Below are 144,179 nucleotides of genomic sequence, written 5' to 3' on the forward strand. Positions count from 1 at the left end.
AGAGAGAAAACTGTGGATTGATCAGGGAATGGGGTTATAGGATGTGTGTGTGTGTGTGTGTGTGTGTGTGTGTGTTTGTGTGTGTGTGTGTTGGGGGGCACTGAGGGAGTATGTTGCAGGCAAGGATTGACTTTTGGGGGACCTCTGCTGACAAGGACACTGTACTTACAGATAAGTGATGGGGCTGAAACTGGTTGGTGGGGGAAGGCTGGAGGACCTTTATGGATCAGACCAATGCACCTGCCCACATAGGAGATGTGAGTTGGTATGGTTAGCATTTACCACCACTGACCACTACCCACTGGTGCACATGAAAGCTAGGACTGGGAAACTATCTAGCAGAGCTAGTTAACAGTAAATACCAATGAGTGTCAGAACAGGGGATGGGTAACATTAGGCTGGACCAGGAAGCTAACCAGTATGTGAGTGAACCAGGTCTAGAGGCAGATTCTGTGAGGAGTATATGGGTTAAGCTCCTGTGGAACTGCAACACCCACTGGTTTGTTCAAGAGCTGGGGTGGGTGGCAGGCTGAGATAGGCATGACCATGGAACTCCTGACACACATGGGTACTAGGGTTGGGAACAGATAGGGCTGGTCTAGGCTATAGCACTTATGGGCACACCCAGGATTAGGGTGTAGCACAGGTAAGGCTATAACATCCATTAGCACATATAAAGGCTGACACGGGGGCGGGGGGGGGCGGTGGACAGATTATGTCAAGTAAGAACCTAGCACTCCTCTGTCCAATGGTTCACTCCCCAAGTGAGCGCATCGACAGGAGCTGAGCCAATCCGAAGCCAGGAGCCAGAAGCTCTTCCAGGTCTCCCACATGGGTGCAGGTCCCAAGGCTTTGGGCCATCCTCGACTGCTTTCCCAGGCCACAAGCAAGGAGCTGTATGGGAAGCAGGGCTGCCAGGATTAGAACCGGCAACCACATGGGATCCCCGGGGCGTTCAAGGCGAGGACTTTAACCACTACGCTATTTGCCGGGCCCATAGAAGATGTGAGTCTTTTTATGTCTTCTTGTCTGGAGCATGGGTGTAACCCCTGGAGATGGGATACTTGTTTTGTGACAAAGAAAAAGAAAGTCTTGAGGGGCTGCTGTTGTGGCATAGTATGTTAAGCCTCTATCTGCAACATTGCTATTCCAAATGGGATGTTTTATTCATAGTAGTGGATGGAATGGGAAAACTATAGCAATTTAAAATTTCCCAACATATTACATGCTTTTTAATTTCTCATTTTTCGAAACCCTTGGAGTACTCATATTTTGTTGTAGTTTTTCCCCTAAGATTTGAATTCTAACAAAGAATATTTGTATTAAAAACTGCTTGATTCTGCATTTTCTCTACTCCTAAATTTTACCTCTTTGTTATCACGTGGAAGAGTTTAAAATCAATAGATCTGTGCCTGGACTGCTCTAAAATTGTATTGTTCAAATTCACTCTGTATCTTCTTTAGTAAGATTTAAATTAAAAAAAAAATCAAGTGTTTTATCCCTGGAGTCTGAAGAATCTTTGTAAATATTCAACTCTATTTTTCAGAGAAGGGAAGAAGAATCAGCCAGGTCTCCCAATGCATGAAAAGCAATTTCCTTCCCTGGCAGAATGTGTCTGGGAGATAACAGTTTTCCACCCCAAAGCTGCGTATTTCATGTCAGAGTCTCCACATGCGGGGCCTCGGTTACAAGCTGGATGATAAAGATAGCTTTCCCGAGTTACATTCGGAGGACTGAGAATACTAGCCTTAATGAGATCAGGGATGGACTCCAGACACATCTTTTTTTCTTTTTTAACTTGGTAATATCCTAAACTTCATTCATTCCTGTTCTGGAAAGGTCCTCCATTGCTCCTCTGCCAGATGCTTTAATTCCTTTGCTGTCCTGGAAGATTTGGAGTTGATGTCACTCCTCTCTAACCTTATCTGGTGAGTCTAGAGATGCTCGAGGAGACAATGATCCATTCAGGGCTGGTGTCCACTTGACCCACTGGGGGCCAACCCTTCCTGTCCTCCCAGCTGGTCCTCCAGGTGGGCCAGCTGGGCCACTGCCAGCATTTCTGATTGCTGCTGGAAATGGCCCAATCTCCATACATCAGGGATTCTAACAAGCAGTTGTTCTCTATTGTTCAAATTTTTCTATTCAGATTCATATTCCCATAAGGATTGCATGTTTTTAGCCTGTCTACAAGGTATTATTCCTTGAAAGGCTCAGTAATATTGTTTGGGCCAATGTGTTGGTCTAGATAGGCCTTTTACCATGAATTGAAATAGTAGTGATATATTTTCCTTGCTGAAGCTGGCATACATTATTATTTTTCTAATTTTTTTGCTATGTATTTAGGAGAATTAAAAGTTTTTAAGTGCCCAAGACCCAGGTGCCAGCTGTCCCCAAAGACAGCCTCTGTTCTCACTCCAGGCAAACCTAGACACAAAGTCCACTGCAATGCAGTCTCCAGAAAACCCACAGAAGGAATTATGGTTGGAAATGGTGGATATAAACCTTTGCTCTGGCTGTGTGACTCTCGGTATCTTCATCAAGACCTTCAAGCTTCAGTTTTTGGAGCTCTGAAATAGAGATGACAGACACAGCATCTAGGGCACAAGGTTGGCAGGACTGAAAAAAGATTTCATGTTAGTCATTCGGTAACTCATGGGTGTTTATTCATGGGAAATGTAGATTTTAGAACATTTATTATAAAACTTTCAAACATATGTAAAGGTAGAGGAAAATAAGTATGATTAAACCCTTCCAAACTCAGTGATTCTCATGTCATAAGCAGTCTTATTTTTTCCCTTTATTCCTTTTCTTGATGTTCATTGAAAGCAGTAAGTCTTAAATTTCACGTAATCTTAGTCGTGAGTATGGTTTGCTGTTTCCATTGCTTGGAGACTTCAGGTCTCAACCTTGACCTCCCTTCCCTGCAACTCTGCCAACTTCTGCCCACCCCTGCAACGTCTTTCCAGGTATCAGGACCCCATAATTGGAAGTCACTGGGACAAAATATACATCTCAATGCCTTTAGCACTCAGATGTATCCTTACAAGACTCAATTATAATGCTTCCATGAGTAACCTGCAGAAAGAAACATCTTCAAATTCTGTGTGTCTAAAACGTTGAAGTCATGGCCTTGACCTTAAGATGAAAATAACCAAACACAAGGTTCCATTGGTTGGGAAGTAGGAACATTGTTCATAAATGCCATAGAAAGAAATCTAGCTCAGAGTGATCACGCACATGGGTGGTTTTCCATTCTCTGGTCCATCTTGAAACTCCTCCTCCAGCTAAGCTCATCTGCGTATTGTCCTAACCAGGAATTATTTGCTCATCTCAGTTTCAGAGAAAAATGCACTTTTCACGTGTGGAATGTTTTGTTTTCATTTGCTACTTTCATCAGCAGCTGGCTTAAAACTCTCATTTTTTTTTTCCAAGAAGCTGATCTGATTGCACTTTGTTAGAATATTTTCTGTACCTTGCATACCTCAAGTTTCAGGTTGCCAGAACCAGAAGACACCCAGTTACACTCCAGTTTCAGATAAGCAATGTATGTGTACGTATTCTTCAAAAAAGATTTATTTATTTATTTGCTTTATTGGGATGCAGATATACAGAGAAGAAGATACAGAGGGAAAGATCCTCTGTCTACCAGTTCACTTCCCAAGTGGCTGCAATGGCCAGAGCTGAGCTAACCCGAAGCCAGGAATGGAGTTTCTCCCAGATCTACCATGTGCGTGCAGGGTCCCGAGGCTTTGGGACATCCTCTACTGCTTTCCAAAGCCACAAGCAGGGAGCTGGAGGGGAAGTGGAACAGCAGTGCCCACATGGGATCCCAGCAGATGCAAGGTGAGGGTTTAGCAACTAGGTCATTGAGCTGGCCCCATGTGTATGTATTTTTAAGCATGAGTGTTACTTTTGTTAAGATTATTTGTTGTTTCTGAAATTTAAATTTAATGTTTATTAATTAACATTTATTAATTAACATTTATTAATTTAATGTTTAAACTTTAAAAATGTATTATCTATTTGAGAGGTAGAGGGAGACAGCCCCCACCTGATGGCTCACTCTCCAAGTGCCTGGAATGAGTAGGGCCCATAACTGGGAGCAAAGGACTCAGTCCAGGTCTCCCACATGAGCTGTAGGAACTCAAGTACTGAGCATCAGGTGCTGCCTTCCGGAGCTGGCAGTAGCAGGAAGCTGACACTCCGTGATATGGTATACAGGTATCACAGTAGCAAGGCCAAATACAAACCCCTTCAATTCAATCTGGATACTCAAGTTTAAAGATCTTGAAAAGAAAAAAAAAGTTACTACATGTGTTTATTATGTTGCTTTCAGAATTGTGTATGAGTGATATTTTATGTGTTTTTTGCTAAATAGATTATAAATTCCTTGAAAAAATGTGAACACTGTTCCTTCCATAGCCTACCTTTACATATCCTGCTCTTACACCGTGCTCATAATTACTAAGCTAGTGTTGAGACCAAACCTCTATAATAGGAAAGCAGAACCCAGCCTCTCATTTTACCTCCCTTTGCGCCAAATGTCCTTACTTTGTAACCCCAAGATTCAAAAACAGGTACAACCTTGACTGTCAGTATTGCTGGAAGGGTTTGTTGAGGGAATTCTGGGACCAGGTAGAGAAATTCCAAGTCTGAGGCAGGTGGTAAGTATCACTGTGTCCTCCCATCGCAACAGATACTGCCCCCAGACCCAGTGGAACCCACTTGTCCATCAGACATTATCTGAAGAACATGGCATCATCAGCCAATCCAAGGAGAGTCACCAGCACACTGACCAACCAACAACTTGGACACTGCTGATCACACACCTCTTAACCCCAGTTTCAATCTATGAGAATCTTCATCTCTGACTCCACAGGGAGCCTGGGAATCAGAGCCTGATCCTTCCTCTGCGCCTTGCAGAAACACCTGCTTTCTTCTACCACTCTGTCAGTGATTGGCTTTCTGTGTGATGGGCAGGCAGATACCAGGTTTGGAGGTTCTGTAGCAACACCTCCAACTAGTTTGAGAGGTTGTTTGGCTATAGAGTTGAATGAAGATAGTCTCAAAATTAGCTTTGTTTTGCATAAAGAAACCTCTGTCTCAAGAGAATTCTGTTATTTTAGCATAAAAGAATATAAAGCTATTTAGAAACTTATTTTTAAACCAATCTAAATTTCTAAGACTGAGTAGGGTAAAATCAGAAGTTATTTTCACTCACAGTATTTTATTCTTGCAAAATTGTACCGTAATCTTGCATGTAATTATACACTTAGACTCCCACTAATTAAATTTAGTAGCTTATTTCTGGCTTCAGTTGAAAACTAAAACTATAGTTGCAGTTGCTTCTAAAGGCTTTCATCAGTAAGACTAGCAAAACTCTTGCTATGCCCAAGTCAGTATCTGCATTGATGAATCCTTGCTGTAGGTAAATCTCACGACCCTGGCAGTCAGCAGAGGGGACCAGCTTCAGGTTTGATTCCTCTTTTCCTCCCACAAGACTCAGACGTAGTAGCTAACATTTGAAGATCATTTATTTGTTTTTCAAGTTGAGAGTTAGATTGTAGGTAAAACATAGGGATAACTAAATAATAGACACCATCAAGCTTCTGTTAGGGAATCCAATGGCTGTTCCATGAAAACTAGTCCTGGGGAGGGTGGTAATGAAAGTGCAGTTACTCCTCTAAGCAACAGGTTCTGTGAATGCTGGGATTCAGAAATGCTGACCTTGGTGATGGAAGGAACTGGCAAGGCTGTGAGAGGAAAGCAGCGGAGGAGTACTCTTTGCTTCCTGGCTGGGCCATTGCTCATAGAGTGACAAAGGAAGGGGCTCTGGAAACCATGATGAAGGGAAGAACCGGCCTTTTTGCTGTTGTCTTTTTTTTTTTTTTTTTAATCTAGAGGGAACCAAGAGGGATTTAGTGGTAAAGAGGCCAAGAAAAATTGAAGGACCCTAATCAGGGGTATTAATTTTTTTCTCAAACAGGGAATGGCATGTGGTTTCTGCAGTGGGAAGAAAAGAAGTAGAATAGGAGTAACTTGTTTTAGCTGGGTGGGGCAAGAGGAGAGGCTGGTGAGGTGGGCCCACAGCATGCCTGGGGAAGGGGAGGCGGAGAGAAATGTGTACAGGAAGCCTGTGTGAGATTGGGAATGGAATCAAGACTTTAATTTTTTTTTTTTAATTTTATGAGACAATTCTATAGGCTCTGGAATTTCCCTTACACCTCCTCCACCACTATATTATTATAATAGTACAGTTTTTCATAAGTCCATCATTCTTCTATTTAAGTATATCCTGACATTGCAGGTACGGATAATGGCAGAGAGTTCAGCAGCCTATTGTCAAGATGTATTTTTAACAATTTCATTGTTAAAAAGTCTTTGATTTGGAAGACTTTTTTCTTACTTTTTTAAAAAGACTTTTTTTTTTTTAATTGGAAAGTTAGATATACAAAGAGGAAGAAAGAGAAGAAAGATCTTCAATCTGTTGGTTTATTTTCCAAGTGGCCGCAAGGCCAAAGTTGAGCTGATTCAAAGCCAGGAGTTAGGAACTTCTTCCAGGTCTCCCACATGGGTACAATATTTCAAGGCTTTGGGCCGTCCTCTACTGCTCTCCCAGGCCACCAGCAGGGAGCTGGATGGGAAGTAGAACAGCTGGGACACAAACCAGCGCCAATATGGGATCCCAGCACAGTCAAAGTGAGGACTTAAGCCACTAGGCACAGGGCCTGACTTTTTTCTTTTGATTTTATTTTTGATGATGTTTACATAGTTGTTTGGATTGGAAAGTGTCAAGGATTAGGGGAAAGTGGGCGAGACCATTGTTTCAAAATTTTCTTTTTTTTTTTTAAAGATTTATTCATTTTTATTGGAGAGCTGGATATACAGAGAGGAGGAGAGACAGAGAGGAAGATCTTCCATCCGATGATTCACTCCCCAAGTGAGCCGCAATGGCTGGTGCAGCGCTGATCTGAAGCTGGGAACCAGGAACCTCTTCCAGGTCTCCCACGCAGGTGCAGGTTCCCAAAGCTTTGGTCCGTCCTCTAGTGCTTTCCCAGGCCACAAGCAGGGAGCTGGATAGGAAGTGGAGCTGCCGGGATTAGAACCTGCACCCCATATGGGATCCCGGCATGTTCAAGGCGAGGACTTAAGCCGCTAGGCCACGCTGCCGGGCCCTTCAAAATTTTCTTTTTCCTCCTCCTGTATCTGGAGTAGGGGGACAATAAAGTGAGAAGGCACATTCAGTCTTCCAACCATCCCAGCACTCAGGAATGGGGAACAGCAACCCAATATCATTCTAGGATCCCCAGTGTGGAGCATGCTCTCAGGGTTCTGCTTAAGTGGCTTCGATATTTCTGTAATGCTGTCCATCTCACTGATCCAAGGATGAGGAAAACTTTCCAAGGTCCGTTGTCTGACACAGTCCACCCAGAGTCTCCATTTGCCCAGATATTTGCTGCCAATGCTTGACTGGGGTAGTTGGACCAATTTGTTTTGTACTCCTTCCTCTGCTATAGTACCAGATGCTCTCTGAAGGCCCCAGTGGACTACCTTATCCTCCATGTGCATCTGGGTATGCTGTCCGCTGCTCTTTCTTAGCTACTCATGAGGCCCAAATCTGACACATGCACTCCACGGTCAGACTACAGATCCTGAGATTCTCCTTGTGATTGAAGTTCTGAGTCCAGCGGTTCAGTTAGAGGGGAAGGTGTCCAAAGAAATCTCATCTGAGGTGATCCCGTGCCTGACTCCCTTGTTCTTGCCAATACAGGGTTTCGCTCTTATTGGTTACCCACATCAGCCTATGCACACAGTGGTAGTGGCAATTGCTGGGTCAGTTCTGTCTCCAGCCCTGTCTCTTACACAAACCAGTGGTTACCACAGCCCAGCCCAAACCTATCTACTACATGCTCGACCCTCACCAGCAGTAACAGCAGTCTAGTTGGAGTGACCTCCAATAACCCCCATTAGGCCCACCCCCTGCCCTGGCTCCTGTGCTTGCCACTGTGTGCAATAGACTGCTTCAGTCTGTCCCACATCCCCTTCAGCTCTCATGCACATCAATGGGCATTGAAACCTAGCTCAGCCCAACCAACCACATACCCACCCACATTTATGCCAGCAGGTGCCACCACCTTTTCAGCCAGGGCCACCCCCAGCCCTGGTTCTCATGCTCACTAGTGGGAACTGTAATTCATCACAGAAGCACCAGTTTCACTACTAGGCCCACTCAAAGCCCCAGATCTTGCATTTTCCAGGTGGTTCTGCAGCCTAGCTTGATGTGACCTGCTCCCAATTCTAGCATTTGCCAGCTGATGCTGTTGCAAAGCCCAGCCAGCCCGCATCCACTCTGGCTAACACATATACCAGTGGATACTGTTGCTTAGCCCAGCTTGGCTCTCTCCCTAACCTAGTTCACATGCAGGCTAACAGGTACTGTAGCCCTGCCTGGCCTGGTCAGCTCCCGATCCCAGCTCTCATGCTCACCAGTGGGAACAGTGGCTCAGCAGGTAAGCCCTCTGTAGTCTCTCCCCCCACCCCAACCAGGCTTGCACATTGTCCCCCTGGGTCTCTTATGTGCTGGTAGGTGCTGTGGCCCAGTCTGGCATGGCCTGCCTCACCTCGGCATTTGTTGATGGGTACTGTAGCCTGGACCAGCCCGGCTTGCCTCCAGTTCCAGCTTATGCTGGTGGGTGCTACAGCCTAGCCCAGCCCAGCCTGCCCCTAGTCTTGGCCCTAGTGTGAACTGGCTGGTGTTGTGGTCCAAGCCGACCTATCCTGCTCCCTGTCCTGGTTCTCAGATACGCCAATGGGTGCTATGGACTGGGCCAGCCTGGCCCGGCCCCAGACCTGACTTACACATATGCCAAGGTATTGTAACTTGAGCTGGTCTAGGCTGCTCCCAGCCTTGGTTCCTGCACTCACCTGCAGGGACTGAGTCCTTACAGAGGAGTTCCTCAAGCTCTTGCATCCAGTCTCGTCCCAATGGCAGGTCTTGCCCACAATGGTGAGTCCTTGAGCCAGACTGGCTTAGTCTACTTCCTCTCTTGGGAGAAACAGTGGCCTTGCCCAATTGGCCTACACCCATTCCAGTTCTTAATGTTGGGTGCTACAGCACAGCCATGCCTGGTTCATGCTCACACACAGCTCTTGTGTGGTTCAACGGGGCAAAGACCTAACCCAGCCCATCCTAAACACACCCAGCTCTTATGAGCAACAGTGGGTGCTAGAGTCATCCAGTGGCTCATCCATACCTAGTGTATACCCATGCTGAGGGACACTGCAGTCATGTTCAACCCAGATTGCTTTCCTCATTCCAGCTCTTGCACTCACCAGTGGCAACCACAGGCCAGCCAAGGCATTCCCTTAGCTCCCCAACCAGACCTATCCCAGCCACAGATCTTGTGCATGCCAGTGGTTGCTCAGGCCCAGCTTGGCGTAGCCCATCCCCCATCTTGGCCTTTGACATCCAATACTGCAGCCTAATCTGTCCTGACCTACACCCAGTCCTAACTCATGCTGACAGTTGTGGTAACCTGGCCCTGCTCAGTCTGCTCCTATCCCTGGTTCATGCAAACTGGAAGGTGTGATTGCCAAGCCCATCCTGACCCACACTCTGACCTGGCTCCTGCACTACCAGTGTGGTAAGGTCGACTTGGCCATGCCCCGTCAGCCCCCCTCCAGAACCAACCCACATACTTGTTGATGGGTGGAGCTACCTTGCCTGGTCTGACCAACACCCAGAACTGATGCAGCACACCAGAGGAGTTTCCCAAGTTCCCCCAACAGAATCATTCCCAGACCCAGATCTCACATGTGCTAGCAGGTACTAGGCTCTTACCTGACATTAGCCTGCCCCCACCATTCTGGCCTTTGTATGAACTGATGGATATTGTAGCTCAGCCTGCCATCACTTATTCTTGGGTGCACCTGTGGGTGTTGCAGCCTGAACCTGCTCAGCCTGTTCCCAACCCTAGTACCCATGGTCATGTCTAGCTCAGCCCATCACCCACCCCAGCTCTTGAACGAACTAGTAGAAATTATAGTTCTACAGGGGTAGGCCTACATATCCCCCACAAAATCTGCCCCTAGATCTGGTTTTCTTGTGTGCTGGCTAGTGTCATGGTTCACACTAGCATCACTTGTCCCCAGTTCCAACTATCACTGGTAGGTACTGTGATCTAGCCCTGCCATGTAGACCCCCAGCCTTAGCTTTAGTGTGCACTGCTGGGTGGTGGTTAGCTGTGAACCATGCTAAGTGGCCCAGCTGAAATCTTCCATGTGGGCTTGTGCATCTGTCTGACCCAACAAAGTCCCCCAGTTTTCCTCTTCCAAACTGCTTGGTCTCAGCACCCTTGCTTAGCTCAAGCACAGTGGCTTTGTCGATGACTGTCTCTCAAAAGTCAATCCTTACTTGCAACATATTCCCTCAGTGGTCTTCCCTCCCACAGAGCTCCTTCCTCCCTCCTTGGTCAACCCACAGATCACACATGTGGGGAGAACCCCAGGCTCACTTTGCCTACCTGGTTGTGAAGCCACAGGTAACCACAGGCCCATGGCAGTACCATTCCCCTGTACCCCCACAAGTCTACCCCCAGGCTCCCAGGAACACAGGGATGGGCTCCTTGTGCCCTGTGGGCAGCCTGCAGGTTGCTCACTGCGGAGCAAGGGCCTGGAGGAGTCTTAAGAATTTTTAAACAAATGTATTTTTTTGTTCTTTTTTATTATTTTTTTAATGTGTTTGTTTTTATTTGTTTGAAAAGGGAGGGGAGAGAGAGAAAGAATGTGGGGTGTGTGTGTGTGTGAGAGAGAGAGAGAGAGAAAGAACAAATTTCCCATTCGCTGGTTTAGACCTCAACACGCCCAACACCCAAGGTGGGGCCAGGCTGGGAGCTGGGAATTCAGTCTGGTCTTCCACACGGTTGATAGCAGCCTGTGTATTTGAACCACTACCTGCTGCCTCTCAGGGTGTGCATTAGCAAGAAGCTGGAAGTGCAAATGAAGTCAGGACTCAAAGCAAGGTACTCTGGAATGGAATGCTTGTGTCCCAAGTGGTATCTGAGTGACTGTGCCAAATGCCACTCCAAAAATAAAAAAGATTCACTATAGAATTTAATTTAAGTTTAAACTTGCTTTTTTGTTGCTAAATAAATAACACTGGGACCCTGCACAATAGCCTAGTGACTTAAATCCTTGCCTTGCATGCGCTGGGATCCCATATAGGCGCCAGTTCGTGTGGGAGACTCAGAGGAGGCTCCTAGCTCTTCACTTCAGATCAGCTCAACTTTGGCTGTTGTAGCCACTAGGGGAATGAATCAGTAGATGGAAGATCTTCCTCTCTGTGAATCTGACTTTCCAGTAAAAATAAATAAGTCTTAAAAAATTATTTATAAAAAATAAATATTGTTCTTAATGACAATGTATTTTTCTTAAGAAATTGGATATAGAAATTATAATTTTAAGTCTGCATTTGATCATATAGAGCTTCCACAAAAGTTTCTCCAAACTTTGTTTTAAAATATTTATTTTTATTGGAAAGTCGGATCTACAGAGAGAAAGAGAAGAGCTTCCATCTGAGAATTAACTCCCCAAGCGGCTGCAATGGCTGGAGCTGAGCCAATTCAAAGACAGGAGCCCGGAACCTCTTCCGGGTCTCCCACGCGGGTGCAGGCTCCCAAGTCCTTGGGCTGTCCTCAAATGCTTTCCCAGGCCACAAGCAGAGAGCTGGATGAGAAGCGGGGCCTCTGGGATTAGAACTGATGTCCATATGGGATGCTGGTGCGTTCAAGGCAATGACTTTTGCTACTAGACTCCTGAGCCATGCCCGCTCCAAACTCATAAAATCTTTAGTTAAAACATCATTTGCAGACTTAACACCAAGCAATATGAATATTTTTTACATTTTGATGTGCATTATTTTAAGAAATGCATGCATTTACATGCCTGTATACAGAATTTCTTAAAAATTTATCTATTTTTATTGGAAAGGCAGATTAGATTTATGGAGAGAAGCAGAGATAAAGATCCTCCGTCTGCTGGTTCACTCTCCAAGTGGCTGCAATGGCTGGAACAGCTGATCTGAAGGCAAAAGCCAGGAGTTTCTTCTGCATTTCCCACCTGTGGGTGAAGGGTCCCAGGGCTTTGCCTGCTTTCCCAGGCTACAAGCAGGGAGGTGGATACGAAGTGAAGCAGCCAGAACACGATCTGGCATCTACATGGGATCCTGGTGCTTGCATGGTGAGAATTTAGCCACTGAACCATTGCATTGGGCTCACTCTAGAAAATATTTTAGAAATTAGAAGTTACATTGTATTCTACTTAATAATGGTGATGTGCACATATTAAGAGCTTAGTGTATGTCAGACACGGCTGTAACACAGCATCTCATTGAATCTCCTCAATAACCGTGTGAGGTAGTCAGAGCATTCCCAGTTTTCTCAGCTAGAGCCCACTGAGGTTAACACACTTCCTCAAGGTTACACAGCAAGTAGCTGGGATTTGGACTTAGTCACCTAACCCTACAGTTGGGCTCACATGGTTGCCACCTAGTGGCATTGTCTCTAAACTGTTGTAGGAACTCTGAGATCCTGTCTAAAACAAAATCTTTTAGCAAAATGTTCCTTTTTTTTTTTTTTTTTTAACTATTATGAAAATATACTGTCGGGGACAGTGTTGTGGTTCAGTCAGCTAAGCTGCGACCTGCAGCCCTGGTATCCCATTGTGGAGTGCTGCTTCCAGTTTCTGCTGCTTCAATTCCAATCCAGATCTCTGCTAATGTGCCTGGGAGGGCAGCGGTTGATGACCCACGCACTTGGGACTTTGACACCCACATGGGAGACACAGAAGGAGTCCCTGGCTTCTGGCTTCTACTGTTCCAACCTTGGTGGTTGTCACCATTTCAGGAGTGAAATGACAGGAAGTCTGTCTCTTCCTCTCTCTTTTTGTCAATCTGCCTTTCAAATTAAAAAACAAAAACAAAACTTCTTAAACCAAAATAAAATAAACAATACTGTAAAGGCAAAATATCTTCATGCTTCAGATGTGAAAAATTCCTAGAAATGTTGTGGAATTCTGGAATTTTTTTGTCTTATTATAAGTGTAACACATAATAAAATGACCTGTGATTTCATTACTCAGAAAAACCATGTTTAATGTATTGTATAGGTGCATTTTATTTGATTTCTTAAAAGCTTTGTTAGGAAAGGTGGAGTTGGAGCCCAGAACACCACACAGGTCTCTGACAGTGGGTGACTGTAGTCCATGGTCTCGTGCCGCCTTGCGCTGCTCTGCCAGCTGCACCAGCAGGAACCGAGGGCTTGTGTCACCCCATAGATAGAGGCAGCTGGGTGAGGGCAAGGGTGGCAGGGCCTGCTGCAGGGATGTGTGACCCTGCAGCCACACCAGGTGCCCCACTTAGTTGTTTAACCCCCTGTTTTCCTCATCTTAGATTTGTTCATCATTTTTGTTCACATTTCTGTTAAGCTTTTGGCTCGTGGCAGGTCTTGGCTGGGGAATCACAAAAGAGGAGAGAACTGTACTGTAGATAGGAAGAACAACAGGATAGCAAAAGGTGTGAGTGACGCTTCATGCCAGCAGCTCCCCTCCAAATGCGTCATTCACTATCTGAGGCCTGGCAGCCTTCTCAGCCTTCTTCATGTACTCCATCCCAAATGAGCTGTATATTTTGGTGGCTACTATTCCTCTTCACAGAACATTTTGTCAGGGAGCTGTTTGTCACAAGAGTTGACTTTTTTCTTTTCTTCTTTTTTTTTTTTGGCTGCGAATTCAGCAGAACTTCTACTTTGATTCATGAACTGTTTCAAGGCTTAGGCTGACCTCTAGGATGCCTGATACTGGGCAAAGATGTGCAGAGTGGGGAGGGTGCAGAAGCACATCTTCTGTGTGCACATTTGGTGGGTGGAGAGTGGTGGGCATTTCTCACCCTTACCCCACACCTTTCACATCCTCCCGGATGTAAAATGGCACGAGAGAATCAAAAAGCACTTAAAAAAAATCTATTTATTTCTGATTAAAAACCACCTGAAAGGCAGAGTGACCACACACACACACACACAGAAATACTAATCTTCAACCATTTGGTCCACTCCCCAGATGAGCTGCAATGGCCAGAATTGGTGAAGGCCGAAGCCAGAAGCCAAGAACTCCATCTGGGTCTCTCACATGTGTGACATGGATGCAAGTACTTGGGCTGTCTTCCACTGTTATCACAGGAGCATTAGCAGAGAGCTGGATCTGAACTAGTGTTCCCATATGAACACTGATGTCCCAAGTGGTAGCTTAACCCATGGCACCACAATGCTAGTCTCAACTCCTCCTTTCTGAACAGAAGTGGACCAAGATGATCTATTATGAAACGTAGTAATTACACCTTTAGTTTTGCTAACTTGAGTTAGTAATTCTTCAGTTATGGATATATATACCAAACCAAAATTGTATGATGTGTACCCATGACTTTGAAAAAATTATTTTGCTTAAAACTCAGTTACACACATTGAAGGAGAGACAGACACAAATCTTCCATCCTTTGGTTCACTCTCCAAATGGCTGCAGTGGCCAAAGCTGGGAGTCACGGGCTTCTTTCTTCTAGGTCTGTTACATGGGTGCTGGAGGCCAAGGCCTTGGGTCATCCTCCGCTGCTTTCTCAGACCATAAGCAGGGAGCTGGATGGGAAATGGAGCAGCCAGGTCTTGAACTGTCACCCATCTGGGATGCCAGTGTGGCAGGCAGAGGATTAGTCTGATACACCACATGCACCAGCTTACATCTGTGACTTTTAAAAAGTGTTTTGATCATTATATTTCAGCATAATAGAATTTGTTGTGAACTGATTGTGTTTGTTCCCTCTGAATTAGTATGCTGAATCCCCGAGTCCCAGTGTGTTTGCAGATGAGTCCTCTGGGAGAGGTGATTGGGTTTCACTGAGGTTCTGTGGCTGAGAGCTCTCATGATGGAGTTGGTGTCCCTGTAGCAGGAAGAGATGTCCAGGGCTTGCTTCCTGCCATGTGAGGACATGGAGGAAGCTGTGATCTGGAAGTCAGGAGGACAGCCGTCCCCAGGACCCACACACACTGCCATGCTGATCTCGGATGTCTAGGCTGCAGAACTGGGAAAAATGAACATCTGCTGTTTGGGCAGCTTAGTCCGAGAGTTGTATTACAGCAGCCCCAACCACAAATACAAGTGTCTTTGTAATTCTGTTTGTTTCGTTCATGCCTTTCAGAGCTTTAGTCTAAGCAGGGGGATTCAGTAGAGTCAGCAGCCTTCTAAAGGGGTCCAGAACACAAATGTGCTTTGAAGCCCTGATCTATGGGCCTTGCCACTTTGAGCCTACTCTAATTGTATGACTCTAGAGTAATCAAATGGTCTATCCAAAGGTAGGGTTCTCAGTGCCTCATGGCAGGGCTGCCCACGGGCATCCCCACTGGACAAGGAATTTGTAAGCACTGTGGGACACCCAGCAGATGGGTGGCATTTTGCTTTTCCTGGAAATACTTCAGTCCAGGACTTCTTCTTGGAGGTCTGGGGTCTGGGGTCTGGGGCCTGGGAGCACTGTGCCCTGACCGGAGCTTCCTCTCTGGGATCTTGTAAATGACAATGTCAGACAAGGGACACTGCTGTAAGGGGACCCCAGAATCAGGTGGAACCATAGACCAGTGGGCAACCTACCCTGCCCCCCAACTCCCGGGCTACACTTCACATGGCCTCCTTCATCTGATGAGTCCATATCACTCAGCATGTGATATCAGGAACAATTCATTTATTCATATGATTATTTGTTATTTAATATTTCCCAACTGATTACATATGAACCATGGATACTTCCGTTACAATTTTTTTTCTCCCATCACGGAGCTTATGTTCTAGTTGGAGAGTAGGGAAAGAAGACGTAACAACAAAATAACACAGGATCTGACAGAATATATGCTGATGATACATTTTGGGGAAAAATTGAAAGGGAGGCAGGAGTACTTTGGAAAGCAGCCAGGGAGAGTCCCAATGAGGAAGTGACATTTGATTAAACACTTGAAGGAAACTGGGAGCATGAGCAGTACAGATATCTGAAGCCAGATGTGTCAGGCAAAGCCCATGAGGCAGGAGCACATGTGGCATGTTTGTAAACCCCCCAGGAGACAGGCCTAGTGTGGTAGCCTAGTGGCTAAAATCCTCACTTTGCATGCACCAGGATCCCATATGGGCGCCGGTTCTAATCCCGACAGCTCCACTTCCCATCCAGCTCCCTGCTTGTGGCCTGGGAAAGCAGTCGAGGATGGCTCAAAGCCTTGGGACCCTGCACGCACGTGGGAGATCTGGAAGAAGTTCCTGGCTCCTGGCTCCAGATTGGCTCAGCTGTGGCCATTGTGATCACTTGGGGAGTAAACCAGCAGATGGAAGATCTTCCTCTCTCTCTCTCCTCCTCTCAGTAGATCTGACTTTCAAATTAAGATAAATAAATCGTAAAAAAAAGACAAGAGACCTTAAATATTGCAAGACACACCTTGTTGTTGCTCTTTGGGGCTTTGCAGTAAATATGGGAAACAATCAATTCTCCCAATTATTTACTTTCTTCTGTAAATGATTCCTCAAGAGAGAACTGAATCCAGAAATGTTAGTGACCAGTTTTTAGTGAATAAAACAAGTTTAGCCCTCCTTAGGAATCATTGCATGGGATCTAATCAACAACCATCATTACCTTTCTTTAATAAACCTACATTGATTTTGCTTTGTATTGATTTTGCTCTCCATAACCCTTTTACAACACTGGTTCATAAAAGCAGTTCAGGCATATCATTTAAAGGTCTATTCTACTGTCACCAGAAAACAGCTGTAGTGGTAAGGAAGAAAGCTATCCACCCACATCTGCTGTGTATCTGACAAGCTTTCCTCCCAAGCCTACTGAAATGCCTGCATCTGATGGAAGTGTCATGAGAACGCACTCAGCAAATGCAATTGCAAAGATGTCTGTCCCTATGAGAACTTTGCTTTCTTCATGTGAGCACTGAAATTTGCATGTTTGCACTTTAGCAACTTCTAAGGGTAAATTTTATTCAGTACCTAAAGGATAACTCTATGTACTAATTATAATCCTCTGGTTGGAATTTGATTGATTCAATAGCTAAGTTTCTTGCATCTTGTCAGTTGATGGTGTCAACGTGTTAAAGTAGGAAGAGTTTCTGAGCTGTTCGCTGGTTCATATTGGGTTGTGATTCAAGTAAAATGGGGGGGATGTGAGAGGACATTGGAAAAAAATCACAAGTCTGTTCTACTTAAAATTTAAAATAAAACCATAAGCAGTGCATAGTTTTTATCAGTTGAAAACTAACTCATGTTGTGACATATTTCTTTTTTTAACTTTTAATTTTATTTTAAAAAAATGATTACATGGTTGATCAGAGTGGGAAGGATCGAGATTTAGGGAAAATTGGGTGAATTCATTGCTTCCTAATTTGCTATTTCCTGTTGTTCCTGGGGGAAGGGGAGAGACAATGGGGGAAACCGCTCAAGACATTCCACATGTCCCAATACCCGGGATGAGGAACCACCACCTCATATCAAGCCAGAGTCTTGATGTGTACATATTCCGAGGGTTCTGTCCAAGTGGTCTAGATCTGAAATGCTGCCATTTTCACTGATCCAAGGATGATCTCACCCTCCCAATGTCCATTGGCTCCATTCACCTAGGTGTTTTGCTGTCATTGTTTGTTTGGGGTAGTTGTCCAGTTAGTTCTGTTCTTCTGGTACAGCTCCAAATATGCTGCCATATTTTCCTTTTACAACAGGGCCTATGTCCACTATTCCATCTTTTTTTTTATTAAGTAGGACATGTTCTTACAGGCAAAGTCCAAGGACCCGGGCCAGGTATCCCAAGCATCACTGGATTCCCCCTCCCTGGAGCTCCCAAACTTGGCACTCACTTAGCAGGCAGGCCCCCGGACCTAGGACAGGAGACCTAAGCCCTGCTGAGCTCATAAACCCGGTACCCACCTTACAGGTAGATCCCATGGGCCAGACCAGGCGACTTGAGCCCCACTGGATCCCCCACCCCTGGGGCTCACAAACCTGACACTCACCTAGTAGGTGAGCCCCAGGACTCAGGACAGAAGACCCAAGCCCCACTTTATCCCCCACTCCTGGGGTTCATGAAACCAACACCCACATAGAAGGCAGGCCCCAGGATCTGGGCCAAATGACCCAAACCCCACCACTCCCCCTATCCTTGAGGCTCAGGAACTTTGCCCCCACCACACAGGTGGGATCCAGGACCCGAGCCCTGTCAGATTCCCCATCCCTGGGACTCACTCACCCGGCCCCCACTGGGCCCAGGCTGGCATGACTCACCTCACCTCAACCTCTGCAATCTTATTGCACAGCCTAGCCTAATCTAGTCTGGCCCCTGTTCCAGCTCCTGTTGGTGGGTGCTGCAGCCTATCCCAGCCCAGCCTGATTGCTGTCCCGGTCCTAATGTGAACTGGCTAGTGTTGCAGCCCGATCTGGCTCCTGCTGCCCCCTTCTCTGGTTCTCAGATCTGCCAGTGGCTGTTATGGTTGTGACACATGTCACTGATTATGCTTAGAGATCTTTGGTGATATTACTTCTGAAGTTTCAGATTTCTGGATTTAATGGTTTAGCTAGGTTACTTATTGGTCTCTTTAGCAAAGAGTTTGATTTAAAAAATGTTGATTGAACATAGCCTATGGTAGACCTTTTTAAAGTCACTGTCCAATACCATCTTTGAAATAAAGAATTGTATGTACCCAAACCCATTCATGCCAGAGAACTACTGAGGATGTAAGAGGAGGAAATTTTTTAAAAACAAAAACAAAGACAAGTCCAGAACTGTACAGATTCTCATTTAAAAAAATTCTATCAGCCACAAGATCAGCCAACAAACCTCACAACACCTGGTGTGGTGTTTTCAGCAGATGGTCAGCTCTTAATTATTTCCTAGATGAATGAATACATTTGAGGGCTAACTTAGCCAGAGGCAGATGTAAATATGCTTTCCAAAACAAAACAAAAAGGAAGAATAATAATCCTGGTGCTTTTTCCTCCTCGTAGGTTCTTTGCTTTGTATTACATCTTTTGATTCTGACACCTATTTAGTGAATGGCTCAATGTGTATCATCCATCGCCTTACATGGAAGAGACAACTGAAACCCAGCCACACGGCCAAGGTCACACCTCAGAGATGTAGTGCATGTCTTGACTCCTAATGTAACATACTTCTCCCCCATCTAGAGCTAGCTGCTCAGTGATAACAGGATCAAAACCCCTGGATTCTGAAATGTGAACCCATCGTGAATCAAGGCTCCTAATGTGTTTGCTCTCTATTTTCCTGGCATCATGTGGTTCAAATCCTTCTCCTTTCCTGATGGGAACCTCTTAGTCCTGTTCATTCCAATCCCAGCGTCTTTTCCTTCCACTCTTCTGAGTCTGATGCTCGCTATGGACAAGAACTTCAGCTTGAGTTACCTTGCTGCTGACTATTTTCTGACCCTGGGGGCTTTGGTGTTTGAAAGCTGGTTTTCGTCCTATATAATCTGGTCCCATGTGGCTTCTTGGCACCCAGAATTTTAGCAACGGAGTTCATTTCTTACTGGTTATTGACCTGTCTGGATTTTGGCTTCTCAGTACCTCATCCTCAGGATCCCTTTCCTGGAACCCTTCACATCTACACAATGTGGGTCTCCTGGCACAAACCATGGCTCTTCCACCAGTCGGTATCTCGCAGCACAGCCCTACTTAGAGCTCACGGTTCACACAGGCCCAGGCAGTCTTCCCCTGACCCACACATCAGGCCAGTCCTGCTTGGCCCCTTGATCTCCCCTGGAATTCAGTGACTTTGGCTAAAACTGGAATATTTAAAGTCATGTACCTGGGCCCTGGGGAGATGTTTTGCAGTTTTCTTTCTTTTTTTTTTCTTTCCTTTTCTTTTTCTTTCTTCCTCCCTCCCTCCCTCCCTTTATTTTAGCATTTAAAAATATTTATTTATTTGAAAGGCAGAATGTTAGAGAGAAAGCAGCCAGGCCTCAAACCTGTACTGCATCAGAGAGAGAGAGAGAGAGAGAGAGAGAGAGAGACACACAGACAGAGATAGATGTGAACCCCCTATATGTATTTTCATAGTATATTTCCACATTCTGAAAAGTTTCTCGAGTTGATTGCATTGCTCTGTGTGTTTGCATGGCACCATCAACCATCACAGGCCCTGACAAACTGGGCTTGGGAACAACAGACCGATCAGCAGTGACTGTTCTTATTGCATAAAACCTCAAGGATTTAGCGTAAATCACCCATATTCATTTAACATTTTAATATCGGATTCCTCAAGGATTTTAAGACTTTCACTTTGATCTTTAAAATTTTACATCAAAGATAATTCATTTTGGTGGATGAGTTTTTAGGCCCCCTCTTCTTCCAACCAGGCCTGTTTTCCTTGATCTTCCATCCCCCCAAATCCGAAATGTCTCCTTCCTCCGTATTCTCTCCCTTTCTTCTGTGTACCTTTCCCATCTTACATTCTTTCTGGGCCCTGGATTCTCCCCACTTTTGCACCCCTTCCCTCTGCATAGCCTGCAATGGCTATTCCAATTTTGCAAGCTCATCTGCATCTTATGAATTCCATCTCCACGCCCAAGGAGCCCCAGCAGGCAGGGGAGAAGGAGGAAGCATCAGCTCCTTTCCTTCCCTGTTCCCCTCAGCCTTTTCTCGGCTTAAGTCCTCTGCTGGAAGAATGTCTTTGTTTCCCTTTGAGGCTCCAGCATTGGCATAGATCACCCTCACTATCTCTCAGGGCCACCCATGGGTAAGCTGGAGCTTAACCCTCTCCTCACTGAAGGCCCTGAGACCAGCTCTACTATTCCCACCGAAGAAGTCTAACCCATCTAGGATACTTTGGTATCTTCTAGATTTCCCATCCTAGACTGTGACCTTGGAGGTCCTGAACTTATCACAGCTTTCTTTTCTAGCTTTCTCTAGCCACTTGCTTCCTGGGTCTCATCTTCAATTGTATTGTCACAGGAAACAAGTACCAAAGACTTCACTTTCATTTTCAGGTCTTTGATTGCAATTGTCTGCCTTCACTTTTTCCCACGGGTTTTCTACCCATCTCTTTTCTTCTCAACCTTCTCCACTCTGTCTTTGGTCCTTGATCACTCTGTTTTCTTCCAGTCTTTTCAGGTTTCAAGAACTTTCTTTCTTCCCTGTCTGGACATTTTGTGGTTACTCACATAGTGTTCCACCTTCAATTATACTATCACATATAACAGGAAATCCCAAATCAGTCTCTCTTTTCTCTGCCTCTAAATGTAAGGTTAGGCTTTGTGTAAGTGATGTACATTTTAGTTATATCATTGGCTTGGGCCTGGGATCCCTCTCCATGGTGGAACCTCCAAGGTTGGAGGGCAATGGAGTGAGATGACACCTGGCAGATTCCCGGGTCACATTCTGATCAGGCAGTATCCACTGGAGACTTTGCGGAGGGCCACAGAACTGGCTCCACACTGGCTGGAAGGAGTCTATTCTGACAGGATTTATAGCCTTTAAGCTGCATATTGCTGATCTTTCATAGACTCTTCCCATACTTTATCACATTGACAGCCCACATCTCACAAAAAGAGGAGTGAGGGAGGACGTGGAGGGTTCGTGAGGCCTTGTCCTCAGTGGTCTTGCTGGTGACCTGTCCCTCTTTTGCAATCAGTATATTCTAGAATCTGAGAGGCAAATATATCCATATCACTTTGAATCTTATATGTGTTGTTTCATTTTAATAAAGCAAAAATTTTGGTCTCAGAATTTATAACTGGAAATACCTAACTCCCTATGCCAATTGAAAAAAAAAAAGAGGACTATAATACATTTTAGGCCAAAAGGGAATATTAAGCACCACTGAATAGGTAAATATCATTACCAAACTGTCGTCCAGGGGAAAACCAGGCACAATTGGAAAGTAGGACTGAGACCTCTGTGTGTTAGGCCGAGGATTTACACTAAGTCACCCTATGTCCTGTGCAGCCACCTTCACATGGTCGGGTGAGTTGAGCGCCGGAAGGTTGCCCGGGGTCCACCATGGCAAAGGCAAGGGAAGTCTGCATTCTAGGTCCGGAGTCCCTTGGAAAGAGGTGATGGAGAGTCCAGGGGGTCCATAGATGGTCTGTAAGTCAAAGTGAGACTGAAGCATCCAGGGACGCCCACCTCCACCACCCGACCCAAACTGAGCTGAGAAGCCAGCCTAGCAGCAACTCCATGGGTACAACTGGAAGCTGGTGATGTGCTGGTTAGTTAGCTTTTCTTGAAAAGCAAAAGAGTCCTGTTCATGGTCTTCACCATGTTTTCCAATTCCTAGGGCATACGTACTCCTGTCACGACTGTTTTTAAGCTGTCACAGAGTTGAGAACGCATGCTAATATCTGGTGTGAGCCAGCTCCAGCACACCATTATCAGTGGGGACAGCAGAGACCCTGGCCTCCCCAGTGAGGCCAAGGGGATCCTGAGCAACAAAGGGATCCAGATGTGGTTCTGACACTCTCTTTCCCTGCTGCTGTAATGTTACATAAGTCAGTTAGTGCTGAGTTGAACTGAGAGCTAATTTAGGGGCCCTCCTACTTATGGGTAAAGCCTGAGCTCATTTGCATACAGGCTGAGTGATCTGTTTCTGCCTGATTTTCCAAGTTCATTTTTTATTATTGTTTGACATGTTCATTTTCTTTTCTTGGAGTAATATTCATTCCACTGTCCCTTCTCCCACAGCTTGTCTATATACTGTCAAGAGTCAACTCAAGCACCAAAATGACATCTGAATTCTTAAGAATTGAAGTTTCGTTTGGATCTGGTGCAATGGCTCTGTGGCTAAATCCTCACCTTGCACTCACTGGGATCCCATGTGTGTGCAGGTTTATGTCCTGGCTGCTCCATTTCCCATCCAGCTCCCTGCTTGTGGCCTGGGAAAGCTGTAGAGGACGGCCCAAAATCTTGGGACTCTGTACCTGCATGGGAGACCTGGAAGAAGCTCCTGGCTCCTGGCTTCAGATTGACTCAGCTCTTGCCGTTGCAGTCACATGGGGAGTGAACTGGCAGATGGAAGATCTTTCTCTCTCTCCTTCTCTCTGTAAATCTGTCTTTACAATTATATATATATATATGTTTTAAAGAATTGAAGTTCTATTTGATATGACTTTTCAGAATAACAACATTTTCTTTTTTTCCAATTGTTTGTTTTTCATTATACAGTTCCTTAGGTTCAGGGATTTTCCCTTCCACCCTTCCCCACGCCCTCCCCCAATAACATATTCTGTGTCTGTGTGGTCCTGTGTGGTAGCCGTTAGCACACATGGCTTTTGAGCACTTGAACCGTGGTTAACATGCTTTAAGGACCCAGGTTTTAGATTCTAGCTCATTTAAATCCAATAACCACGAGTAGTTAATGGGCATTATATGGGCAGTGCAGCTCTAAAATGAGATCTTGTTGCTTCAACTGCATTTCCATTTTCTAATACGGCTGCTGTTTTCTTTACCCATTTCTTCCACCAGATGGCACCCTCACTGAGGGAACGGAATTGGTTTGAGCTGATCTCTAACCTGAGTGGAATGAGTAAATGCTCCCAGGCCTTTCTGATATCAGCACCTGCCCCGGCACTGCTGGAGGCTCTGCTGCTGGAGTGGCACTTCACTCCTGGACCACCAACAAGAAATGGCCTCTGCTGGAGTTCTTTCATTCCTACAAAAGTTGGGATGAAACACAAAAGTCATCTGTTTAAAGGAATCAAAAAGCTACTTGAACAACCAGGGATAGAGAAGACACACACTTCTGAAAAAGACTGACATACTTCTGTTTGCTCCATCTCCACCTAAATTAACATGTAAGGGTCTGCTGACATCATGACGTAAGTTAGCCATCTACCCAATTTTAGCCTGGTAGTTTTAAAAAAAATTAATATGTATTTATTTGAAAGTGGATGCAGGGTCCTAAAGCTTTGGGCTATCCTTCACTGTTTTTCCAGGCCATTAACAGAGAGCTAGATTGGAAATAGAGCAGGTGGAACGCAAACTGGCACCCATGTGGGATGTCGACACTTGCAGGTGGAGGCTTAGCCATTGAGCCACCACAGTGACACCTCCACAACTGCATCTTTTGTAAATGATTATATATTTAATCTCCTTTATTCTGATCATGCAGTAAATTACATTGATCAATTTCAAGTATAAATCTGTCTTGTGTACTTTGAATGAGCCTCATTAGGAAGTGATACATAGCCTGTAGCTAGATTTGATTGATTAATGTCTTGTTTTTGATTCTGACACCTAGTTTGTTGGTAAGACAGAATGTCCTCTGATTTTCTTTGTTATGGTATTATTACGTAGTTTTCTTGAAGATCTGATAAAAAGCATTTGGAGTATAAGTCCCCGAGCTCTCTCACCCTTTTGGTGGGATAATTCTGAGGCATGAGGTTCCTGAACTTCCTCTGTGGACTCTAGTTCCAGTGACTCCAGGTAAAAACATGGTCACAGTCAGCATTGTTTTTGAAGGTCTTTTCTTCCTGATTTCATGTCCCCACTTCCCTCACAGTATTTCCTGGAATCACCTTCTTATATCCCAAGCCTTCTCTTGGGATCTACATCTGGGGGACTCTCAAAGACAGGACATTAGGCTCCCCATTCCTGGCTATTTTAGTAACCCAATGCCTTCAAATAGAGAAGTTTTGCATTTGTCCCAACTTTTCTAGTTGCTCTTGGTACAAGAGTTGGTGGACATTTTCTAGTTCATCACAGCTAAAAGCAGAAATCTATTTCTTGTGGATATATCATAACAAATGAAACATGTTGTTATAATCTGGTATGTGTGTGGGAGGGTCTTCCCTAATAGCTGCATTCAGTTTTTAATATTTGTAAGGTCTGTCTTAAAATAACCGTAACTGAAATGTTTGCATTCCACCCTGTTTTCTTTTTCTTCCTTAAAAAAAAAGATTTATTGATTTATATTGGAAAGGCAGATTCATAGAAGGAGAAACACAAAGACCTTCTGTTTGCTGGCCCATTCCCCAAATGGCTGCAATGGCTGGAGCTGAGCCAAACTGAATCCAGGAACCAGGAGCTTCCTCTGGGTCTTCCATTCCAAATGCCACAAACAGAGATGGGTGGGACATGAGCTGGTGCCCACATGGGATCCTGGCGCTTACAAGCGGAGAATTAAGCCAATGAGCCATGCAAGCCCTGTCTTGGAGTCAAGATGGTGCTGAGAAAACATACTTGTGGAACCTCAGGATATGCTAGGTCTCTTCTTCCATCTGCCCAGTTGCCTCATTCTCATGGGACTTTACCCAGGCTACTGACAGAGTCCAGGTTTATCCTTCTGGAATCCTCATTTCCTCCAATTCTCCTCATTCTCTTCGGAACAGGAGAGAGAGTGACTGAGGCACCACATGACCACGGTGACAGCACAAACTCTGTTCTGGGCTAGAAACAGTTTGTGCTGTGCCAAGAGAAAGGAAGAAAGGATGGGGGAAAGGAAGGAAAGGAGAGGAGGAAAAAAGGAAGGAGAGAGAGAAAAAGATGGATAAATAGATTTTTGGTTCTTAGCCACTATTGCACCTTGAACTGCTCGCTTGTGACTTTTATGTCCTGAATTTGAATCTGATAGCATTTTGTTTGTGTTGTTCCTAATAGTACAAAATTTTTGTAACAACTTTACTGAAAGGGCCATATCCCTCTTTATGGAAGAGTTTTCAGTCAGTTCTGAAACTAAAGTTATCATTTTAAGAAGCAGAACATTGCTATTTTTTCTCCTCATCCGTCTTTGTTCCTTCTGGAACAACTACTCACAAGTCAAGGAGGTGGTGTGGAGCAGGTCAGCAGCCCCAAGTGGGACATCGGGATCAGAACCAGTTTTGGTGGATGTGCATGCAGGCAGGGTGTTGGAGGTTGAGCAGAGGACAGAGACAGGGTGACAGGGGTCTGGCCCTGCTGTCTGATCCCAAGCAGAGTGGGACTTACATTCCTGAGGCAGCCCTGTGCATGGTGTCAGAGGTCAGGAGGTGTAAAGAGGCCATGAATATGTGAGGGCAACCTTGCAGGGAAGGGCAGTCAGGGCCCGAGAAGATGGGAAGGGTACCTGTGTACTTGGCCTGCGGGTATAACCTGGAGGGGTGTTCAAAAAGGATCCCAAGGATAGTAAGAGCAACGTTTTCACTGTCAGAGAAGAGAGTTACAAACACGGAAAGGCCAAAAACAGATGAACTCTGGTTGGTTTGGTATTAGAGAGATTATTGTAATTCCTATTGATGAGTAGATACGGGAATAATATCAAGTGGGTGAAGGTGCATGCATTTATGTGTGAACACCTGTATACTCTTACCTCTGTCACCTGGGAGGGCTTGAGGGTATCCACCCCAGGAGCAACGAGTGTGTCTAGCACTGGCATCTTGATTTCTTTTTTTTTTTTTTAATAAAGATTTTATTATCATTGGAAAGCCAGATATACAAAGAGAAGGAGAGACAGAGAGGAAGATCTTCCATCCAATGTTTCATTCCCCAAGTGAGCCGCAACGGGCCGGTGCTGCGCTGATCCGAAGCCAGGAACCAGGAACCTCTTCCGGGTCTCCCACGCGGGTGCAGGGTCCCAAATCTTTGGGTCGTCCTCAACTGCTTTCCCAGGCCACAAGCAGGGAGCTGGATGGGAAGTGGAGCTGCCGGGATTAGAACCAGCGCCCATATGGGATCCCGGGGCGTTGAAGGCGAGGACTTTAGCCGCTAGGCCACGCCGCCGGGCCCGGCAGCATCTTGATTTCTAACCATTTATCACTAAATGCAGTCAGGGTTCTTTAGAGACATGGCCGATTCCAGGGCTGGGGCAGACAAAGCGCATGATGTATTTCAAATATCTCTTGGTGCCAAAGGATGCAGAAACCAACTTGACAGTCATGGATTAAAGTTCAATGAATAATTGGAACCTTGTATCAATAATTACATAAATAAATAAATAAGTTGAAAATTGATGAGGAGCAAGATACCTGTTTGGTTTCAAAGTGTCTCTCTATGAAATGTCTACTAATTATGGCGAGAAGTGAGAAACCTGGCAGACATTAGCTTAATCAAGTGATATAAGTTAATATCACCAATAATAACCAACCACCAAATTGTAATGGAATGAAGAGAGATCCTAATGGAATGAAGTAGGAAGAACCCACTATCACTGTGTGATATTCTTGATGGAAATGATGCATAGCATCCAACACAGAGACATAATCACTCCCTTCTTCCCTCTCCAGTTCCTTTTATACACATATTGGGAAATTTGTCTTCATCCTTGATTTACTTTGATGTTCTAAAACTTTCCAAATCCAGCATCTAATCTTAAGAATGTTTGAAAAGAGAAGTCTCCAAATATGCATGATAACTATCTATGAGGATTGCTTACAGAATGTAATTTAAAGAATTGGCTGAGCTGAAAACTCACTCATGAAAGAAATGTTCAGTTGCTTATTCTCTTAGAAGTAAGACATATGACAATAGTATCGTCTTCGTGCAAAAGAAATTGCCAAGAGTCAGGATCGGAGGAAGTCAGTAGTCACCCAATATAAATGTAAATTTTCATGAAACATTAACATAATTTTCAATGTAAATGGCCATAAATATGCCATTGTATTTTATCCTCTACATTGTCTGAATCAACTTGTTAAGCTGCCTAGGATCTTTTTGGGGGAATTATGCACCTTTTCCTTAAAAAAAAAAAGATTTATTTATTTTTATTGGAAAGGCAGATTTACAGAGAAAAGGAAAGAAAAAGAGAAAGATCTTCCATCTGCTGTTTACTCCCCAAGTGGCTGCAATGGCCAAAGTTGAGCTGATCCAAAGCCATGAGTCAGGTGCTTCTTCTAGGTCTCCCATGTAGGTACAGAGTCCCAAGGCCTTGGGCCATCCTCCGCTGTTTTCCCAGGCCACAAGCAGGGATCTGGGTGGGAAGCAGGGCAGCAGGGACATGAACTGGTTCCCATACGGGATCCTGACACGTGCAAGGCAAGGACTTTAGCCACTAAACTATTGCACTGAGCCCCTACCTTTTCCTTTTTCGAGCTTGTGAGACTAAATCTTTTTTCTCCTAATCAGATGTGATGATGTGGTGATTGTATTGGTGACTGAATGTAAGTTCTTTAACGTAAAGAATTCCTTGTAGCCCTTTCCTTATGGAAACACTTTTGTTGTTGTTGTTATGGGTTTCTGAAACATCCCATCTTCTGATTTCTTTCCTTGACCGCTTTTCTTTCCATTTCTTTTACTGACCACTAAAGGAAAGGGTGATCTAGGGCACAATCCTTCTCTGCTCTGTGTATACCACCCTGGGAGAGGAGTCCTGCACCCCAAGCCTTCCTATGCCCTCTGTGTGTTCAAGGCATTCAAATTGGGATTGGCTGGCCTCTCCCTGGCCTCTAAACATGTATACTCACATTTTAAAATAATTTCTTAGCTTGGATGTTGTGCCAGTCCACTTTCTGTTGTATCTTTCATCTGAGGCTGAGTAATTTGTAAAGTATGGAGATTTATTTAGCACACAGTTCCGGTGGTCCAAGCACACAGCCCTGCCTTGGCATCACCCAGAAGAAAGGCCTCATGATGGCTGGCATCACAATGTGAGGAGTGCACTCAAGACACCACAAGGATGAGAGAAACAGGTGTGTGTGTGTGTGTGTGTGTGTGTGTGTAGAGATGGTTTTGCCTTTTGTACTAATATCCTCTTGTGAACTGAATACTGTCCCTTGAGAACTTTGTGAATTCTTTCTGAGGTCAGCACTCTCAATGACCTCACCATCAAGTCCCATCAAGTTCTACCTCTTAAAGGTCCCACCACCTCAACACTGCAACATGAAGATCTTGGGACCCATTCAATCTTGAAAGCCCCAGGGGAGCAGTTCCCCTTCTCTGTCTCTGTCTCCCTTTGTCTCAACGCATCTCTGTTGCTATGCCTTTCAAATAAATGCATCTTTGTAACAAAAAAGAATGCTAAGTGTTATCTCCAACCAAAAACCAAAAAAGCTACCTCATAGTAATTGGACAATCTCCACAACTAGCATTAACATTAACTTACCGGCCCAGCATTATGGTTCAATTGGTTAATCTTTCTCCTTGCCAGTTTGTGTCCCAGTTGCTCCACTTCTTCACCCAGTTCCCTGCTTATGCCCTGGGAAAGCAGCAGAGGATGGCCCAAAGCATTGGGCCCTTGCACCCATGTGGGAGACCCGGAGGAGACTCCTCTCTCCTTGTCTTCGGATTGGTTCAGTTCCAGGCTGTTGAGGCCATTTAAAGAGTAAACCAGTGGATGGAGGATCTTTCTCTCTGTCTCTCCTTCCCTATGTGAATCTTCCTTTCCAACAAAATAAAATAAATCTTAAAAGAAAAACACTGTAACTTACTTGCTATGTCCAAGATAAATCAGAGTTAAGATTTTTACCATCAGAGCACTTACTAAGTAGCCTAGAATATAAAATAATGCATGTGATATTTCAAGATCTTCAGATATTTGACAGTTATTTAATGAGCAGTTCTCATGAGACTGTTGGGTACAATACAAAGTGCTGGACATGAGCTTATATAGATGAATAATATATACCCAAAAATAGAGGAATATTGGGAGACAGCCATGAAGTAGCATTAAGGAATATTGGGTGCTCAACTCTTTTCTAAAGCTTGTTAGTAACATGTCAATACAACAACCTGGTGAGTTAGCTACAATATCATTTTCTTTATTTTGTATTTTTTAGCTTCTTGTGAGCAAGACACCAACCATTTGTTCTGGGCTATCATTTCAAGATATGCATGGAGCAAATGGCCTTCAGAGTGGTTATCTGTTTTTGGAGCAAAGGGCAGTTTTCCTAAGCTGTATCAACTAGCCCTTTTTGTATCACCCTTTGGAAACTGGGCTCAGGGAAACAGTTCAAAATGTGCTGATAAACCGGCTAGTGTGGTTGTTGTTGGTCACAGACCATTCTTTGTCTCTGATCCAACACTTTCATATCATCTATCAGCATTCATGAGACGGTGGCCGACTAACTTGCTGGGTTGCAAATTGGGTAATATCTCAGGCTCTTTGAAGTTCTGGAGGCTCACAAATAAGGAAATGAAAATGAAAAAGATTCCAGACTTTTTCAAAGTCACTCTGCCGGTAAGCAGTAGAAGCTGGATCCAAACCCTAATAATCTGGGGATGAGTTCAGTTTCAGGCATATATTTAGTGCCTTTGGGCATCTATTCAGGCATGGATTTATGTTTGGGAACTACAAAGGTAGAAGTTTGTGTAGAGATGATAAAGTGAGGGTAGAATGTGTGGATTTCTTTTTTTCTAGGAGCTTGGCTACTTTGAGATAGAGATAGGTTGTGTGATGGAGAAGGACTTAGGGCAAGATCATTTTAAAATGAATTTTAAATTTAAGATTGACCTTAACAAAAATGCTGTTGGGGGAAGACTGACAGTCAGGAAAAGGGAGTTTTCCATGAGACAGGAGATTAGGAGCGAATGATGGGTAAAGTACTGATACATGTGTAGACCCTTCTGTACAAGTCCTTGCTAAGAGGAATGATGGACGTGTTGTGGGTGGGCACTCCAGGAGAACAATATGGATTAGAAAGAGGTGACGCAAAAATAGGAGGTGTTGTTTGCATGCCATTGACTCCTCCGTCTGGCACAATGCTGTGCCCATAATAGAGGATTAGTACAGGGAAGTGAATTAGTGAGTAGGGAGAAGGATTCTTGGGTCGCACTCAGGTGTTAATGAAGATGGGAGACTACCTCTCTGCAGAGGCCAAATTCCAACAAGTGGAACAGGAGGATGCGGTGGGGCAGGGAGCCACTATTTGGTTAGGGCTCACTCTAATAGGTGACAGATGATAGGTCATTCTGTCCTAGGAAGTGGGCACAAGCAAAGCTTGGGCTGCTGGTGTGAGGAAGGAAGGGCTCAGCTTGGCAGCTCTACTTTGACCACTAGGGATGGTGAGAGGTGAGAACCAGACCACACTTTGATTCTAATCACACTGCAGAGCAAACAAGAATTGTTTAAGTCATCATAATATAATCTGAGAATCAATTCACCCAAATGACCTCATTGCAAATGGGGTCAACTTTTATTTTTAATCTATTCATGGAATTGAGGTACAGGTTTCCAAGGGAGTGAGACAAACGGATAGAGGTCAAGAAAGAGGGTGAAAAAATAGCTCATAACAAGCCACGGGGCATTCCACTTTGAAAGAAATGAATTCATGGCTAGCCAGAAAACCATCATAATAGTTGCAGGAAGGGAATAGTCACGAGAGAAAGATTTAAGTAACTTTCCATTATTTGGTGATGTTTTTAATTTGGCTATAGCCGACACCACCAGGGGAGGAAGAAAGCCAACCTATAATTCTAAAACCAAATTAAAATAGCTCTTGAGGCATCTGAAGATTTTGATCTTGGAGAGTAATTGGTTTCTGTTTCAGCTCTCCCGAGTCAGCAGAGTAAAAAAAAAAAAAAAAATCAGCGGCTGCAACAAAGCATAGCCTGCCAAGCTGTCGGTCTTGGTTTCCAACCTCTGTATCTAAAGTGAATAGTTAAATGTGCCTCCCTCACTCCCACTCCCCACCATGCACTTGGCAGATGCCCAAAGGTATCAGTAGCTCATGGACCTGATGTTCAGGAGAGGACCCGGTGTGATAGGCCATCTGCAGAGAGCTGTTTATAGGACACTAGTGTGTGTCGCTTAACTCTCACCTAATTGATCTTGATGTTTTTGGACTCCACTATTTATTTCAACATTAAATCCTAAACTTTTCAAACCAGACCACTGGGCCTGGTGAGCCAGCAGTTTCCTATTACTCACCTGCCATTGCTTAGGAAAGTCATCTGAGGAGCTGTAATGAGATCACTGGGGCAACCCCTTTTCAGTGCTAATTACTCTGGTACGCTTTGTATTGCCTTGTTATTTTTAACTAACATTATTTTTTTTCTTCCTATGGAGACTTAGGTCCACTCAATTTCCCTGACTGTCAAAAACACAAATTGCAATTTAATTTTTTCTCCCCTTATTTCCTAGGAAGCTGTAACCCTTTTGTCCAGCTCCATTTTCTCTTTTTGTTTCCTTACAGAGCAGGGATTAAGTATGATCGCAGTGACATGACATTGCAAGAGCAGACTGGACACATTTTCCAGTGATTCAATCTTTGCAGGTGAAGGTTGCTGGGAGGAGTGGCTTCTACTCCAGTAGGACTCCAATGGCATCTTAAATTACCCTGCTGCTCTGACCTGGCCCTTCTTGAATCTGTTGTCAATCCAGCGATCACGGTGATCCTGGGGAGGCATCAGTGGATCCTGTCCATCACTTTGGCTTGAAGATGATCCTCCACAAAGTTGATGAGTCCCCGGATTCATACATTCATTCATGATATTTGGAGGTGGAGGAGGTCATGGGGCTGGGGACCCTCTGATGGTTACTAGTGCTTTCCTGCAAAGAAACAAAGCTAAGCTAACATGAAAGCTGTGCTTTACTGTGTGATGCCCTGTGCTATTCTATGATGCAACAGGAAAGCTCTCACCATGTGCCAAGTTGCTGCTGCCACCATGCCATCCTCCAGAGGTGTAAGAGATGGATTTGCTTTCTCTACTTGTGTCCAGCCTGCTCTTGATGTTTTGTGGCTTCCACTTCAATTCAATAACCCAAGGTTATTGGTGGTCTGTCTTCTCCATCCCCCTGACTTCATTCTCGATTGCTCTTTCCTCTCCCATACACTTGTACTGTGACTCTACTGCTGTTCCTTGACTACGAGGCATGTTCCTGTCCCAAGGTGTTCCCCTTGCTGCTCCTCCTGAGGGTTCTTCCCTCAAGGGTCTGTATGATTTGCTCTCTCCTATCTTTAAAGCCTGTACACAGTGGAGTCTTTCCTGTTCATTCTGTTTTCAATTTTAAGCAACCTGCTCTCAACCCTGGCCTGTAACTCCACCCTTCCTTCCATCTGCTGCTTTCCTCCATACTACTTGCAACCATGAGTCTTACTATGTGGATGACTTTTTGTTTTTAGATTTATTTTTTAAAATATTTATTTTTATTGAAAGGGGAGAGTTACACACAGAGGTGGACAAAAGAGATCTTCCATCCTTTGGTTAACTCTCCAAATAGCTTTGATGACTGATGCTGGGCTAGTCTGAAGCCAGGAACCAGGAACTTTTTCCAGGTCTCCCACGTGGGTACAGGGGCCCAAGGACTTGAGCTATCCTCCAGTGCTTTTCCAGGCCATAAGCAGGGAGCTGGATGGGAAGCAGAGTAGCTAGGACATGAACTGGCGCCCAGATGGATGCCAGCACAACAGGTGGAGGCCTAGTATACTGTGCCACGGTGCTGGCTCCTATCTTTTTGTTTTTAAACGTCTGTTCCCTACCTTCCTTCAAATCTAACCTCCAAGAAGATAAGAGTTCCCCTTAAAAACTAATTTATTTGAATGACAAAACTAGAGAGAGAGAGAAAGAAATCTTCCGGTTGGGGCCCTGCTGAACCCAGGAGTTGGAACTTCATCTAGGTCTCCCATGTGGGTGATAGGGGCCCATGTACTTGGGTCATCTTCTGCTGCTTTCCGGGAACATTGTTAAGGAACTAGATCAGAAACAGAGCAGCCAGGAGTCCAGCCAGCGCCCATAAGGGGTGCTGGCCTTGCAAGCAGTGGCTTAACCCCTTCCACCACAGCACTGACCCCAAGAACTATTTGTTGTTTTTTGCTGTGTCTCTGCTATGGAGGAGAGTGCCTTGAATGAATCAACACATTTGCTTCCCAATCAAGGCTGTTTTAGGAAGTCAGTTGTCATGGTTTAGACAGGATTTGGGTCCCTAACTAAGGTCTCATGCTAACACTAAATGGAATGATGACTGGTTGACGGAGGGAGGAGGCTTCATTCAGTTATGGTGCTTGAAGGTGAGGCCCTTGAGAGGTGACTGGATTGGGTTTATTAGAGTCCTATATCTGAATCATGATGGTGTTATAAGATGATACCATATAGACATAGATGTCACTGAAGAAATGAAAAAGCAAATAAAAAACCACCTGAGTCAATGAAGAAATTAATAAGAAAAACACCTTTGTTAAGGAATGAAAATAAAAACAAAAAAATACCAAAACCTGTGAGATACAGCAAAAACAATATTAAAAGGGCTATTGAGCTTACATTTTGCATTAAGATTGCCTTATATCAGAAGGAACAAATGATATTTGTCCTTTTGGGACTGAAGAGTTTCACTGAGCATAACAGTCTCTAGTTGGAACAATTTGGTTGCAAATGGTAGAACTTCATTCTTTTTAATGGCTGAGTAGTCTATCACAGAGTAGATATACCATAGTTTCCTTATCCACTCCTCTTTTGATGGGCATCTGGGCTGTTTTTGTCTTTGCTATTGTTGATTGTGCTGCGATAAATATAGGGTTGCAGGTCACTTTCTCATATGCATATTTCATTCCCTTACGATATATTCCCAGAAGTGGGATAGCTGGCTCATACAATAGATCCATTTTCAGTTCTCTTAACACTCTCCATACTGACTTCCATAGTGGTTGTACTAGCCTGCACTCCCACCAGCAGTGAAGGAGGTACCTTTCGCCCCCATCCACACCAGCAGGTGTTGTTAGTGGAGTTCTTAATGTAGGCCAGTCTCACTGGAGTTAGGTGAAACATCAGTGTGGTTTTCAAGCCTCTTTTTAAAAAGATTTATTTATTTTGATTGGAGATTTGTATTAACAGAGAGAAGGAGAGACAGAGAGAAAGATATTCCGTCTGCTAATTCACTCTCCAAGTGGCTGTGACAGCTGGAACTGTGGCTGCAGCGCTGGGCCTGCCTCTTTTTAAAGTTACCCAGCCTCAGATATTTCATTATAGCAAAGAAAATAGACTGACTCTTCATTCTGCCCTAGCTCCTGGGCATCACCAGAGTAGCCTTCTGTTCTGTCTCTAGGGATTTATTTATTCTGGACATTGCCTGTAAATGGACTTAGATGATTTGTGATCTTTAAACAAATCTGGAGTCTTTCAACTGGCGTGATGTTTTGAGGTTCATCAGCAGGTATCAGCGCTTCCTTCCTTAGAGACCAGTTTGCATCCACTCCTCTGTTGGCAGACAGGTATTTGGGTTCTATCCACCAGGTGGCTCTTGTGAGCAGTGCTGCCGCTGTAAACACAGGTGTGCCAGTATCAATTTGAGTCTCCTTTTAAAATTATTTTGGGTGTGTATGCCTGGGAGCCAGATTACTGGGTCATATATTATTTGTTTCACTTTTTGACTTGGTCTTCTTTCTTTTTTTCTTATCCCTCCTCCTGATGATTCTATATCACATAACCCTGCTTGGCAGGTGTGGAAGCTGGAGAGCCTGCAGCAGACAAGGAGTAGGGTCAGGAAGGAGGCAAGGCTGGGACAAGCCCATAGTAATCATTTCTGTCCCTGCCACACTCAGGTGGGACTAGTCTCAAGTTTTAGGAAAAGAGACTGTTTTGCCTGTTGATATGCATCACAGAAATTTCTAACTGTAAGCGATCTTGCAAATTTTTCGATTTGATGAATTCTCACTTTTCTCAGGCCCCCTTGGGGGAAGCCATCTATACCATTGCGCTGACTCAACCACATCAGCTCTGATTTCAATCTGTTTTATGCCTTGGGTTTCTGCTTAAGATTTTACATAAAGAGAAGAGGTTGATGCTTTAAAGATCTATCCTCTGTTTCTCCTCCCCTCTTCTCCTCTCTCCTCCCCTCTCCTCCTCTCTCCCCCTCTCTTCTCTTCTCTTCTCTCCCTTCTTCTCCCCTCCCCTCTCCTCTGTCTCTGGTATTGTTTTCCCTGGACCTTCCTTAAATGTGGGGCCTTTTATCCACTTAGTGAGTGCAACATACTTTGTTCCCTGTTCTAAGGAAAGATAACTTATAGAAAATGAAGGGCGAAGAAGGAGGCCATTCTTGGGTTCTTTGTGTCAGGAGTCTAGGGTTTTGAAAGGGCAGTTCCTGGGTGAATTAGAGACTTGGGAGAAGAGGAAGGATAAAGAAATCTCAGGGCTGAGTACATCCTTACTGGGTTGAGGTTTCCATGGGAGAGTACAGGGGCCAGAGTGGGGGCTGCGTTCTGGTCTGGACATGGCTGCAGTCTCCTTTGGCATAAGTTTGAACTGGAGCTGGGCGCACCAAGCCAGGCTGGATGCCAGCACCATCTGGTGCTCTGGAAAACCTGGGTAGATGTAGGATGGACTAGACTGGGTCTCTGTCCCTACTGAGCCATGAGTGAGCAGTGTCTGGGTACGGATAAGCCTTGGCTGGGCTGAAACATCCAACATCAAGAACTGGAATGGAGTGAAGCCCAGCAATGAGGGCTGATTCATGGAACCACCAGTATGCACAAGATCTAGCATAGGGAGAGGTTCTGATGGAGGAGTTTGGGAAACTCCGCTGTCAGGACACAGTCTACAGGTGAGTGCAAAAAGCACTATAGGGAGCAACCCAGACCAGGCCAGAGGAAGATACCCACCAGCATACATTTGGCATAGGTCAGAGGCAGACCAGGCTGAACCTGTTCACATCACCCACTGGTGAAACCAAGCACTAGAATAGAGTGTGGTCAGGCTGGGTTCAGCCGTGACACAAACCATTGCACATTACGGAATGCCAAGGTGGGGTGAGTCATACCAGATGTGGTTGCAGCGCCTGAACAGCACATGTGAGAACCCGTGGGGTGGAGGGGCAGATCCGACAGGGGGAAAGTGGACTCCCGTGCTGGACAACCACTCCCACTGGAAAGCATGAGTTGGGATGGGGCAGACCAGACCAGACAGGGCTACAACACCTGTGGACCTCAGGTGAGCTAGATCAGCGAAGGGCCAGGTTGAAATGACTGTTCCAACTGGTGCAAGCAAAAATTAGAGTGGGTGAGGGTTGGTTGGGCTTTGCCACAGAATCAGCTGGCAGAGGCTGGCACTGGGAGCTTAATCTGTCAAACTCCAGAACCACCTGGAGAGTGCATGGTCCAGAAGTTGGAGTGGCCTAGTAGGGAGATAATGGGTACCTTCTTCTTGGGTTACCACTCCCACTGGAGAGCAGGAAAACCAGGACAGGAACAGGGGTAGCTAGACAGAGCAGCACCTACAAGTATGTGTGTGGACTGGATAGTAGGTTGGTTGGGTTGAACTAGGCTTCAATGCCCATTGATGTATATGAGAGCTAAATGGGGTGTGGGACAGACTGGACAAGTCTGCGATACATACTGGCAAAGAATGGGAACCAGGGTAGGAGGCAGGTCTGGTGGGGGTTATGGGGAGTCGCACCAACTAGGCTGCAGCTCCCACTGGTTTGCGTGAGGGCCGAGTATGAAGTGGACAGGATCGGGCTGGACTGCAACACCCATCGGTTTGTGTGGAAGACAGGGCTGGAAACAGCACTGACCCAGCAATTGAAATGACCAGCATGTGCATAAGCTGATTGGGGCGACAGACTGTGCCAGACCCTGGACTGGTAAGCACACACAAGAATCAGGTTTGGGATCACCTCAGACGAAGTTTCTTTGGAGATCCCAACTGAATTGCTGATCTCAGAACCCCAACCATGAAGAGACTATGTCAGCCGGTGGACTCTGAATAGGTTTCATTGCGATTTGAACTGCGAGACTGACAGCAATCCAGAACTGATGAACTATCAAAACTGCTTAAGCAGGACCCTCGGAGCGTGTCTCACATCGGGGACCTGGGAGAGGGAGGCTGGGTGGGGCTTTTCCCTTTATTTCTCCCTTGACCCTAGACAGAGGGAAATAATGATAATATTAGTGTGAAAACATTGGTCTTACCCACTTTCCTGTAACTAAGTAAGATTATAAAAAAATAAAGTAAAATGAAAAAAAGAAACATTTTTCAAGTGGCAAAAAAATAACTCTCAGGGCTGAAGGAGAGGGAATAGAGAGAGGAAAGGAAGAGGGAGGGAGGTGGGTCAGAGCTCTGGCAGGGGTGCAGAGTTGGGATGCAGGGGACCGTCAGGCTCCTTCTGTCCCCAACACCTCATGCTTTCTTCACCCCTAGAGTGATTTAAGTGTTGAGTGCCTTCATATTTTATTTTGTTTTCTGCTAAGGCGATTAGCTGAATATCTGGTATGCCAAATGAGCAAAATATGAGGGCCTTTGAATGAAAGTAAACAAGGCTTAAGCAAATCAAATAATCTACAAGAAATCCAGATGGTAATTAAAAGGATGAATCCTGGTGTTTCTAAATGACAAACAGGCCTCTGTATCTTAATTATTAATTGCTAAATTAAATGTAACAGGCTCATATGTTCTCACGTTGTTCTGACTTATTCATCATCAGTGTACTTGAGGGAAACGGAAGACATAAATTCACTACGTATACATTTCTGTACTCAGGAGCAGGTGTGAGAACAGGATGCATGCCACTAGAACAAGGGTACCAGGTTGCTCCTGATAGAATCCTACAGGCTAGGGGAGTGTTGATCCATCTAAGAAATGGTGTCCTTGCCTGGAAGCCCAGAGCGGAAGACACAGTGCCCTTTTATGGAGCACAGTTTATGGGCGACTGGTTGGAAAGACACTTAGGTGGGGCAATGAGACTGGCTCCTGGTGGGTCCGGCACAAGAGTGAGGTTGTGAAGGCTGCACCTTCTGGTGGCCAATCATTTCCCTCCCCAAGAGGAGTGATACCAAAATCCTCTGAATGGATTGGTAAGTTTGGAATTGTAATGGTTGCCATTTTGTGGTGATTCTTTTTACCTCTTCTGGGAAATTATTCTACTGTTCCAGATCTTTCAAGCTCAATAAATTTGACTGGGTTCCCTCCCAAGTTCCTTTTGATGTTGTTTCCATTCTTAATGTAATGACTGTTCTCCAGCTGAAGAGGGTGAAACGCACACGGGTGACCGAAAGTCACTTTCAAATGCTGCTGTAAAGATGTATGCTTAAAGGACAAATTGAGAAAAAGGACACAGCTTCTCCTAATTCCATTCAGAATAAACTTGGTACAATTCTGTGTTCAAGGCATATTTTTGATTAATTTTTTAAAAGAAATGTCTGTGAAAGCCCTCAGGAAACTGTGAAATCCTACACATGTCTAAGGATTATCTGTCATCGAGCTCAGTTACAGGGACAGGGAATCCTCAGAACAAAGGTATGTCATATTTCACTTCCTCATCAAACACCTGTAGTTAGCACATATGAAGACATGCTTAAGAAGCACACAGTGTGGTAGGAGAGAGATGTAAACAAATACCGCATAGGATGAACACTACAATGACTTTTACTAACAAAAGCAAAAATAATCTGAACCCATATGGGAGAGCATTTAAGTAGCTAACAGGAAGTACCTGTGCATTTTCTGGAGCATGATATAATATTTCAACAGATATATATGGAATAGCCCAGTCATAACAGGTGATTGGCTTTTCCATTTCCTTTATCTCAAGCTATAGATGCCCCACTATTTTGTGAACACCAGAATCCATTCCCCTCACCTGCTGCTTTCTGGTAGCCAGTATCTAACCCACCACACTTCCCAGCCCCTAGTAGCATTTTTTTATATTCAAGCTGAGTATACATACACACATACACATGGAAAGTCACATGTGAAAGAGAAAATATGTGACATTTGTATTTCTGTGTTTAGATTATTTAATGATATCTAGTTCTATCCATTTTATTGTAAATGTCAGTATTTCAGTCTTTTTTGATTGATTTAATAATTCAGTGTGTATAGAAACTACCATGCTTCTTTTTTAAAATAAAGACACAGTCAATGTTTATTATATTAAAGAGGATCATTCTGTCTTATAAGTAATAAGAAATTGCATTGCTGTCCTTTGGAAAAATATTCTACAACAGCTATTCCTTTGGTTTCTTCACATATAATTTTCCAATTATTTTTTTTTTTAAGATTTATTCATTTTATTACAGCCAGATATACACAGAGGAGGAGAGACAGAGAGGAAGATCTTCCATCCGATGATTCACTCCCCAAGTGAGCCGCAATGGCCGATGCACGCCGATCTGATGCCGGGAACCTGGAGCCTCTTCTGGGTCTCCCACGTGGGTGCAGGGTCCCAATGCATTGGGCCATCCTTGACTGCTTTCCCAGGCCACAAGCAGGGAGCTGGATGGGAAGTGGAGCTGCCGGGATTAGAACCGGTGCCCATATGGGATTCCGGGGCTTTCAAGGCGAGGACTTTAGCTGCTAGGCCACGCCGCTGGGCCCTTTCCAATTATTTTTAAAGGAAAAATATAAATTTGCAACACCACGAATTTAATTCATGCTGAAAAAAATGAAAAAAAGTCAAACTTCTTGAAGAAAATGATGCTACTGTATGATCTATGAGTCAGTGAAAAATTTAATCAGAAGAAAGTGTTATAAAGAGTTGAAACTGACAAAAAAATCCATGAGATATAATTTCCGCTGATCTTTGTTGGTGAAATGTGTTTCTTGTAGGCAACAATAGATGGGTTTTATTTTTTAATCCAGTCTTCTAATGATTGATGAGTTTAAGCCATTTACATTCAGGGTTAATAAGAATGCTGGTAATGTGGTCCTGTCATTTAGCAATGGTTGTTCATTGATTTAGTCTTCTGTTGTTATTTTACTGGGATGTTCTTCACATTTGTCTTTGGTTTTGGTGGGTGCTATTCCTCTTCTCTGTCAAGAGAACATCTTTTTTTTGTTTGTTTGTTTTTGTTTTTTTGTTTTTTTTTCTTTTAATTATTTATTATTTTACTTCATTAATTACATTGTATTATGTGACACAGTTACATAGGTACTTAGGTTCTCCCCACCCCTCCCCAAACCCTCCCACCATGGTGGATTCCTCCACCTTGTTGCATAACCACAGCTCAAGTTCAGTTGAGATTCCCCCATTGCAAGCGTATACCAAACATAGAGTCCAGCATCTTATTTTTTTTTATTTATTTATTTATTTATTTTTTTAAATATTCATTTATTCATTAATTACATTGCATTACATGACACAATTTCATAGGTACTGGGATTCCCCCCCCTTCACCCCAAACCCTTCCCCCATCAAGTCCAGCATCTTATTGTCCAGTCAAGTTCAACGGCTTCTTAGGTATACCCTCTCTGGTCTGAAGACAGAGCCAGCAGAGTATCATCCCAGTCAATTGAAAGCTCCAACATACCATCAGCAAAAATTTACATCATTATGGAATTAATTGACATAAGTATCATTTGTAGGGCAGGTTTGGAAGAGGCATATTTCTTTTAACTTTTCTTTACTGTGGAAGGATTTTACTTCATTTTCAAAGACAAAAGAAAGCTTTGTTGGGTACGTTATCCTGGGCCGACAATTTTTTTTTCTTTTAGAATCTGGAATATGTCGCTCCATACTTTTCTGGCCTGTAGAGTTTCTCCTGTGAGTTTCATTGGCCTTCCTTTATATGTCAATTGATTTTTTTCATGTTCACATTTAAGGATAGTTAATCCTTATGTCGGATCCCTCAATCCTTATGTCGGATTGAAGAGAGCTTGATGATCATGTGTTGTGGTGAAGATTGCTTTTGGTCAAGCCTGTTGGGAGTTCTGTGCCCCTCCTGGATCTTGTTTCCCAATTATTTCTCTAGATTAGGGAAATGTTCTTTAATATTTCATTCAATACATTTTTAAGCCCAGCTTCTCTTTCTGCACCTTCTGGGACTCGCATAACTCTTATATTTGGCCTTTTAATAGTGTCTTTCAATTCTCAAATACTTTTTTTTAGCCTGATCCAGCTCTACTTCCAGCTTTTTGTTTGTTTCCCTCAGATGACAATAAATATCTTCTAATTTTGAGATTCTTCTGCCTCCTTCATTCTATTTTGGAGTCTCTCCACTGTACTTTTAGTTTGCTCCACTGTATTCTTCATTTCTGATATATCTATTGGCTTTCATTTGATTCATTTCCAGTGTGACATATTGTTTAAATTCCTTGAATGCCTGCTTTACGTGTTTCTTGTTGTTGATAAGAAGTTTTATAACAAGTGTTTTGAATTCTGTGTTCCAATTTTCTTTTTTCTTTTTTTTTTTTAAAGATTTATTTTATTTTTATTACAAAGTCAGATATACTGAGAGGAGGAGAGATAGAGAGGAAGTGGAGCCGCTGGGATTAGAACCAGCGGCCATATGGGATCAAGGCGAGGACTTTAGCCACTAGGCCATGCTGCCGAGCCCTGTATTCCCATTTTCTTGATGTCTTCCTCAGTTAACTCTGAAGTTGGCAAAGGGTTTGCTCCTGTGCAGGAGTCTCTGCTGATATTCTTTGTGCCTTTGTCTCTTCTTTTGCTCTTGGTCATTGTACTTCTGGTTATCAGTCTTCTCCTTGGGGCAGGTTTCTAAGCTCTGTCACCTACAGGTCTTCAGTGCAATATTACTTATTGCAGTTGGTACACGGCTCTTCGTTTGTAGTCACTTGTGCCAGTCCCTCCAGGGAGTTCCAGGTCTGGGTTCTTATGTTAGATTTCTGACATGGTCTCCACAGCTCCAGCTCCTGGCTCACCACTCTCCACCTCCTGTGATACCGTGCTGAGGCTGCTCCTTCGTGTGTACAACCTTTCTCCCACTTCCGGTTGGAGCAGGTCCCACAATTAGGGAGACACCAGGTGTCATATATAGCTAGGTTGTTGTTGGTGGTGATCTTGCCAGAACCTGTTGGCCACTAGGTCTGGGGGCCACACAGACCTATTTTGACCAGTATGATGCCATAGTTGGTATTATTTTCCTGTGAGACCAGTGCAATGCACTGAGCTCATGAGTTGGCTCCTAGCTCAGTGCATGCACAGCTCACTGTTATCCCCCCACAGTCTTAAATTCTTTGCCACACTGTAAGAAATGGCACCTGATGTGCCACTACTAGAGTTCTTGATCTGCTGGGCATCAGGTCTCAGGGCTACCCAGACCTATCTTGGGTGGAATCTGTGGGATGCCACGTTGTTGCAGTTCACTGAACCAGAAATGAGTTCACTCCCAGCTCAGTGCATTTTCAGTACTGTCCACAGCCCTTGCCTCCTTAAGCAAAATGGTGCCCTATATGGCTCAGGCGGGGGGGTGGGGTGGGCAGACTGTTATGTGCAGTCCACCCTGTTCCCACACTGCCAGGCTGGGATCTGCTGTTCTGTCTCTGTTCCTGGTCAAATCAAACAGACCAGCAGGACTGGCAGTTCTTTGTCTGGGTTTACCTCCCAAGTTCCCAGTGAAAGTCCCTTCCCACCTGGTTGCTGGTGGAGTTCCAGCTGCTGGTGGAGTTCAGATGGCCATTACCTGAATGCCGCTGGAGTATCAGTCACTGCAACATCACACCATTGTGTCCACTGCTTTCCTGTGTCTGTCAGTCTCCAGGTACCCCTCTGCTGTTGTTCTCTCGAATTTCCTGGAATGTACCCTCTTTGCTTCACACTGACTAATATTTTTCTGTCTGTTTAAACGTGTCCTTACCCTATTCCACCATCTTGATTCTCTACCATGTTTCTTCATCTGTTCATGCACTGAAGGACACCTAGGATGAGTCCATATCTTGAGTATACTGAACATTGTGCAATGAATATGGGAGCACAGGTACCTCTTTCATATGCTGATGATACTTCCTTTGGATATATTTTTAGAAGCAAGGTAGCTGGGTCACATGGTAGATACATTTTTAGTTTTCTTCATTAATCTCCAACTGTTCTTCGTAACAGTTGTACTAATCTTCACTTCCTTAACTTCTCTTTTATTTCCATTTTGCCACTAACTTTTTGAAACAACCTTTTACAATTTGGGAAGACAAGCCATCCAAAGAAATGAATCCCATTAGTAACAATTGCAAATGTATATAAGATGAAAAAAAATGTACTCGTGGGCCTGGTGTGAGGGTTCAGTGGCTAAATCCTTGCCTTGCATGTAGCAGGCTTCCATATGCATGCTGGTTTGTATCCCGGCTGCTCCACTTTCCTTCAAGCTCTTAACTTGTGGCCTGGGACAGCAGCAGAGAATGGCCCAATGCCTTGGGACTCTGCACTTGCATGGAAGATCCAGCAGAGGCCTAGCCTGTCTCACAGGTTCACTATATATTTCCAAATGAATTAATAGAAGCAAAAAAAAAAAAAAAAAAAAAAGCGGGGGGGGGGGTGTTAAACAGGTCAAGAGTCCTTTGAAGGATGAAAGATTGAACTTGGTGGAAAGGAGATGTCAAGGTCTAGTTTAAGTTGAAATCCTTATAAATGAGAACTGCCTGAATAGTTGGGAAACCTGAACTTACCCAAAGTATCTCTCTTTCTCTCTCTCTGTTAAAAAAAAAAAATATTTTGAGGAGGTACAGGGATAGAGAGAGGTGAGGAAGTGCGGTTAGGGACTTAGATCCAGGTGCTGTGATACGGGATGAAGATTTATTTTTTCCTAAAGATTAACTTATTTTTATTGGAAAGTCATATTTACAAAGAGAAGGAGAGACAGAAAGATCTTAAATTCACTTGCTCACTGCTCAAGTGGCCATAACGGCCAGCCAGAGCTGAGCTGATCTGAAGCCAGGAGTTTTCTTCATGTCTCCCACATGGGTGCAGGGTCCCAAGGCTTTGGGACATCCTCTACTGCTTTCCCAGGCCACGAGCAAGGAACTAAAAGGAAAGTGGAGCACCCATATGGGATCTCAGTGCATGCAAGGTGAGGACTTTAGCCACTAGGCTATCACACCAGGCCCTGGGATGAGGATTTCTTAACCACTAGGCTAGACAGCTGGCCCTTTTCCTACTTTGTGAGCACATTAAAACTTGTCTCCTGTGAAATCTTTTTTACATTAAGCTCTAGAGTAAGAGATGTTAACCACTCCTCTCTGCCATCTCTTATACTTCAGCTGAGAGCCTGGACGCAAGCTTGAAGCTGCTGCTTGGACCGTGTGGTGCCATTGTTAACAACTGCTTGTGATGCTGCCATCCCCTGTGAGTGCAGGTTCAAGTTCCAAGTGTTCTTCCAATCCAGTTGTCTGTTAGTGCAGCTAGGAAGGCAGTAGAAGATGCCCAAATGCTTGGACTCCTGACACCCGTATGAGAGATAAGGATGGAGTTCCAGGCTGCTGTTCTTAGGGAGTGAATTGGCGGATGGAAATTCTCTCTTTCCATATCTGTTTCTCAGTGTGACCCTTGATAATAAACAAGCCTTGAAAAAAATAAAAACAAAAATAAGCTGCTCATCTCAGGCTAAGGCTGCGTGGGCCTGGAGCTAGTCTGAGAACAGAGCCAGTGAAGCCAGTGAGCTGCTCGGGTCCCTGCTGGTTGGAGCTGGAAGGAAGTTTCATTTCTAGCAGGAGGGCTGCCTAGAGGGAGGAGTGGGCTGCAGTGGGGGCATTGGGCTGTGTCTGTGAGCAGATTTTGCTCTCCTTCCTGGGGTGACGGAGGTACATAATAGCTTGTTTCATTGTTGGGGAGAGTTGGGGAAGGCTAGTTTACACTGCTCAAGCGAAAAACATTCAGCCGTCCTACATACTAGCTCACATACTCTTTTTTTTTTTTTATCTCACATCACAAGCTTACCAGTGTGCACGAGAAATTACAATTTCCAGTGTGAAAGTGTTATTTATTCCTATGTCACTCATTCCCCTTCTGGTTTACAGATACTCATCCACAGTCCCTTGTGCCAAGCCCATGGGGGCCATAATGCATTCTGGAATTCAGATTATATGGGGCTTCGGAGAGAGAGACCGTGTGCATGTGACACATAACACAAAGCCTGCAGAACAGCTTGGGAGACACACCCTTGAACAAATGCCACAACCGCCTTTGCTGCAGAGGGCAATTGCTCACTCAGCAGGGCTGGCAAAGATTGTGGGGAGCCTCATGCACTTCAGAGGCTGTTGGGCCATCATGTGGATTTCGATGAGAAATTTGATAAAAGAAGAAAGGGGTTTCTGAGCTTACTGGATTTCAGAAATGTGAATGAGACTCTGTGGGCCTGTCCTCAGGTTTTGATCAAGTGCTGCTTTCCTAGGTTTTGTTACCCATGTGTGGTTACCCATGCTCCCTGCATGGTAGCCCATGGTTCTTGCAGGACAGACTTGTGTGTGCCTCACGTGGGGCCTCAGAGCACTACCTTGCCAATAACAGGCGTTGAGCTTTTGCTAATTGAACAGTTTTTTTTTGAGAAAAAAGTTATGCCATCAGATTTTAAAAAAATAGTCGATGAAGCCAAACTCCAGAAGTTCAGGGGTGTTGGGGAGTGTGTGTGACTGTAGTTCTTTGTTCATGCCTTTCCTGTGTGTTTACACACAAGGTGAGTGATGATTTGTAAATACGCTCAGACTTCAGAAGGAAAGGAAGCTGGGGTGGGTCTAAAGCTGTCTTCTTTGGCAGGAGACAATTTGCTCCCTTCCTCTGCCTCCTAGGTAGAATGGGCATTTTGACAAAGCATGGAGACGTTTTTGGCCATCGCAGCTGGGGCAAATAACTGCATGGCACCTGCAGGGCAGAAACCAACAATGGTGCCAAATAAGGCACAGGACAGTCCCTCTCTCCCCGCTCCAAGACCAGCCGTTAAGACCCAGCCAGTGGGCTGAAAGTCTCAACAGCAGGAACCAGAATGGGTTGAAGAGCGGTGCTGGCCGAAGGACCTGCTGGTATGCGTGAAGCCTGACACCAGGAAGGGGTCTGATGGAGGAATCTGAACAGTTCCTCTGACAGGACACTGACCCTACAAATAAACGCAGGAAGCATGGAGGTAAACAACTCAGAAGAGGCTTTGGAAAGTGACCCACTGGCATACATTTGGCTCGGGTTGGGGGCAGACCAGGCTGAGTCAGTTCACGTCATCCACTGGCAAATCCGAGCGCTGGAACTGTGTGGGGGCCTGGCCAGGTTTGGTTGCGATAAAAACTGTACAAAACACAAAATGCCAAGGTGAAATGGCCTGTGCCAGTAGGGAATGCAGCACCCAACCAGCACACCTCCCACTGGTTTAGGTGAGGGACGAGTGTGTGATGGGCAGAGCCGGGAAGAGCTGCAATACTCATTGGTTCCAATGGAGGTCGGAGCTCAGAATAGAACCAACCCAGGAGTTACAACCACCAGCTGATCGGAGTGATGGACTGTGGCGGGCACTGTGCTTACTAGTAGTACATGTAGGAGCCTGGACTGGGAACGCCTCAAAGTTTCTTTGGGGATTCCCCTGAACAAAATGGAGGAATCAAAACATTAACCAAGAAAACATAGAAGATGGAGTAGATCAATCAACCACCTCAGCTATATGTTTGCAGCGAAAAACTGGACAAGGGGAAACTCTAAGATGGACTATGTCAATCAGTGGACTCTGCACCAGTCTCATCGTACCTGGATTGTTGCTGATGCTGATGATATGTTGGAGCTTCTGATTGATCGAGGTGATGCTCTGCTGGCTCTGTCTTCAAACCTGAGAGGGCCTCCATAAGAGGCTGTTGAACTTGACTGGACAGTGGGATGCTGGACTCTATGGTGTGAGCTTGTAATTACGGAATCCCAACAGAACTTGAGCTGTGGTTATGCATCAAGGTGAAGGAATTCACCATGGGGGAAGGGTTTGGAGTGAAGGGGGGAGAATCCCAGTACCTATGAAATTGTGTCATGTAATACAATGTAATTAATGAATAAATGAATAGAAAAAAAAAAGACCCAGCCAGTGTTGTAAGCCCATGATGCTGAGGCTGAGTTTAGCCAAATTCAGAAAACACTCTAATGGGGACCTTGAGTTGGCTGATACAGCTACTTGCTTTCTGTATGAGTTGGAGCTAACACATCACCCTACTGCAATACACCCTGAAGGTGCATCATATACTCCTGTGGTCTGCACATCTTACACATCAAGCTAAACTCTGCCCTGCCACTGGGTGTGTTGGGTGATCATTTGCAGTCCTCACCCGAGGGTGACTGAGCAGGGAAGTGAACCAATGAACGTCTCTATCTGATGCTGCAAGAAAGTGAAAACTCAGTCAAAGTAACCCAGTGAATGTCTTTAAGATCAGAAGGATGAATTTGTGTTTCTTAATTCTTTTGCCAGGCTTGAAACACAAACTCTTGCCTTTGGTAACTCCTGAATGACCAGCAGAGGGCAGACTGTGCCTATGTAAAGGAAACACCCAGCTTGGACCCTACCTCCAAGTATGCTCCGCGCTAGCGAGTGCAAGAGGCAGCTGGTGGGTCTGTTGCCTCTCCTGGTCATTTTTTCTACTTCCATGGTATTACTGACCATGATTATAGCTGTTTTACTTTCTCAAAATTTTGTGTCTGGGAAGAATCTATTTGTCTCTCTTTTTTTTTTTGGTGACAACTATTTTGAGGTGATTTGAAAATCTTGAAAAAATTATTTTCCTAATTAAAACTAATACGTACTTGTTAAAGAAATTTTGAAAAAAAATAATGTAACACAAACCTGTTTTAAAAAACTGCCCAGAGATGACCACTTCTGTGATTTTTTTTTTGGTGACCTTTTTATTCCAATATTGTCCCTATGAAAACTTCTGAAATGTATGTGTAGCAAAGGTTTTTATGGGGTCTCTGACACAATGAGAAATGTGTAAGTATGCTGTCTGTTCTGGTCTGTATGTCTTTGCTCCAAGATGAAGTGCAAGTTTTTCCTAATCTCTGCAAATCCAAATCCTAGATAATCTTGGAGGTCAACTCAAATATTTTCTTGATTCTTCCTAGGAAGAATGGATCTGTGTTTGTACCTGTTGGGGTTACTGTATCCATGACTCTTTTATGGCAATTTCTATCTTCTGCCATGTATATTTATGTACAATTGAATTTTCCTACTACGTGTAGATATTGAATGTAGGAGTTTCACTTTATCTTCCTAAATTGGGTCAACATGAGGTTTATCACATAGTAAATATTCAGAAGTAATTATGAAAAGGAAGGAAAAAATGGAGGAAGAATAGAAGAGGGAGAGAAGGCAGAAGAGAGGTCAATAAAGAGGGATGAAGGAAGAAAATTATTTCATAGCTTACAACATTTTGAAGACAGGAAGTTTATTCTTCCAGGTTCACAGAGAAACTCTGGAGAATCCCATGGCTGGCTCACCTACATAATGACACTTGGTGGGATGTTCTCAGTTAGGAAGATTCAGGATTTGGGTATTGCTGCCAGGTAACTGCATCCTCTACGATGACATGTTGAAGTTGTAACCTCCAGGACAAGTGACTACCATGTTATTTGGAAATAGGGCATTTTCAGATGTAATAAAATGGGCCAGACTGGATTAGAAAAGGCCCCAAGCCCATGTCTGGGATGCTTTTAAAACATGTGGTATTTGCTCAGACAGGTAGCTGCAGAAGGAAGACGGAGGCAGGAACTGGGGTGGTACAACTGTAAGCCAAGGATGTCTGGAGCTGCTGGCAGTCAGCAGAAGCTGAGGAGGCAAGGAATGAATCTTTTCTGGAACATTCACAGAGAGGACAGTCCTGATGTTGATTTTAGGACTGTAAGGGAAGGCTTTTTTTTTTTTTTTTTTTTTTTTTGTGGTCATTTGTTGTAACAGCCCAAGGAAATTAAAGCACTCCGGGTAGAAGGCTCAGCTTCAGCAGGCCCACCTGGGGGAAAGGAGGAGCCGTCTGAGGGATGTTTGGAAGGAAGTCAAAATTCCAAGGAAATGAAGGGAGTTCTTGGTGAAGGTCAGACAGAAGGGAATTGTTTAACGAGTTCAGAGATTACTTTAAATTGTTTCTTTGCCAAACGCTAGCACAAAAATAGCCTTATTTTGCCATCATTTATTTTGAAGGTTTTAGTCCTTCCCGAAGGTCTTTGCAAAAATGTTGAAAAGGTTTAACCTTCTGATTTCTCTTGTGTCATCAGCGGAGTCTTTTCAAATGCAGGTAGGGGTGCCAGCACTGTCATCTCATGAGGAAAGCTGAACATGATGGTAACCACCAAGATCAAACCCTGAGACTGGGATAAGGATTCAAGGTGCTGCAACCATTCATTTACCCATCACCATCAAGAGGTCAAGAAGATCTTACAGGATTCCAAAGATCAATTTATACTGGGAAAATACTGCTCAGGGAAGGGAGCAGAGCTTCTTCTCTGAGGTAAGACCAGATGCCTTCTCCCACTCCCATGGCCCTAAGACAGAGAGAAGGGAAAAATCGGTTTTCAGGGTAAAACAGCTGTCATCACCACTCCCAAAAATAGGAAAAATAATTCCCTGACCCCTAGATGCTTTCTTCAGCTTCTCCTAGGAGTCTTTAATGTGCTTCTTGTTTTGCATAAGACAGTGATGAAGATGATGGTGACAGGAATGGATAATTATCACGACAGCAAACATTGTTTCTGAAAGAATTCTGGCTTGGTTGGGCAACTCCTCTGTCAGAATGCAGTTCTGGCAGGTAAGCACAAAAACCAAAACAGGGAGCTGCCCAGAGCAGTCCAGGTTATGGTACCCATCAGCATTCATTTGACTCAGGTCTGGGGCGAGCCAGGCTGGGCCAGTTCATATCACCCACTGGCAGATTCAAGAATCAGAATAGTGTGTGGGTTGTGCTGGGTTGGGCTGCAATACCAGCCAATTCACATGAGGGCTGGGCTTGGGGGATGGCTGGCCTGGGCTAGGATATGACCCCCACCAGCGAGAGCAGGAATTAGGGATGTGCCGGGCTAGGCTAGGCTACATCATCCACTGGCAAATGCCAAGTTAAGGCAGGCCATGCCACACTGGCTGCAGCACCCAACCAAAACATGAGAGACCCAGGGGAGAAGGGAGTAAACCCGATAGGAGGATTGCAGGGGGCTCCTCTGATGGGCCATAACTCCCACTGGTGAGTGTGAGAGATGGGCTCAAGAGCAGACCAGGCCAGGCAGGGCTACAACACCTGTTGGCCTGCATGTGTGCTGGATTGGGAGAAAGCCAAGCTGGGTTGACTGTACCTACTGGTGCATGCATAAGCCAGAGTGGGTGTGGGTTGGTTGGGCTTTACTGTAGCATCAGCTGGCAAATGCTGGCACTAGGGACAAATTCTGTCAAGCTAGACTGCAGAACCACCTGGAGAGTACAAGATCTGGGAATGGAAGTGGACCTAGTAGGGAAACAGTGGGCATCTCCCTCTTGGGTTGCCACTCCAGCGGGTGAGCATGAGAATGCACACTAGGGATAGGCATGGCTAGACAGAGAGTGGCACTTGCCCCACACCAGTGAGGGTGGAATATTGGGGCTGGTTGGGTTGAACTAGGCTTCAATGCCCATTGACATGTACAAGAGCTGAATGGGAATGTAGGGCAGACTAGACCAGTCTGCTGTACATACTGGCAAGCACGGACACCAGGGCAGTGGGCGGACCTAATGGGGGTTATTGCCGGTCGCTCCAACTAGGTGGCTGCTCCCACTTGCGTACATGAAGACTGAGAGTGTAGTGGGCAGGATCAGGTTGGACTCCAACACCCATTGGTTTGTGTAGAAGACAGGGCTGGAGACAGAAATGACCTAGTAATTGCAACCACCAGTGTATGCATAGGCTAATTTGGGCAACAGACTGCGCCAGACCCTGTATTGGCAAGCACACACAAGAATCAGGTCTGGAATCACCTCAACTGAGGTTTCTTTGGGGATCTCTCCAACTGAACCACTGGACTCAGAACTCCAACCATGGAGAGAATCGCAGGATCTGTAATATGGCCGAGGAGTGCATGTATCAGAGCTGAGCCTCCTTAGTGGCTTAGATGGAGCAGTGGACAGCATATCCAGATGGATATGGCAGTATATTGGAGCCTGCCAAGGACACCTGGTACCATAACAGAGCATGGAGGATGGAATAAATCAATCAACTACTCCAGCCAAGTGTTGGCAGTTAATATATGGGCAAATGGAAAGTCTAAGGTGGACTATGTCAGCCAGTGAGTCTGGAGAGATTTCATTGTGCTTGGGATGGCAAGATTGACAGCAATTCAGAACTGTTGTACTAGCAAAACACTTGAGTGGGACCCTTGTATGTCCCACAACGGGGACCCTAGGATGGCATCAGGTGGCTGTCCCTATCCCAGGGTACGGAAGTGGTTAGGAGCCTGAGTGTGGCTTCTCCCCTTTATCTCCCTCCCTAGATAGAGGAAGGAGAAAAGAGATGTGGAAATAATGGTTTCACCCACTTTCTTCTAGCCCTTGACTCTTCGCACCCTAATCAACTATGTAAAAATCATCACAAATAAAATTAAAATAATTTTGGCCTGGGCACTCAGCATCATTGGACACACAGTATCCACTCCATGCAAGTTTGCTGAGTGAAAGGAGGAGTGGGGTTCGAACTTTCAGCAGAGAGCTCTTGATCACTCTCATAACTGGACTTGTCTGGAATTTTTCAGAGGAGCATCTGTGAATGAGGAAAGCTCCAGGGAGTATGACAGTGCTTGACCACTGTTTACGTTCCTGATTCCTTTTCCTGCTTATTTGTTAAATGTTTCTTTCTCAAATGGCCACGACGGCCAGAACTGAGCTGATCAGAAGCCAGGAGTCAGGAGTTTCTTCTGGGTCTCCCACATGGGTGCAGGGTCCCAAGGCCTTGGGTCATTCTCCACTGCTTTCCCAGGCCATAGCATGGAGCTGGATGCAAAGCGGAACAGCTGGGACACAAATCAGCACTCAAATGGGATGTTGGTGCTTAGAGGTGGAGGGTTAGCCAATTGAGCCATGGCACCAGTCCCAAACAGAGAAAACCTATCCTGTGTTGCACCTGCTTACAAGTTCTGATGTGTCCCATCTTGCCTTTAGGCTGAGAGTAAATCTGCTTGAAGAGCATGTGAAGCCCTTTGTGAGTCAGGTTTATTCTACTTCTCAACATCCTTTCCTGCCGCTTTTCTCTTTTCATCTAATGCTGTACTCCAGTTACATCAAATGACCCTCCTTTCTGCAATGTTCTGTGTAATTGCTGCCTCTATGCTTTTGCCCACGTTGCTAAGTTTGCTCGAGAAACACCTGTTCATCTCTCAAGGCATTCCAGATCTCCATAAATAATCACACTCTCCCCTTTGACCACATTCCTCTTTGTAACTGTCTCCGTTTTAGCATGACTTTGATTACATCACAGCTTTCCATGAAGCTGCTTGTTTTTGTGTCTGTCTCTTCATAATCCGAGAGCTCTTTTAAAATAGGAACAGTATCTTACATTGTGTGGCTTGTGCCCAGCACAGAGCCTCGCATATTATGGCAACTTAAGAAATGTTTGCCGAATGAATGTGTAAATATCCTCTCCCCACAATCCCTGCAGGTGAGTCACACGCTCTGATCCATGACCTTTCAGGGATTTCTGCCATCTTATTTCTTTCCCACTATGTCATCTTCCCATCCATCCACTTTCTAATAAAAGACTGACTCTTCGATTTAAATACCCAAGGACCTCTTTAGTCATTCTCCATGAGTTTCTTTTTCCTGCTGAGTAACTCTAACTATCCCTGATTGAACTCTCACTTCTGATTCTCAACTAATTTCAGTGATATTTAATGCCTTCCAATAGCTATTTTTAAAAATATTTTTAAAAGATTTATTTATTTTTATTGCAAAGTCAGACTTTACAGTGAGAAGGAGAGACAGAGAGAAAGATGTTCCATCTGCTGGTCCACTCCCCAAGTGGCTGCAATGGGTGGAGCTGAGCCTATCCAAAGCTAGGAAAAGGAGCCTCCTTTGGGTCATCCTCTATGCCTTTACCATGCCACAATCAGGGAGGGAGCTGGAAGGGAAGTAGAGCAGCTGGGATACAATCTGGCGGCCATATGGGATCCTGGCACATGCAAGGCAAGGACTTTAGCTACTAGAATACTGTACTGGGCCCCCGATATCTATTTTTAAATTTTATTTTGTTTAAAATATTGCTTATATAGAAGAGAGGAATGTATGTCATGCAGGCTTTTGATTGGGGTGGGAAGGGTCAGGTATGGAGAAATGTGGATAGGACAAAAGTTTTTTGTTTTTCTCCTGTGTCCACAGGGAAGGAAGGGGAAGAGACTGTTCCTTGCTGTCAAACTACATCAGAACCCTGTGATGGAAGATGGTCATTTGGTGAGGCCTTAGAGACTCTGAAGTGGGGAAGAGCGCTCCAAGAGTGTTGCTAGAATGGTTTTGATAGTTCTGAAAAGCTGTTGGTTGTGTTGCTCCTGGGCTGAGAAAATCTTTGCAAGGTCTATTGATTGACAAAGTCCACCTTAGTGCATCCATTGATCCAGGAACATGCTGCTGGCTTGCCCAGAATTGTCCAACTTGTTATACTTTCCATTCCCTGATGAGAAAATTGATGTACCTTGTGGGCCTAGATGATCTGGCCATCATGTCCTCTGCGTGCATCTGGGCATGTTGTCCACTGCGCAGGCATCAGTAACTGAGGAAGACCAGTCTGGACACATCCACTGCAAGGTTGAACTACAGATGCTGTGATTTTCCCTGTAGCTGGGGTCTGCTTCCATTGGTCTAGTTGGGGGATCCCCCAAGAAAGTTTACCTGGGGGTGATCTCAGACTTGAACTTTGTGTGTGCTAGCCAGTGTAGGGTCAGGTTCAGACTGTCACTTGCACCAGCCAATTCATAGACTGGTGGATGCAGCTGCCTGGTCAGTTCTGCTCCAGGCCTATATCCCCTGTAAACTTATGGGTGCTACAGCCCACCCAGCCAGCCCACCGCAGACCTGTTCTTTATGCATACCAGCAAATTCTATGGCATAAGTGGGGTGACTTCCAATAACCTCCACCAGGCCTGTCCTCAGCCTGGTTTTTGTGTGTGCCAGTCTCTGTTGCAGCCTAACCCAGCCCTGCACACATTCCATCTGGCTCTCATGTGCATTCATGGGTGCTGTGGCTTAGCTCAGCCTGACCTGTCCCCAGATCTGGCCCTTACAGATACCAACAGGTGCTGCCTAATCCAGCCTGGTCCATCTCCAGCCCTGATTCTTGTGCTAACCAGCAGACTTACAGCCTAGCAGGGGAGGTCCATAGTTTCCCTGCCAGGTATGCTCTCAGTCCCTATCTTGCACCTGCTGGGGAGTACTGTGGTCCAGTCTGACATGAGTTGCATGCAGTCCTGGAACTTGCCAGGTAGTGCAGTGGCCTAGCCCAGCTGGCCCACACCCACTCTAAGTCTCATGTGTACTAGTGTTTGTGGCAGCCTAGTCCAGCCTGGCCTGCCCCCAGACCCAGTCCAAATGCCAGCTCTTGGTGCTACAATCCTGCTCAAACCTGCCTACCCTCTGATGGGCCAAGCAGACTGATTCCTAAAGAAGCTGAGTGCATCAGAGGACAAGTGAGCTTATCACATGCCAGGAACACCTGGTAGCCTTGGAACATCAAGCAGCAGACTGAGTCCCAGCGCTATCTCTCCTTCCTGGCCACAAACAGAAGAAAGCTTCACTAGCTTTAATGCTATCTTTGCCAAGGTCAAGCAGACACTCCCATCCAGAAATGTCTAAAATGCCGAGTTTCACAGAAGATCAACACCCGCCGTGATGACCTGTCACAGTCACAAACATGCGTATACTGAGGAGCTGCTGCCTTGCCCCACCCCCACCCCTAAAACGTATAAAAGCCCAGTGTTGCATACCTTGGGTGGCCATTTCCCTTACGTGGGTCACTCTGCCATGTGGAAGTGGTCCTGGGCTGTCCCTCACGAGGGAGAGTCTGTCAGATTCTCTGCTCTCTTCTTCCCATGGCCACCTTCCTTACTGGAATAAAGACTTCCTGTGTGACTCGCTGCATCTGGCCTTTTTGGGGTTTATGGCAATGAAGCTAACACCCCCAGACTCAGCTTTCATGTGGAAGCAGTGGTCTAGCAGCATAGTGTTGGAGGTTCCCCTAGTAGGTCTTCTACCAGCTCTGAATCTTGGACATGTCAGCAGATGCTGCAGTCAAGTCTGGAATGGACTGCCCCCAGTATCAGCATTCACCAGCAAGTGCTACAACTTGGCTCAGCCCAGCTGGCCCTCAGCCCCAGCTCTTGCAGGTGGTGCTGCAGCCTACCTCAGCCTGGCCCACCACCAGCCCTTATGTGAACTGGTGGATATTATGGTCCAACATGGCCTCACCTGTGCCCCATCCTGGCTCTTACTCATACCAGTGTGTGCTGTGGGCTAACCTATACCGGCCTGCACCCAGACCTGGTTCACACATATGCCAGTGGGTTCTGCAGCCCAGCTTGGTCTAGCCTGCTCCCAGCCCTGACTCTCACACTCTCCAGTGGGCGCTGCAGCCTAGCAGAGGAGCTCCTCAAGATTCTCTACCAAGCCTGGTTCATCCAGTCACCACCTCCAGCTCTCTGCATAATTCAACAGGAGCTGCAGTCTCATAGTGGTGAGTCCACAAGTCCCCTATACAATCTGCCCCCAGATCTGGTTCTCTCACATTCTGGTGAGTGCTGTGGTCCAGCCTAGCATGGCCCACCCCCTGCTCTGACACTCATGGGGGTGGTACTGTGGTCCAGTCCAGCCAGACATGCCATCTGGCTGTGTACTGGTGAGCAATGCTATGTAGCTCATTCCATGTCTCCCCTGTAGGAAGGTGCCTTGGCCTGACCCATGCTTGCCCTCTAGTTTTTCCGTGCTAAACTGCTTCATCTCAGCTCCCTTGCCTACCTGCGAGTGTAGTGGGCAGGGCTGTGGAAGACCCCAGAAGTCATTCCTCCCCTATCAAATATGCCCTCAGCAGCTCTAATTCCAGTATGCCTCCAGATGCCCTAACCCCAGCAACTACACCTCACTTCTTGCCTGGGACTGGATTGGCATGTCCCAGGCCAGTGTTACTGACTTTCTTTACATATCTCCTTAAAAAAAAAAAAGCAAATATGCTGACATACTGATATAGTTAACACAAATTGGCCATTAACCAGGCTCAGAATGCCTACTAGCTACTGGCTGCTTTTCTCCCAGCAGTGTAACACTTGCCTAGGTACAAGGCAACCTAAGCTGTTGCCTAAAATTGAGAAATTCCAATAGCTATCTGTCTACACTTACTATCTACACTGTCTACTTGCTAGACACATTCTTAACACTGGGAATTCTTGGGCAAGGGCACCCCTGACTCCAAGGAGTTTGTGAGGTGTAAGTCAAATGTCTGTTCTGCCTTAGCCAACTGTGGGGAGTGGCTGAGTGCAGATCTATAGGTCTTTCTCCTTGTTGTTCTACTTACTTATCAGAGGCAGACTTTAAATTTATTCTAAGGGAACAGTGACCCTGTCCGTGATGGCAGGATATAATAAAGAAAGGTAAGGGAACTTAAACATTTTGGACCTCAGAATGTACAAACCACTTACATCACATACATTATCTTTTCTTCATTATAGGCCAAAAGACCAAGAGCTTGCAATCTATTCAAGAATCTTCACAGCTCTTCTTGTCTAGATGTCTTCAAAGAGGCCCTGGATCATTGGATGTGACTGGTTCAGTGTAAGTCCTCCAGCATATTGACATGAAGCAAGTAGCTTGAAAAATAATCCTGTTGATCATAAAATAATCATATCAATTCATGCATTTAATACTTGTGTCATTGAATATTCTTTTTTGTCTAACTTTATTTCTACAATTGTGCCATTTGGTTAAATGTTAACAGTAACCATATGCACTCTTCCGGCTCCTACTTTGTTCTATTCCATTGACTACTGGTTTTTGCTGTGAAAGTTAGCTTTTGCTTTCATCTGAAGTATTTTTTAGTTGTAGTAAGTGTCTCAACTGGCAGAGTTCTAGAATTTTTTTTCCTAAGTTTTGTTTATTTAAAAGCAGAAAGAGAGAATCTATATACTGGCTTACTTCCCACATACCTGCAACAGCTGGAATTGAACTAGGCTGAAACCAGGAGCCAGAAACTCCACCTGAGCTTCCCACATGGATGCCAAGATCCCAAATATGTGAGTCAGATCTGCTGCCTAATAGGAGCATTAATAGGAAGCTGGATCAGAAGCTGAGGAGCCAGAGCTCAAACTGGAACTCTGATGAGAAGTGGGCATTCCAACTAGTGGATTAACCTACTGTGCTTAAACAACCTCTTCAGAGTCGTATTAATGGGAAAAAACTCAAAAAGCCTTTATTTGTTGTGCTTCTCCTTTTTCAAGAGCCTACCCTTCTTATTTTAAAGAATTATTTATTTATTTATTGCAATACCAGAGAGAAGGAGATACAGAAAGAAAGATCCTCCATTTGCTGACTCATTCCCCAAGTGGCTGCAATGGCAAGAGCTGAACCAATCTGAAGCCAGGATCCAGGAGCTTCTTCTGGGTCTCCCACATGGGTGCAGGGTCCCAAGGACTTGGGCCATTCTCCACTGTTTTCCCAGACCACAAGCATGGAGCTGGATTGAAAGTGGAACAGCTGGGACACAGATTGGTACCCATATGGGATCTCAGCTTATGCCTGGCAAAGATTTAGTCACTGAACCATCGTACTGCCAACCCCTCCCCTTTTAAAGAGTTGAGTATTATTTTTAATTGAAAAGTCAGATTTACAGAGACAAGAGACAGAAAGAAAGATCTTCCATTCTCTGGTTCACTCCCTAAGTGGCTGCAATGGCCAGAGCTGAGCCAATCTGAAGCCAGGAGCTTCTTCTGGGTCTTCCATGCAGGTGCAGGGTCCCAAGGCTTTTGGGCTGTCCTCTACTGCTTTCTCAGACCACAAGCAGGGAGCTGGATGGGAAGTGGAGCAGCTGGGATATGAACTGGCACCCATCTGGGATCCCAGAGCATGTAAGGCAAAAGCCTTAACCACTAGGCTACTGTGCTGGCCCTTCCTCTCCTCTGCCCCCCACCCCCCTTAAACAAAACAAAACAAACAGAAAAAACAGGAATCGTAAGAATATTTATATATATTTAAAGATTTAATTTTTTTGTTTAGAAGTATAGTTACAGAGAGAGAGAGGGAGAGACAGAGAGATCTTCCATTAACTGTTAATTCTCCAAATGGCTGCCACAGGCAGAGCTGAACCTATCAGAAACCAGGAGCCAGGATCTTCTAAGTCTCCCTCAAGGACATCCTCTGTTGCTTTCTTAGGCTGTTAGCAAGGAGTTAGGTTGAAGTTATAGCAGCCAGTTCTAGGACCAGCACTCATAAGGGGTGCCAGTGCTGCAGGTAGAAGATTAGTCCACTTTGCTACCATGCCAGGCCCAACTTCCTACTTTCTTTTTTTGTCTTTGCCAAAAACAGTATTGCTTCATCTCATATTTTTTCATTTTAAATATCACTACTAGTAATGAATACTATCTTAGATTCTCAGAGGAAATCATGGTTTTGGGGTGTTGTAAATTAGTGAAACTGAGTGTTGAATGAGTACTAAATTAGCTGAACAAAATTAGTTCGATGAAATAAGTCTAGGACCTTTACCTTCTATCTCCAGTGTCCCCAAACTCACCTTTCAGGAAAGTGTGTAGCAGTAGAATACCACAGGATAAAAGCACAAGCCAGAAACTGGTGTTATGATCTCAGTTTTTTTCTGCCAAAAAAATGACAGCAACGATGTCAGATTTTCTGGTTGTGAAGCACAACTCACAGGGCCTTCCAGGAAATCTTTATTACAAATGAGAGAGGCCTCCCAGCATACTTCTTGTATCTTGTTGACCATCTCTGGATATTCTGTTCTGAGCCAGTCACTCCAAAGGAATAATATTCTACCTAGTGGGATGCTCTTAACAGGGGTGAATTATCTTCCCCCTGAGCTACTTGATTGTGTGACACCTGAACAAAATGCAGGTATCATTAGAAAGGAAGAAGCGGACATGAATGTTGGTAGGCAAATAACTGGCCCTTATATGTCAACACAGTTCCATGTGAAGCAGGTGATTTGTTACCTTGGTGGACTATGGTAGCATGAAAATATCTGGAGACCCCACTGTAACTTACTTGGTTATTAAGGTGTTTAAGAAAGCTCAAGGAGCACACAGTATACTGTGAAGCTTCATAGTCCAGACTGTGTTTATATATGGGACTGCTGTGTTGTTCATGCGACCACAGGGGAAAACAGATGTTTAGAGCAAAGAGTTAGTGAAGAAGAGAGAGAAAAAAATGAATCCAAGGATTGCTGCATAATATTTAGGTGTTTCATCAAGCTAGCTGCTGGAGTCTCTGGGGAGAAGGTGAGCTGTTGAGTCAGATGTGTGTACATGAGGAGGAGATCAAAAATAAATTAGCCCTTTGCTATAGCGAGCCACCGTGGTGGTGTTTAGTCACATCAGATTTCTTATTTATTCGCCTTAACAACAGGAACTATCAGGTGAACATAACAGATAGGATTCGATCCAAACCACCCTCTTCCTTGGGAAGAGTGGGACATCCTGGATTGCTCACGGCAGTGGATGAGAGCACAGCATATTAATCCAAACTGGCAATCAAAGGGTTTCTTTCCAACAGCTCTCATTTGCATATGAAGAAGAGTGTGTCTGCTATGTTGTTAGAGAAATATCTGTCTTCAGAAATTTCTCCATTTTCCCTGCTACTGTTCCTTTGGCCTCTAAGATGAAGCAATAATCAAGGATTTGCATGTGCTAATCCTTCTTAGAATGCCCTTCACTGCTTTATTGACAGGGTGGATTTTTGTGAATTGATATGAGGCTTCTGAAATGTTCCCTTGCCAAAGTGGCTGAAGCTTTTCATTGTCTTCTGAATTTCCCCACAAAGGATGACAAACTAATCCAGCTTGCCTCGGCCTGGAGTAGGAAGGTATATAGGGACATGGATTTTCAGTGCTAAAGTAACAAAAATCCAGCAATGAGTTGGGAATTCTAGGACAACAACCACTTAAAGTTTTATTTAAGTATTTTTGTTTATTTGAAAGGCAGTGTGACACACACACACACACACACACACACACACACTTACTTTGATTCATTTGTAGAATGCATGTAAGAGCAAAGGTTGTATCAGGCAGAAGTCAGAAGCTGGCAACTCCATCCAAACGTCTTAGGTGGGAAGAGCCCGAGTTGTTGACACATCACCTGTTGCCAGGTGCATGCTAGAGGGAAGAATTGGAAGTGGAGTGAGGACTCAGTGTGAGCACCACATAAGTAATGCAAACATCCCAAGTGGTGGCTTAACCACTGCACCACACTATCCACTGGTCAGTCACTTGAGAATAAGGAGGAAAGAACCAAACAGGTTGGGCAGTAAGAGGCAGTGGGATAAGAAGTACTGAAGTATTGACAAAACTCCAGCAAATATTCACTTCCAAACATTAAAATTCATCAAACATTCTAGGTTTTGAAAAACAATGATTGAAAACAGATGAGAAGATCAGTAAGGTGATCATTGTCTTTTGTCTTTAAAATACATTTTTTAAAAGTGTCACTCTTGATTGCAAGCAATGACTATTGACTTGTCATGATTGCTTGGTCAAGCACTCTGGAGGGAAAGGCACATTTTAAGAGATCCATGTCAAAACTTGCTATTGTGGTTTCTTTTTATTCATTCATTCAACATTTACTGGGTGTTTTTCATTCAGGCTAATCTTGTGGGTGCCATCACCCTGAAGAACTATGATGAAGAGCTTGTCCTCCAAGGGGAGCAAGTGTCAACTAATGCACACACCCTGTACTCATGGGGATCTTGGTAGACTTCCAGGGTGATTTTGCGAGTAAAATGGGGGTAAAATCTTAGCGCGTTTCACTACAGCTTACTACCATTAGTACTCTGAGGTACTCAGGAATGAAAATCACAAACTCATTCTGTGTCTCAACTTCTGAGTAGTTAGGAGACATGAAAAGCAAATAATTGCCTGGCCTCACTGCACAGCTTTATTCCTCGTCTATTTCTTCTCTCTAACCATCACAACTTCTTATTGTTTCTCTTTGGCTTTTAAGGCCTTCCATAAATTCTCTACATAGGTTTGTGCTTTTCCAGAATGACCCTTGCCCCTACCTGCATGAGTGTTTTATATCAAGGTACCCTGTTGTTTCTTTCAGCTTCACCATCACCTAATCTTTGTGCACCTTCCAAAGTCCTGTTTTCTGGGCTCTCATAGTACACCAAACCTGCCCCCATTGTAGCATTTATTGCACAAGAAAGAAATTATTTGGTTTTTTGTCTTTATCATTAGCTTGGAAGCTTTGTGGATATAAAACTGTTCCTCTTTGACTATAAGCCAGGTACTTAGTAAATATTTGTTGAAAAATTTAAGATGAGACTAAAAGAGCATTTCATTCCTTTAAAGTGATGGCAAACTGACTTTCTTTTTTTTTTTAACATGAACTGAGACATTTGTTCAGTGAAAACAAATGATATTAAAATATTTATTACTCCAGAATTGTATCATTGGTCAAAGTGGATCCTGGCTCAGTAGGTTACATTAGGGAGCTAGAAACCAGTGCTGTGCCAGACGTTAGTTCACTGTTTAGTTGCTAGAGCCTGATAAAAGGATGGACCTCAGATCAGGGATGGGCTGTATTGGAAACAGTTATTTACCAATGGATACAAAAATATCTGAGTGTCTTAATGACTATCATGGTCATTTGGATGCATTTGGGTCAGATTTCAGCCCTGGTCAGGTTCATTTTCTCATTAAAATGGATATTGTAGAGTTTGCAACAGGAAGAGGAAGGCTGCATTTTAAATAGCCTCGGGTTGCCTGGGTGGCATGATTTGTATAATCTTACAAGATATGTTTTTTGCACAGAGGCAATTCTTACAGATTTCAGGACACAAAAACATCACCTTTTGTCTGCAACTCTCTCCATTGAATGTAAGGAAGAGGTGGTTCATGGGTGCCCATTGCACCATAGTGCTTGCTGCAGCATTTGGTAAGCCCTCTTGCTTTGATGGAATAGATGGGAAAGCTGTGGTGTTGTTGCGGGGTGTGTGCGAGATCACACCAGAAATGTCTAAGGTTTATTAAGGAGTCTTTATTAATCAAGCTTGGAGACGAGAGCACAATAGCAAATCACAAGTCCATACAGCAATCCACCCAATCATAATCCAACCAATCATAATCCTAAAAGGAACAAATGGTCATTATCCTTAAATCTACCCATTAAGCTGAAGACCTATGTCCCAGCTTCTCCAACAATATAAGCTATTCTAAGAGACATGCAACGAATAACCTGGACACACAAAGCTGCACACATTCACTCTTCTCTGGCTTATTTGCCCGCATTCCACTACTGCTAGGCCTCACCCCTCCTGGAACTCCTGACAACACACAAACCAGTAACAACGTCATTATATCCATTGTCCCACCTAAGCAGCACACAGGGACCATGCTCAGGGGATTACCTGTCCTGGGTCAGCCAAGAGTTGAGGTGCCAGAGTAACAGAAGCACCTGGCAAGAAAGAGAGCAAGCCCCTACTTCACAGGCCTTTTAAAGGGGCTTGTGAGGGAAGTGGTTACACAGTGATGCAATACCGTCCCCTCTCAGTTGATAGGTGAGTCACAGGTGGTCAGGAGCGAATACCTAAGTGTTGTGGGCTAAGGAGTTGATCAATGCTCATTGGGATGGGCAGGAATAGGAAATGGTTTTGTAGCTGAAAACACCTAGACTAATCGGACTTCCAATATCCTGGCTAATTAAGGGTGTGGGGGAAGTGGTTGAGGATGGAATTAACATTCCATTGCTGTTAGGACCCACCTTTAGGACAGAGGGTAGAGAACACAGCCAAATTTCATTTGCCCACTGTCAATGGGTGCTGGCTATCACTGGCTGCACCCCATAACAGTGTGAATGGTGAAGCCAGTAGTATTGGGGAATATGAGCCCCCTAGGGAACTTTTCAAGGTGTGTTCACTCTTAAACTGGAGAGTTTTGAAATGAACAACCAGTCCTGCAATCTGATTCTTCTCAGAGCCTGAAAACATCGATGTAAAGTGAAGATACATTGGAAATATTTGAAACCTCTTTGTGCTTCCAAAGGGTTTCAAATTTGGTTTCATTTAATTTAGCTACAGGGAGATGGCTGGTATAGATCTATGGGCCTATTTTGCTAGAGCACTGAATATAGAAAGGTGTTTAACTGCAACTCAGATGCTAATGAGTGCAAATTTTAGCAGGTCTGCCACATTCCCCAGTGCAATTGTGATCTAAAAGAATTATACAAAGCCATAATTTCTTTCTAAGCATTTGAAATTTCCCATGCAAAAAGAGTTCAGAAAGTGCGAGTTTACGTTACAGGGGCTGTTTCCTATGTGTTCGAATATATGCTTTGAAAACACAGGGGTATTAGAAAAAGAGGAGACTGTAAGACCCAAGGTGTGCATGGAAAGACCCCTGGGGAATGGCTTGCGAAGCACAGTAAGGTGTGGACTGCTAAAAGATTGCATCAGCACGGAGATTGCTCCATTCTTGATGAGGAGCTAATGTCTAGTGGTCAGGACACCTGAAATAGATGATTGAAAAAAAAAAAAACAAGAAATATCTTTGGAAATAAAACAGGACAGGAGCCCAGAGGCAAAGAAAGATCTTCTACAAGGAGTAGAAGAATATGGAATAGTGAGAGGAATGGCAGACTTCAGGAAGGAGTACGTCATTAAAGTGTGGTATGAGAAAGTATCCGGGTATAAGTAATACTTAGTGTTGTTACTTTTTCAAAGGAAATAACCTGAGATGCAGGCTGAGATCTATGCTCAAAGATGTTCATTGCAACGTTGTTTATCATAACTCAAAAGTAGGAGTGATCTTTTAAAAAATATTTATTTTACCTATTTTCCTCTAGATTTATTTATTTATTTATTTGGAAAGGTAGATTTACAGAGAGAAGGAGAGACAGAGAGAACTTCCATCTGCTGATTCACTCCCCAAGTGGCCACAATGGCCAGAGCTGATATGAAGCCAGGAGCCAGGAGCTTCTTCTGGGTCTCCTATGTGGGTGCAGGGTCCCAAGGCTTTTGGCCGTCCTTGACTGCTTTCCCAGGCCACAAGCAGGGAGCTGGATGGCAAGTGGAATAGCCGGGATATGAACCGGTGCCTATATGGTTTTCCGGCAGTTGTAAGAGAAGGATTCAGCCACTAGGCCATCGTGCTGGGCCCTGTGGGAACAATCTTAAGCAGTAGAATGATTAAACAAGTATCGTGTGCCTTCGTGATACATTGCATTATATGACCACAGAAAAGACACTTTCTGAGGTTTTCAATGAAGTGATAAAACGTAACTTTCAGGCAACTTCCTCTCATCACTGTACACAGAAGTTTACCCTTTGTGCCATTGGTTAATTCACTGCAATTGTAATACCAGCTTCTCTGCTTATGGCTTTTCCTGTCTTCTCATTTAAAGTAAGAAGGCAGGCTTTGTAGTTCCTGGCTGAAACGATCTGGAGCAGCAACCAGAAGCAAAAAATTAAGCCAGTTACTTATAAAAATATTGTTCTGCAAGAAGAAAATAATGTAAATGTTTATTTTGTAATGGGGTGCAGTCCATGATAGCCAGCACCCATTGACAGTGGGCTAAGGAGTTGATTAGCACTCATTGAGCTGGCAGGAACAGGAACTGGGATTGTGGCAAAAACACCTAGACTAACTGGACTCATCTGTACCCAATATCCTGGCTAAATTAGGATGTGTGTGGGGGGAAGAGTATATAAGGAGAGGTGAAGGAGAAATAAAGCGAGACTTCGCAAAGACTTCTACCGTCACTGGTCTCCTGCTGGTGGTGCTTCTGAGGTGCTTCCGCTTCATCCCCAGACCCTCTCCCTGTCCACGTCACTAGCTCTGCTAGTCAGAGCATTCATGGTCCCTGTGTACTGCTTAGATGGGATAATGGATATAGTAACGTTGTCTATGGTTTGTGTGCTGTCAGGAGTTCCAGGAGAGGGGAGGCCTAGCAGCGATGGAATGTGGGCAGATAAGCCAGCATAAGGTGAATGTGTGCAGTTTTGTAAGTGTGTCCAGGTTATTTGTTGCATGTCTCTTAGGATAACTTATATTATTGGGAAGCTGGGACATAGGTCTTCAACTTAATGGATAAACTTAAGCGTAATGGCCATTTGTTCCCCTTTTGGATTGTGTTTGGTTGGATTATGATTGGTTGGATTGCCAAATGGACTTGTGATTTGCTATTATCACCAAGCTTGGATAATAAAGACTCCTTAATAAACCTTAGACATGTCTGGTGTGATCTCGCTCACACCCCGTAACAAGTTGAAATTAGAATTAAAAAATTCCCACTTCATACATCATGGGAAAAATTATGTGATGTGATTTGGCGAAATGTTGCTACCTCTTTAACTTGTGCTTCCACGTAGAATGTTCTGGGCTTCCCATGCCACTACTGCTTTTGAAGAGGGTAAGAAGGCTGGGCCAGGTTCTGTGCACTGCAGATTAGGTTTTTCTGACCCATCTCTGAAGAGCACCCTCACTTCTACTAACAACAGCTTTGAATGTTTATCCTCTGTGCATACAACATATTTGGAGAGCCAAGAATGCCACCTTCTGTGATGACCATCCTATTAGAGCCTTCTATTAGGCACTCCTTCCAAAGTAAAGTCTTGTGGTACTCCCTCCAGTCATTTACACTGACTTCGTATGGGTTCAGGATTCAAGATCTTCTGCTGTAATCCCATTTTCTAAAAACTGGTAATTCTTACAAGGTCTGAACCACAACTTAGTAACCAAAACAGTGGTTTTCAGATTTACACACTTTAACAGAGGGGCAGCCCATTCTTCAAACTGACACACTCATGTAAAGTTCAAAAGGTCAAGGAAATGAAAGTTGAGTGGCTCTGGAAAAGTGGGGTTGGCAGGGCTCTAGCACCCCCAGTTCAGCTCAATGTCCTGTCTTCTAAGTTAGCCACTCCCAACTCCCCTCAGAACCCAGCAACTCCGAGAGCACAATTAGAAAACCACAGATTCTAAACACATTCATGTGAATGAGTTCTCTACCCAAACACAGGAAACTGAGATCCTCCAGCTTATGGATGGTCGAGGCTTAATACACACTGTGACTCGCTACAGCTCTAGGGGGCGTGGAGGAGAGAAAAGGGAACTATTTGGAAGACTCTTCCCTCCCTTAAACCTCATCATTTATTCTTGTCTTTGGACTATGAAATCTGAGAGTGAGATACCACTGCTTTATGGAATGCAATATAAAATTAAATTAAACCTCACATTTTAATATATTTGAGGGTCAACTGTGCCTGTAAGATATGAACAAAAAAAATGCTGCAGCCACACTGCTTTGGAAAGCTTTGGAGATTTAAGGCTCATTTTGGAAGGACAAATTCCTTTCCTTTCTCTATTGCCAATTAAAAGCATATTTCTCAGCGTTCCTCCAAACCCATTTGCCAATGACACGGCTTCAGAAGTACCCCAGCCAGACAACCGATTCCCATTCAGTTGCAGTGTTGGGAGTCCAGCACTTAGCATTCTCTCTAGGAATCCCAGTTTCTCTCAGCAAAGCATAAAAGCACTTACATTACAGGAGGGTTTGAGGATTAAATGAGCTGATGCACTTAAATACCTGCCACGATGCTTGGTACATTGTAGATGTCCAATAAATATTTATCGTTATTTTGCTATTTGTGAGCCTTCAAAGGAGTGATAATGGCTTAAAAAAACAAATCCCCAAACCCATGGCTGCCCATTAGAGTTTCCAGCCTCGTTTTTAATACCATGAATTACTCATAGTCAAGACCAGCTGGATGAGTGGTTTGTGACTGGGTTCAGGTATCAGTGATTCAAAAAATTACCTCACTCTTATGAACATACGGCAGGTTGACAGCCACTGGGCTGACATCTGCAGCTGTGGTGGACAATGCTTGATGGTGGAGGAGAGGGTGTGTTTGAGAGGGTTGGAGCCTATGGACAGCCCTAGGGTGCCTCCCAGAAAAGGGCAGCTAAAGGAACAGAGGCTGATGGTGATGGTGAGCATGGACAGGAACTGCTTTTAGAGAGATGCTTGGAGAGAAGAAGTAAGTCATCAGATCTTTCATGTTCATGACCTTTACCATTTTATAAACATAGAGAGATGGAGAGGTATATATATATGCAGAGGAGAGAGGGAGAGGGTGAATGAGAAAGAGGGCAAAAGGGAGGGAGAGAGAGAGAGAAAGAGAGAGAGAGAGAGAAAGAGAGAGAGAGAGAGAGAGAGATATCTTACATCTGCTGCTTCACTACTCAAATGGCCACAGTAGCCAAGGCTGGACCAGGCTGAAGCTAGGAGCTTAGAAATTCATCTGCATCTCCCATATAGGTGACAGGGACCTAAGCACTTGTATATTCTCTGCTGCTTTTCCAGGCATAATCAGCCACTGGATTAGAAATGGAGCAGCCAGGACTTGAACTAGTGTTCAAGTGGAGTGATGGCTGTCACAAGTGGTGGCTTAGCTCACTGTATCATTATGTATCATTATTTCTTCTGTAACATTTTCACAGTGTTTTTCCATAATTAGCTCATTCAGTCTTGCTAGCTCTGTGAAGGACTTGGGGCACAATCTGCTTATTTAAGAAGAAGGAATATTGAGTCCTGCTAGGGTTTGAGTGTGGTTTGTCCCTGAGATGTTCATGTGCTAGAAGCTTGGTATTCACACTGTGGTGGTGTTGAGGTGGTGGAACTTTCCCAAGGTGGAGCTAAAGGGGAAGAATTAGGTCACATGGGCTCTTGTGTCAGAGCGAGTCAAGTTTTCAAAGCTAGTTATATCTCTTGACATGGGCTGTACAAGTGCAGAGCCACCTCAGGTCTCAGTCCCTTTTGTCTGTAGTGGTTCCCTTTCTGTTTTCCTTCCATGTGGTGTCAAGTAGGGGAGACAAGGTCCTCACCAGTGGCTGCATAGAGGGCCACTTGCTCTTAGACTTTCATGTCCAAAACTGTAGGATAAATGAAAGACCTGACCTCAGGAATTTTATGACAGCCACACAAAATGGACAAATACATGTCCTGAATAATTTCAATCATTTGTTCTTAGTGTGACTGAATACCTGGTAGGCAGGGTCGCAGTGACATCCATATCTCTTGGTTTCCAGTGTTTTTCTTTTTTTTTTTTAAAGATTTATTTATTTTATTACAAAGTCAGATATACAGAGAGACACAGAGAGGAAGATCTTCCATCCGATGATTCACTCCCCAAGTGAGCTGCAATGGCCGGTGCACGCCGATCCGAAGCCAGGAGCCAGGAACCTCTTCCGGGTCTCCCACACGGGTGCAGTGTCCCAGTGCATTGGGCCGGCCTAGACTGCTTTCCCAGGCCACAAGCAGGGAGCTGGATGGGAAGTGGAGCTGCCGGGACTAGAACCGGTGCCCATATGGGATCCCGGGGCTTTCAAGGTGAGGACTTTAGCCGCTAGGCCATGCCGCCGGGCCCTGGTTTCCAGTGTTTTTTCTAGGGTACCATTGTATCTTTTACTTAGTCCTACCTGGTACCTTGTTTCTTAATGCTGCTTAACTAATAAGGGGCAGTTCAGGAGAACCTCCTAGTTTAGGATGTAATGACTCATAAACGTCTTTTTGACTCTTTCACAAATGATGTGAACAGGAGATCTGAGGTGAAATGGACATGGTTATGTGATTCTTCACATTGCATCAGCCAGCCTTGCTCCCAGAGCTTTGACAAGCACCCAGGTGATGTACTTACGAGGATTTGGCTTTGAACAAAGCTGGTCAATAACAAATCCTGGTGCTGTTTAGTTAGCTGCCTGGGTTTTTGGAAGTCTAGTAAAGTTTGTGAATGGTAGGCAAGTCTTTTACACAATGCATTTCAAAGCTATTGTGTTGCACATGAGGTTCTCAGTGTCCCATACAGCTTCCTAGAAGAACCTGTTTCGTGGCAAACTGTGGCTTCCACATATAGTCATTTACCCAATTATCCCTAGGGACAAGAAGCAAAAAGTGGCTCCAGCTTGAAGACACTCAGTGGTCTGCTGTATCCTTGCTATTCTAGCACTCTTCAGTGAGTCCAGTATAAGCTGTCTGATTTCTTTACTCTTTGGGATCTGTTACAACTTCAACTGTTAAAAGCAGAAGAAGGGTTTACAGAAATTGCCTAACTGGGCACTGCATCTCAATTATGGTCTCATGATTGGTTATTGAGTTGATCTGGATTCAAAGAAGCACATGACCACAGCAGCAGGATGTGGGCTGGCTTTAAAAACAAGGGCGCATACTCAGATGCAATCTTCTGGGAACCAGTTCATTGGTACCATGGAAATGACCATCAAGGTGTTTTTCTCTGCATGTGTGTTTTAATTGAGGCTTTTTTTTTTTATAATTTATTCTGAGGTTTCAAGTTGCATGCACAATTCCTAAAGACCTGAAGGAGTGAAGGGCAAACTAATTAAAAAAAAAAAACTAAAAAAAAATCATTCACAAGCTAATTCACTTCAACATGGCCACAATAGCCAGGAATAGTCCAGGCCTAGAGCACTCTTCCCAGCAGGGCTGGGCTCTGAGGCAGGAATTACAGCTCCCACGAATGCTGGGTCTTTGGGGGCCATCCTTCTGACCTCTTCAAATAAAGGAAGGGAGATGGAAGGGAGGAATGAAGGAAGGAAGTAAGGAAGGGCTTTTTTTTTTTTTTTAAAGGATTTTATTTATTTTGAAGGAGATCCGGGGAGAGAGGGAGAATCAGAGATGTTTCACCTTCTGGGTTTCCTTCCCAGCTGGCTGCAGTGCCCAGTGGGCCAGTGGACCAGGCTGAAGTGACGAGCCTCATCCGATTCTCCTGCATGGGTGGCAGGGACCCAGACACTTGGGCTAGGGAGCTGCAAGGGAAGTGGAACAGCCAGGACATGAACAAGTGCACACATGGGATGCCAGCATCACAAGTGACTTTACCTGTTATGTCACAACACCGACCCCTGAAAGGCAAATGATTTTGGATTTTATATTTTGGGCACAGCTAGTGAGAAAGTGTGTCCGGAAGCCTCTGAGTTCCATCCTTTGGCTTTGTCTAATCAAGATGTTGGCAGTGTAGTTGGAGATCTGTCAGAGTCAGGGTTTGCTCTCTAGTTCTGATACAGTGATGACTGACCATTTTGATGAGTTTTCATGAGAAAGGGCAGGCGCACAAAGGTAAGATGAGAGGAGAGAGCTCTTGGAGTTGTCAGTCACCTGACTCCCTGCAGTTCTTCTCCCATGCTGAGCCTCTTCCTGTCTCAGGGCCTTTGACTGATTTCTCCCCTTGACCTCTCTCTTCTCCTGGTTGGTTCCTAACTGTTATGAGTTGAAGAGTGTCTCTTAAGAAGATATATTTAAGGTCCAACCCTCCATGTTTCAGAAATGTGACCTTACTTAGAAAAAAGACTGTTGCAGATGTATTTAGTTGAGATCCTATTGTGCAGTGGGCCCTTAATCCAATATGACTTGTGTTCCCATGGGATACGTAATGTGAACACCATGCAACAATGAATGCAAAGCTTGGAATCAGTCATCTTCAAGGCAAGGAAGGATAAAGATTGATGGCCACCACTGCCAGATAGAAGGCAATAATGAAGCTTTGGAATGGCATTTTATAATCTTAACCAGCAAAAGAGCAAGGATGGTACTAGCATGAGGCAAGAAAAGGATTCAACCAGATCAGTGAGGGAATATGTTTCTAATGTTTTCAACCTCTCAGCTTGTGGTTCTTTGTTCTGGCAGCCCTTGGAAAGAAAGTCATCATCCTTCTGACCCGAGTGCAAATGCCGTCTTTGGGCAGAAGCCTTCCAGGTCATTCTGTAGTCAGGAGTATCCCTTCCTCATCTCCCATCACTTCTGTTGTTTCCTTCATAGCTCCTATGACATTTAGCAATTACTGTTGAGTTCATCTTTATGTGGATGCTCTGAAGTTGGAGACAAACTTCTGGCGCATATCATTGCACTACTGGCAACTGGGGTTGCTTCTGTCATTGGTATCACTCTCGAAACATTTGCCGAATGGGTCCACTGATAATGAGTGAATTGCATTTCAAAAATTTATTTCTTGCTTTTCTACAGTACCTGGAGGTAATACTTTAAGAACATTTTTTTTCTTGTTAAAACTCATTTTATTTGAGAGGAGGGGCTGTTTTCATGGAAATTTGAAACTTAGCCTATTCATACTTAGTCATAAAATTTTTCTTCAAGGTACTGAGAAAAATATTTAAGTTTCCTTCTATATGAACAGTTTTTAAGATGAAAAAACCCTATATAAGTTGAAGTCTCCCTTGCCTCCCTCCTCTATATAATGTAATTTAGAATATATTTTGAATATCCTTTTCTTGATGAATTTACCACTTAAGGGAATCACAGTGCCATTCATTGACTATGAAATGAGTCAACAAGTTCTTGAAAGTGTTTTACTTTCCTTTTGCTCATTCAAGGCCTTCTACCTTTCGTCTAAGTCACGGTTATAAAGTATTCTTCCATAGTTTCCTTTGTGTTCCTTGTTTGTTCAGGCAAAACTGGAATACTTAGAAAATGGAAATTGTGACTTTTGACTGTAAAGTCACGGATTAAAGTAAGTGTTTCGCCGTGCCTTTAAGTGGGGAATTCTAAGTTGTTGGAAGCATTATTGTAACTCTTGTTTGGAAGGTTCTGTGGAACTTGCAAGAAAATGTAGTTGAGTCTAGTTTTGAAGGAAAAAACAGACACCCTCTTCAGTCACCCACATGATGGCCATATGATTTTTGACCTTTTCAAAGGAAGAAAATTGGTCCACGATGTGGAACTTTGGGAGGCAGGACTTGGGAAGAGGATCAGAGAGCTCATGATGTCTGCTGTGGAGTGGAAGGAAGTGTGTGCCTGTGGTCTTGACTGAGATAAGCTGATGAAGCAGCGCTGTGCTTCCCTGAAGGTCTTCACCATTGCCTGGTGTTGCTAAGGAGATGGCTGTTGTGAGAATGCCGGACCATATAAGGCTCTGTGGTGTGAATCAAATCCTAAGTTAATTAGGCATAATTTACACTGCATACTTCCTCAACACTTTACCTTGTACAAAATGCTTTTCTATTATTTGAATTTGAAAATAGTCAACTAAGCACTCTTGGTGAGGCATCGCAATGCAGAGATGAACAAACCATTGTTCCTGGCCGTTGTGCACTGGCCCTGGCACATACAGATATGTCAGAGGTACTGAAGGCGTGGCTGAGGACCAACCAGAGACAGGGAGTGTGTTCTGTGTGGCAAGTGCGCCGCATAGGGCTTTTGAAGTGCTCTTCTTTTAAATCCTTTTAAACAACCCGCGAGGCTGTAATGGTGAGCTAGTAGGGGTGGGAACATCTGGCCCACGGATTGCATCAAATTCTAAAAATCATTTCGTCTAGCCTTGCCAAAAAAACCACAGGCACGACTAGAAAATCAATAAATCTTTAGAAGTCTGTTTTTTAAAAAAGTCTTTATATGAAGATATGCGTTTCAACTATACATTTTTAAGAACATAATGTTACTTCCCACCCTTCCTCCATACCACTTCCCCTCCTCCATCCTTTCTTGTTTTTCTTTTAATTTTTGTGGCAATACATTGTCAATTTACTTTATAATCACAAACTTAATAAACTCTATTAAATGAAGAATCCAATAGGTAGAAAGTAGAAGGCCCACTGTTCCTCAGGAGGATAGGCAGAGAGTATAAACAATAATCAAATCTCAAGATGTCAATTTCACTCATATACCTTGCATTTTTTTGTGAAAACAGCAGTTTAATTTCATTTCATTTTATGACACAGTTTCATATGCTCTGGGATTCCCTTATACCTTACATTTTAATGTATTGTATATATTAGTAACCACAAGCCAGAGAATGCATATGGTATTTGCCTTTTGGGGATTGGCTTGTTCCATTAAGCATACTGGTCTCCAATTGTATCCATTTTGTTGCAAAAGGATTTTATTTATTTTTTATGGGGCAGGCTAATTTTAAGGTGATAATTTTGTATGGCCTGTGAAGGCTGTTCTAAATAACCAAACGTTCCTATCAGAAAAAAAGATTCCTCACTCCTAACTGGTTTTATTGGCCTTCACCCAATGGTAAGGGGTAAGACTGGGATGGAAAGCCAGGCCCACCTCCAGAGTTTCAAGGCCCTTGGCATTCACTTCACAGGTGCACAGATTTATTACTAACAAACTACCTCAAACTCAGAGATACAACACAACAAATGTTATATTAACTCATGGATTTTGGTGGATGATGATCCATAAAAGGACAATCACTTATCTCTGTGCCATACAGCCTGGGTCTCATCCAGGCCAAATGAAGGCCTGGCTGGGCTGACTCAACCACGGAGGTTGGAGGGCTGACTTACTCACCCATCTGGAGGTGGTGATGGCTGTCATTTGGGGCCTCTGTGGGTGTCATTAGCCCAAACACCCACACGCAGGCGCTCCATGTGGCTGGCTGACTGCCTTACAGCATGGTTTTGGCTTTCCAGAGCAAGAGTCCCAAAGAGAACCAGGCGGAAGTTGCATAGCTTTTTACAATCCAGTCATACAAGTGAGAAATCTCAGTGTCATTTCTGTGGGTGTTCCAAACCCCAGACTCATGGGGGAGGGACAAAAACCAACTGCTCAATGGCAGGACTGTCACAGTCACATGGGTAGGATGGGAAAATATCATCTTCCTCAGACCACACTCTAGCCACAATAATTCACATTCATCTATATACAAAATACACTCATCACTTCTCCAGGGCCTCTCAGGAGCCATAAGGAGCTAAGACCTGATTACCAGGCTGTGAAGCTCTGGAGTGAAGGCCTGGAAAAAAGCACCTGAAGGTGAGTACACGGAAGGCCCCTGTGAATGTTGCCTGGCTGGCCAGTTCTGCTGCAGTGCTCTCTGGTCCATTCCCCAGCAGGCTTACTTTTAGACCTTGGGAAGCAACTATAGCCAAAAGATTGCTAGGATTGCCTATTTTTAAAAAAGATTTATTTATTTTTATTGGAAAGTGAGATATACAGGGAGGAAGATAGACAGAAGCTATTCCATCTGAGGATTCATTCCCCAGGTGGCCACAACGGCCAGACTCAGCTGATCTGAAGCTGTTGCCAGGAACTTCTTCTAGTTCTCCCTTGGGGGTACAGGGTCCCAAGGCTTTTGGCCACCCTCAACTGCTTTCCCAGGCCACAAGCAGGGAGCTAGATGGGAAGTGGGGCCGCTGGGATTAGAACCAGCGCCCATATGGAATCCCAGCATGGGCAAGGCAAGGACCTTAGCCACTAGGCTACCGTGCTGGGCCCTAGGATTGCCTATTCTTGAAGGTTGTTTAGAGATCTGAGTAGAATGGATACAAGGAAATCTTGCAGTAAATTTTGACTTGGGCTCCTGTGTCCTTTTCATGTAACAGTGCTCCCGTGCCCCGAGTCCTGAGATCTCTTTGGATCTTTTTGGATCACGGGACACTGTTGCAAGTCTGGGATCTCATCATCTATACTCTGTCCAATGTGTGTGAAATTCTTTCTTGTAACTCCTCAACTTTCTCCAATTCCTACTGTGCGATAGACATTGGAAAACTGGAATAACACCCTCTCTCAGAAAGGGGAAAAGAAGAAATATCCAACACTTTTGGTCCATGCTGGTCTGGGAATTGAGCTGGAGTGAGATGTCAGTTCTTTGATCAGATTCAATCCTGTGTGGTCATTTTCTTTGGGCTTTTGGTTCTACCCTCTGGGTTATCCTTCCATTTCTGTCAGATGTTTGCCTGAATACTTTTAAAACCAGTTTCTTCCTCACACTAGTTCAAGGTTAAGCAGCTTCTGTGTTTATCCTGTCCTTTCTTTGTCTTTTAAAGTCTGGGTTTCTGTGTACCTATTATTAAATGCATCTCATTATACAAAACTCTTGCCCACAAACCTGAAAATAAGCCCTTTGTGGCTGCCATTGGGTGTAGTGGGTAAAGCTATCGTCTGTGATGCAGGTGGCTGCTCTGTTTCTTTCTTTTTTTTTTTTTAAAGATTTATTCATTTTATTACAGCCAGATGTACACAGAGGAAGAGACACAGAGAGGAAGATCTTCCGTCCGATGATTCACTCCCCAAGTGAGCCACAACGGGCCGATGCGTGCTGATCCAAAGCCGGGAACCTGGAACCTCTTCCGGGTCTCCCACGCGGGTGCAGGGTCCCAGTGCACTGGGCCGTCCTCAACTGCTTTCCCAGGCCACAAGCAGGGAGCTGGATGGGAAGTGGAGCCGCCAGGATTAGAACCGGCGCCCATATGGGATCCCGGGGCTTTCAAGGTGAGGACTTTAGCCACTAGGCCACGGGCTGCTCTGTTTCTGATCCAGCTCCCTGCTAATGAACTGAGGAAAACGGTGAAAGATTACTCGAGTACTTGACCCCTGCACCCAAACAGGATATCTGCAAGAAGCTCTTTGCTCCTGGCTTCATCCTGGCTCAGCCTGGATTGTTGTGGCCAGTGGATAGAAGGTCTCTCTTTTGTTTCTCCAGCTCTCTGTCAGCAACTATGTCTTTCAAATAAGATAAAAACAATTATTAAAAAAATAAGTAAGAAAAGAAGCCCTCTCTATTTTGGGCTCACTGTGAGATGACTGTGGGACCACGTTCTTCTTGCTGTTAGATGTTATACTGTTTGATGAGAACATCTGTGAGGTATGCCATTAAGATCCTGTGAGGGACTTGGCAGGGGTAGCCTAATGGCTAAAGTCCTTGCCTTGCACACCCCGGGATCCCATATGGGTGCCAGTTCTAATTCCAGCAGCCTCTCTTCCCATCCAGCTCCCTGTGTGTGGCCTGGGAAAGCAGTTGAGGACCGCCCCAAGCTTTAGGACCCTGCACCTGCGTGGGAGAACTAGAAGAAGTTTCTGGTTCCTGCCTTTGGATCAGCTCAGCTCCGGTCGTTGTGGCCATTTGGGGAGTGAATCAGCAGATGGCAGATCTTCTTCTCTATATCTCTTCCTCTCTGCATATCTCACTTTCCAATAAAAATAAATAAATCTTTAAAAAATTTAGATATTGTGAGAAGGCTTCTAGCCTGTTGAGAAGATTCTTTAATGTTTCAGCAAAGGGTTAGTATTTCTACCTGGATCTGAAATTTGGCCTGAGGCCCTATCTTAAGAATTGTTTGCTATGGCAGATGCTGGGAAGGGGAGACAGTTTTGTGTGGGAACTCTGGCTTCTTTTCTCACCTGGTGGTCACTCCCTCTTGCATGTGCCTCAGAGATGTCTGATGATGCCTTTGACCATGCTGCAGTGCAGTCAGGAGGATGCTCAGCAGAACTGAGCAGCCATGAAGGCCTACTCTCAAACCTCCCAAACCGTGAGCCAAACATGCTTTTCTTCATGAAGTATCCGCTTCAGGCATTTTTTCACAAGAATGGGAAGTGGATGAATACAGATATTGGGTCAACAAAAATTCTCAAATCTGGGCACATAAATGTCTTCATAAAGTCTGTTTCTTACTCGCTCCTGAATAAGCAATCAGGGCCACTTGCTCTGATAACTCTAAACATTGACTGAGCAAGAGACTAGACCCATACCAATGAAATAACCTCTGGTCAACTGGATGGGAGCCGGAATTTTTTTTTTTTAAAGATTTATTTATTTTTATTACAAAGTCAGATGTACAGAGAGGAGGAGAGACAGACAGGAAGATCTTCCATCCGATGATTCACTCCCCAAGTGACTGCAACGGTCGGTGCTGTGCCGATCTGAAGCCGGGAACCAGGAACCTCCTCCGGGTCTCCCACGCGGGTGCAGTGTCCCAATGCATTGGGCCGTCCTCGACTGCTTTCCCAGGCCACAAGCAGGGAGCTGGATGGGAAGTGGGGCCGCCGGGATCAGAACCGGCACCCATATGGGATCCCGGGGCCTTCAAGGCGAGGACCCCAGCCGCTAGGCCACGGGCCGCTGGGCCCAGGATGCTCAATGTTATTGGTCTATGGCTTCCAGCTCCCGGGACCCGCGGCGTGGCCTAGAGGCTAAAGTCCTCGCCTTAAATGTGCCGGGATCCCATAAGGGCGCCAGTTCTAATTCTAGCGGCCCCACTTCTCATGCAGCTCCCTGCTTGTGGCCTGGGAAAGCAGTCGAGGATGGCCCAAAGCCTTGGGACCCTGCACCCGCGTGGGAGACCCGGAAGAGGTTCCTGGTTCCCGGCATCAGATCGGGCGCGTCGGCCCGTTGTGGCTCACTGGGGAGTGAGTCGTCGGACGGAGGATCTTCCTCTCTGTCTCTCCTCCTCTGTGTATATCTGGTTGTAATGAAAGTGAATAAATCTTTAAAAAAAAAAAACAAAAACATTGAGCATCCAAATCTCAGACAGAATACCAGCTACTCTGTCCCCAGTGGCCTTCCTGTTGTCTAATTAGGTCAGTCTGTGAATTTCAGACAACTTAGAAGAAGAGCCATGGGAAATGATCCCTTGACCAGGAACACTTTCCTTTAAAATTAGACATAAAATATAAAACAAAAAGGACCAGGAGTCTGTGTTAATGGGCTGTGTCTCAGAAGAGAATCGGAGTAAAGTCAGGTTGTTCTTTTCACAGGTGGCACACAGCCTGAGACTATTGTTAGATGCTGCATGGCCAGTCCAGGCAGAGTCCTCATTATGTTGGCTAAAGGCTTAGGAAGGCCAGTAAACCCTGGGTTGCGTAAAGATGAGGACTTTTTCCTCTTCCTTTTAAAAATCTAACTGTAAGATTGAACATTTCAGGGAAAAGTAACTCCAAAAGAAGTATTTTGGGTAGATACAGGCTTTCAATGCTCCAAACAGCCATTCCAATTTCTTCTGCAGGAAACACATTTTATTCTAAATGACCCATTTTGAAGTCTTCCTTGCAATTTGGAGAGTCGACTAGACTGTTGGTTATAAAGGAATGGCTTTTATGGGAGTGTTGCTGGTATTCTCTTGGTGGGAAGGAATGCACGAGGGGACAGGGCCATGTAATGTACCTTTTTGCCATCAACAGAGAAGGAAATGTCCTGTGTTTGGTTTTTGTCAGGGGCTGTGTGAATAACTTCTCCAGGTGTTAGTAATAAGCTACCTTATAGGGATTTGAAAATCATCTACATTGGCTTTTGCTGGTTTCTAACAAATTAATTTCTTCTAGGGTCTGGTAGTTGACAACCAGGCAGCAGAATACAGCCTCTTCCCTGCAGCTGCTTTCTCTGAGTTCATAGAAATGTGTTATGAAAAAAGCTATATATGGATTTCAGAAAATTTTTCAAGAAAATAAACCTACCTTTTAATTATATTTGCATGAATTTCTTGAACTACCCTAACACTGATTTAACTTCCAAGTGTTGGTATAAACAAGCAGAACAAGTAGAAAGTAGATAGAGTACTGTCAGTTTGTCACATGAGTAAATATTTAGGTGACAGCATGGGAAGAATTGAGTCTAGGCTAATTGGTGATGATTTGAAATGTAGAATTATGTAAATGTGAAAACATTTTCTATGTAAGTGGAAGGACAATTACCTATAGTTGTATTATAGGAGAAACTTTCTACTAATCTTTTATTTTTAAAAATTTTAATTATTTGAAAGGTTGTTACACACACAGACGGACACACACAGAGTCACTCACACACAAACACACACATAAACATACAGAGAGAGAGAGAGAGAAAGATATTTCGTCTAGGGCCTGGTGCAATGGTTCAATTTGCTAATTTCCCTCTTGCAAGTGCCAGGATTCCATATGGATGTCAGTTTGTGTCCTGGCTACTCCACTTTCCATCCAGCTCCCTGCTTCTGGCCTGGGAAAGCAGCAAATGATGGCTCAAAGCCCTGGGACTCTGCACCCACATTGAAGACCTGGAAGCAGCTCCTTTTAAGTTTTATTTTTTCATGATGTTTACATAGTTGACTAGGATGGGAAGGAGCAAGGACTAGGGGAGTGTAGGTGAGAGCATTGTTTCCAAATATTCTCCCACTTCCCCCTTTATTTCGAGGGTTCCACTTGAGTGGTTTAGATAGTTCTGAAATGCTGTCAATCTCACTGATCCAAGGATGTGGAAATACTTCCAAGGTCCGTCTGCTGACACAGTCTGCCCCAGAGTCTCCATGTGCCCAGATATTTGATGTCAACGCTTGACTGGGGTATTTGACCGATTTGCTCTGTTCTCCTCCCTCTTCTATCATACTAGATAACCTCTGCAAGCCCCAATGTACATTTGGGCATGCCATCCACTGCCACTCACTGCTCTGTATTAGCCAGTAAGGAGGTCCAGTTCTGACACATGCACTCCATAGTCAGACCACAGATCCTGAGATTCTCCCTATGGTTGGAATTCTGAGTCCAGTAGTTCAGTTTGGGCCATCACCACATAAGCCTTGTCTGACGAGACCCCAGATCTGATTTTTGTGTGTGTTTGCCAGTGCAGGGTCTGGATCATTCCATCACCCACAAACACACTGGTAGTTGCAACTGCTGAGCCAGTGCTTTCTCCAATCCCATCTCTTCCATAAACCAGTGGAAGCTGCAGCCCAGCCCAACCCTGCCCACCACACCTTATGTTCACTAGTGGGAACTGTAACCTAGTTAGGGCGACCCCCAATAAATTCCACCAGGTTCATCTCCAGCCCTGGTTCCTGTGCTTGCCCATATGTACAGCAGACTGGTCCAGTCTGTTCCATATCCAATTTAGCTCTCACATGCATCAGTGGGTGTTGAAACCTAGCTCAACCCAACCAACCCCACTTTCCAGATCATGCTTATTTGGGCAGGTGCCACCACCTGTCTAACCAGGCCTGCTCCCAGCTCTGATTCTCATGCTTATCAGTAAGAATTGCAGCCCATCAGAGAGGTGCCCACAATTTCCCTATTGGTCCCACTCCCAGTCCCAGCTCTTACACTCTCCAGGTGGTTCTGCAGTCTTGCCTGACATGGCTTGCTCCCTGTCCCAGTGCTTACCAGCTGATGCTGTGGCAAAGCTTAACCAGCCTGCATTTACTCTGCCTCATGCCTGCCCCAGTAGATGTAGTTCATTAGCCCAGTCTGCCTCTCATGAACCCAGTTTACATGCAGGCCAAAAGGTGTTGTAGCTCTGCCCAGTCTGATCTGCCCCCAGTTCCAGTACTCAATGCTCACCAGTGGGAGAAGTGGTACAGTAGGAGAGGCCTCCACATTCACCCTACCATGCTTGTCTGTCCCTCTACCTCCCCAGAGCTCACATGTGTTGGTGGGTGCTGTGACTCTGTGCCACGGCCTGCCTCACCCTGGCATTTGCTGGTGGGTGTTGTAGCCTGGCCTGGCCCATCCTTCTCCCAGTCTCCCAAGCTCCCAGTTGCAGCATATGCTGGTGGGTGCCACCTCCCAGCCCAGCCTCGCCAGCCCCCGATCTTAGCTGTAATGTAAACTGACTGGTGTTGCGACCTGGTCTGTTCTGTACACCATCCTGGTTCTCAGATATGCCAATGGATGTTATGAACTGGCCCAGCCTGGCCTGCCTCCAGACCTGCCCCCAACATGTGCTGGTGGGTACTGTAACCTGATTTGGTCTGGGCTGTTCGCAGCCTTGATTCCTGTAGGTACGGTATCCTGACAAAAGAGTTCCCCAAGCTTCTCTATCAGGCCTCCTCACAGTGACAGACCTCACATATACTGACTGACACACTATTGGCACAGAATGACTTAGTATACCTACTATCCTGGCAGGAACAGTGGCCTTGCCCAACCGGCCTACACCCATTCTGGTTCTTACTGTTGGGCGTTACGTCCCAGTCACACCTCGTCTATGCCCAGACACAGCTCTCACATGGTTCAGCATGTGCCAAGACTTAGCCCATCCTATCCTACACCCACCCTGGCTCTAAGGAGCACCAGTGGGTATTGGAGTCTAGCCCAGTCTGGCATACCCCAGACTCAGTCCACATCTGTGCTGAGTGACACTGTCTGTAGTCATGTCCAGCTGATTGCTGCCCCCATTCCAGCTGTTGCACTCACCAGTGGGAACCATAACCCTTTGGGACATCCCCTTAGCTCCCCAACCAGGTCTGTTCCCAACCACAGATTTGCATGTGCCAGTGATTGCTCTGACCCAGTCCAGCATAGCCCATCCTCTGTCTTGGCCTTTGCCATTGGATACTACAGCTGGGTCTGTCTCAGCCCACCCCCAGTCCCAACTCTTTCTGGTGAGTGCTGTAGCCTAGCCCTGCCTGGTATGCTTCCATCCCTGGCTCATGCAAACTGGTTGATGTGATAGCCTATCCCAGCATGGTCCACACTCCATCCTGGCTCCTGCACCTGCCAGACAGTTAAGGTTGGTCTGGCCCTTTCCAACCCACTCCTCTCCAGAACCAACCCACACACTTGTTGACAAGTGGAGCTACAACTTACCAGGCCCAATCAACACCCAAGCCTGAATCACATGCTCACCAGCAGGAGCTACAGCTCACCAGGAGAGATTCCCAAGTTGTACCACAAGGCCCACTTCCACATGTGCCAGAGGGTTCTAGGCCCTAACCCAGTGTAGTCTGGCTCCTCCCTCCTGGCCTTTGTATGAGCTGGTAAATGTTGCAGCTTAGCCCACCCATATCCTATTCTCGGGTGTGCCCGCTGGTATTGCAGCCTGGACCTTCCTGATATGTTCCCAACCCAGTATCCATGAGTGTCAGAGGGTTCCATGGCCATGCCTAGCTCATCCTATTATTACTACCCTCAGCTCTTAAGCAAACCTGCAGAAATTGCAGTTCCACAGGGGTGGGCCCACATATCCCCCACAGAATCTGCCCCCGGACCTGGTTCTCTTGTGTGCTGGTTAGTGTCATGGCCCTGCCTAACATTACCTGTCCCCTGTTCCGATTTCCACTGGTTGGTACAGGTATCTAGTCCTGCTGTGCAGGCTCTCAGCCCAAATTTAGCATGCACCTGTGAGTGATGATCAGCTGTGATCCATGCTAAGCAGCCCAGCTGAGATCTCCCATGTGGGCTGGTGCATCTGCTTGATCTGTGGAAGTCCTACAGCCTCCACCCTCCAAACCACTCAGCCTCAGCCCCCTCACGTACCTGAAAGTACAGTGGTCTTGTTGATGGGAGTCCCTCAGAAGTCATTTCTCACCTGCAACATATTTCCTCACTGTCTCCCTTCCTCTACCTCTCCTTATTCCCTTCCCAATTAATTCACGGACTATCCACATGGAGAAATCCCCAGGTTCTCTCCAACTACCTGGACATGATGCCTCAGGTTTCCCCACGGCCCTACTGGCAGCATCCCCCAATCCCTCACAAGTCTGCATCCCAGGTTCCCAGGAGTGCAGGGTTGGGCCTGCCTCGGAGGACAGCTAACTGCATGGTGACTTTTGTGTGGCCCCTGGGCAGGCAGCTTCATGGCCTCCTGTTATTATTTAAAAGATTTTTTTATTTATATTTATTTGAGTGGCAGAGAGCAAGAGAGATTTCCTATCTGCTGTTTCATTTCTCAGATGTCTCTAATAGCCAGGCACAGGCACCAGGAGATAGGCACTCAATGTAGGACTCCCATATGGATGACAGGGATCCAAGTGTTTGAGCCATTACCTGTTGCCTTCCAGGGTATTCATTAGCAGGAAGCTGGATTTGACAGCTGAGTCAGAACACAACCCCGGTATTCTGATAGGGGATGTTGGTGTTCCAAGTGTCACCCCGGCAACCACTGATTTCTCTCTCTCTCTGTAGTTCTACCTTTTCCAGAATGGTCTATACTCAGGCTCTTGCAATATGTAGACACCCCTTCTATAGTAGTTTCTTCCACTTGACAGTATGTCTTTTAGCAACTTGTGTCTGGGGTTGGGTCTGGTGTGCCAAAGGATGTTTTCAAAGTTCCCGTCCCACCTTTTGCTGTTGGCCTTGATCTTGTGCTGGGCCTTGGAAAATACCTTTTTCCATCCATTTCTGTACCATTCAGACTCTGTGGTGTTGGGTGGGAGACGGTTTCCTGTGTTTCTAGTTCAGGTTTCCCCTGTAGGCCCGTTGTCCTTCATCCTCTGGAGTCAGGTTCCTGGTAGTCTTGCCCTTCCTCCCTGTGGCTGCTACTGTTTCCCTTGTGTCTCCACAGAGCGCTATGCGGAGATTGTGTTTCCTGCTGCTCCTCCAGAACCCAACACCTATGATATTTTGGACCTAGATGTCCTCCTGCCTCTTCTCTAGGGGTGGGCTTGCTTTTTCTCTTCCCTTCCTCCAGCCATTGTGGGCTTTGTCTGTTTCTTGGAGACACAAGTACTTAGAACCTTTCTCCACTGTATTACAGTTTTATTCCACAGGAAATATGGGTTCAGGCAGGTCTTTGTCTTTTTCTCATGATGATGGCTGCCCTCTTGCTCCAGTCCTATGCTGCAAAGGGAGATTTTCTCTGATCTCTTTCTCTGACTCAACTTTCTTTGCACCCCCTGAGGGAGATCTGTGGCACAAAGCTCACCATGGAGCGTGAACTCCTTTTGTGACTATAGCTCCTAGGGGCTTTTATACATCCATTGTAGCCTGCATTTGCCTGTTAGTGACTTTCTTTGCATTTTAGCTGAATTCTCACCCATGTGTACAAAGCTTGGCATCTCTTCCTCCCATACTCTGCCCCAGTGGCCCAGGAATCCCTTGCCAGCTCCTTGGAGGCACTTTTCTTCTCTTTGATTTCACACATGTAGCTGTTCCTTTTTTTTTTTTTAAAAGATTTACTTATTTTTATTACAAAGTCAGATATACAGAGAGGAGGAGAGACTGAGAGGAAGATCTGTATGATGATTCACTCCCCAAGTGAGCGCAACGGCCGGTGTTATGCTGATCCGGAGCCAGGAGCCAGGAACCTCCTCCAGGTCTCCCACATGGGTACAGAAATGGCCCATTTGGGGCCATTTTCGGCTGCTTTCCCAGGCCACAAGCAGGAAACTGGATGGGAAGTAGAACTGCTGGGATTAGAACTGGCACCCATATGGGATCCTGGCACGTTCAAGACAAGGACCTTCGCTGCTAGACCACAGCGCCGGGCCCATGTAGCAGTTCTTAAGCCTCCTCTCCTCTCTGATTTCACACATGTAGCTGTTCTTAAGCCTCAGCTGCTCATGGTTCAAACAGTATGTGTTTTTTTTTTTCAATTTACCTAGACTTTTGTTGGAGTGAGAGGGATGCTTTTTCCAGTTTTTTACATCTTAGGCGAAAGCTGTGCACATGAGAAGTGCTGATGTGTGTAAGGCACTTCTCATCGGACTCCTTGTCCATTAGAGAACTGTGCTTTTCTCCTTCTTAGCTCAGCAACTTGTCTGCCTGCTTTCTGTCCAGCTAAGTGGGTCACAGGCCCATTGAGGGCCACAAAAAGAGAATTTGACTTTTATTTTTCCCCGAAGGGCATAGTGGAGTGAAGATACCATGTTACAGGCTGAAAACCTCAGTTCTGTCACAATGCAGTTCAAATTCATCTCTTCTATTTGTAAATAGTGTAGCTTGTGACACCACTAACAAGTGTCCCTAAGAAATTCATGTCCACCCAGAACTAGTGAACATATTTTTACTTGGAAATAGGGTACTCTTTGCCCACAAGATTAAGATGAAGTCAAGCTGGAATAGGGGGCCTTAGAATGCAGTCTGGCTGATGTCTTTGTGAAACATGAACATTTACACTTGGACACACAGACACACAGGGAAAAAAAGAGCCATGTGAGGATGGAGTCAGCAGATGGAGTTGTGCTGCCATCAGCCAAGGAGAACCAAGCGACTGTCAGTAACAGAACTGGGAGAGTAAGGATTCTACCCAGTGTCTGAGAATCAGTACAGTTCTGGCAATGCATTGATTTCAGGCATCCGGTCTCCCAGACTGTGAGTGGATGCATTTCTGCTGCTTTTAGCCTCCAGGTTTGATATAACCAACTAGGGAAGCCCTAGAAAACCACTGCAATACTCAAGCCTTCCCTTAGATTTCACACTACTTGGCTGCTCTGAGATCCTAGCTGTCTTATAGATTAAAATGTGATTGTAGTGTTTCACATCACTCAATCCTCTGTCCCTGCGGAATTCTTCAGGTCTTGGCCGTGACTCCTTCATCCTTTCTTTAGTCTTTGGTGGCAATTATTGTATTTGTAAGCATACATTTTTCTCTGGTCAGCAGGCTTTTTCTGTAAGTTTTATTTATTTTTTAATTAGAAAGGCAGATTTTCAGAAAGAAGGAGAGACAGGGAAAAAGATCGGTCTGCTGGTTCACTCCCCAGGTGGCCACAATGGCTGGAGCTGAGCCAATCTGAAGCCAAGAACCAGGATCTTCTTCCAGGCGTTCTGTGTGGGTGCAGGGTCCCAAGGCTTTGGGCTATTCTCGACTGCTTTCCCAGGCCACAAGCAGGGAGCTGGAAGACGGAGGAGCAGCTGGGATTAAATCCAGCTCCCGTATGGGAATTATCCATTAGGCTATCGTGCTGGGCTTGGTCAGCAAGCTTTTTGAGAAAAAGCTTTAAAGAAAAGCAGTCCAGGCACAATGTGAGACACTTTGGTTTATACATGGGTGACTGTCTGGAGGACCTTACAAGATAAGCTGACGGGGCTTCCAAAATAGTTTATCTGATGTCAAATGATGTTCACGCACTAGAGAAATCCCTAAGATGCAGAGCTAGGGCTTTGGTTTCCGGCAGGCTCCATGCAGAGGTCTGCAGTGCGGCATTTCAATTAAGTGTGCTGTGGACCACTGCTCCTTGCCATGTGCTTTGGTAGTGATAGAACAGTCCCTGCGCCCCTCTGAAAAAGATGGAAATGGCTCCCCAGAAACCTGCACATATTGGCCATCCGCTCAATTGATCAGACAGTCTTACCCGTTACATCTCTGCCTGCTGGGACTGGAATGAGGAGAGCCTTCTAAATTGGTGTGCCAAGTAGGCAATCGTATTTTCACTCGAAAGAATGCGAAGGAAATACACTGGGGATCTGTTCCACTTCCTTTCCCCTGTCTGTTATCCTGATGTGCTCCCTCCTCCCTCCATATGTTTTGCTTCTGGTTAATTTCTCTCTTTTCTGGATTAGATCTTTTCATTTATTCATTCCCTGTCTTGCTCTTTGATATCCTTTCTTCCCTTTTGTATTGCTTTCTGAATTGTCTCAGGCTTGTAGCCACAAGGGGCAGCTGAATGCACTTGGCACTACAGTCTGTACTCGATCTTACTGGCTTGCCTGGAGTAAAGAAGATCCTTGTAACAGGCCACAGTTCTCTCACCACCAACTAACGGAGACTGCAGTGCCTGACTCAGAATCAAGTCAGTGCATCCTCGTATCTGTGGAGTGAGCTGTTGGCTTGATCAAATACTTGAAAAAAAAAAAAGATTTATTTATTTTTATTGGTAAGGCAGATATACAGAGAGGGGGAGAGACAGAGGAAGATCTTGCATCTGATGATTCACTCCCCAAGGGGCTGCAATGGCCAGGGCTACGCCGATCCAAAGTGAGGAGCCAGGAGCTTCCTCCGGGTCTCCCACGCAGATGGAGGGTCCCATGACTTTGGGCCGTTCTTGACTGCTTTCCCAGGCCACAAGCAGGGAACTGGATGGGAAGTGGAGCAGCTGGGATTAGACCCGGCGGCCATATGGGATCCCGGCACATGCAAGACGAGGACTTTAGCCGCTATGTTATCATGCTGGGCACAAGTACTTTTGTTTTGATTACATCTATGTTTTTGGATGGGAAGTGGCCTGGACCATGTTCTCAGCCTTCTTGACCAAGAAGGACTTCAGAACAAGCACAATGGACCTAATCTAGCAAGGTAATATTTGACATTTTAATATAAATATTAAATATAATATAAATATATTGAATATTAATATAAATATTAAATAAAATATTTAATATTTTAGGCATCAAAAAATCTACTACTTCAGTTAAAGCTTCTACCTGCAATGCTGGCAGCCCATGTGGGCACTGGTTTGTGTCTCAGTTCCTCTACTTTATATCCCTGTTAAGGGCCTTGGACAAGCAGTGGAAGAAGAGCCAAGTGTTTGAGCCCCTGCTACATACTTGGGAGACCAGATGAAGCTCCTGACTCCTGGTTTTGACTGCTCAACCCTGGTCTTGGAAGCTCTCTGGGGAGTGAGCCAGCAGAAGATCTCTCTCTATATAACTCTGACTTAAAAAATGTATCTTTAATAAATAAGTAAAGCTATTACTTGAGATCAGGTGACTTGGCAGTACTGGGGCAAAGATAAAAGAACAAAACTAAACTAGTCTCTAGAATCTCAGTGTTCATTATAACTTGTCTAGGTGGCGTCCTTAATACATTTGCATCCATCTTAGGGTAGGATAATAGAAATTGGGCTAAATGAGATTCCTGTGAGCTGGGAGATGATCATGAAGGTCAAGATTGAGAACTGTGTGGCAGGTTGACTGCAAAAATATCCTCAGTTATACCCTCATTCCTCTTTTCATAAAATTTGCATTTTAACCATGCAACTTCTCCCCAAAGAGGTCATGTCTTTTTCCATGCTTTGAATCGATCCTTATGGTTTACTTCGACCTATATAGAATATTGTACATGTGACCAGACACCAGTTCTGAACCTAGGCTTTGCATAATTCCACACGTTCTCTTTTTTAAAAAATATTTATTTTATTTTTGTTGCAAAGTCAGATACACAGAGGAGGAGAGACTGAGAGGAAGATCCTCAGTCTGCTGATTCACTCCCCAAGGACCGCAACAGCTGGTGCTGCACCAATCCAGAGCCAGGAGCCAGGAATTTCCTCCAGGTCTCCCACCCAGGTGCAGGATCCCAAGGCCTTGGGCTATCCTCAGCTGCTTTCCCAGGCCACAAGCAGAGAGCTGGATGGGAAGTGGGGCTGCTGGGATTAGAACCAGCGCGCCAATGGGATCCTGGTACATTCAAGGCAATTACTTTAGCTACCAGGCCACTGGGTTGGGCCCTCTATACTTTCTCTTAAAATCATGCCTCTTCTGTGTGAACAAGCCCGGTTAGCCTGCTGAATGAAGAGAAACACATAACCCAGGAGTGCCTGCTTTGTAGTTTCGATGCAGCTAACTGCCACACAGCAGGGAGGACTGTGTTAGACCAGTCATCTCCAGGTGAGCTGATACGTACACTGGCAAATCCTTGTTATCCCAGCTGACATCAGCTGAGCTTGGCCTGGCTGAGCATAGTCCTCCCTCTGATTGGTGGGTTACAGTAGTGGCTGTATTTTAAGCTAAAAAGACTTTGATGAATTTGCTAGGTTGCCGCAGCCAGTTGAAAGCACGTCCCATAAAGAATTGTTAACGCAGCTGATGACATTAACCTGGCAGCAGAAAGACGTGGGGAATGTGATAGCTCCTGTGCTTGTGAAGAGCAGAGACTCAAGAGAAACCTAGCATCCGGGAGTTTTGGAAGCCCATTGACCTGATCATAAAGCAAAATGGTAGCTTGAAGACTAGGAGCAAAATATGGGTATTTCTAGTATGGCCAGGGAGAACCATGGCTGGCAGTGACTTAGGAAAACTGTTCCTGGGAGAGTGTTCTACCTGGGCATCAGCAGCTTAGAACAGTTCTCTGGAGTGGCGTTCCAGAAGTTGAGGACTGATGAGTGTCTGGCTGGCAGGATGGGTGGGTCAGGTGTGTTAAGGGAATGCTGTGGGAGGTCCCAGGGAGAACCCACTGTTATACTGTAGCAAAGCAATCCAAAGAGCACCAAAATCCACACACAACAGTGTCTGCCTTTCTATCTGCATTCAACAGTGGAGAGTCAGTGCCTCCTAGGGGCATGGGGAATGGGGTAGGCATGCTAGATGGGCTAATCTGGAAAGTGGCAATGTCTTCTTCCCTACACAGCTCCCTTCCAGCCTGGACAGGCAAAGGGAAGAAATTTTACCTTCAGATGCAGCTGGAGTTTTGTCTGTTTTGCAGGAATATGCACCTGCTGGAACGAAATGACTTTTGTGACCAAAAGTGACTGGAGGGCTTTTTTCAATTATCTGAGAATGTACAGATAAGATATAGGCCTGTTTAAGATCTCATTGATGGGCGGAGGGAGGACTAAGACTCAGGACTAGGATTAAGACTCAGAAGTCTTACTTATTTAATTACACAGTAGTCACAGGTATATGTGTATATGTCCCCTGCATCCTTTATTATAATTATTTTTGGTAGATTTTATTTTTTAGAGTGGTTTTAGGTTCATAGTAAAATGGAGTGGAAGGTACAGAGATTGCCCATTTACTTCATGTCTCTGTACAGGTACAAGCTTGGTCATTATCAACAGTCTCTATTAAAGAGGTACATTTGTTACAGTTGATGATCCTACACCAAGATGTGATCATCACCTAAGTTCATACCTTACACAGGGCTCAGCACAAGCACCATGACACGACACACACTCATCACTACGAGGGCACACAGTGCTATTATTACCCCAAATCCTTCCTGCCTTCCATCCCTTCTCATCAATCCCTGGAAAATGCTGACTTTCTACTGTCGACGTAGTCTTACTTTCCCAGATGTCACGTAGATAGAATCCCACAGTAGGGAACCTTTTCCGATTGGTTGTTTTGACTCAGTTCTATGTCTTTGGGTTTCCTCCATGGGTTTTTCCTTCCTTTTAGTGCTAAATGAAATTCCATTGTCTGGATGTGCCACAATGTATTTATCTATTCCTTTGTAGTAGGGCAGCTGAGTCCATGTTTTGGCAATTATGACCCAATGCTGCTGTTACTTCTTCGTGCTGGTATTTATGTAAACAGATGCTGCCAATTCTTTTGGGTAAATATCAGAGTACGATTCCTTGTTTATGTGAGAAGAGCATGTTTCATTTGGGACTGGCATTCTGGTACAGTAGGTTAAGCTGCCATCCACAACACTGGAATCCCTTGTGAGTTCTGGGTTCATGTCCTCGCTGCCCCTCTTCTGATCCAGCTCCCTGCTAGTGTTTCTCAGAAAGCAGTGGAAGATGGCCAAAGTGCTTGAGCCCCTACACACCACATGGGAGACCTGGAAGAAGCTCCTGGGAGCCTCTGACAACCCCGTGAGCCATACAGTTTTTGCAGCTGGTGTCTTCCCAATCCTGGGCACTGCTGGAACCTTGGGCAGCAGAAAGGCTGAGCAAACAATGCAGCCACATCAAAGGATCACAGGGGGCCAAGATAGGTGGTGAGGGTGGTGCTGGTTGCAAAGGCCACAACAGGAGTCTAGCACTGGAGCGTGAGACTAAAGCTAGTTGGAGGGCGTGGCACAAGTAACACAAATGAAGAACCAGGCACTGAATGGGACTAGTAAAGTCCATCTGGTTCCTGGCTTCAGCCTGGCTCAGCCCTGACTCTTGTGGGTGTTGGGGAGAGAACTGGTGGATGAACAATCTCTCTCTCTCACTCTCTCTCTCTCTTTGTCTCTCTCTGTGTAACTCTGCCTTTGAAACAAAGGAGTATGCTTAGTTTTGTAATTAATGGCCAAACTGGTTTGCAGAGTCACTGTCCACTTTTTCTCCTCACAGCAATGAGTGAAATTTCATTTGTCTCCCATTCTTGCTGGCGTATAGCACCCTCATTGTGGGTTTTGATCTCTCTAATGGGTGCGTAGTGGTATCGTATGGCTGCTTTTGTTTGCATGTCGCTGAAGACATGATGTGGAGAATCTTTCCACAGGTTTATTTGCCACCTGTATACCTTCTTTGATGAAAAAAAGAGTTTAAGATCATCATTCTTTTTTATTTTCTGCTGTTTTTTTCAAGATTTATTTATTTTTATTGGAAAGGCAGATATACAGAGAGGAAGCTCTTCCATCCGATGATTCACTCCCCAAGTGACCGCAACAACTGGAGCCGAGTTGGTCTGAAACCAGGAGCCAGAAACTTCCTCCGGGTTTCCCACGTGGGTGCAGAATCCCAAGGCTTTGGGCTATCTTTGACTGCTTTCCAAGGTCACAGCAGGGAGCTGGATGGGAAGCAGGGCAGCCGGGATTAGAACTGGTGCCCATATGGGATCCTGGTGCATTCAAGGTGAAGACTTTAGCTACTAGGCTTCTGTGCTGGGCTCATCATCGGTTCATTTTAAAAATTGAGTTGTTTTCTTATGGTTGAGTTTTAAGAGTGCTTTGCATGTTTTGAAAGATAGTTTTTTTTTTTAAATCAGATTAATCTTTTGCAAATCTTTTCTTCTAGCCCTTCTAGCAAATGATAGTGTACCAAGCTTACTGCTCTGTACTTGGTTTTACTAGAAATATTTTTGAGCCTATACTTTGGAACATGTGAACAGACTGCATGTCTCTGAGAAGTTCATTCTGACTATGTCGTTCATGAACCTGTGGTGAAACCTGAGGTCATTGAAACCCAGGTACTTGGGAGAAGCAGAAAAATTCAGTTCCATCCTCCGCTATGGGCAATGAATTGTATCTCAGTATTTGAAAGTTCTCATTTAAAAAGCATGAGATTTATTCCCCTTCTGAATCCTACCCTAGATGCAATTTACAGTTTAATATCTAAGCCATTTCACTATTTAATCAAAAAAGAAAAGTCAAAAGGAAGAAAGGCAGCAAATGCTGGTAAATGGTAACCAAGAAAACTAGCTTGCAAAATGCTGTTTTCAATGCCTCCATCCTTCAGGAGAACTTAAAAAGAGGACCGACATCAATGCAATGTAATAGCAGATAAATGGATTTGTTTCTGATTTAAAAAACACATTCCTGGGATGATGCATCATCTCTATGTGGCAGTTTTCTGCCTGAGGTGACAAACTGAATTTGAAAAGTTTTATAAAAAAATCTAATATTTCCAAGTCACATGCCAGGGGCAGGATGGCCACAGTGAAGCGCGATCACTGAGAAGTGGGAGGAACCCAAGGGCTGGATTCCAGACAGACCTGGGTTTGCATTTACTAACTGTGAATTCCCGAGGAAGTATTTGGAACGCTTGGAGTTTTAGTTTCTTCATCTGTAAAATGGAATTCACAAAATCTGCCATGCAGAGTTGTTGCATGGATTGAATGAGAAAAATAATAAACTGTGGGCTTGGCTCATAGCAAGAGTTAGTTCAAAATAATTTAAAAATCATATCCAACAAAGCTCTGGTGATATGGGCAATTTTTTGAGTGCTGTATAGCCTCCAGCACATTCTCAATTCCCAAGGAATGGTCTACTAAGGAGAGATAAACAGGAGTGCTGCTAGAACATCTGCATTTTATTCTTAGATAGCAATTTGGTTGTATTGGTGTGGGTGGTTGCTTGTCAGTCAATCCTTGTTTTTAAAGACGTATTTTCCTAAAGTATGTTTTATTATGTAAGCCGGGAGTAGGTAGATATAGAGATAGGGAGAGGTCTCCCATCTGTTGGTCCAGTCCCCTTTCTGCTCACCACGTTTGGGGCTTGGCTGAGCAGAAAGAAGGAGCTGAGTTTGACCCAAGTCTCTTGTATTAGCAGCAGGAACCCACGCTACTTGCATCACCACTCCTGCCTCCCAGTGTGTGCATCAGCAGGAAGCTGGATTCAGGAGCGGAGCTGGGTATCAAGTCCAGGTATTTCAATATAGACTACTAAGCCAAACACCCATAACCGTTGATTCACAGAGTGTGGGCACAGGCGAAACATGCATGGTAAGGAAAGAGGAAAGCATGGGAGATTGGAGTGCAAATCACTTTGGGACTGTAACTTTTAAGAACTGTACCTGTGCAGGCAGGCTGCTTGATGTTGAAGAAGTATGGTCTTGGAGATTTATGATGTAGGTTCCAATCCCGGCCCCGACACAGAGCCGATTGTGAACTTCCTGTTACTTTTTGTTGTAGCAAAATATTAGGTTATGAATGCACTTTATGCTAAGCTTGTGAGGGTTAGGTGAAGTATTCTGTGTAAAGGTTCCAGTGAACTCTATAGCCTACTCACAGTGATGGGCACAGTAATCAAAAAATAGCTCTGAATATTGTGTGGTCAATGAGCTTATGGTATCACCAGCTAGTCCAAGGCAAAGGATAAGGAAAAGAATACCGAAGAGGGAGATGAAGGTAAAGGGTACAAGGGGATAAAGAAACAGGGGGGTGGGGGAAGGAAATACAAAGGAGAAATGAAAGGAAAAACTGTAAGAGAGGAATAGAAAGAAAGAAGCTGAGGTTAAAATTTGAACACTATACTCAGATGGATAAGCAAAGGTGGTCTGGTTTTGCCTTGATCAGCACTTTCAACTGATGTGGAAAACACCTATTACATTTGCTTGAATCCAGCAACTCGAAGTTCATAAGCATGAAGTGCCCCTTTGGGGGCAAACACATGCTCAACTGAAGATGCAAACTTCCAGAGGGCTTCTTTCAGCTTTGTCAAGCATTTTTCTTTCTCCTTCTCAAGATGGTGTCTGGATGCCGCTCAGCTCTTACAGCTGACCTAGCCAGGGTCTCTGATGCCTGGTTCCCTTGTGGCCTTTTGCAGAGGAACCCTGGGGCATTCAGTGCTGCTGTTGCTGTCGGGTGGCCGCTGCCTGCTGGTGGACGTAGCTGGGGACCAAGCACCAGTGGCTCCACTCTTGAGGCCCTGCTCACAGGCAGATTCCTGCTTTATCTATCACCCCTTCTGCCTCCCCTCCCACCCCTGAAGCTTGCAACTTCTGAAAACTTAATGACACATGAGGCCATGAACACTCTGAAGGGAAAGTGCTAACTCTGGCCCTTCTGTGTGGTGTTGAGGCCTTGCTGCAACATGACTGCAGCGGGGTGCTGGACTCGGTGTCTCACAAAGGCTTTGCCCAAAGGCGGGGGGTCTTTGGCTCCTTTTAACCAACCTTGAACTGAGGTGCCAGGGTCATCAGAGTTGGGGTTCTGAGCCTTCTCTCAATGAGCTTCAGCATCTTTTGTAGTCTCACCTCTTCTAAATAGGTCTCAACAGTTTGCTGTTAGGGCCCCTTTACATTGCTATAAATTATCAAAAAAACTTCATTTTCCTTTAAGTAGGTTATCATGTTTACTGCACTGCAAATTTAAAAAGCTTAAAATTTATAGATTTAGGTAGAAAAAATTTGAGCTTATTGAATGTCAACGTAATGTTTTCAAATGTAGGTTAGATTTAGGATTTGAAATGGTTGAGTGGTGTGAAACAACACTGACCCTAGCCACAGAGATACTGGAAGTCCAAGGCAGGAACGCACTCCCATGGGACTGATGGAGAGAACGCTTCCACCGAGAACAGACAGACTAGAACAGAGATTGCGTGGGGCAGGGTGGAGAGAGGAGAGAAGCAGCATCACTGGCTGCATTGCTGGCCACCTGGCATGATCAGCTCCACGCTGGTATAAGCCACCTGTCCAAGATAAAGTAGGAAGAAACTGCTACAGCCTTTGACACCAGCGTCTGTGTCTGAGGGAGAATTCCACAGTCCCCACTGGCTTTGGGTCCAACCTGAGAGTAACACGAGACTGGGTGGGCACTTAGCTTCATGATGCCACACCATGTTGTCTTTTCCTTACCCCATGTAAATGTCAGACTCTCAGTTTACTGTGGTGAAGTTGCTGCTGAACTCGGTTATAACTTAGGGGTCAGAGGAAAGTCCTGTTGCTGCCAGAGACCACCAGGGCCAACGCTGGGGATCCTTGTGGGATATACCGGGCTTCCTGTATCCTGTGACTTTGAAGAGTCTGGTGCTGGGAGGTTATAGACTGTACCTGGGTTTTCATACACCCATCCAACCTGACTGCAGAGACTTAGAGCTTCCTGCACACAGACCTCATGGTGGAGTCAGGAGACACACTGTAGAGTGAATTTGGTGCTCTGGATGGCTTGTGTGCTTGGGTGGGGCCAAATGTTCTAGCACCATGAACTCAGTCTAAACTGTGGATTGGCTAGTTCACCATGGCACAGAGAAAATCTGAGCTTGTGAATACACGAGCTGGTTCCAACATCTCCTCCCCAGCTGACTGCTGTTAGAGGCACTCCACCATCTCCACCTTGGATTTTTGCCCCATCCCCTAAGCAGAGGCTCCACACAACACATATTCCTGGAGTTTCAGTGTAAGTCTTTGACATTCCATTGAGCCCCAGAAACACATTTCTAGCAATAAAACCGATAGGACAAGTGTTAGCAAATTTAAAACACTGAAATAATATGTATCTTTTCTGACTACAATGGAATAAAGCTGGAAATTATGTGTTTTCTAGAAAACATTTAAATACATTGAGCCTTAATAGTGTATTCCTGAATGAACAATGTCATAGAAGAAATCAAAAAGAGAATTTAAAATTCCTTGAAATGGAATGGAAGAATGGTGAAAACTTAGGGGATATAGCAAAAGCTGGGTAAAGAGGAAAGTTTATAGCATCAATGCCAACATCAAAAAGCTTAAGAGATTCAAAATAATTGATCTAACAGTGCATCTTAAGGGCCCAAACAAGAATAAAGCAACCTCCAAATTAGTAGACAAAAGGAAATAATAAAACCTAGAGAAGAAATATACAAGATAAAACACAAAAGCTATATGAAAGATCAGGGAAATGAAGAGTTGTTTTTTTTTTTTTAAAAGACAGAATTGATAAACTATTGGTCCAAGAAGCCAGAAATAGGAAGAAGATCCAAACTGATAAAATAATAAAATTAGAGATGAAAGAGAAGATTTACAACTGATACCACAGAAATACGAAGAATAATTAGGAATTATTGCAAACAATTAGATGCCAACAAATTAGAAAATCTAAAAGAAATGAATAGATTTCTGGATGCGCACAATTTACCAAATCTGAGATTAAAAAGACAGAAAATCTGATTATGCAACCAACCAACACTGAGGTGAAATCAGTAATAAAGAGCCTTCCCACAACATGAAGCATGGGACCACGTGGCATTCCTGTTAAATTGTACCAAATTTTAAAGGGAGAAATAATCCCAATTCTTCTTAAACTATTCAAAACAATGGGAAGGGCAAAAATCCTTCCAAATTAATTTTATGAGGGCAGCATTATCTTAAAACCAAAATCAAAGAAAGGTTCAGTGAAAAAGAATTATTGACCAATGTCTCTAATGAATATAAATGCAAAAGCCTGCAGCAACATACTAACACATCGAATCCTGCCACACATCAAAGAGCTTATGCATCCAGGCCAAGTGGGATTTATCCCAGGGATAAACATTTTCCAAAACAGAAGAAAAATTAGACAAGTAGTGTCATTTGACATTTCCACCCAAATCTCTTTGATGAATGCCTTCAGAGAAGTTTCTATTTAAGCATATGTCTAATAGAAGATATGAGAGTACTTCAGAAGTTCATGGAAAATATAATTAAAATATAAACTTATTTTGAGATTCTTGCATAATTTTTCACAGTATATGCTTTCCATGTGAAAACTCATGTGCATGGATTTCAAAATGTTTTTGACCAAATAAACTAATTTTTAAAAAAAGATTTTTCAATTTATTTGATAAGCAGAATGATAGAGAGGAAAAGAAACAGAGAGTTCATTTCAAGTGACTGCAACAGCTGCTGTTAGACGAGGCCAAAGTCAGCAACTAGAAATTCCATCTGGGTTTCCCACATGAAGGGCAGGGACCCAAGTACTTGGGTGGTCACTTGCTTCTTCCCAGGTGCATTAACAGGAAGCTGGAACAGAAGTGGAGCAGCTGGGACTTGATTCCAAAATGGAACATGGATGTTCAAAGTAGTGGTTACACTTGTGCCCCCCCCCCCCCGATACCCAACCTGCCCTAACCGATCTGTTAATTTCCTTTTCATGAACTTTGAAAAATTATTTTATTATTATTAGAGATTTATTTATTTTTCTTTTAAAAAGTAGAGTGACACAGAGAAGAGATCATGTAAGGGAGAGATCTTCAATCTGCTGGTTCACTCCCCTAACGGCAGCAATGGTCTGAGCTGAGGTGATCCAAAGCCAGGATCCAGGAGCTTCTTCTAGGTTTCCACATGAGTGCAGAGATCCTAGGACTTAGGCCACCCTCCACTGTTTTGTCAGGTCACAAACAGAGATCTGGATTGGGAGTGGATCGTCTGGGTCACACACTGGCGCCCATATGGGATGCTGGTGCTGTAGGCAGAGGATTGGCCTATTATGCCACCATGCAGCCCCTTCCACAAACTTGTGGAAGTCCTACTGTATGTGCTTTGGCATTCAAACTGTGGTACCCTGTGTTGTACAATGTCCTGAAAGAGAGAATGAAAAAGATAATTGATACCTTATAAGGAATATAAAAATAGTTTGTTCTTTCGGATACCCTAAAAGGATCATGAGGACCCACAGGAGAACTTAAACATTTTCCTATCTGCTGCTGTAGAACTTTGCCCTTGTGTATCAGAAGGGCTTTCCAAGTTCCTTTCTTGTCTGGTAGTAACAACTCTGGGTCCTATTCCTTTTTGTCCTACTGGCGTTTGCCAGCATGTGGGGCATCCAAATGCTCTCCCGTGCCTGGCCTGCCTAGCAGACAGTCATTCTTTCAGCCCCATTTATCCTATTTCTCTTAAGCTAATGAAATCAGATCATCTTGCTGATGGCCAACTCACTGGTTTCCTTTTTGTTATCATGCTTTGGGGAACCAGGGCAGGAAAATCTCTGTTTTTCTTTGCCTATGATGAACAGGCATCACATATTGTTACTATTTCAAAAATCAGCATCTATGACCCCAGTCTAATGTGGTAAGGCTGTTTTTGTGGGGGGTGGGGACCATCTCATGTCAATCTTCTTTCCCTACATCATTATCAATCAGTCAAATTGTTCTTGGAGTTTGTTGTGTTACCATGGCAATACCTCCCTGTACCGTTAAAAATAAAACTTTTGTGCTCCTGTGGAAATTTGTAGCAAGAGTGGGAACCCAAGGGTCTGACAGTCTTCACCAAGGGAAAACTTTGTAGGAGAGAGTAAAGAAGAAACACAGCCATAGTCTCCCAGGACAGTGCCCATGAAAGAGTGGAGCTGCCTGCCTTGTGCAGGGCTATGACAACGGTTCCGTTGCAGACCAACTAGGGGCTTCCCAGGCATCTTCAGTTTGGCAAATCTACAGAGAGGAAGGAAACAAAAACATCAGTGTACAAGGCTAGTTGGGAGCTTGAACTGCTGTCTTGGATGCTTTAGGTTTCTTAATAAGGAGAATACTTCTGAGAGATTCAGGCTCCCTGTGGGACAAGGATCCCAGGCAAGCAGTGTATTTGAGAGGGGCAGGAAGCAGGAGTTGGAAAAAGTGGAAAGGAAATCATGAAAAGAGAGTCAATCAGCATGTATCGTTAACTCAGAAGCTACTGCAGTGACTGAGGCGTTCTTCTGAAGGAAAACACAGTGGATTTGCCTTTGAGTTATTTTATCAGAGGGAGTTTGGGTGTTTATACCCTGGCTTTCAAAAGCTGTTGCTTGAGGGCTAGTCCCAAGGGCATTTCTTCCCAGAGCTTTTGTTCTGCCACATGGGGAGACACCTCTTTGGTTGTCTAAGCAGCTGCAGGCAAATAGACACAGAAATCTGCAGGGATAAGGGTGGTTCCCCGTCTGTGCAGGGTCCCAAAGCTTTGGACCATCATCTGCTGGTTTCACAGGTCACCAGCAGGGAGCTGGAAGGGAAGTGGAGCATCCAGGACACAAACCAGAGCTCTTATGAGGGTGTCCGTGCTTATAGGCAGAGGATTAGCCAATTGAGCCATCATGCCAGGCCTGCAATGCATCGTTTCCTAGAAGAGTGCACACACATAGGAAACCAGGAGGCATCAAAGAGCCAGACAAGACAGAGCAGACGGGAAAGAGACAACGGTTCTGGGTGATAGGGTCTGGAGATCGGCAAGGCTCAGCCGTCTGCAGACCTGTTCCCGTGTTTCTCTGCTTGACGTTCTCAGTCTCTAGGCACTTCTCTGCCTCGTATCTTGTCTTTTTAGATTTCTCCCCTATTGGCTCCTTTGTACGCATGATGCAAAAATGAATCCTTGCTTCTGTCTTCATCCTGATCTTTCACTTGCTGTTTTTTCATTTACCTTGGTATTTCTTGTTTTAAAGGATGAAGGGAAAGCGAGAGAATGGGCAAGTTTACATTTTCAAACCAAGCCATATGAGGGAGTTTAAGACAAACTATCCTGTAATGTGGCAGCCTCGCACTTGAGAGCAGAGTGGGAAGGTCACTGCCAGTGTCCCTTTATCCTCTTCTCTGAAGCTGACCGTGGAACTTCACCTTCCCCCATAGCAAAGGCCAAAAGTGTCCATCTTCTACTCAGACAACAATGTCTTGTCCCTAGTGCCACAGGGATACAGGGAAGAATCTGAACAAACAGACCTCGTTGAACCTCTGACCCCTGCTCCTCATGTTCAGTACCATTAATTATTCTGTTTTGTCCTTCAATTAATTTTTTACACATCTGTCTGCTTTTCATGGAACCTAAACATAAAAATATACCCATTCCCCTGTTTATTTTGTTTTTTATTTCTGAAGCCTGCCACAAATTACTTGAGTTAGGTAAATGTGTTTGCTTTTCTCTTGTGGATCTGTCTGCTGTTAGAGACGTGAGCCATGAGTACACACTTCGCTTTGGCTGGGTACGTATGGCACTGCCCCTTCAGCAAGGGCATCTACCAAGGCCATGGGCTGTGCAGGTATAGTGACTGAAATCTTGATGTTTGCTACCAAACGGCATTTTGCTGCAGTCCTCCTGTGGCCTCAAGCATGTGCTTCTGGTGGTAGCATCCCAGGATGGCAGATACTCTTGGGAAGAGCTCCCTGTTTTGTTATCGTCAAAAGAACTGCCGTAGTGCCATCTAACTAAAAAAAGGTATCTGAAAGCGTTTCTAATCCCCTGACCCCCTCTATTTTTCTGGATGTGTCTTTTCATTAAATGATAGCCTCAGAAAAATTGTACTATAGTGCTTCACTATAGAAAAACCTGTGCTATAGCACTTTGCTTCCCTGGAGAAATGTCTTCATAGGATTATGATTTAGTATTAAAACCCATGAGATTTAATGTAAGAACTGTTAACATGAAAGACACAGTTGCTTCTTTAAAACTATCTTAAAAGTTGCCCATTATTGTTTAATGTTCTTCATATAAGGACTCCTGCAACAATTTTCTTTTACATTTTGGTGCCAAGGGAAAAAAATCCTTGTTTCTATTTAAATGAGCAAGATTTAAATCATTCACCAAATGTCCTATTTGCTATTAGCAAAACTTAGGACTTAATTAGAGCAACTCTTCTTAATCTTGGTTTCTGGCATAATAATCTTCTCAATTATATACTTTTGATATCTTATTCTTATTTCAATGATTGAAAAATTACATGTCTGTTATCTAAACAACACCAAGTACTTTTTTGAAGTTGCTGTAATGCATATCATAAATATAATTTAATACATATTATAAATATTATTGCTCAGTAGGGAAAAATACTAATGATTTTAGGAAAATTTTCGGTGTCATGAGGGGAGGGTCTCTAGACTAGGGACAGTTCAAACATAGTAAATGAGATATTAGTACCACTCTGTTTCTGCTACTAAGAAAATGTCTGGGTTCCCAGGAACAATTTGTTGATTTATTCATATTGTTAGTAATTGGAAATGCAGAGTCGATGCAGAGTCTTGTTGGAAAGGATAGGGCTGAAGTTGGTAGCTACTGGTGAAGAACTATTCACTTACAAGCATCAAGAAAAAGTTGATAGCAATTGGCTTTTTATAATGGATGTTTTTTGAAGTTAGAGGTTTTTGCATGTTCTTCCTTATCTTTACATCTTTTTAGAGATATAATTGGCAAAATTAAAATTGTATATATATATATTTAAAGTATATAGCTTAACATTGTTATATACATAAGCATTCTAAAATTATTACCATCAAAATAATTAACATTCACCACATCTGTTAAAATAAGAACTTTAGACAAATTAAATTTAGCTGAATAAGTGAACAAAGGATTCATGATTTCAGCATCTCTCAGAACCAGAACAAGTTCACAGAAGTCCAGTGATGCAGCATAATGTGGTAGAATTTGTGGGCAGGAAACAAAAATTAGAGGCAGAGAGTCTGACTGGTTACACCTTGACCTTATTTTGACAGGGTCTGAGCAAGTCGGCTGCCCTTGACTGATTCCAGTTCCGTTACAGTGATTAGTTGGAATCACTATTTGTTACCATAATACATGAATTAGGCTTTTAGTTAGTTTACACACTGTCGATTTACAGTTAGGTCAAACTAATGGCTTGTTTATTTATAGCTTTTACAATGTAGTAGGAAAGCAAAGAGAGAGAGATAGTCTGGTTTACTCCCCAAGGAGGGACGAAGTGAGGCTGGCCCCATCAAAAGCCAAGAGTTCAGAATTCAATCTGTATCTTCCACATGTGAAACCGGGACCCAAGGACTTATGCTGTTACCTGTTGCCTTCCAGGGTGCATACTATCGGGAAACTAAAAGTGGATGTGTAATTGGGGCTTAAGCCAGGCACTCTTATACAGGAAATATGGGTATCCTAAGGGTCATCTTAACTGCTGTGCCAAACACCTACCCAACTTAGTTTTAACTAAGTTTTTTTAAAAATTATTATTTCATTTTATGACACAGATTCAGAGGCTCTGGGGTTCCCCCAAGCCCTCCCCCCATATTGAATTCCTCCATATTGTTACAGTAGTATAGTTCATAACCAGTCATGATTCCTTCATTGTGGGCATGAACCATGCAGAGAGTCCAGCATCTTATTGTCCAGATAATTTCAACTGTTTCATTGGGAGACCATCCTTGGTCTGAAAGTAGAGCTGGCAGAATATCATCCCCTCCGATGAAAAGCCACTATACAACTTCAACAAGAGGAAGAAACATGAAAATTAACAATATCAAGAAGTTAATTAACATGGTATTGAGTGACCAATAATGTTAGGAGGTGCAAGTTTTTAACCACATCCTGTAACTACTTCTTTGACATCTCAATTTTAGTGTATACACAACCGGCTGCTATAAACCTAAAAATGGTTATAGGGTGCTATTCAGCTGTCTTGTGTCTATTTTTATTTTTATTTTTAACAGCTTATAGAATTCAAGTGTGATTTTTACTGAACTGCACGAATTTTAGGATGCTCCAAACAGGCGTATAATTCTAACAAGCCATATGTTAACGATTGAGGTGCAGAACAGTTTTAGGAGGGGTGTGCAGAGAAATCTTCAGTACGTTAGTGAGGAGTAACTGATCTTTGTGTCCTATCTAGCAAGGTATATGGGAGTCCAAGCTGACTTTTTCCTGGCTGTTCTAAGCTTTCCTTATTGTTCTCTGTCTATCTGATCTAATTTTGAGGGCTCCGGAGCGACCCTGATGGTCATTGCAAGAGAGGGTGGAGAGCCCAAGTTGGAACTGAATAAGGACCAGAGAAAGCTTCTCTCCCGAGTCCTGAAGGAAGTTTACTGTTCTTCTGTTAACTAAGTTGTTTTTGTTTTCCTCTTTTGAAGTGGTGCCTTTACTGCAGGTGCTTTAGGCATGAGTTTCCTTTAGTGGGTTCCTTTTCCATCTGTCTTCATAGGATTAATAGATTTTTTTTGGAAACTACATAATCAAACAGGCTAGTTGTTATTTTGGCGTTGGTAAACACAGCTTCATGGCTCCATTTTAAGTACAACATGTAAACATATACTTTCTAGAAAAGAACTGTAATTTCTGGAAGGTCCATTAGGGATGAGTTCCTATTTTCAACCACGTTTTGTATTTTAAAAAAAGGTGAGACTTAGCAGTAGCACAAGCTAAAGTGGCTGTCAGGGTGGCACGCATCTTCGCGGTATTTTCTGGATCTCTGCTTTTGGATTTCACTATTGGATTTTCATTCTGAATTCTTGTTTTACTAAGTCTTGAAATCTGCAGGCACTTCAGTCCCCACTCAGTGAGTGGATTTGAATGGTTCGTGGTCAACTTCTGCCATGGAGCAGTGGCGATTTGTTACCTTGGAATGCTTCCTGACAGTTGTTTGTTCTTTTGGTCTCCCTTTGGAAGGAGCCAGTGTAGTCACTTTTGGCACTTGAGCTTGTAACCTTTCTTGAGTTTCTCCTTCACAATCTCTTGTCACAGACTCAAATCCCCAAGGCATGTTCTACCTCAGCCCAGCTGCTAGGATGGCCCATCCCCAGCTGGGCAGGATGGCTCTAATGAGTGAGCAGCCATATGTACAGTTAATTAAAACTGAAGTCAAAATAATAAAATGAATTTTCAGTATGCACTTAGAAATGGCCAGGCTTCCTTTTGTGAAATCCAAAAGCCACTTGTACAACCCTCAGGAAAGAGGGACAAGCTACTCATATTAATTCTCCTTCTTTCAAAAGCTCAGTTTAATAACTGCTATATATACAGGATTTCCAAAGAGTTTGTGGAAAAATGGAATTAAAAAATAAGCTTATTTTAATGCAAAAGGTTTTGACATATACTTTTTTAAAATAAAGACTTATTTATTTTTATAGGAAAGACAGATTTACAGAGAGGAGATACAAAGAGAGGAAGATCTTTCATCTGCTGGTTTACTCCCCAAATGGCCACAATGGCCAGAGATAGCCAATTCGAAGCCAGGAACCAGGGGCTTCTTCTGGGTCTTTCCATGGGTGCAGGGTCTTGAGCCATTCTCTGCTGCTTTCCCAGTCCACAATCCATAAGCAGGGGTCTGGATCAGAAGTAGGGCAGCCGGGATATGAACCAATGCCTATGTGAAATGCCGAAGCTTGTGGGACATATTTGTTTGTTTTTCTTTCCTCAAGACTTATTTAGTTGAAAGGTAGAGGAATAAAAAAAGATAGAGGGAAGGGGGAGTATCTTCTATTTACTAGTTCACTTCCCAAATGGCTGCAACAGTCAGGGATGGGCCTGGCGACTCATCTTGGTCTCACACATTGATGGCAGTGGCCCATATGTCATTACCTTTTTCAGGCGCATTAACAGGGGCTTGAACCGATGCTCTGATATGGGACGCCATCTCCATAAGCAGCAACTTAACACTGTGCCACCATGATGGTTTTTTCTCATCCTTTGCATTTTCTGTTAACGTTTTGAAGATGTCTCATACTTGTTCATGTGTATTAGGTACTGAAAGATCAACCTGGATGTCATAAGAAAGACAGAGTCAACAAGAAAGCACATCCTTTGTGTGCAAACAGCTTACTTACTGCCTGGTGGGTCATTGGAAAAGCAAGGCTCTCCTCAATGATTGAACGTCACGCCGCTTCCTTGACCATCCACAGGTGGACTTTGTCAGCTGCTTTTGTGTTCCACAGCACTTTGTGCTTGCCTTTGTGTTCTGAGGGTTGCTTTGCCTTCCTTGTTTGATGGTGAGGTCCACTTTTTGTAGTGGAGCCCATGAGTCTCAGCTGGGGAGAGTTGACAGCTCTGAATTCAGGAGGATTGTGAGTCCTTTCTAAATCATGCGTGGTTTGGTACTAGCTATAGAGGCAATGTATGTAGGTGCTCTAAATGAATGCGATTTTTTATTTTTTTTGAGAGTCAGCTTATGGGCATGTGAAGTCCTTGGAATGAGGAAATGGATTTCTATTTGGAAATCCAGAACCTGGGAGTGCCTGCCATAGGGTAAATACTCAATATGTATTTGATAAATGAATGGATGGGGGAACAACAGCACCACAGAGCACAGAGTATTACCAACCCACCCAGTGTTACACATAATAAAATTTGTCACAGAAAAACTATATTTTGAGTGGAGTGTTGGCAAGTCCTGCCTGCTCGCCTGAATGTTACCCTTGTTCTCTTGCTACAGGACCTGATTCCTACATTCATGTTATTTTAGGGTGAAATAATAATTTTGGTAGATTTTAAGGAGAACCTGTTGAGGGGTTAGATAGCAAGAGGGAACACATTGGCCAGGTGATTGACAGAAGTGAGGGTTGGTGTATTGCACTGTTACTCTGTCAAAAGTTCGGTGCAGTGCCACAGCCAACAGAACTGTGATGAGGGTGAGACTTGGCTTAGGGAAGTTTTGATGGAGGAAGGGAAGAGAAAAGGGGCAAAGGTCTAGGACAAGGGAGATGTCCCTACTATTAGGGCCTGGACATTTGGAAGGGATTAGGAATATGAATTGCACTGTGTGCTGGGAATGCTGACTCTGCAAGGTGACAGAAGCTACAGGACCTCAGCCTGAAGCTCTAGGTTTGATCTTTTGGAGCATTCCTAGATTTTGTAATTGCTAAAAGCAACAATAGGACAAGCTTCCCCAAATCGACTTGAGAGTGAGCCAGTGTTTGTTGGCGTCATCTTTCTTGGACGATTGTCTTGCTTTGAGGACCCTCTCTTCACCCAAGGCCCTTGGCCCCTCCCCTGAGCCATCCTGGAGAAGGCAGCTCCAAGCTGGAAAGGAATCCCAAAGAGGACTGTGGATAGTCTGTGACAGGATTCTGGAAACAAAATTTTATATTTTCTTCAAAGCAAAAGTCATTTTGGTAGGCATTTGGCATAGTGCTTCAGCCACTGCTTGGTTGCCTACATTCCATGTCTGAGTGCCTAGGTTTGAGTTTCTAGCCCAACTCCCTGTTAATGTGCACCACGGGAGGCAGAAAATGATGGCTAGATGGAATTCTTGGCTCCTGATTTTGGCCTGGCCCAGGTCTGACTACCATGGACATTTAGGGGGCGAAACAACAGGTGGGGAATATCTTTTATCTCTCTCCATAACTTTTAAAAATAAAATAAAAAAGCCAAGCAATTTTACAAAGCAAGTAAGGGATAATATTTTTATTAAGATTCTTTCACTTACATTTATTCTTTAGATGGGATGTGAGGAGCTGGCCAGGTGGGGACTGTCCGTATTGTCAGCGTTTGTTGTGCAGCACTGATAGCGTTTTAGCACAGGTGTCATTAGAGTTTTTGAGAACTGTGTTTCTTCTCCTCATGACACACATTCCAGGAAAAATCAGAAGCTAACGGGCAGTTTGATAAAGTGACTGAACTTTTCTCTTTCCTGGGATTGGAGTAGTACATGGCACCCTTGGGAACAGAGTGGATAGGAACATAATGGTAGCAGGTGAGGGAGCTTCATGAGGCTCATGTACCCCTGTATCAGTCATGAGTAATACTGCTAAGGGTAAAACTGCTCCTAAGTTTACCAAGCACTTGCAATGCTGGATTCTCTATGCTAAGTGTTTCCTGTAGATTGCCCCACTGAAGCCTTCCTAGACCATGTGAGCTAGAGAGTATTCCAATCATCTTTAATGGTCAAGGCAACTGAGACTCAGAACGATGCAACCACTTACCAAGAGGCGACAGTGGAGACAAGACTGCAAATCCAGGCAATCTAACCATGAATTTATGCTTCCCTGTACCACTCTCTCTCCCCTAAATAAATGTAGAGCTTGGCATTTGCTAAGTTTCTAGTATGTGCCAGGCACTATGCTGAGTTTATTGTGAACTATTCACTTATTTCATGGTAACACTTGTGAGGTTGGTATTGTTATATTTCCATTTTACAGAAGGGACGACTGAGGCACATATTGTTCTCACATGTGTATAATGAAGCTGGGGCAGTGGCAGTAGTGATGAAGCATCAGCTGGGTGTAAGTATAGCTGCTACCTCTGACCATCAGAGTAGCCAAAGACACCAGTAAGGGACATGTGACTGTTCATAAAGGTGAATGTTGACCAATCCCTTGTCTCTGGGGCCTCAGGTACTAGAATGCTCAGACTGTGCCAAAACATGAGTTCTGTCACCTGTAGGTGCTACCTAGAGGTGGCACTGAGGTTGTGGATCTGCCTCCGATGTCATTCCCTTCCCACAGCCACTTTGCTGAGGTCCTGTGTGTCAATGTGCTCGGCATCTCACTGCCCCAGAGCCCAGGCTTCCACGGCTGTGAGTAGAACCCTTTCTGCTTGTTGCCTGTGGGTAAAGGGGATTCACAAGGCAGACAGTAGTATTGATCTGTTTGTTGTGATACAGGGAGTGAGACCATCTCAAGTTTTTCTACATCACTTGGTTCCTGTTACTGATTGAATCCTTCACTCTTTTCAGCTGTGAAAAGACACCAACAGAATGTAAAAGTTGCTAGAAACAAACATTCAGGACTACAAAGATGCTCCTATCTTGGATCCAAATGGCCAAGTTCAAGGATACATGTTTGCTAAACGTGTCTGGCTTATCAGGGAAGCAGAAGGGGTGACTCCCCTCATGTATTCCTACTGGGGCTTCAGGGCCTCAGTTTGATGTGGCAGGTATTGAATGAATGGCTTGTTTCTACTCTCCTAATTTCTTCATTCCTTGCATAACACTGAGTTCTTATGCTCTGGGACCTGACCATCCCAGAAACTTCTGGAATGAGAGGAGTCTGTGGATGAAAGAAGTAAATCTGGCTCACTGTTTGTATGGAGTTGAGTTGTTTTTCTGCTCGTAGAAACTGACTTGCAGTGATTTATCCACATTCTCGAGTTCCCGTGAGTCAGGGAATAAAGTTTCTTAGCTCATGCCTCCAACTGTGTCATGTATGAGCGCTGGCCCCACTCTCACTTGCCATTGCAGTATTGCTGGGGGAGCTCTAGGGCTACCCTAGAATTGCTGATGAATAGTGTTTTCCTTTCAGATCATCCTGTCCTTGCCTGTGCTTTGAGGACAGCAACTCATTTCTGCCACTGTCCAGCTTCCAGATGCTTCCTGAATGGCTAACCCCCAGGGTGGCCTTGGAGCCTGGCTCCTCTGCAGATTTCGCTGCATGTCAGCCAGCTGCGCTCAATGCCTCTTTCCACTCATGTGGGGGTATCTGAGTCTCCAAGGGATGCTCCTGCATTGTCCTTCCATCTGCAGCGTTCTCCCAGGGCCCTAGACATGAGTCCCTTAGGGCTGGCGTGGACAATCCAGCAGCCCATCAGACACGCCTGGTGAATTCCAGACGTGGGCACAGATGAGTAGGAAATCAGCACCTCAGCCTCTCCTGTCATCTCAAGAGTTACAGTGAAGGTCACATGTTCATTCAGGATGGCACATAGAACTCTGCCCCTCCCCCGCCATTTTAAGCTCGCTGTCCTGGCTGCCCATGTGTCATCCCTGACCTGCAGCTTCCAAGTCACCAAGAAGCTCATTAGAAATGCACAATTCCAGGCCCGCCCTAGCGCTAGCCTATTGAATGTAGAGTTGCAGTCTAACCAGATGGGTAATGGGATTTTTCAGACCCATGAAAGACTGAAAAGGCCTTACTCTGCCCCGTGACAGATCCAACTGTACCCAGGAAATGATGCTGCTGTGGTTTTTCAGAACCTATGGGGAACTGTGCTGTACAGTGAATGTGTTTCCATACTGTGAAGTACCTATAGAAGTTTTTGTGTTTTTTTGCTTTCTGTCTTTATACATACCTTTTATTTAAATTCAGATTTTAGTTTGGAATTTTTCAATTTTCATGTTAGCCCATCGTGGAGCCTGATATTGCATATCAGCTTGAATTCTTCCTCCCCTCCATTCTTCTTGGGTTAAGAACTTTGATAATAGAAGGAAACTATAGAGCTGACATTCAAGGAAAATCCAGAAAATGAATTCCTTTTTATCTCCAGGCAGAGCAGCGCCTCTGAATAGAGTACTGTAATAAAACCTTTTTATATGCCTGTCATAGAAAGACAAACCTTTTCCAAAGGAAATGGATTTGAGTATTTGCGAGATATGATAAACAGCCTGACAAAAAAGGGCCCAAATTTCCCTTTAAAATGTTCAGTTAGGAGGGGGAGGGTGGAGTTTAACTTCCCTTGTCAGGTAAAAAAAGAATTCATTATGAAAGCCATTTCGGCTAAAACTCAGAAATGAAAACTAGACCGGATCAGAGTGGAAAGCAGTCATTTAGAAATGTGTTAAAGGGAGTAGTTTAATGAATAAGGTGTCAGCCTCCTATAGGAATGAAAATAAATCATGCATGGGCCTCACCACTTCCGTGGCTATGAATTAGAGGGTGTAAGGAAACTTTAAAGTCTAATTCTCACTAAGATTTGGATAAGTGAATTGTTGATAACGATGTTAATAATGGCATTGTATCCATTTTATGACTCCTCCGTTCCAGCAAATGCAAAAGAGAGAGGGAAATGAGAAGCATTGGAATGATAATGACCTTCCTGTTCAGAGTTTTTGATTTAGCAGGTGGCTTTGAGCCCCAGAGCCCATCCATTGAGCAAGGACCTGAAGCCGGCTGCCCAGTTGCCAGACTCTCGATGCTGCTGTTCTGGCCCTTGATTTGCAGGTGTGTTCATTTGCTAGCGTGGCCTTACCCGTGTACCACAAAGCAGGAGCCTGAAAACAAGCCAAGTTGTTCTTTCACAATCCTCAGCGGTGAAAGGGGTTGAGGAGTGAGATCAAGGTGTTGGCAGGCTTGGCTCCTTCTGTGGACCTCATGTCCAAGCTTCTGGGGGGCAGTGTTTGGCATTCTGTGGCTTCCTCCTGATCTCTGCCTTCATATTCTTGTATTATTATTTTTTTAAATTTAGGATGCATTTTCATAGGCTCTGGGATTTCCATTACTTCCTCCCAAAATTCTCTCCTTCCCTCCCGCAGTGATTTCCCCTATAGTACCACACAGTATAGTCCTTCATAAGCAGTCATAAATTCATCGGTTCGCTGTTTCAGTGCATCCTGACACTGCAGATATGGACAATGGGAGAGAGTAAATATATGGACTGCTTCCCTAATTTGCATATTATCCTTGCGCAGAGGCCATGCTAATCTCTGTATCGTTCCAATTTTGGTATATGTGCTGCTGAAGTGAGCACCAAACACCCTGTTTTTAAGCAAGATCACATTCTGAGGTTCATGGGATTGGGATTTCAGGTCAACTCGTAACACCAGCTGAGGCTGCTTCAGTTGTTGGGTTTATTAAGCTATACAGCCTTTGTGTGAGGTTTGAGTTCAGCAAACCAATGTTGAATAAATAGAATTCTTTCTTATCTAGATATAGAGGCATAGTAAGCCTGCAGACATCACTCTAAGGCCTGGATTATCTAATACTTACAAATAAGGGAGACTTGGTTAAACACATTTGCTTCTTACATTCTATAGGGCCTTGTTTGATTTCTCATTATTTGATTCTCCAACTAAAAGAGAGGCCAGGTATTTTGACGCAAATGAGCTGATGTTTTATGTCTAGCCCTAGTGATTGTAGCAGAACTAGGTAGGAATATGTGAACTGGAGTTTCTCCCAGCCTTGCAGTATAGCTCTATCCCACCACAGGTTAGTGCGGTATGCTCAGTTTCCCATGATACAATTGTGTCTCGTGTGGAACCAGGAAGAAGGAGCCATCATGCTGGTTTGAAGTCCGTGTGGAGATGCCATGAAACCCTTGAAAGCTTTCTGCATGCTACACTGCCCCTATTTGTAGATTCAATTAGGACACTATGCCCTATCAAGAAAGGGACTGATAAGAGGGAGGGGCCGTTCTTTTGCTCTTGACCATGTGTACGGATCTTTCTCTGACGTCCTCCCACCCTTGCTCCTCATGGACAATTAACTGCCTGGCCTGCGCATGATGAATATCTCTCATGAAGCAACACAGATAGAATGAAAATACACATGCAACAATAGGAGCTTTCATGGGAAAATATACATTAAAGCAGAGAAAAATCTTCCAGTTTAAAACTCACATAGCTTCCGGCGCCTCCTTAGCAGACAGCAAGGAAAGACAACCACCGAGTGCTAGCTCTCCTTGCATGCTCAGGACAGGAAAACAAATAATGGGTGTATTAAGCAAAAGCTTATCTTTCCTTGCTTCCTCCGCATTTCTTCTTTGTTGTGCTGGGCCCCAGTGATATCTATGTCATATGGTTACACAAACCAAATGACTGGATTTTAGCTCATTTTCTTTTTTTCCTCCTGCAATTGATTTCTACTTTCTGACCTCCTGCAGAAGCTCTTAGCAACATGGTACCCAGGGGTGGTCTCAGCACTTCCCTATGCAGCCACCTTTTCCTACATCCTTCTCATCCTGCTGACCCGTCAGGGTCTTGCCTGAAACAGCTTTGTATTCCTTGCAAGTATCTGCAGAGAATTTTCCATGTCCTTCTGCCCCTGCTGACATTTGCCATTGAATAATAGCCTAAATATACATTAATGGCATTTTCAGAGAGGTGTGTGTCCCTCAGTATGCTCAACATAAACACCTGCTCCTTGCTGATTGTAGTTGGTAGAAAGCTCTCTTTTCCCAAGGCTTAGTCCCATTGTCCCTGGTTTCTGTCTCTGTATTTTCTGCTGCTCTGACCTGGGGAAGGGACTTCCAATTGTCTGTGTTTGGTAAAAAAGAGTAGCTTTCTGAGTGGAGCTAAGTCTCAGGTGTGTTCCTTGTTTTTTTTTTTTTTAATTGAAAGGCAGATATACAGAGAGGAGGAGAGACAGAGAGGAAGATCTCTCATCTGATGATTTACTTCCCAAGCAGCCGCCAAGGCCACAGCTGAACTGATCTGAAGCCAGAAGCCAGGAGCTTCTACCGGGTCTCCCACGTGGGTGCAGGGTCCCAAGGATTTGGGTTGTCCTTAACTGCTTTCCCAGGCCAGAGGCAGGGAGCTGGATGGGAAGCGGAGCTGCTAGGATTAGAACCAGTGCCTATATGGAATCCTGGTGTGTTCAAGGCGAGGACCTTAATTACAAGGCCATTGGATATTTTGATGATGTTTACATAGTTGATTAGGGTAGGGAGTGTCGAGGATTAGGGGAAAGTGGGTGAAATCATTGTTTTCACATTTTCTTTTTCTTTCTCCTGTGTCTGGGGGAAGGTTGGAGATAAGGGGAGAAGTCACACCCAGCCTCCCAACTGCCTCAGTACTCAGGGATGGGGAATGACCACCTGATATCATCCCAGGGTCCCTGATGTGTAGCATGCTTTGAGAGTTCTGCGTAAGTGGTTTCGATAGTTCTGAAGTGCTATTGATCTGGCTGATCCAAGGATGAGGAAATCCTTCCAGGGTTCATTGGCTGACATAGAGACTCCATCTTAGAGTCTCCATTTGCCAGTTATTTGCTGTCAATGATGGCTGGGGATAGTTGAGCAATTTGTTCTGTCCTCATACCTATGCTGTAGTACCAGATGTCCTCTGAAGGACCGAATGGACTGCCATATCCTCCATGTGCATCTGTGTATGCCATCTACTGCTCTGTCTTAGCCATGAAGAGGCCCAGTTCTGACATATGCATTCTATGGTCAGTCCACAGATCCTGCAATTCTCCCCATGGTGGGAGTTCTGAGACCAGGGATTCAGTTGAGGTGATCCCCACAGAAACTTCATCTGAGGTGATCCCAGGCTTAATTCTTGTGTGTGCTTACCAGTGCAGGGTCTAACTCAGTCCATCACCTGCATCAGCCTATACACACACTAGTAGCTACAATGGCTTTGTCATTTCTGTTTCCAGCCCCATCTTTTATGCAAATCAATGGATCCAGGGGCCTAGACCAACCCAGCCCATTACAGACTCGGCCCTTATGTATACCAGCAGACACTGTTGCCTAGTTGGGACAATTCCCACAACCTTCCACCAGACCTGCCCCCAGCCCTGGTTCCTGTGCTTGCTTGCCAATATGTGCAGAAGACTGATCCAGTCTGCTCCACATTCAATTCAGCTCTTGTACACATCAATGGGCACTAGAGCCTAGTTTGATCCAACTGATCCTACTATCCATCCCACACTCATGTTGGTGGGTACCACCGCAGGTCTAGCCAGGCCCTCCCCTATCCCTGATTCTCATGTTCACTAGTGGGAGTTGCAGTCCATCAGAGAGGTACCCACTGTTTCCCTATTGGCCCCCTCTCAGTTCCAACTCTTACAGTCTCCAAATGCTTTTACAGTTTAGCTTGACAAGATTTGCCTCCAGTCCCAGCATTTGTCAGTTGATGCTGTGGCAAAGCACAACCAACCTACACTTACTCTGCCTCAAGCCTGGCCCAGTTGGTTAGCCCAGCCTGATTCACCCCCAACCCAAAACACTTGCGGGTCATCAGGTGTTGTAGCCCTGCCTGGCCTGGTGGGCTCCCAGTCCCAGTCCTCACACTCATCAGTGGGAGAAGTGGCCCAGCTGGGGAGGCTGTGCTATCCCCCCATCAGGCTCACACCCACCCCCACTGGATCTCTCGTGTACTGGTGAGTGCTGCAGCCTGTCCTGGCATATCCCACCTCACCCTGGCATTTGTTGGCAGGTACTGCAGTCTGACCTGGCCCGGTCTGCACTCAGTTCCAGTTTATGCTGGTGGTTGTTGCACCCTAGCCAAGCCCAGTCATCCCCCAGTCCTTTTCCTAAGGTGAACTGACTGGTATTGTGGCCTGACCTGGCCTGTCCTGCACCTCTTTCTGCTTTTCAAATCTGCTAGTGGGTGTTATGAACTGACCCTGCCTGGCCTGCCCCGATTTGACTCACATGTGCTGGTGGGTACTGTGATCTGGCTTGGTCCCAAGCTCCTCTATCAGTTCTCCTCCCAGTGGTAGATCTCCCAATTCTTGGCCCAGACTAACTTAATCCACCTCCTGTCATGGCAGGAACAGTGGCCTTGCCCCACTGGGCTACACCCATTCTAGTTCTTACTGTTGGGTGTTACAGCCCAGTCACAAACTGGTCCACACCTAGACATACTTCTTTGGTGGTTCAGTGGGAGCCAAGACCTAGCCCAGCCTGTCCTACCCACCCTTGCTCTCATGAGCTACAGGGGGTACTAGATCCTAGCCCAGTCTGGCTAACCCCAGACCCAGTCCACACCCATGTTGAGAGACCCTGCAGTCATGTTCAGCCCAGATGACCACTTCTATTCCAGTTCTCATGCTCACCAGTGGGAACCACAAGCCGGCCAGGATATCTCCTTAGTTCTCTAATCAGGCCTGTTCTCAGCCATAGATCTTGCATATGTCAGTGGTTGTTCTGACCCAACTCAGCATAGCCCATCCCCATCTTGGCCTTTGCTATCAAATTCTAAGGCCTGACCTATCCCAGCCCACCCTGAGTCCCAGCTTTCGCTGGCAGCCTAGCCTGCCCAGTCTTCTCCCATCCCTGGTTCATGCAAACTGGTAGGTGTGATAGCCTTGGCATGATCTGCTTTCCAGCCTGGCTCCTGCACCTGCCAGTGGAGTAAGGTTAGCCTGACCTGCCTAGTCTGCTGCCCTCCAGAACCAACCCATGCACTTGCTGATGAGTGGAGCTACCTTGCCTAGCCTGACCAATACCCAGGCCTAAATCACATGTTTACCAGTGAGCTATAGCCCACCGTGGGAGTTTCCCAAGTTCCCCCACCAGGTCCACTCCTAGACCCAGATCTCACACATGCCATCGGGTACCAGGCCCTTACCCAGAGTAGTCTGCCCCCTCCTTTCTGGCCTATGGATGAGCTGGTGGATGTTGCAGCCTGGGTTACCCCACACTCTATTCGTGGGTGTGCTCGTGGGTGCTGCAGCCTAGGAGGCTTTTTAAATGAAGAATTTCATGATCATATCTTTGCTGTGAGCTCATTCAAAATCATCTCTGGTTGTTTGAAACCTCAATGCATTCTTGTCAGCTGCAGTTCCCTGGTGGTTCTTGTGGGCAACCCAGCCAGGAAAGTGCTCTTGAGACCAGGGGTTGGAGTCCAAATACAGAAAGTATCTTGGGGAAGAAAGCTGTCCACACCACAATGTTACTCAAATGACAAACACTTACAAAGCTCCTGGAAATTAGGCATTTGCAGTAGCAGCTCAGTTGCCCCCAGTTAATATGTCTTTTTAATGAGCATAGATCTGTGCCTCTTTAGCATTCAAGATTTCATTCCAACACCTGCCAGCTGCTTTGTTCTGTTGGATTCAATAGCAACACAAACAGGTGGCTGAGGAGCTGGGGGGACACAAAGTCATCCTGGTGTTCCCAGGGGCTCATCCTGCCACCAAACAAACTTTGAGTCAGACAGCAGCGATCCCTCCTTTCTCATCAATGATAAACTCACCCATGGAGATAATCATGATTTTGTTTTGGAGATGGCGGTTCCCTTTGTATTTGTTCTGTGATTCCATTAGGCTTTGTTATTCTGTTTACTTACACCCAGTGGCACCTACCTTGTGGGTCAGTCATAGGAGAGCATATGCAATTTCTGCCAGCTTTCTGATACCCCTCAGTGGGAGAAATAATTGTCAGTGTTCTATGCCGAATGTTCCTCACCTAATTGTCTCACCACTGCAGGGTATATGTCTGATGTCTTGGACTGATCTGTTTGTGCATGTTTATGTCTTTTAACAACATCTTGAATAATTTAGGAGCAATGCTAGATTTTAGAGTGTGGCCAATATTTTGTCTAAATCATGCTTCCTTCTTAAGCAGGATATTTCATGCAACTGAAAGCACAGGAAAAAAAAACTGCTGCTCAAGAAGACTCATGGTGACACAAAGTTGGGCATCCCAGGCAGCCGATCGGGCTCCTGGACACCTGCTGCCCATCAAGGTCAGCTTGTGCTCTGAGAGGGAGGTGTTGGTCCTGGCTCCTGACATCAGCCTGGATGCCTTGCTAAGTGTTCTGCTTGTTCTAAGCTATCCCAGTTAATGAAAAGTAATCATGAAAGAGGAAATAATGCCTTCTAGAGTTCCTGAACCAAGCTGACGGCTTAACCACAGGGAGGAAGAAGGACCATGGTTTTCACCAGTTTTGTGTTTCTTTTTCTTGTGCCTGTGATCTGACTCTGTGGGAAGGTAAATCAGCTCTGGAGAGGCATTGGCGGAGGGTGGTGGCAGGGAAATAAAAAAAATCAGAGTATGGATATTCTAGAATTCTCTAGAACATGCAGAGATCTGTGCCACTTGGACAGCAACCTTGCATCTTCATGCAGGCAAAGAATCTGGGCCAAAGACCATGCTTTCCTCACTGTTTCTTTATAATAGGGTTTCAGGTAAGAGGCCGAATTTCACCTGCTATATCTAGAGGTCACAACGTTGCTCTTGTCACCAGAGATGGCCCTCTTTGTCATGCTTCCCTCTTGGGAATTTTCTGCATGTAGATTTGGGGAGGGAGACAAGGTGGGAAACTGAAGTAGCAGTGCTCATATGAGACGCAAGTCTTCCTTGCCAGAGCTCCTTCTCACAGGCTTCTGGCAAGGCATGAATTCATAGCTTATCAACAGCCTCCAGCCTCTGTCTCAAGCAGAGTCTGCTTGAGACAAGCCTGTTGCTGAACAAACTGTTACTTGTTGGGTTGAGAGAGAACATATACCACGGGGCACTGGGAGTCTCAGTAAAGGGATCAGCAGTTGCTCTTCAGTGCAGGAAGGAGATATTTAGTCGTTTTTGTGCCTTGGACAAAATTTGCATTTTGCCCATGTTTAGGCACAATTATAGAGTGCTCCTGTTTCGTTCTGATTTATCATAGGCTTAGAGTGGCCTGCTCTGATATTGGCATTTCGTGAATTAAAAGAAAATTTAAGTTTCTATTTATCTGTGTGGGGGGTGAGAGAAACAGAAAGAGAGAAAGAGAGAGAGAGAGAAAGAGAGAGAGAGAGAGAGAAAGAGACAGAGAAAGAGAGAGAGAGAAAGAAATCTACTGATTTGCTGTCCAAATGCCTGCAGTGGCAGTGGCTGGGGATAGAGTAAGCAAAGAAGGGAGCCAGGACAGGGGGTCTGGTGGAGCCTCAGTCACCTGAGTAAGGTACTTGGGTCCACCTGCATGCCAGGCCTGTGAGCCCTGTGGGTGTGGGTTCAGTGGGGCCCGGGTTGACTGGCTTGGAGCCTTGACCAACCTGCGAGAACTGGTCCTCTTCAAAAAAAAAGGCAGGGTAGTAGACAGCTGGCCCAGATCCACATGGAGGCTATGACAGCCCATTGAGCCCTTTAGGGGGCAGCTATACCATTCCAAAGGAAGGAGGACAGAACAGCTTGGACACCTACCCCAGCCAAACGATGACAGCAAATATCTGGGTGAATGAAGACTCTGAGGTCGACTGTGTCAGCTAATGGACCTTGAAAGGGTTCCCTTATCCTTGGATCAGTGAGATTGACAACATTTCAGAACTATCGAAACCACTTAAGCAGAACCTTTGGAGTGTGCACCACTTTGGGAACCAGGGTTGATATCGGGTGGCCATTCCCCAACCCTGGGTACTGGGCGGTTGGGAGGTTGTTTATGGCTTCTGCCCTTATCCACCCCAACTGTTCCGGAAACAGGAAGGAGAAATAGAAAATTTGGAAGCAATGATCACACTCATTTTTCCGTAATCCTTGATCCATCCCACTCTGATCAACTATGTTAATATCACCTAAAATAAAATAAAAAATTTTTTAAGAATTTAAAAGGTTTTTGATTTAAAATAAAAAAAAAGGGAGGCAGGAACTCAGCTGTGCAATCTGGGTCTCTAACATGGGTAACAGAGAACAACTGCTTCAACCGTCACCTGCTGTTGCTCAAGGTCTCCATTAACAGGGAGCTGGAATCGGGAGCCAGAGATTGAACCCTGGTATGTGGGCATCTTCATAGATGTCCTAACTGCTGGGCCAAATGTCCACCCTGATTTCATGGACCCATGTATGTTGTTTTTAAAGATTTATTATTATTGGAAAGCCGGATAGACAGAGAGGAGAGACAGAGAGGAAGATCTTCCATCCGATGTTTCACTCCCCAAGTGAGCCGCAGCGGGCCGGTGTGCGCCGATCCGAAGCCGGGAACCAGGAACCTCTTCCGGGTCTCCCACGCAGGTGCAGTGTCCCAAAGCTTCGGGCCGTCCTCCACTGCTTTCCCAGGCCACAAGCAGGAAGCTGGATGGGAAGTAGAGCTGCCGGGATTAGAACCGGCGCCCATATGGGATCCCGGGGCTTTCAAGGCAAGCACTTTAGCCGCTAGGCCACGCTGCCGGGCCCCCATGTATGTTTAATAAGGCCCAGCTAGCACTGTGAGCACTTGGTGTTGTAGCAACACCAAGTCCAACCAACACAATTCTCAGATTTCAGGGCTTACTTTCCTTGTTCTTAATCTGGTAGACTCTTGCATAGCCACACTGATGATTAAAAGACAGAAATACTTTTGTATAGTTTAGAAATTAGCCATTCCTGTGAACTTTGGAAAGGTTCTCTCTTGCAAACTCTGCACATTTGTAGACCTGCCCACAGCCTGTCAGAGAGGCAAAGCTAAGGATCCGGTGGGTCTTGCTGCAGCTCAACTTCCAGTGTTAATGGCCATGTGGCACCTGTTGCAACAGTTCTGAATATCATTCTAGCTTTGGAGTTGTAGCTCCTCTGCAGCAAGACTGAGAAGAGGCAAGAAGACCGAAGAAAGGTGGAGGGAGAGAAGAGGAAATGGGGAGGAAACAAGGGGCCAAAGAGAAAAGAATGAGAGCCAATTTAGTGAAGATAGGAAAAGGTGAAAAGTTATCTAGAAAATGAAGCAGAAAAAGTGAGCTTAACAAAGGCTAGGCACTAGAAAGAGCGAGCTGAGAAGGAAGGGGGAAGAAACGATGGAAGAAGGGGATGCAGAATAAGAAGTAGAGGATAGTCGGGGCCAAGACACTGTCTTAGGGTCTTAGACCTCAGTTCAATCGTGTCCAAATGAGTATGCCGCCAGCTGGAGCTTGGGAAATAGCCACTTTGTTCGACAGAAGTGTGCCTGCAGCTGGATTGCATTTGACCGGGTTTAACTTAGAAAGAAAGGAAGGAAATGCAGCTCTGTGGTCCAGGGACAGCTTGTGGCTGTTTCCCAAGTATCCAGAAGCTGTTTAGGACTCATAACTTGGTGCCCTCACTGCCTTTCTTTCTGCCTAAATCTCAGGATGATCTTGGTAATCATGACTTGCCCGGGTTCCTGGGTAGGCATGACCAATCACATCCCCTTTGAGTTAGGATGAAAAGCTGCATGCCTTCACTTGTCTGGCAAGTCTCCAAAAGAAAAGGCAGTGAGAGTAGAGGGTAAAGGAAGCTTTAAGGAGACCCTTGATGAACCATACAGAAATGCAGGTGAGGCCTGTGCTTTTCTGCCTGTGAAGAACTTACACAAATAACTAGCAGGAACGTGGGAGTGGGCTGGAGGACATGCATGAGATCCCTTTCCTTTGAAGCCTTGATTCTTTGAATTGATAGCATAAGCCTCGGTTCCCCATGGGCACACAGGGATATTTGAAGGCATCAATTAAAAGCAAAGAGCAGGTAAGAACCAAGCAGTGGAAACAGCATGTGGGTAGATAAGTCTCAGGAGCCCAGATAGACTTGGAAGTACACGCCATCCTGAGCACACAGGGCGGCTCTGGTGCTCCTGGGTGTTGTGGGCAGTCAGTCTTTGTGGATTCTTCCCAGTATCCAGTGGTGTGGGGGTAGAGGCAGGTATCTGTGAAACGTGGCCAAAGTAACCAAGGAGTGACTATTCCATTTAACCTCTCATTAGAACTTCACAGTGTTTCTCCTGAGGAAGACATTAATACCCATTTCCACAATCACTTTCGGAAGAGCTGCCATCAGCCTTGGGTCTTCCTGTGTGTGTGCAAGTTTCACCTGAGAGAGATCATTGCTGCAACTGCCACTCTTGGTGAGGGAGGGCCCCCTTTGCCTGTGCTTTAGGGTCTGTGTCGCAATCTCTTCCTCTGAGATGTTTGACTGTGAATGTCCTTGGAGATATGGTCAGGTAGCAGTCATTCATTTCCACAGAATGGAATTGCTTTGAGCTCCCACGTACTTGGTGGTCTCCTACCATCGTGGAGACACCATGCACATACTGCAGATGGTCATGGACATTAGTTCGAGTTAGAAGGTTGCACACAGCAATCCCAAATCTGAGCAGTCTTTTCTGTTTCTATTGTGTTCCATAAGGTCTGGTAACTCCGGGAGAAAGTTCAGCTTCTTCACTGTGATGGACCTGTTAGGAGCTGTTCCCCTGGATGACACAAGCATTCAGGTGTCACCAGGAAGAATTCCTCTACTTCTTTCCTTTTGAGGTGACACTTTTTATCAGTATAGAATCTCACCCTGTTCCAGATGCTTTGTGTCTCTCTCTTCTTCCAGAAATCCCTGTCTGCCTTTTGGATGGATCTCCTTGGATCACTGGATTGACTAAGATTATTCTGTGACATGCCTGCAGGACTCACTGAAATGTGAAAGAAGAGATTGACTATGATTTCTGTATCTTTGTATCCTAGCAACCAGCTGAAAGCTCAATACCCACTACTACTGTTCCGACTAGCCTATGTTCACTGAGCTATTATGCTGTTCCAAAAATATTATATGTATTAACTAATTTGGTCTTCTGAACAGTCTCCCAAGTTGGAGAGATAGTATCTCTTACTCAATGTTTTGGGAAACAGAAGCACAGATGGGTTGAGAGACTTGTCTAAATTCATACAGCTAGTAAGTGGGGGAGACAGGGTTCAAGTCAAGCCAGTTTGTTCCTGAGCTAAATAGTTTCTGTGCAATAAATGCTGAGGAATTTGTAGGCATGTGATTAGTGTTGAGGTAATAAAGGAAAGATTGCTGGGAATTTGAGAAGGAAGGCAAGACCTGGAGGAAGACATGCTAGGAGAGAGAAATGATGTATATGGAACTGCATCCACAGAATATCAAGTATGGAGTGGAGACCAACCTGTACTGTATGTTGTCAGTTGGAGCTGATTGTAGAAACTCAAATGAAAAGATAGGCGGTTGGCTTTCGAGGAAGGTCGTGATTTGATTAAATGCAAGTTTAGAGACTAGCATTATGGTACACGTGTTAAGTTACCATTTGCAATGCCAACATCTCATATCAAAATGCCAGTTTGCATACCAGCTGCTTCACTTCGGACCCAACTCCCTGCTAATATGCTTTGGAAAGCAAATTAGCCAAGTATCAATTAGCCAAGTAGAAGATGGCCCAAATATTTGGGCCCCTGCCACTCATGTGGAAGACCCTGATGGAGTTCCAGGTTCCTTGATTTGACCCATCTCAGAATCAGTTGTTGCTGCCTTTTGTGAGGTAAACCAGTGAATAGAAGCTATCTCTCTTCCTTTTAAATAAATAGAAAGATTAGTCTGACTTCAGAGTACTGGATGGATTGAAACAGGAAGAAAACGAACATTATGGATCCCGGTTAGAGGCCATGGGAATATTCTCTGGAAATAGTGTAATGATTGAGGTTATGTGTATGGATCTGCAATCAGACAAATGAGGGATTGCGTTTTTGTCCTACCATTTATCAGCTGTGTGTTGCCTCTCAGTCTCATTTCTGTTCCTTCACCTGTAAACTCTGAGTTGTAATGCAGTTTACTGGTTGTTGTCAGGACTAATGGTGCATTTGCTATAGGCTTAGCATAGGATCTGATTTTCTTCATCTTTTGTTGTGGATCAAGGTCATAATGGCTAATGCATATGAGATAGCACTGGCAAGAGAAAGACCAGGAAAACAGGGCTAAGTAGCACTTGCTGACTGATGGGTGCTGGGAATTTGGGGCAGGGCGAAGAGCCAGTGAGGCATCAGGTAAAGTCAGGGTCCTGGGTTCCTGGTCTAGTTTTAGTTTTTGATGTATCCTAGCTATTTTGCCACTGCCACTCATGTGGAAGACCCTGATGGAGTTCCAGGCATCATCATTCATCCACATTGCTGTATCTTGATTCCTAACCTGGACTGCAAAAATGTTGGAACAAAACTATTCATTTTTCTTCCAGATCTGAATACTATGGTAACATAGCTAGGATTTTAATCATCTGGACAGCTGAGTTTCTATGAAAGATGCCTGGGTCTGCATTCCTCTTCAGAGACCTTGCCCTCTTCCCTCCTGCCCCAACTCCGCTTTTATTAATCTTGTCCTTTGTTCTCTCTTTGTCAGAGACAGAGTTGGAAATAGAGCTCTTTGTTTTGGGAAAGTCATTCTGAAATCTCAGCCATCTGAGCAGAAGGATTTACGAACACAGCAGAAAGAGAATCAAAGGTGATCCAAGGGTCCTCTCGTGCCCTCTTCTGCCTCAGGTCATGCCACTTCTCTGAGGGGCAGAAGCAAGTGCCTTCCCAAGTCAGTTTGCCCTGTGATTTCATGCATGACATGTGTCGTTTGTGGTCTTCTTGAGCAGTTTCCATGGCTGGCTGATGTCTTTCCTGGAAAGTTTCAGGTGGACATCCTTCAAAAGAAAAATAGATCTGCTCCTGTAAGACACATCTTCAGTTCCTGGGTAACAAACATTTTGCGTTGTCAGTGCTTCTGGATTGCAGGTGTCTGTGGGTAATATTAAACACCTGAGGAGCTACTGAAGCCTCCAGTACTTAGTTTCTATGGCAGCACTCAAGGGTGGAGGCCCTCTCCAAAGATGAGCAATTTGGTCTAGATTTACAAAGGGCAAAGGGACCCTTACTATGACTTCACTTATGAAACATCTGATATGTTTCCCTGCAGGTGTGTATACCTACCTGCCTACTTACCTTATGGTGGTGGAAGCATAGCTGTTGACTTCCATAGCCTGCAATGCCCCAGGCACAGGATGTGGGTGATATGGACTGACAAAGGAATGTTAGTTCTCAACCAAAAGGGAAAACAGTATCAAATCGAAGTACTGGGCATTAATCAAGCGGCTCCTGATAATTCTACCTGTTAGAGATGGCAAATTTCCACTTTAAGAGTTCTGGATTGGATGTGGAGACTGAATGTCTACTTGATAGAGGAGTGAATCGTAGCATTCTTTGAACTGTTGAGCAAAAACGTGAATGCATTCAGGTACCTCATTAAGCGTTTCTAAGATGACAGCCTCTGTGTAAAGGAGAGGTAATTGTTATCTACTTAAGCCCTATAAAAGAGAGCTCACCACATGGAAATGTGCAAAATGCGACTGACAGAATTGGGAATGATTTGGCCCTGGAGTCCCAGAATATGACATTGCCTTTGACCCAGAGGATGTCCACAATTTCTTCCAGTTCATTCTTGTTCTTTTCTGATGCAGCAAATATGTCCAGTAAGTCACTGTACTTTCTTGACTGTGGTATTTTCCCATTTTGGAAGCTTGCTTTTGCATTTTTTTGTGAACACTTTCCTGTTTGCCATTTATTTCTTTAAATATGATAGTCATGGTATTTTACTGTGATTCTAATGTCTGATGCTTCTATTATCTGAAATCTCTGTCAGTCTGTTTCTGTGGTCTTGATTTCTGGTGGTTGTTGATTCTGTCATTGCTGTTTTATGTTATATGTGTGCCTGGTAATCTCTGACTGCTTGCTGGTCATTGTTCTTGAAAACCTGGTGAGGGTTTATTGAAGGATAGGATGGAGGGGCCGCCTGAGATATCCCAGCAGTAGAAATGCCTCACAGCAAGTTCAAGGTTTGATAACCTCTGCCTCACGGGAAAGACTTCTTAGAACAAGTCTGTGTAAGGACCGTACCCTGGTCACAAATACCTACAAATTGGTACTTTTCCTTCCTTGTTCTCTTCCCTCTCCACTCTCCTTTAAACTTATTTTATTTACTGTTGTTGTTCATTTGAGGGTTGAGAGACAGAGGCACAGAAAGATCACCCATCTTCTGGTACAACTTCTAAGTGGGTGGAAGATCTCTACGTTTCTGTCTCCTGTCGTTTCAGCTCCTCAGTGTTTCTGATTCTATAGTTCTATCTGTTATTTTTTTTTATTTCACCTGAGGGATTGATCTGAGTAACTTGGCCTAGTATTTTTGGATACTAAAAAATCCACAGTGGTCTTTCAAATTGCAGGTCTATGCAAGATTCTTCATCATCTACTAAAGTTATTGCAAAAATGACTTACTTATTAAAACTATTCACTTATAGTTGGACCCTAGGCTGCACTTGGGGAAACTTCCAGGATAAAGTTCAGTCTGCTCAGCAAAAAATATGAAGCTTCTCCCAATGTCTCCAGTGTCTTCGATCTTCTGCTACTGCTCTCCTTCCTTCCACATTCTGCTCCAACTTTATGAATAAGTTTGGGCATACTTGAACACTGTTACTTTTTCATACTAGTGTCCCTTTGTAAACACAACCCCAGCCTAATAGAATGCTTCCTCTTCTCTGTACAGGAGACAATGCTATCCTGTCTTTCAGAAATTAGATAGGAGGTCATCTCCTCTTAGACTGACTTCTTCCCACACCTCATAAATCAGTCCATCTTTAGGAATGTTTTCATTTGTTTGAAAAGCAGAGAAAAAGTGTGAGAGAGAGAGGTGGGTGAGGAACAAGAGAGGGGTGAGGGAGAGAGATGTTTTTTCTACTGGTTCACATCCCAAATGCCCACAAAAGCTAGGAGTGGGTCATGCCAAAGCTAAGAGCCTGGAACTCAAAATGGGTCTCTCACGTGGGTGACAGGGACCTGTGTCTCCCTTGGTGTGTGCTGTCAGGAAGTTGGAATCCAGAGCAAAGCTAGGGCTCACAACAGACATTCCCATATGAAATGTAGATGTCACAGATGGTGACTTAATCCTGTGCCAATTTTCCATTCCAATTTCTGCTTCGATGACATACTTTCTACAGAGCTGGGTAAGTACTTACAACATTACGGTAACTAATTTTTGTACTAAATTTTAAGCTCCTTGAGGACAAGGCTTGTAATAAAGCCATCCATGATTTACCCAACCTCCAATTCAGTTGAACTTGACAGATTTTTGTTAATGATTGAATGAGTGAAGCAAACATTCTGACAATCCAAATATCCAACCCAAGCAGGAAAATTACTTACATGATTTCTGATAGTCACTACCTAGAGTTAAGTCATAGTCTTCCACAGACTTATTTCATGTTAGGTATCAGCTATTTGTAGGCTCCATGTTGGGCTACAAAGGGAAATAGGATGACTATGAACAGAAGTCACGGCTTGTTTATCTTGGTTTGATTACATTCACAGAAATCAAGGTAGAAGATGATGTTCTTAATCATGTAACCCTCTAATTGGGATCTCGTTTGTGGCATAGTGGGTTAAATCATTTCCTTCAATATGGCTCCTGATTCAAGTCTCAACTGCTTCACTTCTAATCTTGCTCCCTGCCAATGGCCTGAGAAAAGCAGCAAGTGGTTGGGCTCCTGGCATCCATATGGGAGCTTAGAATAAGCTCCAGGTTCCTGGCTTCAGCCCGCGCAGGTCCTGATTGCTATGGGCCTCTGGGGAATGAACTGGGAGACAGACATTGCCTTTTCTCAATCTGTCTCTCCCTCTCTCCATAACTCTGTCTTTCAAATAGATGAATACATCTTTTTGAAAAAAGATTTATTTTATTTTTGACTGGAAACTTAGATATAAAGAGAGGTGGAGAGACAGAAAGGAAGATCTTCCTTCTGTTGATTCACTCCCCAAGTGGCTGCAACAGCCGAAGCTAGACCAACCTGAAGCCAGGAACCAGGGGCTTCTTCCGAGTCTCCCATGTGGGTACAGGGTCTCAAGGCTTTGGGCCGTCCTTGACTGCTTTCCCAGGCCACAAGCAGGGAGCTGGATGGGAAGCGGAACCGCCAGGATTAGAACCGTCTTCCATATGAGATCCCTGTGTGTGCAAGGTGGGGACTTTAGCCTCTAGGCTACTGTGCTGGGCCCAAATGAATACATCTTTTTTCTCTCAAATGTTCTTTTTATTATTACTATTACCAGTTTATGATACAGTTCCATAGGCCTTGGGGTTTCCTCTACCCCCACCAGAAGTTCCCTCCCCACCACTGAGTTCCCTTATTTTAATACTATAGTATAGTTCTTCATAAACAGTCATATGTCCCTCATTGTGGACATGGACAGTGTCATCCTATTGTGAAGATATAGTTAACAGTTTCATTGGTAGTTCATCTTTGATCTGGAAGTAGAGACACGCACTGCATTGTATCCTCACATCTGGATATGATAATCAATTACACAGTTACCATACATCCCCTTAAATGAAAAGCCACAATATAAAATTAACAACAGGAAGAAAAATAGAAATTTGCAATGCCATGAAGTTCTCAAGAGGTTTTGATAGTTCAACAGTCCTGAATTGCTATTGATCCCGCCACTCCAATCGTGATGAAATATCTCCAGAATCCACTGGCTGACACAGTCCACCATAGAATCTTCATCTGCCCAGATATTCAGTGCCAAAGCTTGGTTGGAGTAGTTGATCAATTTGTTCTGTCCTCTGCCATGGTACCAGTTGTCCTCTGGAAGCTGCAATGTACTGTCATACCTTCCATGTGCATTTGGATATGCTGTTCCCTGTTCCATCTGAGCCACTGAGGAGTTTCAGCTCTGACACATACACTCCACGGTCAGATCATGGAACCTGCAATTCTCTCCATGGATGGGGTGCTGAGTCCAGAGATTCAATAGGTAGGGAATTGCCAAAGAAACTTCATCTGAAGCCATCCCAGACCTGATTCTTGATTCTTGTGTGTGTTTTACCAATATATGGTCCAGCACAGTCCATCACCCAAATCAGCCTGCACACACTCTGGTTGCAATTATTGGGTCAGTTCTGTCTTCAGCCCCGTGTTTTACACAGACCAATGGGTTGGAGTCCATCCCAATCCTGCCTACCACATACTCGGCCTTCATGTGTACAAGTGGGAGCTGCAGCCCCCACCAGGTCTGCCCCCTGCCCTGGCTCCTGCGCTTGCTAGCTTGTATAGCTGACTAGTATAGTTGACTTGTCTTGTCTATCCCATATCCCATAAGGCTCTTGTACATGTCAATCAGCATTGAAACCCAGTTCATCCCAATCAGCCCCACTATCCAGTCAACACAGGTGCCAGCGGGTGCCACCATCTGTCTAGCTATGTCTGTGTCTGACAGTCTTTGCCCCCTTGCCAGCATCTGCAAGCTGATGCTGTGGCAAAGCCCAACACACACCCACATCCACTCTGGCTTATGCATGTATCAAAAGTTACAGTCAGCCCAGCCTGGCATTTCCCTTATCCAGCTCACTAGTAGCCATCAGAGGTTGTGGTCCTGCCCAGCCTAGTCTGCCCCCATCAGAGCTCTCATGCTCACCAATGGGAGTAGTGGCCCAGTAGGGGGGGGTCCCCTGCAGCCCTCACCACTGGGTCCGTTCCCATTCCCCCATCCCCGGGTTTCACATGTGCTGGTTGGGTGCTGCGGTCCAGTCTGGCACAGCCTGCCTCACCTTGGCATTTGCCAGTGGGTAGTTCAGCCTGGCCAGGCCCAGCCCACCCCCAGTTCCAGCTCACGCTGGTGGGGGCTACAGTCTAGCCCAACCCTGCCAGTTCCCAATCCCGGCCCTAATGTGGACTGGCTGGTATTGCACCCAACCCGGCATGGGCCACCTTCCTTTCCGGCTCTCGGATTTGCCAATGGGTGATATGAACTGATCCAGCCTGGCTTGCCCCTAACCAGTGCCAAATGTATGCTGTTAAGTACTGTATTTTGGCCTGGTCTGGGCTGTTCCCTATCTTGGTTCTTGCACTCAACTGCAGGGAGTGTATCCCAACAGAGGAGTTACCCAAGCTCCTCCATCAGGATTTCTCCTAATGCCAGATCTCGTGCAAACCGGTAGGTCCATGGGTCAGCCCTATTTAGCCCACTTCTTGTCCCACAGAAACAGTAGCCTTTTCTGACCAGCCTTCACCTAATCAGCTCACACATTGCTCAGCAGGGGCAGAGATCTAGCCTACCCTGTCCTATACTCACACTGGTTCTCATGAGCACCACTGGGTACTGGAGTCTAACCCAGTGGCACATGCCAGACTCAGCCCACACCTATGCCAAGGATCCTGCAGCCATATCCAGGTCAGACTGCAGCTACTACCCTGGTCCTCACGCTCACCAATGGGAATCACACCCCAGCCAGGGCTTCCCCTTAGCTCCCCAACCCGGCCTGTTCCTACCCATAGATCTCTGACCTGACCTGCAAGGCACTACCCCTCCCACATCTGTCTTAGCCTTTGCGTTTGGATGCTGCAGCCTAGCCTGACCTAGCCAGTCCCCAGTCCCAACTCTTGCTGTTGGGTGCTGCAGCCTGGACCTGTTCAGTCTGCTCCCATCTCTGGCTCATGTAAACCAGTAGGTGTGAAACCCAGCCCTGCACGACCTGTATTCTAGCCTGGTTTCTGCACTTGCCATCGGGTAAGGTTTGCTCGGCCCTGCGTGGTCTGCCCCCTTCCAAAACCAACCCTCATACTTGCCAACAGATGGGGCTACCTTGTTCAATTTGCCTGACCCCTAGGTCTGGACCACATGCTCACGAGTGGGAGCTGTGACCCCCTAGTGGAGTTTCCCATGTTCCCCCACTCGACCCACTCCCAGATCCAGATCTCACACGTACCAGCAGGTGTTTGGCCCTTGCCCAGCATAGCTTGCCCCTCATCTTGGCCTTTGTATGAGCTGGGATGTTGCAGTCCGGCCCACTCCACACCCTGTTTTAGGATGCGCATGCAGATCTGCAACTCGGACCTGCCCAGCCTACTCTCAGCCCCAGTACCTGTGAGTGTACTGGGATCTAGATATGCTAGACAGGACCCTCAGCCACAGCTCTCATTTAGACTAGTGTGTGGCAGTCAGCAATGCTCTGTGCTAACAAGCCCATCTCAGGACTCCCATGTGGGCTAGTGAATCAGTCTGGCCCATACAGATCTTGTAGTCTCTCCCCTGCAAACCACCAGGCCTTAGTCCCATTGCTTACTGACAAGTATAGTAGCCCTGTTGTTGGGTGTCCCTCAGGATTCATTCCTTACCTACACGTATGGTGGCCTTATCCATGGATATCCCTAGGCAGTAGTTTGTCACCCCCAAGTTCCCAGAGTTCGTTGGCAGGTGGCCAGTGGGTGGAGCTCGGCGCCCAATGGGCATACTGTTCACCCGAGCCAAGATGGTCCGAGCTGCTCTGAAGCAGTCAGGCTAGGCAACGCCCCTGCCCCCAGACCAGAGGTGGCTGGTCAGGGAGAGGCATCCTGTCTGCACACCCAGCCCTCCAAGCCCTCCAAGCCCTCCAGGCAGGAGCCAAGATGGCCCGAGCAGCTCTGAAGCAGCCAGGCTAGGCCACACCCTCCCTATGAATACATCTTTAAAGAATAGTCCACACTGGTAAATATTTCAGGGAGGTAGTTGCCATTGCTCTACAAAGTCATTTGGAGATCCGTATTCCATCCATCATATTGCCATTGCTCTCAACTTACATATATTGCCTGCATGGTTGGATCTGGCTTAGCTTTACCACATCTGTGCTCTGGTAATGGGAAGGAAGATACAGGAAATGGAGGGCAAGTAGTTTTCTTTTAATCAATGTTTCTCACATAACTTTTCCTGTTACTAGAAAATAGCCTTGTGAAAAATGGAATCTCTAATTGAGAGAACTGATTTCCAGGTACAACCCACCTGGGACATAGATGTGTACGAAGATGACAAGGGGAGAATATTCTGTGTTGCAGCAGCTGGAGAGTTTGGGCTTCAAATCATAGACATTGAGACCTGTTGAGGGTTTTTGAGAAAAAATGATCAGGCTTCTTGATCACTTATGTCTCCTGATGCCTCCTGAGTGCTTTTTGAGATCGATGACATGTATTGATTTACACGACAGGGAGATGAGCTCAGACAAGGACAAGCCAACTTTATTCCAGAGGAGGAGGCAACTGCCCAAACCTGTGTACTGGGAGCTCCGCTGATGCTTGAAATTCAGCCCTAAGTGCCATTTTCTTGGGGAGGGGATTGAGAGTCAACTTCTTTCAGCTTCTTGCTGAATATGGCATGATGAAGGGGAAACACATATGAGAGTTCTTTCAAATGCTCATGGAAAAGGAAATGAAAAGATAATTTTCATCTGTACAAGACATTTTGAAATTCATGCATATGAGAGGTGGTCCAAAAGTTCAAGGAAAAAGAGTATTATGAAGAAAGACTGTGGATGAATTTTAAAATTATTTTTGTACCAATATAAATTGAGCTTTTCACTCTATTCATTCTATCATTTTGGAAAAGGCCTTTATAATTCCCACCCTTGATGATTTTCTTGGTGTAGAGGATCCTTGATTAGATTAACACCTTGGCCCCCTCTGCCCTATGCCTCTTGTCTCAAGAGAGGGTGGAGTGTGTGGATGGATGACTGTGGGAGGAGATGGGTTAGAGTTGCTCGGCCCAACCTTGGTTCTTTAGTAGAGAAGATGTTTAGTAGAGATGGTACTTCATTTCTTTTTCATTGTGAGGAAAGCCTGACAGTGTTGGTCTCCAAGGAGGAGTGTGCTGTGTTTCAGTTGTACCTGTCACCAGTAAGTAACTTGAACTAAGTCAAGCTCTCCCAATGAGCTTTTTTGTTTGTGCTGAAGGTACTTTTTTTTGAGATTCTTCCATGTCTGCCTCTGAGCCATCTCAGACCTCCAGTGCAGAAAGAGAGATGTTGTGTATCAGCCACTGAAAATTCAATAGTGTATACAGAGTCTGCTCCTGGAGGGGAATCAAAGAATTGCTCATTTTTCTTTTCTGTCACTGAGAAGTAGAGTCTGACATAACAAGGGAGAATGCAATTGGCTCATCAGCAATTACTTGAAAAACTCAAATCCAGGCACCAGGGCTGTCCTGAACAAAGTAAACTGATGCAAGAAAGGGGAGCTGACTTAGGGAGTCAGGAGGCTTATTAGAATACCTGAGGGTCGCAGGCTTCACGTTTTTCTTTAATGAGTTTTCCTTGCTTTCAGTTTCCAGTTTCATGCTTTGCTTCAGAGATGAATTTTCTGTAACCAAACTGGTCAATATCATAAGCTATTCAGTTTTTTTGAGATAATCTATGAGTATAATTTTTCCATTCTGCTTTCCAGTGTGCATGGCTATTGGGGTGTCAGCGGCAGGGAGTCCCTTGTTTCTGATACTCAGTAATGAGTCCATCCCAGGCCAGCCTCCTGCTCCACAGGCTTTCCCTTAGGAGTCCTACAGCAAGAGATGGTCAGCTGCTGACCCAGGATCCAACCCCAGCTGTTAGGTGGGGACCCAACATTTCTGATTAAGCAAGAGACTTTCTGAATAGTCATCCAAATTAGATGCTTTGAAGGAGGAGTGAGAAATAGATCTGGGAACGAGAGTTAATGATGTACTAGCAGAGTTGACACTCCAGAGGATTTCATTCACGACACAGGAACATCAGGCTTGGAATCGTGACTGCTCAAGATTCAGCAGTGATTTGGCTTTTTATGGCCCCAAAGTCAGACTGATTTATAACTGAATACACATGGTAAGATTATTCTTAATCCTGACTGCACCTAATGAAAATCTCTATTTAGACATCTAATACAAACCTAAAACTCCTTTGTTTCAAAATCAAACTGTTGATCTTAGCCCCTTCCAATACACTTGTGCATTCCTACCCTTACCATTTACATTGTGATACCACCATCTGCCATATGTGCAGCTCAGTTCTCACCCTCTGAATACCCTTGCCCATGAATTATCTATCATCAGCCCTGTGATTCTCTCTTGAAAATAACTCCCTAGTCCTACCACTTCATAGCTAGTGTGCCTACCCATTGTCTGGACCATTGTGATGCCTCCTAACTCACCTTCCTATTAGTCCCTTTAAGGGCAAACCCTTATGTTAAAAATCTCTCCTCATAATTGGGCCCGGTGGCATGGCCTAGCGGCTAAAGTGCTCTCCTTGAATGCACCAGGATCCCATATGGGCGCCGGTTCTAATCCCGGCAGCTCTACTTCCCATCCAGCTCCCTGCTTGTAGCCTGGGAAAGCAGTTGAGGACGGCCCAATGCTTTGGGACTCTGCATGGGAGACCCGGAAGAGGTTCCTGGTTCCCGGCTTCAGATCAGTGCACACCGGCCCGTAGCGGCTCACTTGGGGAGTGAATCATCGGACGGAAGATCTCTCCTCCTTTTTGTATACCTGGCTTTGTAATAAAATAAATAAATCTTTAAAAAAAAATCTCTTCTCATAATTGACCCTCACAGTAAGACCTTAGTTGCATTTGGAATAAAACCTGAGCTTCCAACAGTGGCCTGCAAAATGCTAAGTGTTAAACATTCATTGTCTACCTTTCAGGTGATTTTTCTAGTGCTTCCCCAACACCAAAATCCTTTTTTGACAATGCACCTTCTTTTTTTGACTCTCGAAACTCCAAGCTAAGGAATCATGCTCCAAGTTGTCAGATGTCTCTTTCCCAGATCTTTTCATGGCCAGCTTCTTCATGTCACTCTGGATTCAATCAAATGTCACCTCTTTAGAAAAACTTTTTGAATAGCTCCCTTCCCCAACCACCATACTGCGATGCCCCATCTAACATACCCTTATTTCTACATTGCTCTTTCTGAAATCACACTTCTTTTTGGGTTCTGTGTTTATCCTATACCTCCATTTGCTAGAATGAAGGGCAAAGATATCACAGTTCCCAGATGAGTCATCCTGGATATAGTGGATATCCATTAAGACATGGATAAGCGACTATCAGCTGTTGCCCAATAAGCACCTACTAATGTTCAGGGCACTGAGCCAGAAGTACATCCTGTGTCTTCTCTCGGCTGCTGGTCAAGCATGGAGAAATCCAGAGGCACTTAGTGCTCTCTTCAGATGATGAACTCCGTGTTTTAGAAAGATGTCTGAATTCAGCATAAGGCCAGTGCCAATTTGTGGGCAAATAGCACTTAGATACAAAAAAATTCTAAAATGACAGCACAGCTTCCCAACTGTCAATGGCATCTGATTGTTGACAGGATGTAAGTGCCCTCCTGTACTTCAGAATACACCATCACTGGCTGCAGTCCCATTTTTAATCACTCTCCATGCCTCTCTACTTTTTTTTTTAACCTACACTAGGCTTTCCTGAGAATTTAATACTTTAGACATGTCTTTGCTCATGCTATTTCCTTGGTATCAAGGATCTTTTCCCATTTCTTTGCATCATGAGATGGTACTCACAGTTAGCTCAAATGTCATCTCCTTTGTAAACTGTCCTTATTTTCTTCCCTCCCTAGTCAAAATTAATCACTTCCTTTTCTGTGAGTCCAGACCTTTGTTCACCCTGCTTTATAACACGGCATTCTCTTACAGCCAGCTGGATCTCTTATTTTGCATCTTTTTGTCTTCCGAAGTGTCCAGCAGAGATCTTGGCCAGAGCAGAGCATTAGTCTGTGGGGGCTGCAGGAACAGAGAACTGTAGCTGGCTGGATTAAATAGCAGAGATTTATGTCTCACGGTTAGAGAGGCCAGAAGTTTTGAATCAGAGTGTCAGCAGGCTTGGTTCCTGGCAATGGCTGGGAAGGAGAGCCTGCAGTCACGCCTTGTGCCTTGAAGCTGGCAGCTTGCTGGTGATCTTTGGTGGGCTTGGTTTTTGGAAGTATCACTCCAAAAGCTGCCTTGATTTTCACTTGTCATTCTCTCCGGCATCCATCTCCTTTAAATGAACTCATTTTGACTTAAATTTGGAGGTACTGGGAATTAAGAATATACCTTATGTATTTTAGGGGAAGATACTATTCAGCCCATACAAATTATTTACCAAAAACATTAATGAGCTCATAGGAACTGTAGTCTTTTTATGGCAGGGGTGGGGTGGGGGGATGGGAATGAAGCCCTTGGGGTCGGGGGAGAAAAGTACCCATCTGTCTTCTGTCTTCTGTAGATTGAGTTTGTTGAAGGCAGGTCCTCTGTCTGATTTATGTTTCTGTCTCCATCATGTGGCTGTTGTATATTTCACCCTGGAGTTACTCGGTGAGTGAAATTCTTACCTAGACACCACTTTTCTTTAAGTGAATCCTGGTATAGCTGGACATTCCCAAGGCTGTGGAAGGGCAGAATATCACATGGAGGTAAATAAATTCCTTCAAATTGGCTTAACATTTTATGTAGCCATTTTTCATGAATAAATAAACACTTTACAAAGCAGAAATAAGGAAAAGTACAAGTGGTTGGAATGCTGGCTTTGGGTTTGAATATAAGGCTGCAAGGAATATAAGGAAGGTGAGGCATCCTCTGGAATGATAAAGCTCACCCTTAACTGAAAGTAAGTTCCATTACAAAGATTTGAGATACATTTTTTTTTACCAAGAACTGATGTATTTTTTCTGATGATCAATTTATTTTTAAAAAATTATTAAGATTTTTTATTAACATGCAACATTGACTATGGTTTAGCACCTCTGAACCAACCTCTCTTAACACCTGTCTCTCTTTTTCTAACTTCAAGTAATCATGATTGTAGGCTCAGATTGACTTTGAGTTTTAAGCTTCCACATGTGAAGGAGACAATATGATGTTTGTCTTTCTGTGTCTCATTCATCTAGCTTAACATAATGAGCACAATTATTTTTTCAATGACTTTGAATGGGACCATTTCCTTGTTTCCACAAGAATATTCCATGAGCCCCAAAGGAACAGCAGGGATCATGACTTCTCAAAGCAAACTTGCCGCCATTGCAAGCCATTCCCACAAGTCTTTTCTTGGTTGTGGGGCAAGAGTGGAGTGAAGTCTGACAGCTGGTGACCATAACTAAACAATTACAGAAATTTGGTCTGCAGTCATGGACTTGCCAAAGTGAGTGTTTTAGTTTGTTCTAGAACACACCTGTTGGCCCCATATCCTTCTATGCCTAAAACACATTCCATTTGATTGCAAACTATGAGTGGACCCTTAAGATAAAAAGATGAAGATTAGCGTGGATGTGTGAGATACAGATGCTGCTATAAGAAGCAAATTATCTCATCTAAATGATATTTTGGGCTTACACTGAACATACTTGTTAATGCTTTACATGTACAAAGACAATTTTTAAATATTGATGCTGAGTAAGTAGTCATAGCATCCTTCAAGTGCTGGTAAAGTGTATGGTTTCAGTAGAATAGTTGTGATTCATTCATTCACTTGATAAGCAGCTATTAAAGTCTACATGTGCATGTGACTTAGTGCTACAAATAAACTTGGCAAAGTGGAGGAAATCGATAATTAATGAATTGCTTTATTTCTTTGTTTGAGAGGCAGAAAGAGAAAACTCAGCATCTACTGCTTCATTCCTCAAATGCTTGCCATGGCTGGTGTGGGGCTGGATGTAACCCAAGAGCGGGGAACTCAATTCAAGTGTCCTATGTGGATGGTTGGAACCCAATTACTGAGTCATCACTGATGCTTTTCGAGGTCTGCATCAATAGAAAGCTGGAGTCAAAAGACAGGGTCGGGTATTGAATCCTGGCATTCTGCTATGGGCATAGGCATCTTAACCAGCTTCTTAACTACAGGGCTGCCCACCTGCTACAGTTCTCTGCCAGCTCCTTCCATTCCCCAGTCCCAGGGAACTCACATTCATATAATCTTCTTTGATACCTGGGGACTGAGGACTGAGACATCAGTTTCATTTGCCACCCCCCTCTTCCTCCAGTAATGTGATTTTCTTATTTACTCGCAACACTTTGATTTAATTTGATGTTGCTACTATGTAACAGGCTTAGAGGTTGGGAGAGTGGCAGAAAAGAGAAATGTGTATTTGGTGTAAGGCATTTGTGTGCACATCTAGCTCTTGGTTTAATGAGATGACATCCAGATATGCAAGCTGAATGAGAAGTGAGAGAGCAGGGATTCACAGGCAGGCTGGGTGATTATGGATTCATTTAACTGTCACTAGGATTTCATTTCATGGGGCTTGTTTCCATAATTAAAATTATGTCACCACTGGGCTAAAACCTTATATCTTAAGTGTCAACTATAGCATAGTTTTGTGATTAAGTTATTTTGGAAAGCCTTTGAAATGAAGATTGACCAGGGAAATAATAAAATCCAGGCACAGTAAATACAGAGGCCAACCCAAGGTGGTTAATTAACATGGAAAGGTTATTGAAGTCTGTGGTAAAATATGAGGCAATCTAGTGGACATGGTTTATTGGTGGAAATTTTAAAACACAGATATTTAAAAATAAATAAAACCCAATGCTGATTAGTGTGTTTTCAGTTACAGGATACATATCTTGAAAAATATTGGATTTCCTTTTTTTTTTTTTTTTTGCACAACATCCAATTGTTTCATTTTTACTTCATGGTTAAAAGAAAGATTACAAAAGCTATCCTAAAATACATTGTTATCATTTTACTTCGGAGAAAACATTCTCAGCAAGCCATTACTCATTCAGACCTACAGTCACCCGGCTGAAGCCAGGAACTCCACAGTTGGCAGCACATGCGGTTACATAGTGACAGGTGGCTTACTTATATCCAAAATCAATCTTGACTAAACCTAAACTAGCATTACTTAAAATTTCAAGAATACAACATTTAAAGGAAAACTTCTACATGGAAGGAGTTTATAAAGGCATATACCATAGATTCTTCATTCAATCTTATGATCAATTATACAGTACCATCACTTTCACCTAGTACTGATTCAGGTGTACTTTGTTGTTTTGCTAAAGGGCAGTGGGAAGGATCAAGGCGGCTCGGCTGTTCTATGAGTGGAGGGCCTTCACAAGAAACTTCTTTTTATCTTTTTCAACTATTTTCTTTCCCTAAATGTAAGTGCCTATATGAGGTAGAGGCTTCCAACCATCCTCCTCTAGAGGCACACAACATTTATCTCCCTTTTAGAAGGTGCCTCGTGTACTTTTTGCTTTACGTGGTGGAAAGTCAAGGTGACTGCATCATTCCATGCGTTGTAGCCATCTGAGGCTGCACGGTAAACAAACTCTTTGTACCTCCATGATTGCCATCTGTCCCAAGATATTATCAAGCCATTTCTTATGGAGAACAGCACGTATCTTAGAGTCAGCTCCAGGACAGAAGTGGCCACATGGATTTCCTTTTGAAGTACAACGGCTTAGCACAGATTTTTCATTTGAAATTAGTGTTTACTCTCAGCCACAGAAAACTCCCAGATGTTTTCTTTTTTTTTTTTTTTTTTTTTTTCAATTAGGCTATGTTTTTAACTAGGGGCCCTAATTACAGAATAATGTGAAATGCACAGTGTGCTATTCCTCATACATGAACTCTGTGCTATTATTAATAATCCTCAAATATTCATTAGGAATTTGTCTTGTGCTTGGCCCCATGTTAAACACTTAACAAACTCATTTAATCCTCAATTCCTATGGGTGTTATTATGTCCATTTTACAAACGAGAAACCTTGCTACCAAGTGAAGTTTGTAAGTGTCTTGCCTGGGATGATGGAGAGGGAGGCTGTTCTGACCCTAGAGCCTGGACTGTTCATTGTTGTCCCTGCCCCAGGGTTTGAGTGGGAGCTGTCTACACTGGGGTCCAGCTACTCAGCTTTGCCTTGCATGTTGACAGCATGCAGTGTACTTAGAAAGAGCATCTGGATTTCCAACTCTGTAAAATGGGATTCCAATTCTTGTTATCTAAAGGATTATTGCAACTGTTCAATGTATTGACATAGGAAAATTTAAAAGCTTTTTTTCAGAGAACTTAAACTTCCTGGGATCAGATAAATGTCAACCATGTTCATTGTGCTATGACAGTATGATTCATCTGGCAATCTTCCCCGATTCTGTGGCTACAGTTATTATTCCTATATCCCAAGCAGGATAAAGGTGTGCTGGGTAAAAGTTAGTTTTAGTTAAAACATTGTGAATTTATTTATTTGAGATAGGAGTGGGGGAAGGATTAGAGAGGGAGAGAAAAAGAGAGAGAGAGATCTCCCACTGCTGGTTTGTTTCTCAGATGCCACAATGGCTGGGATGAGATGAGGCTAACACTGGCAGTGAGGAACTCAGTCCCAGCCTCACATATGGATGGCAGGGACCTACCTACTAGAGCCATCGCTTGCTGACTCCCAGGGTTTGCATTAGCAGCTAGTTGAAATCAGCAGTGAGGCTGGGGTTGATTAGGGGACACAAGGATCCTAATTCACATCATATGGCTAGGCCAAATACCTGTTCCTAATTTAAAAAATTGATAATTTTCTACACCTTTATTATTGTTATTACAATTATTTCCAAATTTATATATGGAAAATTTCATATATACAGTTTTAAGAGCATAATGATACTTCCTGCCTATCCTCACTCCTTTTTCCTGTTTTTTCTTTTAATTTTTACAGTGACGTACTTTCAATGTGTTTTATAATCACGAGCTTAGCTCTCTACCAAATAAAGAATTCAGCAAGTAGTAAGTTAAAAAAAAAAAAAACCCACTCCTCCTCAAGTGTCTAGATAAGGACTGTAAACAATAATCAAATCTCAGAATGTCAATTTTACTCAAACACATTACATTTTTTTGTACTCTCTGTATTAGTTACCAAAAGTCAGGGAAAAATAAAACACTTGTCTTTTGGAGATTGGTTTATTTTGCTAAACCTGATAGTTTCTAATTTCATCAATTTTGTTGTAAAAATGTGATTTCATTCTGTTTTAAGGCTAAGTAATAGTTCATTGTGTACATATGCCACAATTTCTTTATCTGATCATCAGGTGATAGAATCTGGGGTGAGTCTGTGTCTTAGACACTGTGAGTTGAGCTACCATAAACATCAGAGTTCAGACAGCACTCTCACACGAGGATTTCATTTCCTCTGGGGAGCTTATCAGGAGTGGAATGGCCGTGTCATATGCTGGATTTGCTTCCAGATTTCTGAGGAGTATTCATATTATTTTCCATAATGTGTAATCATATCCCCAACAACTGTGGATTAAGGCAGCTTCTTCACCACATCTTCATCAGCATTTATTATTTATTGACTTTTGAATGATAACCATTCTAACTGGGGTGAGATGAAACCTCATTGTGGTTTTTGCTTGCATGTCCTGTATGGCTAGTGAACCTGAGTAGTATTTTTATATCTGTGTTGGCCATTTATATTTCATCCTTTGAAAAAATGCCTACTTTTGTCCTTTGCTTCCTTTTTTTAAAAAAGATTATTTATTTTTAAAGATTTATCTATTTTTATTTGGGCAGCAGAAAGAGAGAGAGAATGAGTGAGAGAGGAGAGAAAGAGATCTTCCATCCATTGGCCCACTTCCCAAAAGGTTATAACGGCTGGCATTGAGCTGATCCAAAGTCAAGAGCCAGGAGCTTCTTCCGGGACCCCCTCATGGATGTGGGATCTCAAGAACTTGAACAATCTTCTAGTGCTTTCCTAGGCCATACTCAGGGAGCTTATGGGAAGTGGAGCATCAAGGACACAAACTGGAGTCCATATGGACTTCTGATGCCAAAGGAGGAGGAGTAGCCCACTGCGCCACTATTCTGGCCCCAATCCTTTTCCCATTTTTCTCTTTGCCCATTTTTTTCTTTTCTTTTCTCTTTTTTTTTATTATAGTTTTGTCAATCTTTATATAGTTAATTAGGGTAAAAAGGTTCAAGGGCTATAGGAAAGTGGGTAAGATTATTATTTCCATATTGTTTCCTTCATGTTTAAAGGGGGATATTAAGGGAGAAGGCGCACCCAGTTTCCCACCCACCCCAGGTCCCGGATGTAGGGCATGCTCCAAGGTTCTTGTTTATGTGGTTTTGATGGTTCACCAGTTATGAATCCCTCCCAGTCTTGCCACTCCAAGCACGATGAGGTCGTTGAAGAATCCACTGATTGACATAGTCCATCATAGAGTCTCCGTTTTCCCAGTGTTTAGCTGCCAACATATAGCTGAGATGGTTGATTGACCTGTTCTGTCTTCTGTCTTTTCTTGGTTAGGGTTCTGGGTCCAGCATTTCGATTGAGGAGATCTCTAAAGAAACTTTGTCTGAGGTGTTCTCAGACCAGATTCTTGTATGTACTAACTGGATTGTTTTCTTTTTTGCTGTTCCTGGAGTTCTTCACAGATTCTGGATATTAATCCTGTATCTGTTTCATAGTTTGTAAATAGTTTCTCCCATTCTGTTGGCTGCCTCTTCACTTTCTGGAGGATTTCCCTTGCTGTGCAAAAGCTTCTTGGCTTAATGTACTCATTTGTCTATTTTGGCTTTTGTTCCACATGGGGGATACAAAATCCGCTGAAAGATTATTGGAATTCAGAATTTGGCAAAGCTGCAGACTGTGAAGTCAAGATTCAGAATTCAATAGCATCTGTTTACATCAATGATGCCATGGCTGAGAGAGAACATGTAAGATCAGTCCCATCCACAATAGCTAACAAAATATGAAATACTCTGCAATAAATTTAATACAAGGTATGAAAGATCTCTACTCAAAGGGTGTTGTATATATGAACTTTGGGTTACCACTCAGCCATAAGAGATAATGAAATCCTGTCTTTTGCGACAAAATGGATGCAACTAGAAGCCGTTATGCTTAAAGAAATTAGCCAGTCCCCAAAACACAAATACCAAATGCTTTCCCTGATCTGTAGCAACCAATATAAAGGATACAAAAATGTAACCTATATTAAAGAGATTGAAAGAAAGAAAAGAAAAACATTAGGAAAACTGAGTTCCTGAATGTGTAAAAAGACAGAACAGGTTTATAAGACCTATTCAGTGAAATAATGGCAGAAAACTTACCTAATTTGGAGAAAGATATGCACATTCAAATACAGAAAGCACATGCAACTCCTCATAATCATGATCAGAAAAGATTTTCACCATGACACATGGTAGTCAAACTCATGGTGATTCTTTTGAATTGCTTTTCAGACATTTTATCAATCTCTCCTGTCTTCACATTCTAATCCTGAGGAATGGTATTTCTTTTGGGCAGTCATACTGTCTTTCTTGTTCATGTTTCCCATAATTCTTGTAATCAGTTTTAGCATCTGTGGAAATGCTTGCTGGCTTTCTCTTCTGAGGACTTTTACCTTTGAAATATGCCTGTATGACTTAGTGGAGTGTCTCTTCCTTCAGCAAATATCAGAGACGTGTTGGATAGGGTCAGGGAGCTGTGGCCAGTGTTCCAGCATGGGGCAAGTGTCCACAGTGGTACCCAAGTTGGGCATGGCAGATCTTGTCCATCAGCAGTAGAGAGGAAGTTATGATCACATTGGCTGGTGTGCTCCCAGCCTCAGCCCCTTTCTGTGAAGGTGAACCAAGTGCCCACAGTGAACCCACAGTGCCTACATATCCTACCCACTTACACACATGAACCACACAAAGGGTCTGTGTGTGCCCCTCACAGAACTGTGAATTGTTGATTTCAGACCCAGTGATTGCCCAAAGACCCATACCATGTACTATCATATGGTTACAGACCATGTACTATCATATGGTTACAGAGCTAATAGCTCCCATAGTCACAGAAAACAGGGGATCCACTCTCTCCCTCAGGTCTCCTTCTCCATGGAGAGAACCACGACATTCATGAAGCCATCTTTCTGCCCACAGTGGTGGGTGGGTTGGCGTTCTGTCTTGGCCAGCTGAGCCCATTGTTTTGATAGAAAAGAGGAGCCCTTTATAGGCCTGAGGGGTCACCCTGCCCCCTGCCAACTCTCTGGTCCATACGCAGTCACAAATTTATGCTCCAGTAAAATCCTCAACTCACACATTGGCCACAGCAGCCTCTACTCACCTTATTTTAAAAAATATGTATGTATGTATGTATGTATGTATGTATGTATATATGTATATTACAGAAGTGAGGGGACTGCAGACCCATGTGGGCCGCTGATAAGGGTGGAGAGGAATAGGGTTACGGAGGTGGATAAGGAAAAAGTTCCTATCCTCCCTCATTTGGCTGCCCCCTTTTCTACATTTTGATGAGATACTTGAGGTCTTCTGTTGAATTAGAGGAGCCATCGGTCCTGTCTTTAATGTCCATCTGTATATGTTGCTCATCTTTGTTTTTTTTTATTTTTTATTTTATTGTATTGTTGTTGACAATCTTTACATAGTTAATTGCGATTAAAAAAAAAGGTTCAGAGGGTATAGGGAAGTGGGTAATACTATTATGTCCATATTGTTTCCATATTGTATCTGAGGTAAAGGGGGATATTGAGGGAGAAGCCACACCCGGTTTCCCACCCACCCCAAGTCCCAGATGTGGGGCATGCTCTGAGATATTTGCTCAAGTGGTTTTAATAGTTCTCCAGTTATGAATCGCTGCCAGTTTCGCTTGATGAGGTCGTCCACTGATTGATATGGTCCATCATAAAGTCTCCGTTTGCCCCATAGTTCGCTGCCAACATATAGCTGAGATGAATGATTGACCTGTTCTGTCTTCTGTCTTTTCTTGGTTAGTGTTCTGAGTCCAGCAGTTCGATTGGGGAGATCTCCAAAGAAACTTTGAGGTATTCCCAGACCAGATTCTTGTATGTTCTAGCAAGCACAGGGCCCGGCACAGTCCATCACCCGATCATTGGTGGTTGCAATTGCTGGGTTGGTTCTGTTTTCAGTCCCGAGTTGCACTGGAACCAATGGGTGTTGCAGTCCAGTCTGGTTCTGCCCAGCACATACTCGACCCTTACATCAACCAGTGGGAGCTGCAGCCTTGTCGGGGAGACCCACAATAACCCCCATCAGGCCCACCCCCTACCCTGGTTTGCCAGTATGTGTAGCAGTAGACCAGTCTGTCCCCCATCCCATTTGGCTGTTGTACTTGTCACTGGATATTAAAACTTAGTTTCATCTAACCAACTCAACCATCCAGCCCTCACGGATGTTGTTGAGTGCCTCTCTGTCTAGCCACCCCAGCCCCCTTCCTAGTTTTCATGCCTTCCCGCGGGACTAGCGACCCAGGAAGGGGGAACCCACTTTTTCCCTCCCAGGTCTCTCTCAGTCCCGGTTTATGCACTCTTTAGGTGGTTCTGTGATTTGACTCGACAGAATTAGTCCCCAGTGCCAGCTTCTGCCAGCTGATGCTGCGGCCAAGCCAAAACATCCCTCACCCACTCTAATTTATGCTTGCACCCACAGGAATAATCAGCTCAGCCTGGCTTTTCCCTGATCTAGTCCACATGCAGTGTACAGGTGTTGCAGCCTTGCTTAGTCTGGTCTGTCCCCATCCCAGCCCACGCTCTCCAGTGGGAGAAGGTGTCCGGCGAGGGGACCAGCCCCTTAACCCCCCTGCCAGCTCTGTCCCTCCCTTCCTGGATCTCACGTGTGCTGGTTGGGTGCTGCAGTCAAATCCAGTACAGTGTTGCTCATCTTTGCATGGGAGTCCGCCATGGTCTACTCACCTTATTAAGATGGTGCTTCCTCCCTGCTGGTTCCCATGTGCCTTGGTGTGGGGAGGGGAGGAAAGCAGTGTACTTTCCCTTCATGGGGTTGGATTGGGGCACCTCTAGGCCAGGCTCAAAGTGAATGGTACTGTGAGAGATTCTCTCTCAGACAGTATCACCAATGGTGTAAGCTGCCACAGTTTCCTCTCATCTTGCTCCAAGAAGAGGGTGTCCTCTCTAGCAAATAGATTTTTGAAGATTTATACACTTATTTGAAAGGTGGAAGAGAGGAGGGAGGGAGGAAGGAAAGGAGAGAGAGAGAGAGCACAAGAAAGAAACAAATTTCTCATTTCACTTGTGGGCTTACTTCAGATGGTTTCAGTAGCCCGCGTTGCCCAGGCTGGAGCCAGGAGCTCTGTTTGGATCGCTCACCTAGGGGCCAGGGGCCCAAGCACGTGGGCCATCTTCCACCACTTTCCCAGGCTGGATTAGATATAGAGCAGCTGGGATACAAACCAGTGCCACCAATATGGAAGGCTAGTGTCACAGGTAGTGGTTTCACCCTCTGTGCAAAACCACACCCCCTGTGTTTATACGTCATTATGGGGTAGAGTACAATATTTTGGTAAGTGTATATAACATAAATGATAAAAATCAGGCAATTTGCATTTTTAAAGCAGGAATGTGGCTTGGGTTAAAATCTTTTCTTACCTGTCTTCCTTTCTCCCTGTGCTCACATTGGAAGGTCCAGGCATCCTTGAAGATGAGAAGTTTTGTTTAGACAAAAACCTACTTGGCGTCTGGAAATCATTCTTTCCATTGCCACGAACATTAAAAAGCTTGATTGTTCATTGAAGAACTGTCCTTGA

General features: G+C 44.5%; 1 long non-coding RNA gene and 1 other non-coding gene across 2 annotated transcripts; one reads left to right on the forward strand and one right to left on the reverse strand.

Moving 5' to 3' along the window:
* The first annotated feature begins 49,885 nt into the window (after window positions 1-49,885).
* LOC131481091 (uncharacterized) lies at window positions 49,886-115,966 on the forward strand. The gene is made up of 3 exons (XR_009246026.1): window positions 49,886-50,037; window positions 57,248-57,350; window positions 115,789-115,966. It is a non-coding gene; the product is annotated as an uncharacterized LOC131481091 (long non-coding RNA).
* Window positions 110,141-110,244, reverse strand: LOC118757534 (U6 spliceosomal RNA). Its single transcript, XR_004995246.1, has one exon. It is a non-coding gene; the product is annotated as a U6 spliceosomal RNA (small nuclear RNA).
* Window positions 115,967-144,179: the final 28,213 nt, after the last annotated feature.

The sequence above is a fragment of the Ochotona princeps genome, chromosome 9 (genome assembly GCF_030435755.1).
Source record: "Ochotona princeps isolate mOchPri1 chromosome 9, mOchPri1.hap1, whole genome shotgun sequence".
Lineage (NCBI taxonomy): Eukaryota > Metazoa > Chordata > Mammalia > Lagomorpha > Ochotonidae > Ochotona > Ochotona princeps.